The 144179-nt window shown below is 43.4% G+C and overlaps 1 non-coding gene across 1 annotated transcript; it reads left to right on the plus strand.

Annotated features, from left to right (window-relative positions):
- The first annotated feature begins 118158 nt into the window (after positions 1 to 118158).
- On the plus strand, positions 118159 to 118233 carry Trnas-uga (transfer RNA serine (anticodon UGA)). The gene has a single exon. It is a non-coding gene; the product is annotated as a tRNA-Ser (tRNA).
- The last annotated feature ends 25946 nt before the right edge of the window (positions 118234 to 144179 follow it).

The raw sequence follows: 144179 nt of genomic DNA on the forward strand, positions 1-144179 counted from the left end.
CAAATACTTCGCAAGGGGATATCCCAAGTTGGGACGTCAAAAAACTGGCCCGCCTCATGCACGCAGTAAGCCCTAACTTCTCGTGTGAGGAAGGTTGGTAGGACTCCAGTATCGCTACGTATTGTATTTGGCGTCGTAGTCTGAGCTAGTGTGTCCTTGCGGTCGGCGACGAAATGAAGCTGCAACGAAGCCTTCAGCGTAGAACTGTTTCTACAGAGAGTAATATGGAACATCGGGGAGGGTGTTGTACACACTTTAGCATTTGACTGTATGAAAATGTCGCGGCGACAGACTAATATGTCCGGCCGAGCGCGGGTCCCAGAGGGTCGCCGCGGTCGTGTCGCAGTACGTACACACACACCGGCACTTTTACATAACGCCGGCGGCTGTCGGTGTTGCGCCACGGTCGCGGAGGGGGGGCCCGGTCCCTCTGTCCGTCCGTCTACTCACTGTGTGAGGAATGCGGCAACGAGACAGGGGCCCCCCGCGGCGCGAGGCGCCGGTAGGCCGGTGAAAGTCGGCGCGCAGTCGTCGCGTCGCGTCGCGTCTCTTGCTAGGACGCAGCCAGCCTCGGAGGGTCGCACGTCTTCGCGCGCCCCGGTGCTACCTCGCTACACGGAAAGTAACACAACCCTGAACCAGACAATGTGAAGCACGTTCCCTCTGCAAGGCAGTAACGAACAGAGGCATGCGGACTGCACCTCTTCGACTTCCTCCATATTTCCTAGCATTTTAAGGACAGTGCCTGGCCATCAGTTTCCTAAAGCAGCCTTCCAAATACACTACTGGCCATTAGAATTGCTACACCACGAAGATGACCTGCTACGGACGCGAAATTTAATAGACAGGAAGAAGATGCTGTGATATGCAAATGATTAACTTTTCAGGGCATTCACACAAGGTTGCCGTCGGTGGCGACACCTACAACGTACTGACATGAGGAAAGCTTCCAGCCGATTTGTCATACACAAATAGCAGTTCACCGGCGTTGCCTGGTGAAACGTTGCTGTCATGCCTCGTGTAAGGAGGAGAAATGAGTACCATCACGACTTTGATAAAGGTCGGATTGTAGCCTATCGCGATTGGGGTTTATCGTGTCGTAACATTGCTGCTCGCGTCGGTCGAGATCCAATGACTGTTGGCAGAATATGGAATCGGTGGGTTCAGGAGGGTAATACGGAACGCCGTGCTGGATCCCAACGGCCTCGTATTACTAGCAGTCGAGATGACGAGCATCTTATCCGCATGGCTGTAACGGATCGTGCAGCCACGTCTCCATCCATGAGTCAACAGATGGGGACGTTTGCAAGACAACAACCATCTGCACGAACAGTTCTACGACGTTTGCAGCAGCATGGACTATCAGCTCGGATACCATGGCTGCGGTTACCCTTGACGCTGCATCACAGAAAGGAGCGCCTGCGATGGCGTACTCAACGACGAACCTTGGGTGCACGAATGGCAAAACGTCATTTTTTCGGATTAATCCAGGTTCTGTCTACTGCATCATGATAGTCGCATCCGTGTTTGGCGACATTGCGGTGAACACCCATTGGAAGCGTGTATTCGTCATCGCCATACTGGCGTATCACCCGGCGTGATGGTATGCGGTGCCATTGGTTACACGTCTCGGTCACCTCTTGTTCGCATTGACGGCACTTTGAACAGTGGACGTTACATTTCAGATGTGTTACGACCCATGGCTCTAACCTTCATTCGATCCCTGCGAAACCCTACATTTCAGCAGGGTAAAGTACGACCGCATGTTGCAGGTCTTGTACGGGCCTTTCTGGATACAGAACATGTTCGACTGCTGCCCTGGCCAGCACATTCTCCAGATCTCTCACGAACTGAAAACATCTGGTCAATAGTGGCCGAGCAACTGGCTCGTCACAGTACGCCAGTCACTAATCTTGATGAGCTGTGGTATCGTGTTGAAGGTGCTTCGGCAGCTGTACCTGTACACGCCATCCAAGCTCTGTTTGACTCAATGCCCAGGCGTATCACGGCCGTTAATACGGCCAGAGGTAGTTGTTCTGGGTACTGATTTCTCAGGATCTATGCACCCTAATTGCGTGAAAATGTAATCACATGTCAGTTGCAGTACAATATATTTGTACAATGAATACCCATTTATCATCTGCATTTATTCTTGGTGTAGCAATTTTAATGGCCAGTAGTGTAAATACTCTGGAAAAATTAGCACACAGGACTGGTTTCAAAATTTTACTTGGGAAAAAAACAAAAAATGTCCATTGAATACATAAAAACTGCACTAAAGTGCATAGAAATACAACAGCTGAAACTGCGACTAAGTAAATTTGAGTATATTGGAAATCTATACAGCAAAATGCAACAGAAAATTTTCAATAAATGTAAGAGGTATTTAAGTAGGATCTGTTGTGTCGATTCCCTAAGGTCTCGACACAATGAGTGGCTAGGTGCACGCGAAACTAACGCAGACGGGCGTAAATTCTGAAACAGGAGACTGGATGAAAACTATAAAGAAAAGAAGAGAGATTTTAATATACTTAACTTTAATGTAGTCTTGTTCTTGTTGAAATACATCTCTTGCATAGTAGTAAGCAATTAGCAATGATACACATGGCGCCTTGCTAGGTAGTAGCGATGGACTAGCTGAAGGCTATTTAATCTGTCTCTCGGCAAATGAGAGGAATACTTGGTAGGTCTAGTCGCAAGCTATGTCGTCCGTACAACTGGGGCGAGGTCATGTCCGTGTCTTGTGACCTGCCATGTGGTGGCGCTAGGATTGCGAGTACACAGTGGCGACACGCGGGTCCGACATGTACTACAGGACCGCGGCCGATTTAAGTTACCACCTAGCAAGTGTGGTGTCTAGCGGTGACACCACATTCCTCCCCCGCAAATCGGCGAACGGTCGTGAGATAAGGCTTCCGCCCGCCGTGGGGAGGACCCCATGTTGACGTATGCGATGAGGTGGGGAGCCTAACAACAGGCGAGGCTGTGCCACCCGCACCCGGCCATTCGGTCCGAGGGGAGCTAGGAAACGCCTGCAAACCTAGTCCAGGGTGCACGTCAACATGAGGTGTTTGCGCACGGAATGATATAAGAGGAGCCGCGGGGTCGACCTCCATGTGGTCGGAGCACCCGACGGGCGAAGACGACATCTGGTCCGGAGCGGGCAAGAGGTCCATGGCGGAGGACGGCTGGTCACGGGAAGCAAGCGGCGGCGCGTGACCCAGGGAGGCGCGAGGCGGCTGCAGCGAAGCGTCCGCTGCTGGCGGCGCCGGCGGCGGCTGCGGCGGCGCGACGCCATGAGGCAAAATGGAAGGCATCGTCGGTAACACCTGGGGATGAGGCGAGCCAGTAGATGGGTCCCCAGGGCGCTGACCTGACGGCTCCGTCGCTGAAAGCAGACGGGGAGCGGCAGAACCCAGGCGACGACAGAGGCGCAGCTGATTGAGATGCCGACGCACCTCACCAGAGGCCCCCAAAACCAAATACATCGCGCGGCCGAGGCAGCGAAGAATGCGCCCTGCGAGCCAACGCTGTGAACCGCGATAGTTGCGATAATAGACAACGTCGCCAGGAGCAAAAGCAGGAGTCTGCCGCTGCACAGGAACCTGATGTGGCGGATGCAGCAAAGACATCAGAGTTCGATGAGTGCGACCATGGAGCAACTCAGCCGGCGAGCGACCATCGCGGGGCTGAGAGCGATATGAGGACAAAAAGAGCAACAAAGCGTCCTCCCGAGAATGCGACTCTTTCAACTTCAACATCTGTGACTGGAAAGTCCGGACCAATCGTTCAGCGGCACCGTTTGACTGAGGCGAAAACGGCGCGGATGTCAGATGTTGAATACCATTGGCCTGGCAGAATGACTGAAATTCTGCGGACATGAATTGTGGGCCATTGTCGGAAACAATAGTCTGCGGAAGACCTTCAATGCAAAAGATAGCAGACAAGGCTTGGATTGTGGCAGAAGACGTCGTGGAAGACATCCGGACAACAAAAGGAAAATTACTGAAAGCATCGACCACAACCAACCATCGAGCATTCCAGAATGGACCAGCAAAATCGATGTGCAAGCGTTGCCAAGGGGAAGTGGCTTTCGGCCATGCAAAGAATTTCCGCGGCGGTGCGGATTGTTGTTCGGCACACGCCACGCAAGAGGAGCACATATTCGCAATCGCAGCATCGATTCCGAACCAAGTACAGTGCTGTCGAGCAAGTTGTTTCGTTCGCACTATACCCCAATGTCCTTGGTGAAGAAGCCGTAAGACAGAGGACTGTAACGAACGTGGGACTACGACTCGGGATTGATCATTATCGGAACGCAACAACAAAACACCACGTCGTACAAAAAGTCTCTCCTTGTGAGCAAAAAAACGGCGAACCAAAGGATCCTCGATCCGTGACTTTGACAAGGGCCATTGCGTAGCAACAAAACGCAAAACGGAAGCAAGGACAGGGTCAGCAGCTGTGGCTGTAGCTACACGACGAAAATCAATCGGAAACGATGCGACCACGTCATCGGCTTCCGAATCAATGAACATGCAAGCAAGTTCGGAAGAATCGAATGCCTTATCCTCAGCAACAGGCAAACGGGACAACGCATCAGCGTTGCCGTGCTTAGCAGTGGACCGATACAAGATATCGTAGCGGTACTGCGAGAGAAAAAGTGACCAGCGAATGAATTTCTGCGCTGTACGTGGAGGTACAGGCTTGTTCGGATGAAAAAGCGATGTCAAAGGTTTGTGGTCCGTGATGATTGTAAAGTGACGACCATACAAGAAATCGTGAAACTTTGTTACACCAAACACAAGAGCCAAAGCTTCCTTCTCTATTTGGGAATAATTTCTTTGCGCAGATGAGAGCAATTTTGACGCAAAGGCAATAGGGCGATCATGCGAACCATCTTTGTGCGCAAGCACAGCACCGATCCCGAAATCCGATGCATCGACCATCAACAAAAGGGGTTTTCGGGGATCGAATGGCGTAAGGCAAGTATTTGAAAGTAACGCCGATTTCAACTGGCGAAAGGCGCGTTCGCATTCCGTCGTCCAGACGAACGGAACACCTTTACGGCGGAAGCGATGAAGCGGAGCTGAAATGGAAGAAGCATTGCGCACAAACCGATGATAATAATTTACCTTACCCAGCACACTCTGTAGCTGTTTTAAGTTCTGCGGTGACGGCAAGTCCTGAATGGCACGAAGGCGCTCTGGACTCGGATGTATTCCTTGGGCATTTATGACATGCCCCAGGTACGGTAAGTCACGAGCAAAAAACACACATTTGTCCTTCCTCAAGCGAAGACCATTCTGACGCAATACCTGAAATAATGTTCGGAGATTCTGCAAATGTTCGGCTTCTGTCTTGCCTGAGAGCACAATATCGTCCAGATAGTTCGCAGCCGTAGGGACCGACGCACAAATAGTTTGTAAATATTGCTGAAATAAAGCAGGGGCGGATGCACACCCGAATGGCAGTCTTTTGAAGCGATACAAGCCAAGATGCGTGTAAACCACTAAGACGCGCTGGGATTCTTCGTCCACAGGTAGTTGCAAGTACGCATCTGCTAGGTCCAATTTTGAAAAATATTTTCCCGGGCACAGTTTGTCAAAAAGATCTTCCGGGCGGGGCAAAGGAAAAGTAGCAGTCACAAGTTGTGGATTCACAGTGGCCTTGAAGTCCACACAAAGTCTCAATTTTCCGGAAGGTTTTGGCAAAATTACTAAGGGTGAGGCCCAGAGAGAAGCCTGCACACGTTCAATTACACCTTGAGATTCTAAATCGTGCAATGTTCTTGCGACCTCATCACGCAATGCGTGGGGAACATTGCGCGCTCTGAAAAATTTCGGTTGCGCGTTGTCTTTCAGTTCCAAATGCGCTTCATAGTTCTTAGCGCAACCAAGGCCCGGTGCAAAAATGTCTGCAAATTCTTCACAAAGACTAGAAACACTGGCGGAAGGCACAGTCTGATTCACTGAAAGGACCTGATTTACAATAGACATATTAAACAATTGAAACAAATCTAAACCAAACAAGTTCACTGCACTAGAGGAACGAAGAACATAAACTGACACAAGTTTTGTCTGTCCCTTGTATGTGGCAAGAAGGCTGCACTGTCCTAACACAGGTATATGCTGTCCTGAGTAACTAGTTAACGTAACATTTGCGGCACGCAATGGCGGGGCGCCCAGTTGTTTGTACGTGCCGTGATTGAGCAATGAAACAGCAGCTCCGGTATCGAGCTGGAATGGGATCACTTTTCCTGCAAAGTCTAAGTCCACAAAAAGTTTATTGTCTTGTTGACGACAAGAGCGACTGTCTCGTGCAATTTGAACTGATACAGGTCCAGAAGCACTTGCAACTTTACGGGATTTCCGGCGACGTCGACGCACACTTTGGGTGGGACGAACACAGTCACTGTTAGCTAAAGTGTCACTGGACGGGTGGGCATGAACTACATGAATGTCCATGGGCGAAGGTCCACGAGCCTGATTGTCCTGGGTTCGATTCCTGCGCGAAGCAAAGGGCCTGGAATTTGTGTTATTGTCTGATCTTAACTTTTTCTGGCAAACACTTTGTACATGTCCTTTCTTTTGACAGTAAAAGCAAATAGCTTGGCGTGACGGGCAATTTTCACGCGAATGGCTAGTGGCACACCGCGGGCATGATTTCACTGCATTTGCTTGCTTACGCGGCGCACGTGGTTTCAAGCTAGGCGGCCGCAGCGAAGTCGGGCGCGAGGGCCGCTTAGCGTCCCGTGCAGCGGGCCGGGCGGGCCGATTAATGTGACACACTGCTGGCGAAGTTTCAAATGATGCCTGAGCAAAGTCAAGTGTGTCTTGCCTGTCCAGAATGTCTATCACTTGTTGCAGGGAGGGATTAACGAGTTTCAAAATCTGTTCCCGTATGCGAACATCAGAAACGTTCTGTGCAATTGCATCACGCACCATAGTATCTGAATATGGGAGGCCACATTCACAGGCAAACGCGCAGTCTCTAGTAAGTCCTTGCAAAGTTGCTACCCACTCCCTATTAGTCTGACCGGCCGTACGTTTTGTACGAAAAAACGTATACCGTTTTGCAACAACATTAACTGTTTCTTTGAAATAGGCATCCAAAGCAGACAAAATTTCTTCGTAGGACAGAGTTGCTACGTCGCGTCGGGGAAACAATTTCACTATCACCCGGTAGGTAGACACACCGACACAAGAAAGCAAAAACGGCTGCCGCTCTTTACCTTGAATTCCATAAGCAGTGAGGTGGAAGTTGAACTGATCGGCCCACTCAGTCCAGCTTTCGGTTGTGGCCTCGAAGGGCCTAAATGGCGGTGCGACAGCGTTGTGTGGCTGCGGTAGCGAAGAAGCGGCTGCCGCCGCATCGGTTTGCAGCGCACGTTGACCCTGGACGAGCTGTCCAAGGGCTTCCAATAACGCCTGCGTCTGCTGATTCTGCAAGCGAAAAAAATTCGGACAGTACATCTGGAGAATGCGGCGAAGCCATGACACAAGCAAATTAGAGCAAATAGAACACAAAGACTGCAACGTGGGCGCGGCATCCCATCCTCGTCGCCAAAATATTGTTGTGTCGATTCCCTAAGGTCTCGACACAATGAGTGGCTAGGTGCACGCGAAACTAACGCAGACGGGCGTAAATTCTGAAACAGGAGACTGGATGAAAACTATAAAGAAAAGAAGAGAGATTTTAATATACTTAACTTTAATGTAGTCTTGTTCTTGTTGAAATACATCTCTTGCATAGTAGTAAGCAATTAGCAATGATACACATGGCGCCTTGCTAGGTAGTAGCGATGGACTAGCTGAAGGCTATTTAATCTGTCTCTCGGCAAATGAGAGGAATACTTGGTAGGTCTAGTCGCAAGCTATGTCGTCCGTACAACTGGGGCGAGGTCATGTCCGTGTCTTGTGACCTGCCATGTGGTGGCGCTAGGATTGCGAGTACACAGTGGCGACACGCGGGTCCGACATGTACTACAGGACCGCGGCCGATTTAAGTTACCACCTAGCAAGTGTGGTGTCTAGCGGTGACACCACAGGATCACTATATCGTTTGGCAAAAATATCTAACACAAATAAAGTATATACAGAAAAACTAAAGTAGAAGAGTACTTGTTGTAAACGATAACTGTTTACAAAATACGACAATGTTGGTGAAGTCGAGACTAACAATTTGATAAAGGATACTTGTGGTGTATTAAACCGGATAACAGCTTCAAAGATATACTCTAGAAATCGATAGATACACGTGAAAAGATAGATGTCATATTGGTCTTGTTATTTTCATCTAAAATGACCACAGGAGTGTCTCAGAATCACATATCAGTAAACCACTTCCTTTTCAAAAATTAAAATTTTACCTCATTCTTGTTTCTAATAATTACATTTATCGCTGAAACAATTTACAAATCTGGCGAGCCGACTGCAGACGTTGACTTATGCTCCTAATTTACTGCATACTTCATACTTTTATAATTACCGAATATGTGTAGACTTATATCTAACAAGCTTACGGCACAAACACAGGCTGTGGTTACTATTCTACAGTATGTTATGACAAGTCGCGTTATTGACAATGTGACTCAACAGCACTGTGACCTGTTTTACACCATATTTTATATACAGGGTGGTCCATTGATAGCGACTGGGACAAATACCTCACGAAATAAGCGTCAAACGAAAAAAACGACAAAGAACGAAACTTGTCTAGCTTGAAGTGGGAAACCAGATGGTGCTACGGTTGGGCCGCTAGATGGCGCTGCTATAGGTCAAACGGATATCAACTGCGTTTTTTTAAAAATAGGAACTCCCATTTTTTATTACATGAATGTTTTAGTTGGACTGAGAGGCACCCACTTGCCTTACTCATACTGTGGCATCAAGCAGTCAGGCCTGCAAGATGAGTGGTTTGCCAAGCGAGTGGATTCTTCCTTAATTTATCGAGTAACATGAATTCTCGTATCTTACTATTTAGTTACAAATTATCCTCCTGTATGAATAATACGCAACGGAAACGCATATTTGACTATCAGTGATTTACAGAACTCTGACTGTACACTACGCATTGGCAATACCACATTTTCTTTTTGTCTTTTATTGAACGACTTTTATTAACAGGTGGCCATCCCACTGAATATGAATGGCGCACATATTATAAATTCGGGTCATTATGGCAACATACAATTTGAAGGAAAAGTCTACCAATCTTTTTCTTTTCACTATCTTATTTATTCCTAAACACACAAATCCTAAACCTACACCAATATCACATGAGAAATTCCGCCCGGTGGGCATGGCTTTACACTAGTGAATCTCTATATTATGGTCTCGTAATTTATTTATGGCTACAGTGCACTTTCTGGATAGGATGGTGGATCTTTTATTATACCTCACACTTCGACTCTCACAATCATCACGAAACTTTCCTCCAGATCGAGCGATGCAGAAGGAACAAGCATAACCCACAAATCTTTTGAAACTACCTTGCTACTCCCCCACGCAAACCACACATACCCAAATTACATGACATACACCACACAACAATATGAAATACTACAAAAAGAATGGTTACAACATTATCACTTTCTGCTTTCCCACTTCAATCAATATTTATCCCAGTTTCACACGACACTGCCCCACTTTGTAATTCTACTTTCCTACTGTGAACTCTGGAGATAAATGCACGTCTTCCTGTGAAATGCAAGCCAAGTGGCGTTGCTGGATAGACGGCCGACTCACCTTGATTCTCTCTCAGAGTTTAAATCTAGCGTCACCCGGAATCATATCATGCAGTTTAATGTTAAGCACACACGCGAGTCCTCAACTGATACCATGGACGAGTACTTCTCTTTATCCTTTGTCTCATACACAGATTGAGACTCACACAGTACTCACCACGTGGAAGTACTCGTCTCTAATTTCAAGTCCTGCACACGTAATTTCTTAAATATTTCAACTTATGATACACCCGCTATTACTTAAATATTTCAACTTATTGTACACACGCTAGTAATTCAGCTTAACTTAAGCACACGGAAGTATCTCAACTTATAGCTACACGTGGTTTCATTGTGACCGTTGGTCACTTCCGAAGATTACTACAATCCCCTTAATATTACCCGCCTGACATTTAATTCTCCCCACAGAAGTTCCTGAGATAGAGAAATTATTAATTCAAACTACTCTTAAATATTCCACATGCATACCATACCTCCACTCTTTCGTCATTACGGAGCACAACAAAAACAGGTCTTAACGGCAGAAGATCCAGCGGCAGAGAGCTGAAACATGGCCGTATTCCGGTTCTCTCGCACCTCTGTCGAAGTGGGAGAAGCACCTTGCTACCTTATTGGTCAGCCACATTTCAGGCGCTCAAAGCTCTGGTACCTTTCATCTCTTTGGTCCCACCAAAGGTGGCCAAAGGATCGACTCAAAGATGATCATATATCCACATTCACTATCTGCGGTTAGCAGACGATCATACATTCATTCATTTCACAGATCTCACCAAACTGGAGGTAGGGATTTACTTTGTGGGAGTGCACATGCGATCAATTAAATAAATAAATGGTCATTCTTTCCCACACTGGTATACGGCTTCGCTGTACTAATTGAAATTGAGTTATTTTACAAAAAAAATGTGTTGTTCTGACAAAAATAATGAAGTATGTTGTACCTATTTTCAATGTCGGGCGGTACTGTACCCTTTCACCACCGGCTACCCATGCAGAAAATAATGGCACGGTACTATCCTTGCAATGCGAGGGTAGTTCCGAACATTCTTTTAAGAAAACTGTATTAGAACAAACATAGCAAGTCATCAAAATAACCAGGAGGAGACCTTAGCCCCTGGTGACCTAAAATAGACGACCAAATGCTGTTACTTTACCAAATTACTGACACAGTTGTTGCATTATTGTACTCTCCACAATCCCGAGTAACGTACACATACAAATTTACATCAATCCAAATGACAAATAAAACATTACCTCATACAAATAAAACATAATGTTGAGATAAAAATTTGCTTAGTTACCGGGATCTTCGTTATTTTTATGAGTAATCCAAACTTCACTAATTCTATGACAAATAAAAAAAATACTAATTGTACTAATGAAATTTTAAATAGCTCACCGTCCAAACACAGAACAAGTAATCTGACTTTCATAAATTGCGTTGTAATAATCTTTACATGGCAATGTCTAAATACAAAACAAAATCAACAAAAGAAAAACATTGCGTACACTAATTACATGTAGAATGTCAGGCTCCATACCATTACTCTAAAATATACCTCAAACCTACAGAGAAATAAAACTGAGAAGAAAAACAATGAAATACACCACAAGTTAAATACTGGTTACGTAATATAGTTCGTCTAAGACATCATGTCATACCTCATTAACTGTCATCACCTAAGCAATTGCCACAACTACTCGACAGTGAGTTTAACCTTATCCTTATCCACCAGTACAAATACCTGCTGCTGAGCCAGTCAGTCCCTCAACTTTGATCAATACACGCAGTAAATAGTTTAGCAATAAGTGCTTGAATCCACCAGTAGCTCTCTTATCTTACTCTACTGCTTATTTCTCTGTTGTCACACATTTAGACGACAAGAACTTGCATTTCGACTAGCCTTCGTTACACTTTAATGTGAAATGTCACCACTGTGATAATAAAAATAAGTGGCTTCAGTCAAAACACCAACAAGATAATTACTATGCACGACATCAAAATGCATCAATTAATTCCGATATTTGTTGTGCAATGCAAACTCTTCTCCCCTGTGACAACCTTACTGGTCAATGCTACAAGAGCCACTATGTTAGTATTACGCCACTGGCTAATAATTAAAGCATTTCTAATAAACATGCTACGTGAACTTGATAACCCAGAACAAACCAAAAAACAAACACTAACTATTCTAAACACAAATGTTAATGAAGTACAATTACACTTGCTGTCCCTTCAGGAATGAAACACATAATAAAAAAAAATTACACAATTACAAGTACAAATACATTATTCCCTATCTTGCGAGTCACACGGAAACATTTCATTCTGTGATTTTCTTGGGGTCAAATAAGTTGCTGAAAGGTTCCCTAGAAACACTGTCTCGGTGTCAAAGCTCTCCCATGGTTACCCGGACGAAAGTCCTGGAGTCACTCAAATCGGCATTTTGAACACGCACTGAACAGTAAACTGTATCTCACATTAAACACAAATGTCATAGTCACTCTCAGAGTACCATCCACACGAATCTGGTCGTCCAGAAATGGCCCTACAACTACTATTACCCACGGTTCTGTCCTTTCAGTTCATGATGTAATTAAAAGTCGTAAGTTCCAGCAAACAGCACTTATTCCCGCACCAATTCAAGAAATGTCTCCTACTACAGACGCAAATGTCAATGTCCCACTCTAGTTTCTTGCGTTCATACAATTATTAGTCACCAAACGACAACTGTCCTCTTTAAGTATACCAAGTGTCCCACATGAAATTCACAAAGCACACTTTACAAGTCACTGCCAAAAGTTTATGGATCCCACCATTCAGTGGTCGAGACAAAACAAAACGATCGTCCTGTGTGCTAAAGACAAAATCTTTTCCACCACTCACAACGTGGAAACACCAGTCCTTCACTTTCCACCTTATGGAGACGTAACGTGCAGTCATCTTGTTTCACGGCTCCACAGTCCAGCACTAGTTAATAGTTGCTGGTAACAAATGGCCTGCCGGGCTCTGCCGCGCGTCGTCCATTCTGCCGTGGCGCCGCTGCGCGCGCCGTTGAGCAGAAGAAACCACCCGCTGTTGCCTCCGCGGGATACTTTCCGCAGTCGTAAGGGTGGCGGAACTTATGAATGGCCAGTGGTACGTGCGTGTCGCCCCAGGCCGTTGACCTGCTGTAGCGGGCGCGTGGAGTGTACCTCGACCGGCAGTGGAGTGGGGAGTGCTGCGGCTCTGTCGCCCGTCGCCATGACAACGTCAGCTCGGCCCGCTAGCGGTATGGCCGTTATGACACACAATCAGTCAGATCCTTCCGTGCATCTCGCAACATTACAGACAAAAGGATATTCTTACATTATTTAAATACTCATTGATTACATGTATGATCTATTAATTACATTGGTAATAAAAGAATCTTCGTTCTAAAAAACATGAAATTATACACCCTAGTTTTCTTCACATACAACATCAACGTTTATCTCTTTTCTATATACAGCCCACACTCATGCTATTCATTGTACCTGTCGTCCCTCATACAAAACATGAAAGTGTAAAAAAAAACAAAAGGAGTAATAAGCAATCTATACTGCTCATAATTACAATATCAAATAGTAGGCTACTCTAATATCCTATCACAGTGAAAATATTAGAAACTGTTTATTCTAAAACTAAAATATACAATGAACCTTTGTGCTTGTGACAGACTGAAATTAATACCCCTTGAAAGTGTTCTAACAAAAAAATAAGAAATAATCTACACAGCTCACAATTACCTACCACATATTATTAAATAGTAAACTACTTTAACATCCTAACACAACAAACATTTTAGAAATTGATGACTAAATCTACAACGTACAATGCACCTTTGTGCTTGTGACAGACTGAAATTAGTATCTTTTTATATACAATGCACCTTTGTGCTTGTGACAGACTGAAATTAGTATCTCTTTACATATTTTACATTTTATTATATATAACAACATTTCTAGGACACGTATGAACCATCCACATTATGTCAGATCCTGACCTGCCATCGAGGTTCATCCCAATCAAACAATACATAATAATGTTTTAGTTACAGATCGGTAGCATCCCCTTTACAGGAGTGTGCGCATTGATCACACTACTCTACGACTCTCACTCACCAGACATCACATTTTCCTTCTCATTCAATCCATTAATACACTAACAGAATAGGTCTAGAAGTCAGCTAACCTTAACACCACCACACTCACGACAACATACCATACCTTTGCTCCCTTATACTCATAACACCATCACACTAACGACAACATACCATACCTTTGCTCCCTTATACTCAACCACATAACACATGAAGCTGTTTCGGAGATAGCATTCCAGTCTCCGAATTCTTCCTTTCACTTTGGCACCTCTCTCCATCGGCTTACCTCTGCATTCACTTTACTGATCAAAGCTCCTGCTAAATATCACTTTAGAATTGCGACATTTCATCTAAGAACAAAAATACACAAATTATTCAACCTGCAAAAATAACTGTACACATTCTTGGCACCGTTTTGATTAGTTATACTGGTACCAGGCTTCAACAACAACAAAATATTATTTTTGCCAAATCGCAAATGTTATGCTAAGAATTAGATCTACACTTATATTACATCTTACGTCAGTATTCCACAACGTTCACCATCTGGATCTCATACTCCCTTTATGTCCTTTCACATTGTGCAGTTGTCTTCATCTCTTCATTCGTATTTCGGCTCTCCGTCCGTCCATTACTCCATCATTTCCTGGTCTTCCTTCGCCATTGGCATCAATCTCTATTGCAGCATACACAGGCCTCTCTGTAACATACATCTAAGACATCTCCACATTATTAATTCTACTCACCTTTATTTACCACTGTTTCATCACGTCGAATCTCTCTTTATTAATCACACTGCTCCACGTCGCTTCTCTCCTTATATATATCACCTTTATCCACTACTATTTATCACGTCGTTTCTCTGTCTACCACCTTTATCCACTCATTAATCATCACGTCGTTTCTGCTTGATCCTTATTCATATGACAAAAAATACGTACATACACCACTCTGTCGACTCCTGTTCATGACTCATTCGACCAGTCTATTCCGTCATACTTCCTGACATCCCGCCTGAAAATTCTTATGTTCGATTTGCCCCTGCACAACGTTACACACCACAAATAAATACACTGACTATCTACCATAAATTGCCTACCTTAGATCTATCCTTAACTTTTCCATAATTTGATGTTAGAAATGTGATGAAGCCCACGAGATTGTTTTCCCTTGATCGTCTCAATCAGTACAGCATTTTCCTGGACAATCCGCCTCACTCTGAATGGTCCACTATACACAGCAAAGAATTTGCTACTTAGGAATCTGAGCTTACATGAAAATTAAATGTGTGCAGAGAATATACAAGCTGGGAGAAACGGGACAGCCCAAGTGTTAGAAACTTTGGTGCTAGTGGCCTCTCTCACTAACACCAGATTCCGCACAACCATACGCAGCACTTTATTATAACTGTCACTACGACAATGACATACTATAGATCAGATGGCATCTAATTTAAAAACTTCGATCACAATGTTTACTTCTTTTACATTACGTGTTAAATATCTACAATAGTATTCTCTGATCAGAAGTATGGTATTTGCATTCCTACATATCGGTAGCGTATGTCTGTTACATAGACAATTTTCAGTGCCAGCTGCATGTGTTTTAGAGCAAGATATTAAGGGCTGATATGTTGGATTAGTTTCTCCTATTCTTCAATCTATTACGACAAGAAAGAAATACCAGGATTCCACGCTCTCCTGTCATTCTGATAGTTTCTACCGTTCCTATCCTCGACACTAACTGACCTATGAGTCGCGTTTCCGTTCACAATATTGCTTTCATTACCCAGTTCCTGTAAGAAGTGCTGAAATGACGCAGAATCGTCTAAGCCTCTGCCTGCTATCACTATATCTCTGCGCAATCTCACTGGCAACTTATTTATACAGATTCTAAAGAACTCCCCAGGTTCGTATGGCACATCCAAATACCTGTTTCGTCTGAACATTTCCTGATAAGACGACACTGAATCCCTTATACCACCTTCGTTACGATTTGGCATCATCAATATGCTTTGCTTAAGCTGGTCCTGCTTACTTTTCGACCAGAATTCAATTAAATAGCTACTACAGTCCTTAATGTCTTCCTGCATTTTCGCTCTAGCCTCGTCCCTCAAATGGTTATACACAAACTTCGTTTTGAGGAGCGGTCCCCACGATGAAGGTAATGAGTCTTGAAATTGAGACAGCCTTGGACTATACACAGTTGGGTCTGCCACCTGTTTTATCCGACACAACCGTTCTTCTGACTCTGTGAATTCGTCTTCCTCTTTCTGCCTATTTTCGCTTTTTGAGTTTATCTCACTCTCCCTCTGCAATCTACCTGGTGGTGTGTCACCTTCGCCTTGCACGCTAATTGCAACTGCGCTAGTTCTTCACTATGTTTCCTACTTATTTCTAATTGTGCCTCTTTAAACTGTAATGGTGGTTGTATCTCCTCCTGATCGGCATAAACCTCTCGCTGCGTACTGTCAGAGCCTGTTTCGCCCCTCATACTGATCTTTTCTACATCTGCACTAATCGTATTCATTTTGACCACTACCTCTTTGATTCGCTCATCCGGCAACACGTCCCTACGCTCAGTAGTATCACTCTCTATTGCAAATACTTGTACCTCCAAATTATTAGCTTTTTCTTTCACGGCGTCACATACTTCCTTCAACGCACTCAGATTCTTCTCCCCCTCATCTAACCGATTATTAACTGTGGGCAGATGCTCATCGATAACTGTGTGTAGCTTCCTCATTGCCTCTTTATTTCCCTTATCCAATGCCTCCATACTTTCCTCCCTATCTTTATTCATCGCTTCCCATCTTTCCTTATTACCTCTACGCATCGCGTCCACCATTTCCTTAAACTCCCTATCCATCTTCTGTAAAAACTGCAGTACCACATTGTCATTTGCTACTTTCGACGCGCTCACCTCGTTCGCCTGAGAAACCGTAGCTTCGCTAAGGGTAGCTGCACTTTCACTGCATACCTGACCCAGTCCCGGCTCGCCCGCGTCGTCGGGAAAAGCCCACGTTTGTGGACAAAGCCCGACGCATAAAGGATCACCTTGCCGCTGTCCAGTGAACAATTCAACCCCTTCCGAGTGTTTGCCGTCCCCGCTCATTAACCCATGGTCAACAGCTACTTCCTGCTGCACTGCTACGTTCACCCCAGAATCGCTATTCTCCATGGTGACTACACTTTTCGACTGCGACCTAGTTACTACGGACATTACACAAAAAAAATTATTCCACGATCTTCCAGCCTTGGGCGATATAGCAATTAATTACATAAAAAAATAAAAGATCCTCACCAATCCAGAAAGAAATTGCAACAGAAAAAATTTTACTTTTTAGCGCTATCACAATATAGTCCATCAAAATAAAAAAAAATCTTAACAGCAAATCCTAACAGCAAAATATCCTGGCAAAATATCCTAGAAGCAAAAAAATCCTGGCAGGGTCGAAATTATGAGAGGCACCCACTTGCCTTACTCATACTGTGGCATCAAGCAGTCAGGCCTGCAAGATGAGTGGTTTGCCAAGCGAGTGGATTCTTCCTTAATTTATCGAGTAACATGAATTCTCGTATCTTACTATTTAGTTACAAATTATCCTCCTGTATGAATAATACGCAACGGAAACGCATATCTGACTATCAGTGATTTACAGAACTCTGACTGTACACTACACATTGGCAATACCACATTTTCTTTTTGTCTTTTATTTAACGACTTTTATTAACACGTGGCCATCCCACTGAATATGAATGGCGCACACATTATAAATTTGGGACATTATGGCAACATACAATTTGAAGGAAAAGTCTACCAATCTTTTTCTTTTCACTATCTTATTTATTCCTAAACACACAAATCCTAAACCTACACCAATATCACATGAGAAATTCCGCCCAGTGGGCATGGCTTTACACTAGTGAATCTCTATATTATGGTCTCGTAATTTATTTATGGCTACAGTGCACTTTCTGGATAGGATGGTGGATCTTTTATTATACCTCACACTTCGACTCTCACAATCATCACGAAACTTTCCTCCAGATCGAGCGATGCAGAAGGAACAAGCATAACCCACAGTTATTTTGAAACTACCTTGCTACTCCCCCATGCAAACCACACATACCCAAATTACATGACATACACCACACAACAATATGAAATACTACAAAAAGAATGGTTACAACATTATCACTTTCTGCTTTCCCCCTTCAATCAATATTTATCCCAGTTTCACACGACACTGCCCCACTTTGTAATTCTACTTTCCTACTGTGAACTCTGGAGATAAATGCACGTCTTCCCGTGCAATGCAAGCCAAGTGGCGTTGCTGGATAGACGGCCGACTCACCTTGATTCTCTCTCAGAGTTTAAATCTAGCGTCACCCGGAATCATATCATGCAGTTTAATGTCAAGCACACACGCGAGTCCTCAACTGATACCATGGACGAGTACTTCTCTTTATCCTTTGTCTCATACACAGATTGAGACTCACACAGTACTCACCACGTGGAAGTACTCGTCTCTAATTTCAAGTCCTGCACACGTAATTTCTTAAATATTTCAACTTATGATACACACGCTATTTCTTAAATATTTCAACTTATTGTACACACGCTAGTAATTCAGCTTAACTTAAGCACATGGAAGTATCTCAACTTATAGCTACACGTGGTTTCATTGTGACCGTTGGTCACTTCCGAAGATTACTACAGTCCCCTTAATATTACCTGCCTGACATTTAATTCTCCCCACAAAAGTTCCTGAGATAGAGAAATTATTAATTCAAACTACTCTTAAATATTCCACATGCATACCATACCTCCACTCTTTCGTCATTACGGAGCACAACAAAAACAGGTCTTAACGGCAGAAGATCCAGCGGCAGAGAGCTGAAACATGGCCGTATTCCGGTTCGCTCGCACCTCTGTCGAAGTGGGAGAAGCACCTTGCTACCTTATTGGTCAGCCACATTTCAGGCGCGCAAAGCTCTGGTACCTTTCATCTCTTTGGTCCCACCAAAGGTGGCCAAAGGATCGACTCAAAGATGATCATATATCCACATTCACTATCTGCGGTTAGCAGACGACCATACGTTCATTCATTTCACAGATCTCACCAAACTGGAGGTAGGGATTTACTTTGTGGGAGTGCACATGCGATCAATTAAATAAATAAATGGTCATTCTTTCCCACACTGGTATACGGCTTCGCTGTACTAATTGAAATTGAGTTATTTTACAAAAAAAAATGTGTTGTTCTGGCAAAAATAATGAAGTATGTTGTACCTATTTTCAATGTCGGGCGGTACTGTACCCTTTCAGGACCACTTTTTTCGCTTTGTGATAGATTGCGCTGTAATATTCACAGACATATGGTTCCCAATTTTAGACTAACAGTTGGTAACAGGTAGGTTTTTTAAATTAAAATACAGAACGTAGGTACGTTTGAACATTTTATATTGGTTGCTCAAATGTGATACATGTACTTTTGTGAACTTATTTGTGAGAACGCATGCTGTTACAGCGCGATTACCTGTAAATACCACATTAATGCAATAAATGCTCAAAATGATGTCCCTCAACCTCAATGCATTTGGCAATACGTGTAACGACATTCCTCTCGACAGCGAGTAGTTCGCCTTCCGTAATGTTCGCACGTGCATTGACATTGCGCTGACGCATGTAATCAGTCGCTGTCGATGGATCAGGATAGGAAATATCCTTCAACTTTCCCCACAGAAAGAAATCTGGGGACGTTAGATCCGGTGAACGTGCGGGCCATGGTAAGGTGCTTCGACGACCAATCCACCTGTCACGAAATATGCTGTTCAATACCGCTTCAATAGCACCTGAGCTATGTGCCGGATATCCATCATGTTGGAAGTACATCGCCATTCTGTTTGCAGTGAAACACCTTGTAGTAACATCGGTAGAACATTACGTAGGAAATCAGCGTATATTGCACCATTTAGATTGCAATCCATAAAATGGGGGCCAATTATCCTTCCTCCCATAATGCCACACCATACATTAACCTGACAAGGTCGCTGATGTTCCACTTGTCGCAGCCATCGTTGATTTTCCGTTGCCAAATAGTGCATATCGTGCCGGCTTACGTTACCGCTGTTGGTGAATGACGCTTCGTCGCTAAATAGAACGCGTGCAAAAAACCTGTCATCGTCCCGTAATTTCTCTTGTGCCCAGTGACAGAACTGCACACGACGTTCAAAGTCGTCGCCATGCAATTCCTGGTCCATAGAAATATGGTACGGATGCAGTCGATGTTGATGTAGCATTCTCAACACCGACGTTTTTGGGATTCCCGATTCTCGTGCAATTTGTCTGCTACTGATGTGCTGATTAGCCGCGACAGCAGCTAAAACACCTGCTTGGGCATCATCATTTGTTGCAGGTCGTGGTTGACGTTTCACATATGGCTGAACACTTCCTGTTTCCTTAAATAACTTAACTATCCGGAGAACGGTCCGGACACTTGGATGATGTCGTCCAGGATACAGAGCAGCATGCATAGCACACGCCCGTTGGGCATTTTGATCACAATAGCCATACATCAGCACGATATCGACCTTTTCCGGAATTTGCAAACGGTCCATTTTAACACAGGTAAAGTATCACGAAGCAGATACCGTCCGCACTGGCAGAATGTTATGTGATACTACGCACTTATACGTTTGTGACTATTATAGCGCCATCTATCACAAAGCGAAAAAAGTGGTCCAACTCAAACGTTCATATTTCTTTACGTACTACACGAATATGTAATAAAAATGGGCGTCCCTATTTAAAAAAACGCAGTTGATATCCGTTTGACCTATGGCAACAACCATCTAGCGGGCCAGCCATAGCGCCATCGGGTTTCCCCCTTCAAGCTAGATGAGTTACGTTCTGTGTAGTGTTTTCGTTTGATGCTTATTTCGTGACATATTTGGCCTGGTCACTATCAGTGGACCACCATTTATGTGCGATGATAATGAACTGATTTTTTGTAAATATCAAATGGTTCAAATGGCTCTGAGCACTATGGGACTCAACTGCTGTGGTCATCAGTCCTCTAGAACTTAGAACTACTTAAACCTAACCAACCTAAGGACATCACACACATCCATGCCCGAGGCAGGATTCGAACCTGCGACCGTAGCAGTCGCACGGTTCCGGACTGCGCGCCTAGAACCGCGAGATCACCGCGGCTGGCATTTGTAAATATCGTGACGATGCCAGTATGGCTTTATTATATTTGGACTTGTTATGAAACAGGTACACCACGTCATATTTTAAGCGCATGAGACCTCATCACACAACTATACTGTCTGCTTGCCTGCACTGATAGGCAAGTCCACACGAAACTTCGCCTCTTACGAGCAGCAGTCCTCCCAGCGATTTTCTACGGCTTTTCAACATGTCCTTCCAATCACCGACCAATTCAGCGACTTCAGAACCGGTGCTTGCGTCTCATCTTGGGAGCACCGTGGTGGGCACGAGTCCTGGATCCCCACGATGAGCTCAAACAACCACTTGTTCAAGAGGATGTCATGTTCCTTGACTTCCGGAAGGCATTCGATACACTGCCGATTACTGAACATAGTACGAGTGTATGTCACACTACGGTGTCACTGGACTAAGGAGTTTCTGCCAAACAGAACCTAGCGTGTCATTGTTACGGACAGAAATCTTCAGACGTAAAAGTAACTTCTGCCGTACCCCAAGGGGGTGTTAAGGGGGGTAGAAAGTCAAACGGGCCGACCTGGAGCTGGCGAGCTACCACAGGACATTTCAATTTCCACTTTCTATACCTTTACAAACAAATTCATAAAACTTTGTCAGCGTGACCCGGAAGGATTCAGGTTTGTTGGCTGGTTGGTTGGTTTGGCGTATAAAGGGACCAAACTACAGGGTTATCAGTCCCAAAAGGATTCGGGATTCACACTCATAGCAGTGGAAATTCAAATACATAACAAAATATTTTTTTTACGTGTGACGTTTCATCTTTTATCACTTAGCTGCATTTGTTGCTAAAGGTACCTTTTCTTCATAAGAAAGAGAGATTTTGGACAGCAAAGAAACCATATTTACAGGTGTATGAAAGCGTAGAATTTATTTAATTTATGAAAAATGAATGATCTGTTACATTTCAAACTTCATGTTTAGAAAAAACTCAATTTTTAAAGTTAATTATCTCAATTCTACTACAGTTTTTAATAGATTTGGAAAATTGTAGAGTTTTGCATTAAAGAGTTTGTGTTTAATAAGCAGTGCAAAATTGATCGAAGAAACTCTCTTACTTGTGAAGGAAAGTGTACGTATAGTAACAAATGCAGACAATAGCAAGTGGAAAAAATGATGAAATTTCACATGTAAAAAAATTATTTTGTTATGTTTTTTTAACTTCCTCTACTACAATTGTGAATCCTGAATCCTTTCTGGTCATACTGACAAAGTTTTATGAATCTATTTGTAAAGATCAAGACAGTGGAAATTAAAATGTCCTCTGGTGCCTCTCCTGCTCCAAGTCAGCCCGTTTGACATCCTAGCCCTCTTAAAGCATCGTTGCTTTTCACAATACGTATATATAAATCACCCATTACATAATGCCGGAAGTTCGATGAAGCATTTCGCGGGAAGCCGTTGTATGCAGAGATCGCAGCGCTAGAAAATTGTAGCGGAATCCAGGAACCCTGCAGGGAATCAATATTTGGTGTAGGAAGTGGCAACTGACCCACAACATTCACAAAAGTGACGTATTGTGAATACACAGACAGAAACATCCGTTACCTTAACACTGTGTCGGAACAATCACTGGAAGCGGTTACTTCCATAAAACGTCTAGGAATAATCGAGTGGAGGGATCTGAAGAGGAATAATCACGTAAAACTAATCGCGGGTAACGTACATGACAAACAGAGATTCCGCTGAAGAATTCTTAGGACACGTAGTGCCTCAACAAATGAAGTATCTTACAACACACTCTTTCGACCAATACTTGAATACCCGAATATTAGTGTAGGAACCGTACTAGACAGGACGGATGGTGGAAATATTGAAGACCCAAACAGATCAGCACGTTTCGTTACAAATTCACTTCGTAAGCGCGAAAGCGTCGTTGAGGTGCTCTGCCAATACACGCTGCAAGACGAGCATACTGTACCACGAAGCTGTTAACTGTTACAGATTCCTAGAACATACTTTCCCGGAATAGTCAGCCAATATCCTGGTTCCTTCGACGAATATTTCGCGAGAAGACCATGAACGTAATATTGGAGAGGTCTTAAGAGTTGTTGTTGTTGTAGTCTTCATCCAGAGACTGGTTTGATGCAGCTCTCCACGCTACTCCATCCTGCACAAACTTCTTCATCTCCGATTAACTACTGCAACCTACATCCTTCTGAATATGTTTAGTGTATTCATGCCTCGGTCTCCCTCTACGATTTTTAGCATCTTAACTTCCCTCCAATACTAAACTGATGATCCCTTGATGCTTCAGAATGTTTCCTACCAACCGATCCCATCTTCTAGTCGAATTGTGCCACAAATTTCTCTTCTCCCCAATTCTATTCAGTACCTCCTCATTAGTTACGTGATCTATCCATCCAATCTTCAGCATTCTTCTGTGGAAGCCACATTTCGAAAACTTCTATTCCCTTCTTGTCTAAACTGTTTATCACCCATGTTTTACTTCCATACCTGGCTACACTCCACACAAATACTTCCAGAAAAGATTTCCTGACACTTAAATCTACGCTTGATATTAACAAATTTCTCTTCTTCATAAACACTTTCCTTGCCATTCCCAGTCAACTTCTTATATCTTCTTCACTTCGACCATCATATCATTATCAGTTATTTTGTTTCCCAAAATAGCAAAACTTATCTAATACTCTAAACGTCTCATTCGTAATATAATTCCCTCACCATCACGTAATGTAATTAGACTACATTCCATTATCCTCTTTTTGCTTTTGTTGATGTCCATCTTACATACTTCTTTCAATACACTGTACATTCCGTTCAACTGCTCTTCCAGTTCCTTTGCCCACGTCTTTTGCTGTCTGTGACAGAATTACAATGTCGTCGGCAAACCTCAAAGTTTTTAGTTCTTCTCCATGAATTTTAATTGCGACTCCAATTTTTTCTTTTGTTTCCTTTATGCTTGCCAGTAAACAGATTGAATAACGTCAGAGATAGGCTACAAACCTGTCTCACTCCCTTCTCATCCACTGCTTCGAGTTTATGACCCTCGACTCTTCTGCCATCTTCTTTCTGTACAAACTGTAAATACCCTTTCTATCCCTGTATTTGACCCCTGCCCTCTTCAGAATTTGAGAGTATTCCTTCCAACATTGTCAAATTCTTTCTCTAAAGTCTATAAATGCTAGAAACGTAGGTTTGTCTTTCCTTGATGTATCTTATAAGATACGTCGTAGGGTCAGTATTGCCTCAAGTGTTCTAACATATCTACGGAATCCAAACTGATCTTCCTCGAGGTCGGCTTCTACCAGTTTTCCATTAGTCTGTAAAGAATTCGTGTTAGTATTTTGCATCCGTGACTTATTAAACGGATAGTCGGTAATTTGTATACCTTTCAAAACTTGCTTTCTTTGGGATTGGAATTATTATATTCTTCTTGAAGTCTGAGGGTATTTCACCTGTCTCATACATCTTTCTCACCAGCTGGTAGAGTTTGGTCTTGGCTGGCTTTCTCAAGACGATCAGTAATTCTAATGGAATGTTGTCTACTCCCAGGGCCTTGTTTCGACTCAGGTCTTTCAGTGCTCTGTCAAACTCTTCATGCAGTATCATATCTCCCATTTCATCTTCATATACGTCCTCTTCCATTTCCATAATATTGCCATGAACTACATAGCCCTTGTATAGACCCTGTATATACTCCATCCACCTTTCTGCTTTTCCTTGTTTCATTAGAACTGGTTTTCCATCTGAGCTCTTGTTATTCATACAAGTGGTTCTCTTCTCTCCAAATGTTTCTTTAATTTTCCTGTAGGCAGTCTGTATCTTACTTCTAGTGATATATGCCTCTACCTCTTTACATTTGTCCTCTAGCCATCCCTGCTCAGCGATTTTGCATTTCCTGTCGATCTCATTTTTCAGATGTTTATATTCCTTTTTGCCTGCTTCATTTACTGCGTTTTTAAATTTTGTCGTTTCATCAGTTAAATTCAGTATCTCTTCTGTTACCCAATGATTTCTACTAGCCCTCGTCTTTTTACCTACTTGATTCTCCGCTGCCTTTACTATTTCATCTCAGATTGCTATCCATCCTTCTACTGTATTTCTTTCCCCCATTTTCTCAATCGTTCCCTAATGCTCTCGTTGAAACTCTCTACAATCTCTGTTTCTTTCAGTTTATCCAGGTCTGATCTCCTCAAATTCCCTCCTTTTTGCAATTTCTTCAGTTTTAATCTACAGTTCGTAACCAATAGATAGTGGTCAGAGTCCACATCTCCCCTTGGAAATATGTTAAAATTTAAAACCTGGTTCCTACGTCTCTGTCTTACCATTATATAATCTATCAGAAACCTTCCAATGACTCCAGGCGTCTTCGACGGAAACAACCTTCTTTCATGGTTCTTAAACCAAGGGTTAGCTATGATTAAGTTATGCTCTGTGAAAAATTCTGCCATGCGGCTTCTGAAGAGTATATATGTAGAAATTGCCTACAAAAGCCACAGCACAAGCTCACATCCCGAGATGTTGGTTACTGTCGTTCGTGAATATTAAAAAACTGTTGTTCTTTCACTTACAAATTGTTAAATTGACATATCTGAAAATGAATTTTAACAGCAAAAAAATAAAACTACGTTGTATCGGTTTCTCTGGTCTTCTTACTACGCAGCTACTGTGCTTGCAAAGAATAGGTTTAGAGCGAATTATCTGCGTGATCACTTTCTGCTCAACCTTTATTTTATTATGCTCACGGGAGAGTTTAAATTAATGTTCGTAACGACTTCCCGTGTACCGCTGTTGTGCACTCTGCATATCACAGTAATAGAATCAGACTGTTTATATGCATGCGAATGTCTAACGATGAACTGCAAGCAGGACAGAATAGAGGTGGTTGAAAGTAGGGTTACACTAGCCTACAGTGAAAATGTAACAGCGATGAAATAAATGGTTCAAATGGCTCTGAGCACCATGGGACTTAACTTCTGAGGTCATCAGTCCGCTAGAACTTAGAACTACTTAAACCTAACTAACCGAAGGACATCACACACATCCATGCCCGAGGCAGGATTCGAACCTGCGACCGTAGCGGTCGCGCGGTTCCAGACTCTAGCGCCTAGAACAGCTCGGCCACTCCGGCCGGCGATGCAATAAATGTTTGTTAACTATATCGACCACCCTCATAACGGAAACGATAATGAAAAACTCGAATTAGCTCACGTTTCCAAGTCAAAGACATATGAATTTAATTACAATTATATTTTATTCATTGTAAACCCCTTCCCATATAGGCTTCGAAATCCTGCTGATGGTAGACACAGTGGTGAAGTTTCAGGTAATCCTAGCTGTTTGTAACAATTATTAGAAAAATGATGCGCATGATTGCTAACTACAGATGGCTGGATAATGAGCTGTAACGATAAGAAGTACGAAAATGTAGGGAACGTATCTGAAGTAATAGCAAAGTGAAGGTTAATCTGCTTTGTACACGTCTATTGTCAGGCTAACCAAAAAATAAACCTCTATTATTGGAAAAAGACTTCGTTAGCAGCTTGGACTAAAGAAATACGAAAAGAGCTTGGAAGAAACAACGTTAAAGAATCGCAAGTAAAGGCAGAAACCTTCTACGAATGAAATACTGAATTCGGAAAGCTTTTAAGGCGGAATAAATAAGGAAACGGGTACAACACGGACAGCAGAAAGACAAAGACGGCACGGGGAGTACATGAAAGAGCACTGGAACCAAATGCATGGAAGGAGAACAGAAGTTGTTACGTGATTCAAGTTGGTCAACTCGAAGATAAAATAAAAAAAAAAAACTCGTACATGTTTGCTTCTGAAAATTATAAGACTTCCGAGCGTTGTTAAGCGCAAAAAAATCCCTGATTGGTGTCTGTCTAGTGGTTTAAGTTTTGTAATCGCAAGGCCCTTGGATTCATTCTCGCCAGCAGTAAATATATTTTTACTTTTGTTACCAAACGGTAATGTTACTTAACAAACGCTGAATAATAATTTCTCAATAATAACAAATTTTATTTTTACTGCTTACTGCATGAAAGTGCTAATAATTAGAATCAATTAAAACTCTATACTGAAGTACGTAACATCCCCCATAAAATAAAATACTTTGCTATTACTAGAGACTGAAAGTAGTGCTGATGTCTATAGCTTTTTCAATCACAACAATTCATTTGAAATGTCTGTATCAGATTTTAATATATTTTTATGTGATTAGCAATTAAAACTAAAGATGTTATTTTTATTAAGTAACATAACTGAAAATTAATTGACATTTCCATTTGATAATAGATTTAGCATTTAAATAAAAATTTCAAAGAAGTTCTTCGAGTAAGAGCGAGAATCGAAGAAATGACTTTTGTCATACGAGACTTACGCCTACTGCATTTTAAATAAGCTGCGTATGTTTGTACGTAACAGCCCTCGGAATTTTTCTGATTTTGAAAGTTTTTTTTTTCGAGCTCTCTCTTTTTTTTTAATTTCGTCTACTGGTACAGGAAATTGGCGTCCAGGTACAATTCTGTAAGTATGAAGAACTTCAAAAAAGCCCAATACGTAAGGTATCTCGTAAGTTCTAATGCCACGTCAATTTCTCGTTCATTATAGTTAGAGATCGCTGTAACAACTCCTCGAAAGCATTCAAATACACGTATTACGCGTTTATATCTGCCGAAAATATATTTACTTTGCAGTTAAAATTTAAGGACTGCGTCAGTATTACAATTTTCATGTATCTGCTTCACATGCGATTGATGATAATAATAATTATGATAGTTTTAAATCACTTTTGTTGTGAAGAACTCTGGAAAAGAGTGCAAGGGCAGATAATAAAGGATAAAGATATTCTTGGAGGAACAAGAGAAGATGCATTCCATGAAGGAGTTACCCGAGTTCCTACATCATAAGGAAAGAAGAAGATCTGCTCAAAAATTCCAGAACTTGTCCACAAAATGTTTCTATTCTTACCTTTTACTTATTGTGTATGGTCTCCTACGAAAGACTCTCCTTCACAATTGATACGCCGCTCCCAACGCCACTTTCACTTCGCCTCTCGCTGGATCGCACGAGGCGCTGTCTGCGAATTTTCTCTTATCTCGTCTATCGATAAAAATCTCCGTTCCTTCAACGCAGTTTTCAACTTTGAAAATAACAGTAAGTCCGCAGGGGTGAGATCTGGAGAGTATGGAGGATGAGTTAGCACAGTGCTTTCGTTTTGTGTGCTCCTGTCCAGCTTCCTTATAACGTCAGCTGCTGTCCCACTCTGCCCTTAACGTTGTGTACGAAGATCTACATAACATATTGTTGTTGTTGTTGTGGTCTGGTCCAAAGACTGGCCTGATGCAACTCTCCATGCCATTCTATTCTGTGCAAGCCTCTTCATCTCCGAGTAACTACTTGAACCTACATCCTTCTGAATCTGCTTACTGTATTCATCTCATGGCCTCCCTCTACGATTTTTACCCACCACACTTCCCTCCAGTACTACGTTGGTGATATCTTGATGCCTCAGAATGTGTTCTACCAACCGACCCCTTCTTGTGGTCGAGTTGTGCCAAAATTTCGTCTTCTCCACAATCCTATTCAGTACCTCCTCATTAGTTAACCTTCGGCATTCCTCTGTAGCACCACATTTCAAAAACTTCTATTGTCTTCTTGTCTAAACTGTTTATCTTCCACGTTTCAGTTTCATACATAGCTATACTCCATACAAATACTTTCAGAAAGGAACTCCTACACTTCAATCGACACTCGGTGTTAACAAATTTATCTTCTTCAGAAACGCTTTTCTAGCCGTCGCCATTCTATATACTCTCTATTTCTACCATCATCGGCTATTTTTCCGCCCAATTAGCAAACCTCATATACTACTTTATGTATCTCATTTCCTAATCTAATTTTCTCAACATCACCTAATTTAATTCGACTACATTGCATTATCCTCGTTTTCGTTTTCTTGATGTTCATTTTATATCGTCCCTTCACGACCCTGTTTGTTCCGTTCAACTGTTCTCCCAAGTCCTTTGCTGCCTCTGACATTAAGTAGAGATGTTGGAAAATCCTTCGCAATATCGTTTGATTATATTACATCCTTTTATGGCAGCGAAAGTTGGACCGTGAGTAGAATGAAAATAAATAAACTTCAAACTGTCCAAAACGGTATGGACGGAAAGAAAAAGCAATCTGGAAGGACTAAAGAAAGCCAATGAAGAGAGAATATTATTTAAAGAAATGGAAAAGAGAAAAAAATATTGGACGTGTCATCAGACATAACATTCATCATTAAAGTTCTTGAATGGAAAATGCTAGGAAAGAAAGGGAATCGGCGGGCTACGATGAAGTATTTGGAAGACACTGAAAAGAATGCCGGATGTGACAATTACATGGAACTGAAACACACAGCCTGTGACAGAAGAGAGTGCTCACATCAACAAGGAATTTGTTTTTTTGAGTATGAATGAAAGCAAGGGGAAATTACAGCCGCTATTCTTCTCGAGGGAATGTAGGTCTATTGTATGGTTAAGTGATGGGATCCTCTTGGGTAAAATACTCCGGATATAAAAGAGTCCTCCATTCGGATCTCTAGACAAGGATGACATACAAAACTGGCTTTGTCAGATCCCTGAATTGCACGGATAGTTTAGAACATTTAAAATGGGAAACGGAGAGGTTGAAGTTCGATATGGTAGGAATTCATGAAGTTCGGTGGCAGGACGAACAGGACTTCTCGTCAGGTGAGTACAGGCTTATAGATATAGGACACGTTCTGAGACATCAAGGGATCACCGATTTAGTACTGGATGGAGGCGGGTGGTGAGCCTGTTGTGGGGAACGGGGGGAGGGGGGGGAGGGGTATATAATAGTAGAGGGATACCAAGAAATGAATTCAGTAAGCAGTTTTCAAAGGATGTAGATTGCAGTAGTTACTCGGAGATGAAGAGGCTTCCACAGAATTGAGTAGTCTGGACAGCTGCACCAAACCAGCCTTAGGACTGAAGACTGCAGGGTTTCGGCTACCTCTTGAAACTGTACGTAAATTAAAAATTTCAATCGTGGTCCCTGAAATTAATGTGGCAGTGAATGACGAATATAGTTCTTTCAGTAACTTATGCTTATGATGTATTTAGATATGTAAGAGAGGCGTCACGGTCGATAAGGCTTCGTTACGTTTCGCGCATGACGGAAAACTTGTAGACGGTGTAAACTTTTTTCTCACTTTGGTATTGCAGAGTCGTAAAACGAAGTGAATGACGTCAACAGAGAGAAATGCCCACTTCAGCTCTTGCCAAGAATTCTCTCTACTTGATATTCTATTGGTTTCCAATACGTAGTTTTAAATTTTCATCAACAGTCCATTAACAAAAATGCCAACCAGGTTATTTTACTCACACGCAAACACATGTGTGGGAAGTGATAGAGATGTTGCAATCTTCCCGCTTGACAACCGGTCAGTGACGCCTAAATTAGCTGCTCGTCATTGTCGGCAAAGAAGCGAATAGCAGTTCTGCAGAGAACGTTCTCTCGACAGAAATTAGGCGGCTGAAGTGCAAATGAAACGCTGATACAGACGTCGCCTCCATAGAATTCGAAACGCCTCTCGTATAACTAGTCAACATACGTAAATGTATTTCCAGAATAAAAACAAAGAAGACGCTAGCGGCGTGTCGAGAAATGAGTTATTTAGAGAGCGCGCGCGCGCGCCAGTCGGTTTTTGCCAGCGCGCGCTCCCCGCGGCATTAGTCTGCCAGTTTTGACAGCGGCGCAGCTTGTTTTCGCGTTAGTTCCGCGGCCGGCCATTAGGAGCGCTGTCACTGCTGATGGGCGCCATTTTTCTCGCTTGCTCCGCAGCCTCCTGTGTCGGTGAGCGCGTGCCGACTGAGCGGCCGCCCGCACGTCTTGACAGCTTTTGTTGCGACGTCGGATGTTAAAGACGGGTCAATGGCTGTCAGTTACGCGCTCATTAATTGCCCGATATTGCGTCCACGGCCACAGCGCCGGCGCCATCGTCCAGACGGCCAGCAAGTCCAGAAATGATGCTGCGGTCTGAAAAATTCCACTGTCTACTGTCAGACATTAGAAGCGTCGGGGTCATAATATTCTGTTCATATCCCTCCAGCATTCAAAATTGTTAAGGTACTGAAGTATTTAAGGAGAGACGGAAGACAAACGGGCTCTGAAAATAGATTTTTAGATTTTTACGTATTTGAAATGCCCGCTGTTTCCAGCGTAAAGCAGTTTTTATGTAATATAAATACGTCATCTTTTTCGCGATATATGTCTGTCTGTGCGATCTGGCATTTAAATGCCACACTTGCTTTCTTGCACCATGCAGAGACAATGCAAAGATTTCTTTTATTCTCTGTATGTTATTTGCTATTTCTAAATTGGAATGCATTGGACAAGTCCAGAAGCGAAGGGGTCCAAAAGAAGAATATTAAAAGAAAACCTAAAAATTGTGTTCTAAGCTGGTAAAAAGTAAACTGGAAAAAGTTGTATGGACTATCTTTTTCCATAAACTTTCCACGAAAGAAAATCCTCAGCACTGTCTTTGCCCTAATGATACTAGCACTTGGTGCATGAACAGAAGAAGACATATGACCACAAACGTTCGTTACTCGCAGCAATAATGAACGAAGCTAAACTTACGTTTATAGATCTTTATTAAAATACTTCACTGTAGAAATGCCTTCATGAGGAAGCGCAAAATTTAAATGATTGTGTGAATTCTGTCGTTTGGACCGGGTTACTGAAAACTGCTTTTTTTCAAATTAGAACCCACAAGTTTGGTGTTTATTATGCTATTTTATGCTTCAGTGATGGTGTAACAAGAAAATAGGATGTTTTGGAAGTATTGAGCATGAAATCTAGTGGAAGTTCTGTAAAATGCTTGGTGCAAATGGATAAAGAGAGGATCCGCAAAGCAGAAATTGCTAATTTGAAGTGCACAAAAGCAGCTAGACAGAAAAGAAGAGGGACCAAGAGAAGAAAAGATCAGTATTATTCAGGCGACGTTCTGTATATTACAGGAAAATAGTGGTAAATAATTCTCATCAGTAACTATAGTAAAATTGCAATACTAAACTTTAAACTGGTTTTTCTCAAAACTACATTTTGGCTTTCAGGTACCATTATTATCTAAACTAGTTGGGTTAAAATTATGAAATTTGGTCAGTTTGTACTCAAGATGGTAATACGTTATTGCAAATAAACGGAGAACTACCAACCTAGCAGAAACCGGTTTAGAGTAATTAATGTATTAAAAAAATGAAATTTAATTAGTGAAAGACTTTTAAAAAATCATTCAAATCCATAAGAAGTATTTTGTTCGTTTTACTTGCAAATCCAGACATAGGCCTATATATTATTTACATTCAGTAAAGTTTCACTTTTTAAACACTTACAGTTCTTTTGAAAGGTGTACCTATCGAGAGGGTGAAATATTATTGGCAGAATAGGTATAAAAATTGTCTTCCGTCTCCCCTCAACGCATTGGAGTTATCTGGAATGGGACTACAAACCACTGAAAGTATCTCGGTCCGGATTTTCAGTCTGCTTTGACTCCATTTTGCCGTAGGATTCTGTTTCACCACTGAAAGTTGCTAAATACACTCCTGGAAATTGAAATAAGAACACCGTGAATTCATTGTCCCAGGAAGGGGAAACTTTATTGACACATTCCTGGGGTCAGATACATCACATGATCACACTGACAGAACCACAGGCACATAGACACAGGCAACAGAGCATGCACAATGTCGGCACTAGTACAGTGTATATCCACCTTTCGCAGCAATGCAGGCTGCTATTCTCCCATGGAGACGATCGTAGAGATGCTGGATGTAGTCCTGTGGAACGGCTTGCCATGCCATTTCCACCTGGCGCCTCAGTTGGACCGGCGTTCGTGCTGGACGTGCAGACCGCGTGAGACGACGCTTCATCCAGTCCCAAACATGCTCAATGGGGGACAGATCCGGAGATCTTGCTGGCCAGGGTAGTTGACTTACACCTTCTAGAGCACGTTGGGTGGCACGGGATACATGCGGACGTGCATTGTCCTGTTGGAACAGCAAGTTCCCTTGCCGGTCTAGGAATGGTAGAACGATGGGTTCGATGACGGTTTGGATGTACCGTGCACTATTCAGTGTCCCCTCGACGATCACCAGTGGTGTACGGCCAGTGTAGGAGATCGCTCCCCACACCATGATGCCGGGTGTTGGCCCTGTGTGCCTCGGTCGTATGCAGTCCTGATTGTGGCGCTCACCTGCACGGCGCCAAACACGCATACGACCAACATTGGCACCAAGGCAGAAGCGACTCTCATCGCTGAAGACGACACGTCTCCATTCGTCCCTCCATTCACGCCTGTCGCGACACCACTGGAGGCGGGCTGCACGATGTTGGGGCGTGAGCGGAAGACGGCCTAACGGTGTGCGGGACCGTAGCCCAGCTTCATGGAGACGGTTGCGAATGGTCCTCGCCGATACCCCAGGAGCAACAGTGTCCCTAATTTGCTGGGAAGTGGCGGTGCGGTCCCCTACGGCACTGCGTAGGATCCAACGGTCTTGGCGTGCATCCGTGCGTCGCTGCGGTCCGGTCCCAGGTCGACGGGCACGTGCACCTTCCGCCGACCACTGGCGACAACATCGATGTACTGTGGAGACCTCACGCCCCACGTGTTGAGCAATTCGGCGGTACGTCCACCCGGCCTCCCGCATGCCCACTATACGCCCTCGCCCAAAGTCCGTCAACTGCACATACGGTTCACGTCCACGCTGTCGCGGCATGCTATCAGTGTTAAAGACTGCGATGGAGCTCCGTATGCCACGGCAAACTGGCTGACACTGACGGCGGCGGTGCACAAATGCTGCGCAGCTAGCGCCATTCGACGGCCAACACCGCGGTTCCTGGTGTGTCCGCTGTGCCGTGCGTGTGATAATTGCTTGTACAGCCCTCTCGCAGTGTCCGGAGCAAGTATGGTGGGTCTGACACACCGGTGTCAATGTGTTCTTTTTTCCATTTCCAGGAGTGTATTTCTCATGTCTGATGTATTACTCTAGTAATAATTTCCGGAATGAGGGGCCGTGGTTGTTATTCAGGCTGCCCCTCCCCCTGCCCCTCCCCCAGGGGCACGTTCCTTATACAGAAATGAATAGACAATGTTCATCTATCTTCGGGTACATGTTTTAGAGTCCATGTTTAATAATTTTTTTTTCTTGTTTTGGTCCATACTACCTCCTCTGAAAATATGAAAAGCAAAGGGATGGCAGTAGAAGAGATGCGTTTCATAGTATTGAAGACGAAAAAGTGCTCATATCTCTTAGGGTATGCGCTTTAGTGCCCTTGTTCACCAGACCTTTTTGCCTTTTTTTGTATGGAACCTGTCCTTAAAGTTTGTATGTGTTTTTTGCGACACTCCGTGTACAATTATTCCCCAACGATTCTTCTCCAACTGAGAGAGCCATTGAAGATACCTCTCTCAGTCCAAGGCGAAACATCGTATCAGCTGTAATTTTTCGTATTCTCAGGTTGTGGTCAATTCGCGGGACGTAAATGGAAGGAAGTAATATACTACCTGCCTCTCCCCGGGACGTGTACTCCCTAAATTTAAAAGGTAAATCTTTCTGTAACGTGCAGATCCTCTCTCTTACCGTCTGCTACTGTAACTTACTGAACATCGTAACATTCTCGCGTCGACTAAACGATTCTGCAACGTTTTATTTACATATTTTCTATTTCTTCTGTCAATACAATCCTGTAACGGTCCCACATTGATAAGCAATACCTGGAATTGGACGGCAAATGCTCCGTGAACCACTTCTTTCGTTGTGGTATTACATTTCCTAAAGGTTCTTGTCATGAATCTCAGCTTGGAATCTACTTTTCCTACAATTTGTCTTGCGGTCATTCGACTTTAGATCGTTCCGAGTGGTTACTCCTAGATTGTATGGTAGGAATTGTTTCCATCAATTTGTCACAGTAGTGTAATCGGAGAGTAGTGGACTTCTTCGCCTGTTTATGCGTAGTACGTTACATTTGTTTGCATTCAGAGTCAAATGCCAATTTCCACGCCAATCATCAATCATCTCTAGGTCTTTCTGTAACTCGCTAAAAACAAAAAATGAGACACCAACGAAAAGTCTTCCATGAAGGTGGCTTCTACCACCTCCAGATGCAGCAAGCCATTTATTACGAATCAAGAAGTTACCAAAGGATCTGATACGAACCCTTCTTTTGTTGGCGAAGAACGCAACTAGCTACAAATTAACAAAACTATTTTAATGTTATTTTAGGTTTCGAGCTATCGTGCCCATCTTCAGATGGCTAACTTCCCATTACAGTAATGTATTCGTCGGCAGCGTGCTGTCCACTCGTGCAGTATGTTCCAGTGGACAGTATTTCATAAATTAAGTCCGTTTAAAAACTTCAGAAATCATCATGATTAATAATAGTTTGACAAGTATTAACAATGTCGAATGCCTGACAATGATCTTATAAATATCAATAATGGCTGAGTGCCAGATTAACAAATTATTTTAGTTTCAAAGTTACATTAACATTTAATAACCACAGCATATTTATGAATTAGATGTGGAGAATAATTATTATTATTTGGAGGATAAAGAGGCTTCTTTAACTGACAAGCAAAAAATGGGATTATTTGCAGACTCGGACTAACAATGACGACCCTAACTGTGCAATCGTGCTTTACGCTATGCTGCGAATTTTACCTTGAATTAATGTTCCACCGTAGCTACGCCATCTAAATCTCCCCTGGCCATATAAATGAAATTAGGCCTAGAGTGTGGTAAGATCTGCCATCACCGACGTGTGGGCAGCGTGACACGACATCTTTCTCCGAGCTCTCGACCAACACTACTGAAATTTTACTATCGATATCTGAGTGCTTATTTATTTCCTTAGAGAATCGCAGAATCTTACACAATGTGTAAGTTGGCTATACTGTTCCGATACTCAATGCAATATTTAATCAATGTAATTGAGAGTTCTGACACACTCCTTACAACATTCAGAAAGAGCCCAGAAACATATTACGTTTCCGCCACATGCAGGTGTCCCAAGAGAAATAATCAGCATTCAGGAATAAGGAACGATCACTGGAAGCAAAATAGTCTACTAAACATGGGCTCTAAAATGTGTAAAAGACTGTGAGCACCTCTTCATCCTCAATACTGTGGAACAAATCTCTTCTGCTCAAAGCTGTTTGGTTTCCACATTTTGGGAGGAGGTAGTATGGACCAAAACAAGAAGAAACTGTGTAGTAAACAAGGGGTCTGCACATCTTAAGAAGTATGAAAACGCACTCAGTAGAAGATACGTGTTTCACATTAGCGAAGATGATCAAGTGCCCATAGCTCTTAAGGTAAGCCCCTTGAAGACTATGTTTCTTGTTTTGGTCCATACTACCTCCTTCATTCTAAATTCAGATCACAACCATAGGTAGAAACATAACCGAGCAAAGACACTCTTCATCATGGAAAACTGATCAGCTGTGGAGAGTCCAACCTGAAAAACTTACATTACGTCAGTCAACCCCTGTATCACAAACCTGACTAGCTCTACCAGCTATAGTGTCAAACCACAGGCTGTCCCAGATAGACTGACAATACAAGAATCATAAACAAATCCCACACCACAATATACATTGAGCGCTTGATGTTATAATCACGTTAAGTGAAACTCTTTGGTTCCTGACACCTTTTCAGGTCTCATACATCTGCGACATATACCAACAGATTGAACAGACATTTGAAAATTTGTACCAAGGATAGGATCGAACTCGGTTCGCCTGCTCCTTAAGGAGATGCACTAACCACTAAACTACCATGAAACAGTGACTTTGCACGCCTGCATTGACTACCCTAGCACACCACCTTCCTCAGTCCAAATTATCATTAACGCCTCAACCCACTTGTCATTCCCTAGGTATATATGCATACATCACAGATGTCTGAGACTTGAGAAGGTCTCTGGAGCCATATTGTTTCATTTGATTAAAGCTCCTTGCCTGGGTTTCAGGCAGGCTCCCCCATTTCGTCCGACGCTGAGGTACAGTACAGTACTGCTGGAGAGCTTCTGCAATGCTGTGCAAGTTTAATGGGAATGCTAAGCAGGCTGAGAAATGAATGGGAATTTGGACTGAAGAAGGATGCGTGCTGGGGTAGACCATACAGGAGTGCAAAACGGGAGACCCAGGTTAGAACCCCAGCTTTGGTACAAATTTTCATTCGTCACTTCAATCTGGATACATACATCATAATCGATTTCACCGCTCTGCTGAAGACTTTGGGATGTTACAGATTCGAGATCTTTGCAGTTGGCCCACGAGACATTGTCGGCGCCAGCAACAACAGTCATATCCTTGCCTTAAACTGCTAAGTTTCTGTGTATTATATCCCACATGGGACCGCATTAACTGGTGGTCACACTGAGACGCATGGGTAACGTAGCAGACCAACATGCTGTCACTCCTCGACAGGACTAACCCATTACGCAGAGGTGACAGTAGAACTTTATGATTGTGATACTCACCATGAAAGTGATGACGTGCAGGTGCTGCACTTCATTCTAAATTCTTTCGAGCTTCACGTAGCTGCATGGCCAAGTTTTCCGCGTTCAGCCACCATTCAGTAAGTGCAATTTAGCAGGCATTAAACAAAAGTGAACGTAGCTTATAGAAGCCTTTTCCGCTAAATGTTATCCATTAACATTTTTATTTTCACACGCAAATAACTGTAGCAGACCTGAACCTCTCGCAAAATCACTAATGAAGACTTATCAAAAAACAGACTAAATTTATTTAGAGTAATATACCTACAGAAAAGAGGCACTAATGGAATAAAGCGTAATCCAACGTTGTCAGCGAAAGGTGTACTCTTCCTTAGGGTCACAGACACCCGCGAAATTCCCGACTACAGCTGATTATATATTCTGACTGGCTCCGAAGCTGCAAGACAGCCAGATGATCGGCGATACTTTCATCCGCCCTACCACTTATTCAGCGTATTCAAACGCGCCATAATGATATATTACGGAGCTCATATAACGAGAAGTCATCTGCATACAAGGTTTTCGAATGACAAACTTTCGAAAAGAAACGCCTTCGTCCGCATCGCGCCGCACGCCCACGACTTCAGCTGTTTACCAAGTGTCGTGGCCTGCAGTAACCTCTGCGCCGACGTAAATCAGTGCTGTGTCTACACGGAACGGGTGTGTAATTAAATTCAAATTAAGACACTACAACGGAGACGACCCGTGCTAACAGGTGTTCGGGAACATCTGTTTTCGAAAGCGCTTAGCGCGCCACGCCTTTATAAATGACGTTATGCTAAACTGGCGCCTGCAGAGGCACATCCAGGCACGACAACCGCGAAATTTCTGCGCCAGCGTCCACAAGAAACGTGTGCCACAAATACCAAGCCAGACAGGAATCACTGAAGGAAATATTGCTAGATTTAAAAACGAAATTGCATAGAATGGTGGCAATGATAATGATTACATGTAAGTTGTTCTTTGTGGTCGAATTGCATGCAGTACTGTGAAAATAACTGTTAATTCTGTAAGGTGTCAGGCAAATCCAACACCTTCCATGAAAACCCTGACATAATAAGCAAATCCAGTAGAATGTCACATAGCTCCGAATAAATCGTGACATTAAATTAACCAAAGTAATACGAGTAACGAGTGAGCAAATGGAATACCACAGACTAACACAAGAATGCCTAAATGCATGTCATACCTTCCCACCGTAAGACAGACGCAGTTCCGAGGGGAGAAACGAGAACAGAAGCCGAGAGCAGAACCGTGTTAAGCTGGAAGGCCCTACGATAAGGGACGGACACCCACGTCGCCAGCCAACCGCTAGGACCACCCCCCAGCCCATGTTAAAAGCTAGAGCCCTCCAGAAGAACAGTAAAGATCTTACAATAACATTAACAGGACCACACCAGCTGCAAGTCTTAGCGTGAGACTTTTTCGCGTTTCTGTTACGTTTCAAACTTTAAAAATATTGCCCCACCACTAAAAGTATAACGTTTCTCATTGGACAGACAGAATTTTTGTAGGCGGAGCTAAAGGTTAACATTGAGACCCTGATTGGTCAGTTGAAAACACAGCCAGATAGTTTTTTTAAACCAACTTCAGTAAACTGTAGTAAGGAGAAGTTAGGGGAAAGTTGCTTCCGAGACGGCGAGGTGAGCGGAGCTGTGCTGTCCGTAGCCCCCTGACGAACACCGACAAGGTAATGAATGCATACGATGCCGCATAACAGCGCATAAAACTTCACTCAGAACTGCAGAAGTCTCATCTGTTACATCCCGTTTTTGCGTAATACTAGTGTCGATCGTCAATTAAAGCTCATGGTGTTCACATTTGCCACTTGAAGTAAATATCTGAAACGCGATGATTTTTCTGTAATATAGTTATTGAGATCCCACATCAGCCACTGTAATTTACGACAAGTTACATAAGTAATTAAAGATAATTGAGGGTCACTGTAGACCATTTTGATAGTTTTCTCTTTTGTGAAACTTAATTTAAATCTAGATTATAGATGTGATATGGCATAGGTCATCCTTCGATCCATTGTAGAACTTGGAAACCCATTCAGGAAATATTCGTTCACATTTTTGTTGAACGCAGTTGGTTTTTATCATCCTATATTAAAACATTTCCTTTTATCAATAGTGAAATTTATAAACAATGTTTTGTGAGTAGAATAAAATTTCCAATGGTAAACTTAACTGCTTTTTCGACGTCATTTTACCAGCTAACTAAAAATAGGAAAGCCTTGAACCGCTTCCACTAAATTTAGTTAGTATTAAGTTTCTTTTACAGGAAGTGCAGTGGAGCTGACGCTGAAATCATTAAGTATTTGGTTATATCATCGCTAGTCTCACTGAACTCTTCTGAACTCTACATGTCATGTGTGGTCTGACGTCTCCTTACCAGCAGCAGGTCCCAGGTTCAAACTAGTTAATTCCCTAAAAAACACGCCCAAAGCGTCGTTGCGCGAAAGTGGTAGGAAGACACAATATAGAACAAACAGACGCCACACAGAATGTTAGATTTCGTACCTACAAATTTAATTGCACAAACATTCTTACGTTTTCGATATTTGAAAGAAAGAAGGGGGAAATTAACAACCATAATTTCCGTTCACTCGAAACCTATGCACTTAAATTTTAATATATTTCGAATTTCTTCAATATAATCGCTTCACAACAAATGTCTAAAAGAAGTCGCAAGTAGAAGTGCGTAGTTTATGGATTCGTCTTTAACAGCATTTATCTCCAGTGTTTCAAAGGGAATATAATAAACTATCGAGAGAGAGAGAGAGAGAGAGAGAGAGAGAGGGTGGGAGGGAGGGAGGGAAGTTGTCAGTTATCCACTAAGAATTTCTATTGATGCAATGTCCCTTTTCTAATCACTTCTCTGGCGTAGATTATGTTACAGATTTTCTAATAGAAAACAGTTGGAAATACTTAATTCTGGGAATTATTGCTTTTTCCTGGATGGAATGCATAAAAAAGAACTGAGTGAAGTGATACATACCGATTAGTCTCAACATTCCAGGCACCCACCTGTACGAGTGTTGGTCCAATTCTGGCACGCAAAGCAGTTATTATCGTTGTGGAATTGACTATAATCAAGCTAAACTTTAAGTAACCTAAAAGCTTTTAATACGCGTTATATGTGGCTTGAATTCAAGAATCTCCCATAGAAGTCTGTTCAAGGAGAAAAAAACATACCAATTACAGTTTTAGGTATATTTATCCCTTCATTAAATCTGCAGAACACAAAAGACCTGTCATTTAAATCAACAACTGTGTTCACGTAATCAATACAAAGAAAAAAACAACTGACATAAAGGCTTAAGGTCACATACTCTGGTCCAGAATTGTGTTATGTATTCAGAACACACATTCCCAATAACTTTCTGGCAATTATCAATAGTTTAGGTGCCAATAAAACGGTTTTTACGAGGCGACTAAGGCATTTATTAATAGTCATTTACCTCTACTAAGGGACGAATTTCTTAGCGTATTCACTTGATGTAAGTATTATTAAAAAGTTCAAATAACGTGAGTTGATATGTCAAAACTGACTTCTGCACCTCTTCAGCATTTATATGCATCCAGCTAACGTAAACAGTTGTAAAATAGTTTCTTTTGATGCTGTTCTGTTATAGTTAGCCTTGTAATTATCTTTAAATGTTTGTGATAGGTTTTACATTAATTTTTCAATAAAAATGTAAGATATTGGATTTATAAACGTACTTCTGGACCACTCTGCTTCGAATCTGTGGAAGATAAATTAGCATACTTGTCACAGGATACATTCCACAGCCTGGTAACCCCTTCAGTATGCGTCCTCGGAACGAACAGTATGCGTAAAGTAATCTAACCTCACTATTTTGAGAGGTTTCCAATTTGGAAGAATTTTGCCTAGCAAATGGCCAAAATCTCATAACTGAGCGAAAAACACTTTGCAAAATATCTCGACTCAACTCAAAAAATTAATAATCAAACGGAACGCAGTACGGGGCACACATGAACACATACAAATACACACACACATACACACGAACACGAACACACACACACGAAGTACAGCTCCTTCTCATTCACACTGTTTCATCTTCCCCCACCCACTTCCTCTTCCACCGCCGAATGCAGGCAGAGTTCGCAACCAACTGGAGAGCCACATGACAGTAGTTCAACACAATAATAAAGGAAATTCTAACATGCTAGCCCAAAAAACGTGTTAGCAGATTATATCCGTAAAGCATTGGCGAAAAATGGCTCTGAGCACTATGGGACTCAACTGCTGAGGTCATTAGTCCCCTAGAACTTAGAACTAGTTAAACCTAACTAACCTAAGGACAACACAATCATCCATGCCCGAGGCAGGATTCGAACCTGCGACCGTAGCGGTCTTGCGGTTCCAGACTGCAGCGCCTGTAATCGCACGGCCACTTCGGCCGGCAAAGCATTGGCGAAAAAATACGAGTTCAAATTAAATGACCACCGCTACCAACTGCAAAACATAATAAACAGAAAACACATTAAACTGAATTGTTTATTGGGAAGGAGCTAAAAATAAGTAATCGACTGAGTCCACAAATCTCAAGATATACTAAAGGTCGGATAGGAAATATCAGATCCCAAATAACCCATTTTACAAGGCTTATAGCTGGTTCAATACAGCATTTGTATGTGTCAAAATTGATTAATGCTAACGTTTTATTGGCTGAATATAATTAGTCTCTTACATTATAATTTCAGTCTCATTTATCAATAGAGGCATTATTTACACATGCCTATGTAGCAGGTAGCTCACTGAGTTTACTACAGAACTGTGGCTGAAAGGGATAGTTACAGACATTGCAAGATGCTTCTCCAGGCGGGTGTGAAATGAATGTGCGCAACGCAAAATACTGAACGCCAAAATGAAGATTTGACCCTGTTTGACTACCCCCTGAAGCATATCTTAGGATCTCTTAATTGTGATCTTATTTCCTCCTTCTTCCTCTTTAACATAAGTGAATGATTAAGGGAACTAGTAACAACTAAATGATAAATGTTGTTTCTGCTTGTACATTTATTGTATGCCGGCCGCGGTGGTGTCGCGGTTCTAGGCGCGCTGTCTGGAACCGTGCGACTGCTACGGTCGCAGGTTCGAATCCTGCCTCGGGCATGGATGTTTGTGATGTCCTTAGGTTAGTTAGGTTTAAGTAGTTCTAAGTTCTAGGGGACTAATGACCACAGCAGTTGAGTCCCATAGTGCTCAGAGCCATTTTTGAGCCATTTATTGTAGATTAGAAACTCCTTAATATTAGAAATGTTTATATTTACTAACTAATATTACCGATCAATTGCCCAAATCTGCCCCTTTTATGGCTATGCAACTAACGTAAATAATGCGGAGACCGACATCATCTTCGCACCAAACACTAGAAGACACTACTTTCAAAGATGACCTACAGTGGTGTGCATGCTCAGTGGAAATAAAAGTTACGTCATCACAGCTGTTTAGCTTTATCGACCTAATAAACTGAAGCAATTAACCATATCAGCGGATGTACTGCGTCCACTGCGTCGGAGTGATCGTTCTTGTACACGTCTGTGACGATGGAAGAACTCCAGACGCTAAATTAACTCTTTCAAACACTAACTTCAGCCCCAAAATAAACTCTATCAAACAGTACGGCAGTAGAAGGCGGTCCTCTGACTAGTATACTCTAATACTTTCTCCTCTCTGTGTTCTACATACAAGATTCGCGAACTCCCAGGCACAAGGACAGAATTCAGGTAACGTTCCTACGTAAATATAGACAGAAGAAGTACTCTCAATCATTGAATGTTGCGTACTCAACGACGACTCCCTAGCCGGAGGCGAAGTCCAAAATCGTATAAGTTCCCAACAGTACGGCGCGTAACCGCTCTAACTATAAAATCTCGTGAGAGCAAAGACAGCAAGTCTATCTGTACCATCAAAAGCTGATACTGAGCGACTGTCAATCATGGGCGCTCTAAACGGCAGACCTCTTTGTCTCCACCACTAGCTTCCCAGCAAAGCTCGACTCCCCTCCCTTGTAACTGCAGAAAGCGAATCATATTCTGGAAACCACAGAATATTCTCCCTGTCTACAGAGTGTTCCGAACGCCAACCAACCCTATTTTAGTCTTTTGTCGTCCAGCGTGGAAAGTTTGCGAGGAAATACATATCCTCGTTAATTAGGAATAGATAAAATTGTACACTTATCAGAGCAAAAATCCTCAGAAATGACCCAGTCAGCGTGATTTCCGAGGTAACGCTTCCTTGTTCCTCTCTGCTGCATCGAAGATTTTCAGTTTCCAAAGTATTATCCGGTTATACTTCCGGCTTCCCTCCGATGCATTGTGTTTCAGCGCTCAGGTGCCCCGACCGTCCGTCTTCGCTACTTCCTGTATTAAGCCGGATCAACACATCTGTATGGTCTTTTGCACCCAGGGTCTGAGTTACACCTGCCGTTTCATTTCCACTGGCTTTCCAACCTCTACTAGTAAAGGCAATCATTCATTATGCCATTTTGATAATGAAGACACTCCATCACCTTTCATGCAATAAGCGTTAACAGCTGTTTCAAGGCGTGCGTCACAATGTCAGTCTTCTTTAAATATTCACATATACAATGTACAACCTGTTAAATGATACCTAATTTCGGTTGTAATCAGGGCAAAGTATGTATATTAGTGCTTGTAAGTAATCAGGGCAAAGTATGTATATGAGTGCTTGTAAGGTGCGAAATTATAGCCACCTTACAAAATAAGGAACATTTTTCTACGGTAAAACGTTTCAAGCATAAACATAACGTAAAAATTAATTTTCCATGAATATAAGACCACAGTTGCAAGTAATTTTTTAATGGTTTCTTAAGAGATTCCATTTGCCATCTCCATGTCTTGCTTTCTGAATAATTTCATAATATTGTTATTGTTTTTTTGTTTTTCTTTTCAAGAACGCTTGTCACAAAATGTTTGATAAATACAGCTATAGTCCGTCAGTGAATCAGCTGTCAATCGAGATTCTACAGAGAATAAACAAGAATGCTGACAATTTCAGGTAGTTATTGAATAATCTAAAAAAAAAATGTGAACAGTGATGGAGGGAATTGCATTAGGAACTAAGAGATTATAAGAGGTACATGAGTATTTTGATTTGGGAACCAAAATAACAATGGCCAAGGTAGATATGATATAAAATTCAGAATGATAACAGCGACAAAAACATTTACAAAAATTTGTGAACATGGAACTTAAATTTACATGTTGGAAAGTATGTTTGTAGGTATTTGTCTGGATTGTGCTCTCGAACAGAAGTGATACGTGGACTGTAAGAAGTTAAGACAAGATGAGAATCGAAGCTTGTGAATTGTGGTGCTGCAGGATAATGCTGATGGCTAGATGGATAAATCCGGATTGAGAAAAAGGTACTTTTGAACAAATTAAATTAAAAAAGGGAATAGGGTGATACGCGTGTCCTGAGACATCAGGAGATTCTCAATTTTGTAAAGAAGGGAGGTGAGGAGATAGAAACAGTAGAGGGAGACATTTAGAAGTTTCAAATGGGTACAGGTTGCAGTAGCTAGTTAGAGATGAAGAGGCGAACACAGAACAGAATAGCGTGGACATCTGCCAAACCAGGATTCAGACTAATGATCACAACACAACAAATACAACAACATGTAAACAGTAGCTTTAACCTACTTCATACAATCCAAATTTACAGAACTTTTACCATTTATTTTGAAAGGAAATAAATAACTGAGAAAGATGATGCCGCAGTTATGAAACACGTTCGAATGAAATGAAGCATATCACTGTTTAGTTGGAGGGTACATATTTCAGGCAATAATAGGTGTAGAGGTAAAATATCCCATATGGCTTTTTTAGCACTGTGTTACTGCACCAATAAAAAGATAAACTTCATCAAATGAAATGGACATCGGCAATATTAACATGACTGTACAATCTGTTTCGTTACCTGAGGAAGATCGAACAATCTGTATTATGTATTACAAATTTTAATATTTTTTTTACCCCAATACAATCTGTCGGTAATTAGATAACTGATTTCAGTTGACCAACAACCATCCTCATAGATAGAATTTTGGCTATTTTAACAAGGTATTTATTGTAACAGTTTTGTCTTAACACTGTCTCAGGTCTCAAAACACAGTGCAAGCCTGATCTGCAGCTGTTATCTGGTTAGTTGAATCTTACTATCAAATCATCTACAAAATTAAGTTGGGGGAAGGAAAAATTAGTTGTGACAATAAAAAAACTACAAAAATGTAACACAATAAATAATATCGACAATGGTATTACAAGTCACATTAAAACATAATGAACTTATTTTTAGCTTGTGCGGCAAGGCGTAGTTTGTGACTTGTGGTGAGGATGTAAAAAGAAACTACGTGGAAAAGTGTATGGGTTGCAATGAGGAAGGTTAGGTAGAGATTCATGTGACATGTTCACAAGTAGGAATATTCTTACATCACAAAACGAGGAGAATTTTTACTAAAATAAAAAAATGCGAGAGGAGTTCAATAAGTAATGCAACACACTTTCTTCTGAAAGTAGGTTGGTTTTATTCCGAATTTCAATGCGCCATATAAATTCCCCACTCTTTTTTCTACAAGACTTCCTTACGCTACCTCATTGAGTGGGCCTGTATGCCCACATTGTACCACTCTAATGGTCGACGTTGTCAATAGCCTCCCTTATCATCCATATACTGCTTCCCGCAAAATGCATCCTTATCGGACGAAACAGATTGTAGTCGAAATGTGCGAGATCCGAACTGTAGAATGGAAGAGGATGAACAGTCCGATGAAGTTTTCTGAGCTCCTCTCACTTGCGCAGACTTGTGTGAGGCCTTGCGTTGACATGAAGAAGGAGAATTCGGTCGCATTTTTGTCATGACGAACATGCTGAAGCTGTTTCTTCGATTTCCTGAGGGTAGCACGCAACGTTTCCGAGTTGATCGTTGCACTGTGAGGAAGGGCATCTAACAGCTACGTAACGCGCAAGCAATCCCGCACAGATGACCCTTCGTAGCCCTTTAGGATCTTCTGTTAAAAACGAGTCTCCACTCTATACATTGTACAAATATACTATTTATTAATAACTGCATTAATTAAATATTCCATGAATTTTATGGACAGTTGGAGGTGAAACTATCTGAACGTCCTTGTTTCATGGCACTACATAATATATGGACGTATTCGCACTTTAATGTTGTTCACCATAAATAATTTCTTGTGGGATTGATTTGTTCATATGTTCTGTAGATGTTATGATTATAGGTGGTACCCTACATTTGGTCCTCTGACGCGTCTTCGACATCCATTTTATATGAGGGTGAGTCAAATGAAAACTTTAAATATTTTTTAAAATATTATTTACTGTGCAGAATTGGTACAAAGCTGTATCACTTTTCAACATAGTCTCCCCCATGCTCAATGCAAGTCCTCCAGCACTTACAAAGTGCATAAATTCCTTTAGAAAAAAATTCTTTTGGTAGTCCGTGCAACCACTCGTGCATCGCGTGGCGTACCTCTTCATCAGAACGGAACTGCTCTCCTCCCATTGCGTCTTTGAATGGTCGAAACATATGGATACCAATTGAGGCAAGGTCTGGTGAGTATGGTGGATGAGGAAGACACTCAAAATGTAGCTCTGTGATTGTTGCAACTGTTGTACGAGCAGCGTGGGGCCTTGCATTGTCATGTTGCAAAAAGACACCTGCTGACAGCAATCCATGTCGCTTTGATTTGATTGCAGGCCGTAGATGATTTTTTAGGAGATTTGTGTACGATACACTGGTGACAGTGGTCCCTCTATGCATGTAATGCTCCAAAATGACGCCTTTTTCGTCCCAAAAGACTGTCAGCATAACCTTCCCTGCTGATGGTTCTGTTCGAAACTTCTTTGGTTTTGGTGATGAGGAATGGCGCCATTCCTTGCTCGCTCTCTTCGTTTCCGATTGGTGGAAGTGAACCCAGCTTTCGTCCCCAGTAACGATTCTTGAAAGGAAGCCATCACCTTCTCGTTAAAAGCGCCGAAGAAGTTCTTCACAAGCATCAACACGTCGTTCTCTCATTTCAGGAGTCAACTGCCGTGGCACCCATCTTGCAGGCACTTCGTGAAACTGGAGCACGTCATGCACAATGTGGTGTGCTGACCCATGACTAATCTGTAAACATGCTACAATGTCATTCAGTGTCACTCGGCGGTTTTCCTTCACTATGTCTTCAACTGCTGCAATGTTCTGTGGAGTCACAACTTCGTTGTGCCTGACCTGGACGAGGAACATCTACCATTGAAGCCACATCATTTGCAAACTTCCTACTCCATTCGTAGCCTTGCTGCTGTGACAAACATGCATCACCGTACTGAACCTTCATTCGTCGATGAATTTCAATAGGTTTCACACCTTCACTACGCAAAAACCGAATAACAGAACGCTGTTCTTCCCTGGTGCAAGTCGCAAGTGGGGCGGCCATCTTTATACTGATACTGTGATGGTACGTGTGCATCTGCACTACGCTGCCACATGCAGGCCATTCTGCACGCTGTTTGTAGCACGCTTACCAACTTACAGGATAGCGGCGCGGAATTTCGATTTGTTATTACAAATTTAAGGTTTTCATTTGACTCATCCTCGTATATATGTGGCGTATGTCCCACAGCGGTTTGCACCCCAGCATTTTGTACTTAGACATGACTCATAGATATATTTATATTGTAGTTTTGACAGCTTACCATACTGACATTAAGATCTTGTTGAGGCTTTCTGATGTGTTGGTGAATGTGCCAACACCTTGTAGATAGAGGAGGCCGAAATGCACGCTATCTAACGCAGACGGGCGTGATTCTGGAACAGGATAAGTAGTGAATTCTAATAAGAAAAGTATGCAGCTCCTCTAATACTTAACTTTTATTTATCCTTGTTGTGAATACAGCATTCTTGATGAGACATTTCATACGATAACTATCAAACTATGTAAGGCTAATGGCGCCTTGCTAGGTCGTAGACATGAACTTAGCAGAAGGCTATTCTACTGTCTCTCGGCAAATGAGAGCAAAGGCTTCGTCCGTATAGTCGCTAGCAACGTCGACGTACAACTGGGACGAGTTCTCGTACGTCTCTCGAGACCTGCCGTGTGGTGGCGCTAGGTCTACGATCACACAGTGGCGACACGCGGGTCCGACATGTACTAATGGACCGCGGCCGATTTAAGCTACCACCTAGCAAGTGTGGTGTCTGGCAGTGACACCACACTTTCTTTCTCACAGATACAGTTATTTTTGTCAATCAGTAGTTTATTTCAGGATTGTGCAGATAATGTGTCGTCCAACTGTCCAATAAAAATCATGGAACAATTAATTAATGAAGTTATTAATAAACAGTATATTTGTACTATATATAGAGTGGAAATTGGTTATGATCTACTTTGTGTATGTGACACTGGATGTATCTTTTGGTTTTGTCAAGTAATTACCGAAAAGACACTTTTAGAGTCTTGTTCTTGATTATCATTCTTTTTTTACTCTGTCTTTTTATTGCAAGGTTGATAACTGGATGCTGCTGTCTTTACTGTTTATGCATACTGAAGATAGTACACTAAAACACCGAAACTGTTAGCTATGCAATAAATGATATCGCAATGACGGCTTTATGTGTTTTATTATCAAATAAGAGTGTCCGTGCGTGCCTACGTGCCTGGAGTCACAACTTTGTGCAGTGGGCCGGCACGTAGAAGTCGGACCTGTTAGCAAGATATTGTTGCGATGACCACATACGCCTCGCCCAACGACTCGACGTGCTTTCGTTCACTTCCAGGTCTCCCGTAGACATTCTGCAAGCGCCTATGAGTATCTTTTATGCTCTGGTTTCCCACTAAAGGAAACTCAGCGACATCACTCTGCATGGAACGCACCTCCGTTCAAAAATGGTTCAAATGGCTCTGAACACTATGGGACTTAACATCTGAGGTCATCAGTTCCCTAGACTTATAAACTACTTAAACCTAACTAACCTAAGGACATCACACACATCCATACCCGAGGCAGGATTCGAACCTGTGACTGTAGCGAACGCGCGGCTCCAGTCTGAAGCGCCTAAAACCGCTCGGCCACCTCGGCCGGCCACCTCCGTTACAACAGCCCTTTTGAAGGCTACTTATAAGTACTTATAAGTGTCACCACCTGTCTTAACATCATGAAACTATAGGGAATAAAGCGGGAATATTCTACGATGTCCGATAGCAAACTCTGCATTTTCCAACCGAAACTGGCGGAGAAAAAGTGTGATGCATTATTTATTGAACACATCTCGTATGTTAACCTAATAAATTTCAGAGTGTATGCTGTATTGCAAGATAAAAGTTAACACATGAATGTAGGAAATAGTCTCTGAGTAGTATTTTTATTTTTATTTTCCAAAAGAAAGAGAGGAGACCTCCGTTTGACTGTGCATTACTATATTTGTCTTCTGTACTGTGTAGGTGTCGGCTTTTATGCCATTATCAAGTACAATGTTAAATGTTGTTGGATCATTATTATCTGATATCTGTTAAGGCAGTCCAAAGCAGATAAACAAGACGAACACATGACTTTTAAGATGAACTGGTCATAAATGGTATGACAACTTTCAGCATTGTACTTGACATTGGCGAAGAAGCCAAAATGCAGATAGTACAGGAGAGAAATATAGTAAAACACAGTCAAATTGCGGTATACTCTTTTAAAAAGTATTACATGATTGTGGCTCAAACTACCGAAAACTTTTTGATCTCGTTCCACATTTGGTACAACAGAAAGGGCGAAACTGAAAAATACATGTATTTTTGCTTTATTTGAGTCCTCCATCTTTCAAAACCAAATCGAAGCTCGAAGAATGTTCGTTTGAAACATAAAAATGCATAAAAAATCAAAACTCTTACTCTAAGATATGCATGGCAAAATGAGTCTGTTGACTGTGTTGCGCTCAAGACTACGGTATTAAAATTTGTAGTGATACGATGAATAGGCGCTGGGGTAATTACTGCTCACGCAACGACACACGCTGGCTAACGACTGAAGGGCTTGCTATAATGATGATGTAGAGGTGGTCAGGCAGAGGTGGGTCCAGCACTTGTGTGTAGTAGGGTGACCAAGTGTTAGGGGGGGGGGGGGGAAGAGAGTGAGGACTTGTGGGAACTGGGGCGGGTTCCCAGGCCGGGAGCAGGTGCTAGCCCGTTGCCTACCTGTAACCCTCTCGGCGTCAACAGCAGCCGGTCGGTCGCGGCGTGAGAAGACGGCGGAGTCGGCTCCTCAATGGACCATTCACGTCCACATTCACACAGAGCGCAGCAGGTCCCCGGCTGGGAACTCGCGGCTGCGCCTCTTCTCGGCGTCCCTGCCAAAGGAGTCCGCGACCCGTGAACTCTTGACGCCGAGATGGATGCGTGGGAGACATTAGTATCAGTCGGGCGCAGCTGCTCGCGTGACCTCGCCGCCGCATACGGCCACTTTTGTGTCGAAACAATGTGGCGGCGAAAGTGACGGCGAACATCATTCAGCGCGACCGCGGGCATGGAAGTGATTCATCACAGCCCTAAAGAAAATGTGAGTCTACTCTTCGCAGAAGGAAGAAAGAGAGGGCTGATAAAAACATTCCACGGAAAAAAATAGTGTTTACATGCTACGTCATCAGAACTAGACATAAGTGAGGCTTTATAGGTCTTTACTGAGAAATGGAGACTTGAAAAGACTAGTAAAAGCAGTAGCGTAGTGATACATTAACTGGGAGAGAGCAACGAGAACACAATGCAACTTATTTCTAATGTCAGCAAAAATTGTACAGAATACATCGATTCTGTCATACATCATCAGTTTATTACGTCTTCTGTCGGTGGCTCTGTCATACTGAAGATTAAAGTCTTTTCTCAATTCTAGAAGTATGAAAGTTAAAAGAGGATGATTTTCTGGAAAAAGAGTGCGGTTGAAGCAAACTCCTCACGTTTACCGACGAAACGATACCAGACTGCATCCGTGCCTGAAAAAAAAAAAAATCAGTGCTTATGTTCGGTATTGGAACTAAGAAGAGACAAGACATGAAGACAATATCAGTACAACAGATTGTATAACTGCATATAGATTTAGTTGCGCTTAGGGTACCTTGCGGGTTTCCTTGTGTTACACAGTAACTAAACGTTCGCCACATGATCTAGTGCAGACGGAAAACTATTCACCGTTGACTAATGAGCTATCATTCGCTGACGAGTATGACTGACTTCTACGCAACCCAGTTTCTATGGGCTTTTAAGTGACTCCAGAGGCTAATCCAGGAATTGCAGACTTTTCCACGTTGTTAACACTAATTTGTTGTGGAGAGCACTTGCTGCACAGCGTTGCTTATCTTCATGAGGTCTCGTTGTTTCCTACTATTTCGCTTGTCGTTTTACGTTTTTTCATTTTCTGTTTTCCGCCTCAGTTGCTCGAAGCGCTGAATTCCTCCCAAGACTGCGGCGCCGTACTGGGCGATTAAGTCCAGTAGTTTCCCATTCACCAGTTTCAGTTTGACATCTTTTCACGTGGCCCTTTAAAATATCTTTGTTTTGATTCTGTGGTATTCCTAGTTTTCGTTAACCATCATTCAGCTGGGAATACATAATTTCTTATGGTAGACGGAGTTGAGACATACGAACCATATGACCCCTCTAGCAGAGCCAATGCTTAATGATCATGGCTCCAACGCAAGCAGAGTTTGCTTTTTCCACAATATTCATGTTAGTGCGGCGATCGTGCTGTTTCAACCCTTTGGATTCTTCTCAGACAGCGCTGATAGTGCCTGTCTAGACATCGCATGTGTCTTCTGCAAATAGTCAATGCTTCGCAGCATGTATTACAGAAGCTTGGTATATATAGAGTTTGGTTTTAAAGCTGTCGTTATGATTATTCAAGGCTTTTACCCGAAGACGGCCAAAAGCGGAAACTAGCAATTTTAGATTCTGTTGTGTTTCATCATCAGTATTTGCATTTGCGAGAAATGGGTGCCAGGGTATGGGGAGCGTTCTATGTTCTGCAAGACTCTGCCTTTGACTGTGACTGTTTGGGTTAGGGAACAGAGTTTGGTATAGGTTGATCTAAGATCTGCGTCTCCTGGATGTTAACGCTTACCGCGATGCTTCGATACGCTTCATCAGACGCTTTTAGAACTGCTTGCAGTTCTTCTTCTCAACTAGCAAGAAACGGTAGTATCAGCTGTATATTCAAGTTCGATGATGGTTGTGGTGGACTTTAGTACTGGCCTCCAGGCTACTGAGATTGAACAAACCACAATCAGTCCTGCATTCTATTTATATGCCTTCTGGCAGCTTCCCGTCTACAAGACGAAGTATAGTTCCAACAAATATTGGGAAGCTTGAATGCCACACGTTACTGTGACCTTCAACAAAATGTGATCCCTACTCGGGAGATAGGTGCTTCGTACTCAATTGTTTTGCACAATGAAGTTCCACCTCACATGGCCCGTGAGGTCACTCGGTTACTCCGTAACAATTTTGGAGAAAACCGGACCATAGGCCCATCGGTCTAAACTGAGTGGCCAACAAGATCATCAGATTTGAACATGCATAGTATTTGGCTGGTGGTTGCCTGAAGGACAGGGTTTGTCAACGGGAAACAAACACACGTTGCACGCTGAAGATGAGCATTGCAAGGGAAGTAGCCATCATGTCACCTGCGATGTTTCAGGCAGCAGTAGAGCAATCTCCAGTGCGGTTACAGACTATCGTGGATGCAGATGGTCGTCACACCGATCAAAGTTTATAATCTGGAACATAAACATGGTACACAGTTAACAAATCTGACACTCTCATGTGGAAAATAAAATGTGTTCTTTTCAATGGTTTATTTGTTATTTCTCCTCCGCATGTCCTTACAAATGTCTTCGCAAAATTTCGTTATCCTACGTTCACTCGTTTTTCATGGGGGCCGTCTCAAGTAGTAGTAGTGGTAGTAGTAGTAGTAGTAGGAGTATGGTATTCTGCCTTACGGCAGGTCTAGTCATGGGTTAACCTGTTCCACTTTTGTCTGTCCATAGCGTCTTTTCATTTCAGAATATTTGTCTCCTTTAATATTGTCCAGCATTTGATATCTTCTTTTTCCACTTCCCCCTTTTCTCTCTACCACTCCTTCTATTACTTCCTTCAATGAACAAACCCTCCTCAAACAATGTCCAATCCAGTTCTGTTTCCTCTTTCTGATGACTTTCAGCATGTTCCTTTCTTCTCCAATTCTTCTTAATACTTCTTCATTCGTTACTCGGTCTTTCAGTTCCACCTTTTCCATTCTTCTCCATATCCACATCGCTAGTGCCTCCCATCTTCTTTCATCTTCCTTCCTCAATGTCCAGATCTCTGCACCATAGAGTGCAACGGTCCAGATGTAACATTTGGCAAATCTTTTCCTCAGATATTTGTTTAGTGGTCCGCAAAATAATTTCCGTTTCCTCTTGAATCCTTCAGTTGCCATTGCAATTCTTTTCCTGTTGAGCAATACATAACATCCAGTATTACACTTCGCAAGTGACTGAAGTTATTCACTTGCTCTATTTAGTCTCCCCCTGTTTTCATACTGCATTTTCTCTCCTTTCTTCCAATTACCACGCTTTTCGTTTTCTTCTTGTTAATCTTCATTCCATATTCTTCTAATTTTGTGTTTAGATCATCTAACATCTGTTCCATCTCTCTTGCACTCTCTGCCATCACAACCATATCGTCTGCAAATCTTATATAGTCCACTTCCTGACCCTCTATACAAACTCCTCTCCTTCCATGTAAACTTTCATTAATAATTTCCTCCTGATAGATATTGAACACCGTTGGTGATATACAATAACCTTGTCTTACTCCTCTTCCCAGTTCAATTTCTTCACTCATGACACCTCCTAGTCTCACTCTTGCTCTCTGGTTCAAATATATATTTCAGATTAGCTGTTTATCTCTCCAGGCCTCTCCATGTTTCCTTAGGATTTCCTTCAGTTCGTCCCATCTGACACAGTCAAAAACCTTCTCAAGATCAATGAGCACAATATACACCTTCCTTTTCTTGTCCATGTACCTCTCCCCTATCACTCTCAGTAGCCCAATGGCATCTCCAGTTCCCACTCCACACCTGAAATCAAACTGTTCATCTCCTATTACGCAATTCAGCTATCCAAGTAGCCAAAATATAACCAACCTGTATGTGAAATAAAAGAGGGATAATAATATAATGGAACGCTCCAGTCACACTACATAATATTATTGGATTATGAGTGATGCAAGACTTGACCTCTATACGTACTTTAAATACACTTTGGGCCAGTGGGTCGGAGTGATCACTAATTATGATAAACAGACAATATCCTTCCACAAATGATTTGTAGAACAAATTGGAGTCACTGTTTTCTTCACTATAAGGATACCCTTTTTCCTAGACTCGTTTATTCACCCCCTTCCCTCCTACTCTCCCATCCACTCTCTCTCTCTCTCTCTCTCTCTCTCTCTCAACACATTCTCTATCACTGCCAGTCTACCTGCATGAAAATTCTGTAATTCTACAGCTCATATGCAAATAAGACGCATTTTTTGCTGTTATAGTTATTATATTTGCTGCTGTTTCTGACTTTATATATATTTCATACTGTGTATAGAGTCTATTGTAACACATGTATTGTTGTTGTTGTTGTTCTGGTCTTCAGTCCTGAGACTGGTTTGATGCAGCTCTCCATGCTACTCTATCCTGTGCAAGCTTCTTCATCTCCCAGTACCTACTGCAACCTACATCCTTCTGGATCTGCTTAGTGTATTCATCTCTTGGTCTCCCTCTACGATTTTTACCCTCCACGCTGCCCTCCAATGCTAAATTTGTGATCCCTTGATGCCTCAAAACATGTCCTACCAACCGATCCCTTCTTCTAGTCAAGTTGTGCCACAAACTTCTCTTCTCCCCAATCCTATTCAATATCTCCTCATTAGTTACGTGATCTACCCACCTTATCTTCAGCATTCTTCTGTAGCACCACATTTCGAATACTTCTATTCTCTTCTTGTCCAAACTGGTTATCGTCCATGTTTCACTTCCATACATGGCTATATTCCATACAAATACTTTCAGAAACGACTTCCTGACACTTAAATCTATACTCGATGCTAACAAATTTCTCTTCTTCAGAAACGATTTCCTTGCCATTGCCAGTCTACATTTTATATCCTCTCTACTTCGACCATCATCAGTTATTTTGCTCCCCAAATAGCAAAACTCCTTTACTACTTTAAGTGTCTCATTTCCTAATCTAATCCCCTCAGCATCACCCGATTTAATTTGACTACATTCCATTATCCTCGTTTTGCTTTTGTTGATGTTCATCTTATATCCTCCTTTCAAGACACTGTCCATTCCGTTCAACTGCTCTTCCAAGTCCTTTTCTGTCTCTGACAGAATTACAATGTCATCGGAAAACCTCAAAGTTTTTACTTCTTCTCCATGAATTTTAATACCTACTCCGAATTTTTCTTTTGTTTCCTTTACTGCTTGCTCAATATACAGATTGAATAACATCGGGGAGAGACTACAACCCTGTCTCACTCCTTTCCCAACCACTGCTTCCCTTTCATGCCCCTCGACTCTTATAACTGCCATCTGGTTTCTGTACAAATTGTAAATAGCCTTTCGCTCCCTGTATTTTACCCCTGCCACCTTCAGAATTTGAAAGAGAGTATTCCAGTTAACGTTGTCAAAAGCTTTCTCTAAGTCTACAAATGCTAGAAACGTAGGTTTGCCTTTTCTTAATCTTTCTTCTAAGATAAGTCGTAAGGTTAGTATTGCCTCACGTGTTCCAACATTTCTACGGAATCCAAACTGATCTTCCTCGAGGTCCGCTTCTACCAGTTTTTCCATTCGTCTGTAAAGAATTCGCGTTAGTATTTTGCAGCTGTGACTTATTAAACTGATAGTTCGGTAATTTTCACATCTGTCAACACCTGCTTTCTTTGGGAATGGAATTATTATATTCTTCTTGAAGTCTGTGGGTATTTCGCCTGTCTCATACATCTTGCTCACCAGATGGTAGAGTTTTGTCATGACTGGCTCTCCCAAGGCCATCAGTAGTTCTAATGGAATGTTGTCTACTCCCGGGGCCTTGTTTCGACTCATTTCTTTCAGTGCTCTGTCAAACTCTTCATGCAGTATCTTATCTCCCATTTCATCTTCATCTACATCCTCTTCCATTTCCACAATATTGTCCTCAGGTACATCGCCCTTGCATAAACCCTCTATATACTCCTTCCACCTTTCTGCCTTCCCTTCTTTGCTTATAACTGGGTTGCCAAGTGAGCTCTTGATATTCATACAAGTGGTTCTCTTCTCTCCAAAGGTCTCCTTAATTTTCCTGTAGGCAGTATCTATCTTACCCCTAGTGAGACAAGCCTCTACATCCTTACATTTGTCCTCTAGCCATCCCTGCTTAGCCATTTTGCACTTCCTGTCGATCTCCTTTTTGAGACGTTTGTATTCCTTTTTGCCTGCTTCATTTACTGCATTTTTATATTTTCTCCTTTCATCAATTAAATTCAATATTTCTTCTGTTACCCAAGGATTTCTATTTGCCCTCGTCTTTTTACCTACTTGATCCTCTGCTTGCCTTCACTACTTCATCCCTCAGAGCTACCCATTCTTCTTCTACTGTATTTCTTTCCCCCATTCCTGTCAATTGTTCCCTTATGCTCTCCCTGAAACTCTCTACAACATCTGGTTCTTTCAGTTTATCCAGGTCCCATCTCCTTAAATTCCCACCTCTTTGCAGTCTCTTCAGTTTCAATCTACAGTTCATAACCAATAGATTGTGGTCAGAATCCACATCTGCCCCTGGAAATGCCTTACAATTTAAAACCTGGTATTGTCGTGAAAAAAAAGATAAAGTGTGACGAACTCCTGATTGGGTATAAAAGAGGGCATAATGGAACTAATCTTGCCAATATAAATAAATATTGAATAAGTTTGGACCTGTGGCTGAATAATTAGGGAACGCAATGGGAATTCTTTTGACCAAACCATTTGCTTTATATTTTTAATTACTGCATAACTTGTTAAGGGATCTTGTGATCTCATTGTAGAATCTAAATTCAAGCCATTCGTATTATATCTGCATAAGCCAGGAGTTTTATCAGGCATCCGAATTATGTAACGGCAGTACTTTCTTCATCGATGTTTTATCCTGCGTAGCTGTCAAAGATGGGGTATCTAGGAAACCTGCTTCTAGGATTGCTAGACAACAATTCAAGTAAATAGTATTAATGAATTTTATTACAGAAAATAAATGACAATACTTAACTCTGAGAAATACGTAGAGGCGTCGCAATGCAAGGGGCGACATGCAATATAATCGATACCCTTCAGTATAACGATTCCAATACAAGTGAAGTAATACAGTTGATACTTCTGTCCAGGTCGCTGGACTTGATGATTCTGCAGTACTCGGCCGCGACCGGTCGGCGCGGCGCTTATGTCCTTTTCGTGTAGAGGGCACTGCCGTCGCATTGTCATACTGGAGAGGGGACGGTCAGCGTGCAATTGGCTGACGTCTTCTTCACAGTCCTCTCTGCTCTAGCGTTCCCGATTGGCGTGCCGGTGCTTGACTTTACGCCGTAACAACTGAGTATACAGCGATATGCGCACGGGAAATGCTACTTGAAAAACACTTTCAAACTCTTTTGATTCACCATAAACGATCGACATTGTAGTGAGAGATGTGGACTGTCTTGGGCATATTCGACATTTACCAGCGTCTTGCTTAAGAAATTAGCGTTACTTTCGTGATGATGATAAACAAAGCAATATTTTTTTGCAACAACGTACTCATGTGTATCTAATGTGGCCATATTTTTTTACCATATTTTCTTAAGCTGAAAACGGGGCACATTCCAACTGAGCTTTTCCCTAAATTAGTGTTAATCATAGGCCTTTCCGTTAATGCACTTAGAAAAGCTAAAACCTTATTTCTATATTCGTTATTAATAAATAAATAATAATTATCAGAATACTGGACATATTCATTATGACAAAACCAATGTTATTACAATACACAAAATAATATTATGTATAACATTTCCTTTAACATAAATTTAGACACCCAACTAGTTATGTTGTATAACTCAAAAAACTGTTCATACTTTTCTCAAGCCTTGATTTTCTTCGGAAGTTTATCATTTTGCGTCAAGTACTTGAAAAACTCTATGATACTGTATTTGAAATTTATTTTGGTAATTCACAATGCTTTCTGTTTTTCACCTTCCAACTGCGTTTCTTCTGATACCCATATTTTGTTCATTCTTGCATAAACTCCCTCTACAGGTGCATTTGTATCTGACAGCGATGATGCAAATTCTACTACCTTAGAAAAGTTGCTGAATGCTAATTTTCGAAACAAGAAATTACTGAAACATTTCTACGTAATCAAAATGAAACTATTTTTCCCCATTATTTCACTGACCAGTTTTGCCTTCAGTAGCAAATTGCTTCACATAAACAAATTCGCCGACAATGGCACTATCATCAACATTTGTTGATTCACCTGATGAATTTATAAACACTGGCATATTTATTTCAACATCACTACAATTTAGGACACTGTTAAGCAAGATCCATACAAATTTATCATACACTTTAAGTCTGTCAGTCCAGACTATTACGTATGCAAAAGCATACACTACTGTTTGGAAATCCTCTACTTTCACCTCATCCTCATCTTCTAATTCAAGTGTGGCACCTTTTACGACATGTGGGATAGAAGAAAAAGTATTAGTAAGAGAGTCTTAGCAATTGTTGATTTATACTTAATTATCGCGAGTTAATTTAAAATTCTCTATAAACTGCAAGACCTATTCCGTAGGCTAAGATACTAACTTTTTTTGCAAAACAAAACAATGTCAGCAGTGTGGCCATTTAGATGATTTGTTATTCGTAACAAATTTTTTCCATCGATAACATAACTTTAGTTCTTAGCAATTATGAACATTAAGATTATATATTGCATAGTATAACAAAGAGAATAAAAAATAATTGCTACTTTCGAACAAACTAGGCAAAGAAGCATCCCGACGAATCCCATACAGGGACACTGAGACCGCTGGTTGCAAACGGTACTGTCCCGTTCAAAACGGGACGTCCGGTCACTTCAGTGTGTCTGAGCTGACGAAGAGTTATGAAAGGCAGCGTTCAAAATCATAAGTAGTCAACCAAATCGATAAATTGATTAGCGCCACTACAATTAGTGTTCCCGCTTAGAGAAGTCAATTCAGCGATCCTGTACAACGTGTTTCATAGTCGTTGCACTAAACGTCTATGGGTCGTAAATCGTAATATGGGAAACAGCTTTTGTTAGAGATAAAATGTTCTCTGTCCGTTCCCGGCGACGGTAGACGTCTTTTTATTTTTATTTGTTTACTTATTAATTAAAGCCGGTCGTTGTGGCCGAGCGGTTCTAGGCGCTTCAGTCTGGAACCGCGCGACCGCTACGTCGCAGGTTCGAATCCTGCCTTGGGCATGGATGTGTGAGATGTCCTTAGGTTAGTTAGGTTTGAGAAGTTCTAAGTTCTAGGGGACTGATGACCTCAAATGTTAAGTTCCATATTGCTCAGAGACATTTGAACCATTTATTAAATTAGCCAGCCCTGGAACGACGAGATTACACCAAACTAGCGGGATCTACTAACCGCTGTTACTGCATCTGAGGGCTCTCTACCGCACCAAAGTGATAGGGCGATTTCCAACAAAAAAATCTTATCTCTAAGTGGAGAAACATACACTCCTGGAAATGGAAAAAAGAACACATTGACACCGGTGTGTCAGACCCACCATACTTGCTCCGGACACTGCGAGAGGGCTGTACAAGCAATGATCACACGCACGGCACAGCGGACACACCAGGAACCGCGGTGTAGGCCGTCGAATGGCGCTAGCTGCGCAGCATTTGTGCACCGCCGCCGTCAGTGTCAGCCAGTTTGCCGTGGCATACGGAGCTCCATCGCAGTCTTTAACACTGGTAGCATGCCGCGACAGCGTGGACGTGAACCGTATGTGCAGTTGACGGACTTTGAGCGAGGGCGTATAGTGGGCATGCGGGAGGCCGGGTGGACGTACCGCCGAATTGCTCAACACGTGGGGCGTGAGGTCTCCACAGTACATCGATGTTGTCGCCAGTGGTCGGCGGAAGGTGCACGTGCCCGTCGACCTGGGACCGGACCGCAGCGACGCACGGATGCACGCCAAGACCGTAGGATCCTACGCAGTGCCGTAGGGGACCGCACCTCCACTTCCCAGCAAATTAGGGACACTGTTGCTCCTGGGGTATCGGCGAGGACCATTCGCAACCGTCTCCATGAAGCTGGGCTACGGTCCCGCACACCGTTAGGCCGTCTTCCGCTCACGCCCCAACATCGTGCAGCCCGCCTCCAGTGGTGTCGCGACAGGCGTGAATGGAGGGACGAATGGAGACGTGTCGTCTTCAGCGATGAGAGTCGCTTGTGCCTTGGTGCCAATGATGGTCGTATGCGTGTTTGGCGCCGTGCAGGTGAGCGCCACAATCAGGACTGCATACGACCGAGGCACACAGGGCCAACACCCGGCATCATGGTGTGGGGAGCGATCTCCTACACTGGCCGTACACCACTGGTGATCGTCGAGGGGAGACTGAATAGTGCACGGTACATCCAAACCGTCATCGAACCCATCGTTCTACCATTCCTAGACCGGCAAGGGAACTTGCTGTTCCAACAGGACAATGCACGTCCGCATGTATCCCGTGCCACCCAACGTGCTCTAAAAGGAGTAAGTCAACTACCCTGGCCAGCAAGATCTCCGGATCTGTCCCCCATTGAGCATGTTTGGGACTGGATGAAGCGTCGTCTCACGCGGTCTGCACGTCCAGCACGAACGCTGGTCCAACTGAGGCGCCAGGTGGAAATGGCATGGCAAGCCGTTCCACAGGACTACATCCAGCATCTCTACGATCGTCTCCATGGGAGAATAGCAGCCTGCATTGCTGCGAAAGGTGGATATACACTGTACTAGTGCCGACATTGTGCATGCTCTGTTGCCTGTGTCTATGTGCCTGTGGTTCTGTCAGTGTGATCATGTGATGTATCTGACCCCAGGAATGTGTCAATAAAGTTTCCCCTTCCTGGGACAATGAATTCACGGTGTTCTTATTTCAATTTCCAGGAGTGTATTTCAGTAACTTTAATTCTGCTCTGCTTACCTCCATTCACGTGGTTCAGATGACTGAATTATAGGCAACATACATTGCGTATGTACATAGCCGAATGCCTAAGCCCTGCCGCCTCTCAAGGGCATAACTGATAATAAAACACACACGCCTGTAGCCTGGTTCGCGCAGGTCGAGGCACGGACGAGAACTGCATTGTTGCCGGTTCCAAGCGGCAGTTGCAGTATGCGCGTACACATGCTTTGCGACTGAATAAAGCGTACATTGTGCATATTACCTCTCTCGCTTGCTTATGTAGAATTTTTCGTTTACTACCACCATAAGTGATGACAACTCACCACAAATGTAATAAAAATTTACTAAATTACTAGCGGACGATCACGTTTTGTGCTCGCATTAGTTATGACATTCACAGCAGAGCGCTCAGAACACTACTTAATGCTCATTGGCTGTCAGAGAATGCGTGACGTAGGTGCGCAGAACAAGCCTAAAGTCGACTGCCATTCTTTTCTCTAACAAAATTTGTTCCCCACGAAGTGGTCTATCACCCGTAGACGTTTGATGTAAAGCTCTGAAACACCCTGTGTAATGTTGATGAATAACACCATATGAGCTAAAAGAAACGTTTTGGAAAGAAACGGTGACGACTTCATTTACATCAATAAGGCCCCCCACTCATGTAACTTATCGGGTCAGTATTTCTGCTTGTTTTGCTGTTAAAACAGTTAAAAGTAACAATTTGAGACGTAGAAAAATCTTTCAAAATGACAGAGCACAGCAGTCAGACGTCCATTCGTTTCAGGTTATATTACGCAACGCCTTGCGCCTAGCCATTATCAGTGGTAAAAAAATACAAGAAGTACATAGTCAGGTGATAGTATAAAAAGTTACAGCTCATGGAGTAACCTATATTCCTTACACATTAGATTACATACCAATATTTCATGGTATCAATGCACGTCCTAGTACGTCAGTCCTCTGATATGCGGGCTTCTGTCACAGTTCGTTCAAGACTGCTGTATGATGAAAGTAGGCTTTGTGGAGAACACATCGGTTCATTGCATGGCGCCCTCTGTGTTCTCCGCAAAGCCTACTGTAGTTATACACTAGTCTTGAACGAACTGTGACAGAAGCCCGAATAACAGTGGACTGACGTAGTAGGACATGCATTGATCCTATGAAATAGTGGTATGTAATCTAATGTGTAAGAGATATAGGTTATGTCAGGAGTTGTAACTTTTTATACCATCACCTATGTATTTCTTGTATTTTTTAGCATTGATATTGGCTAGGCACAACCCTAAATCTAGATTTGCTTAATAGAACTTTAATGGAAAGGACGACTGACTGCTGTTCTCCATCATTTTGAAAGTCATATTACCAGTCGTTAAGTGCATCCACATTTCTAATGGAAGCTAACTTGACATAGAAGAATGTTACGGTAGGTAACTTTGTGACCAATTGATGTGCTTGAAAGTAAAAACAAAATTTACGGAAAAGAGTGATATTTAGTGACGAGAAGTGCATTAATTCCCTTCTTTGCAAAGAGGTTGGGCATCTACCATAAAACAAAAATACTGAAAAGAGAATACCAGCGGGTGAACTGAAGTATGTACGAGTAGAGGCGTCGATAGCCTCTGCACACATTCAACAGATGAAACACTTCAAAGTAATTGTGATTCATATTACGCGATATTAGAATCAAGAAGAAACTAATTTACATCTTATAAAGTCCCACAAAAACTGTTTTCACTCACTGGCAGCAATCGGAACAAGTTAATAACATTATCAAGACAATGGCCAAGATGTTTCACAGTAAAAAACAGTTCTAAGCATCTTGAAAATAAGATTGGAAAACAATCGACAACTTCTGATACAATCTCTTTATTGTGCTGCCGCTTTCTTTCCCCAAGGTCACCACCAGGACACTAAGCCCCACCTCAGCGCGTATGTGCATATTCCACCCACATTTCGGTAATGAACATTATGTCCGATGTTTAAAAACATTTAAGATCATCAACTATGAGTGAAATTACACTTTCATGAAGTACCGTCATTTTTCTCATTTTCCGTCGTTCCTTAGTTGCTTCAAAATTCATGGAGGTATGAGCTGTCCATGTAACTAAACGAAAGGCAGTTTGTTTCTTGCCATACGTTTTTCGCTTCTTTTATTTATGAAGCCCCTCCAGTGGCCTGTAATACATTTTTCCTTTTTCTACATATAGTAAATGTATTATGTAGTAGTTAAAATAAGTTGATATGTTGTGCTAGCACCAGCATGTCAGTGGCTTGAGACGGAAAAGACATTATCGAACTATAACGAATCACGCATGTAGAAGATAGGCAGTGCCTTACAGCCTTTTATAGATCGTAGCTTGTAGCACCGTACAAAGATTCGTTTAGCAGCTGACGGTGTGTTTTCCAACATGTTCTTCACAAAATACGTAGCACCTATGGAATATGGAATTTTAGGAAGGTGTAGCTCATCTGTAAAGGAGACTGCGTACAGAGCACTAGAGCGAAGCATTCTTGAGTACTGCTCGAGTGTTTGGGAACCTCACCTGGCCGGTTTAAAGGAAGACATGGAAACAGATCAGGGAGGTGCTTCTAGGTTTGCTACCGTAGGTTCGATCAACACACAATAATATCACGTTTCTTGTCTGATCTGATATGTCGTATGTCTATGTCGAACTTTTAAGGATGGTAATTATGTATATCCGCAGAACTCCCTGGTAGGTCGATACACGAGTATCTTACCATAACTGTAATGCGTCCTCTGGTTCTTCTTTGTTGTCAAATATTGTGACATACGCATGCATGGAATAAAATTGTCCGTTTTGTATCTTCTCAGTACAGAAAGGTCTTGAAGGGAGTTCTTATCAAGGGATAAAAAGTCTCTTCATATTACATATTAAATGATTGTAAATGAGGAAACTGACAATAAATGACTGCTGACGAGACAAAAATCAGACTATTGTGTTTCGACTATTTGCTTTGTTAATCTGTCATCAAGGTCTCAGTTGTGACGGACGTGCTTAATAGGAATGTTGGACGCTGCGGACGAGACTGCTTCACGGTGAACCCTATTTCACGTCTCCGCTACGACTGCATCCAGCTTCACTATTCGGGCCCGCATTGCTCACTGCGGAGTCCTTTCCGGAGTCCTTTCGACTGTCGACTAAGCTTTGTTCACAGGAACTGCAATCATATTTGGACCTTCTGCATAGACTTCTGAACTACATGATAAACTAATTCTCTAAATTTAACTTCAGCACGAAAACTCATTAATAATCAGAGTAACAAAAAATATCATAAGAGATAACTTAACGAGATTATTGCGGAGATGCTTCATGCACTCACATGGAAGTCCCTAGAGGGAAGACGACGTTCTTTTCACGAAACAGTACTGAGAAATTTTCCAGAACTAGCATCTGAAGCTGACTGCTGAACAATTCAACTGCCACCATCATACATCTCACGTAAGAACCACGAAGACTTAAAAGAGATTAGGGTTGTTACGGAGGCATGTAGAAAGTTACTTTTCACTCGCCCTATTTGTGAGTGGAACAGGGCAGAAAATGACTGGTAGTAGTACAAGGTACCCTTCGCCGTGCTCCATACGGTGTCTGGAGAAATATGCATCCTCATTTTAGTGAACCAAGGATCAATTGCTCTCAAAAAAAATCTGGGAAAGCGTCGTCAGGACTTCCGCACTATCCAGAAAGTAGTAGATTTTTGAAATAAAAAAATAACAATACGGAAAAAACCAATTTTATTATATACATTTTAAAGGTACACTCTTAAGCTATTTTTCTACATAATTACCATTCAAACTGAGGTACTTATCATAACTTGGCATAGGTTTTTAATACCGTCTCTGCAGATATCTGCCGCCTGCGATTGTAGCTACTGATTTATACCAGCATACAGTTCGGCATCGGTAACAGAGTGTTTTATAGCAAGCCATATCTTCGTTGTTGGCAAGAGGTGGTAGTCAGTCGGCACCAGATGCGGGCTGTATGGTAGATGATCTGCCACATCCCATTCAAAACACCGTAGGAGCTCTCAGGTACGACTGGCTGTGTGGCGTTGTCGTGAGAAAATAAATATTTTGCGTTCACTTTTCTCCGATTCTTGATTTGTATCACTAGACTCAGCTTTGTCAGTGTTTGACAATACCTCTCTCAGTTAATTTTTGTGTCACGTCCAAGGAAATCAATGAGAATCATTCCCTTAAAATCCCAAAACACAGTAGACAAGCTTTTTATGCTGACAGCGTTTGAAAACACTTCCTTGGTTTCTTGAGAGAATTTGTATGACCCGCTTCCATCGACTACCTTTTTGTTACACAACTGGCATGGTTCATCCAAGTTTCTGCTCCAGTTACGATACGGTCGATAACTTCGTTACCATGTTTCTCGTGATCTTCGAGGAAGTTAAATGTTGCAGCTAGTCTCTTTTTTTCTGGTCTTCCATCTTTGTTTACGAAATATGACAGCTTACATGTGGTGCGTTACGACAGAGAAAGAAACCTGTGACTACTGGAGTTATTCTATTTTGCTTGTTTTACTTACACTGTTAGATTTATGTTTAGTTTTAGTAAAAAAATACTCAAAACAATATTCTGAAATAGCGTGTTTGTTTCTCCACTAGACAGTGCCACGAGCTACCCAAAATCGTAACAAAACACAAAATATGTCATACTAACAAATGGAAATGCACCCGATGATGGAGGTTTAAAACTTTTAAACGCATCGTGGATATAAATAAAAGTGACTGGTGACAAAGAACTTGTAGTTTCATTCGACATCAATAACAGTCACGGTAAAACCTGATCTAAAGTGTTCCCATTTAAAGTCGTATAGAGAGATAGACGGACAGACGGACAACGTGGTGATGCTATAAGCTTTCTCTTTGTACCGACTGAGGTACAGAACCTAAAAATTGGCAGTAGCAGCATATATGGAGGACATTGGCTTAACAGTTTAGAACTCATATCTATCTTTTAGAAACTTAAGAAATCAGAGTAATTCACCAATGAAAGAGAAGAATATATTTCTGAATCGACGACAACTTGTGCAATGCAATCGCTTCGTCATATATTGTCGTTTAAGCCCTAGCACAGCACCTAATTTCCGCAACAAGAGGAATGCCAAAGAGACTAAGCACCACGTATGTTTTGTGGGTGTCGAAACGCTTAACGCGCGTGACAAGAAATAAGTCACGTTCTGCACATAAAAGTGGGCGGACATCTGTGTAACTAAGCTTTAGTTACGGTACTCAGACGACATGGCCTTTCGTAACAATCATGTTTGCTGCGAAAGGATGGCTCACGATCAATTTTACGGAGTCCATCTTCTTTCCTTGGACGCCACACTCTAAAGCCGAAAGCCTCTGATAATCATTGTAAGTGCATATGTAAATGTTTTCATTATTCTTCCGCTCTGACCATCGGAAAATAAAGAAAGATGATACACAGTCAACAAATCTTAACGAAACAAGTGTTTTATAGACAAATTACCTGTGCCTTGGCAATGAATCACAACCTGTCATTTGCTTTGCTTATAACATATACTGTATAGTCTTTCCAGTTTATCCGTACGCATTGTTACTCCCACATACAGGTATTAAATGACTGACTCTAAATGTGACTAATTAACGCTGTAGTCAAAGAGTAACAAGCTTTTAACCTATTGTAAAGTGTACATCTCAGCATTTCTCTGCATTAAGAGGTAGTTGCCAGTGTTAACGGAAGCGCAATATTTTGCCAAAATGTTACTGTATATTACTACAATTTTTGCTAGACGACTTCCTCGTATACACGGTGGTCCATTAATCGTGACCGCCCAAATATCTCACGAAATAAGCGTCAAACGAAAAAATTACAAAAAACGATACTTGTCTAGCTTGAAGGGAGAAACCAGATGGCGCTATGGTTGGCCTGCTAGATGGCGCTGCCGTAGGCCAAACGGATGTCAACTGCGTTTTTTAAAATTAGGAACCCCCATTTTTATTACATATTCTTGTAGTACGTAAAGAAGTATGAATCTTTTAGTAGGACCACTTTTTTCGCTTTGTGATAGATGGCGCTGTAATAGTCACAAACATATGGCTCATCATTTTAGAGTTTTACACGAACAGTTGGTAACGTGTAGGTATTTCAAATTAAAATACAGAATGTAGGTACGTTTGAACATTTTATTTCGGTTGTTCCAATGTGATACATGTACCTCTGTTAACTTATCATTTCTGAGAATGCATGCTGTTACAGCGTCATTACCTGCAAATACCACATTAATGCATTAAATGCTCAAAATGATGTCCGTCAGCCTCAATGCATTTGGCAATACGTGTAACGACATTCCTCGCAACAGCGAGTAGTTCGCCTTCCGTAATGTTCGCACATGCATTGACAATGCGCTGACGCATGTTGTTACGTGCTGTCGGTGGATCACGATAGCAAATATCCTTCAACTTTCCCCACAGAAATATATCCGCGCACGTCAGATCCGGCGAACGTGCGGGCCATGGTATGGTGCTTCGACGACCAATCCACTTGTCATGAAATATGCTATTCAATACAGCTTTAACCGCACGCGAGGTATGTGCCGGACATCCATCATGTTGGAAGTACATCGCCATTCTGTCATGCAGTGAAACATCTTGTAGTAACATCGGTAGAACATTACTAAGAAAAGCAGCATACATTGCACCATTTAGATTGCCATCAATAAAATGGGGGCCAATTATCCATTCTCCCATAATGCCGCACCATACATTAACCCGCCAAGGTCGCTGATGTTCTACTTGTCGCAGCCATCGTGGATTTTCCGTTGCCCAGTAGTGCATATACACTCCTGGAAATTGAAATAAGAACACCGTGAATTCATTGTCCCAGGAAGGGGAAACTTTATTGACACATTCCTGGGGTCAGATACATCACATGATCACACTGACAGAACCACAGGCACATAAACACAGGCAACAGAGCATGCACAATGTCGACACTAGTACAGTGTATATCCACCTTTCGCAGCAATGCAGGCTGCTATTCTCCCATGGAGATGATCGTAGAGATGCTGGATGTAGTCCTGTGGAACGGCTTGCCATGCCATTTCCACCTGACGCCTCAGTTGGACCAGCGTTCGTGCTGGACGTGCAGACCGCGTGAGACGACGCTTCATCCAGTCCCAAACATGCTCAATGGGGGACAGATCCGGAGATCTTGCTGGCCAGGGTAGTTGACTTACACCTCCTAGAGCACGTTGGGTGGCACGGGATACATGCGGACGTGCATTGTCCTGTTGGAACAGCAAGTTCCCTTGCCGGTCTAGCAATGGTAGAACGATGGGTTCGATGACGGTTTGGATGTACCGTGCACTATTCAGTGTCCCCTCGACGATCACCAGTGGTGTACGGCCAGTGTAGGAGATCGCTCCCCACACCATGATGCCGGGTGTTGGCCCTGTGTGCCTCGGTCGTATGCAGTCCTGATTGTGGCGCTCACCTGCACGGCGCCAAACACGCATACGACCATCATTGGCACCAAGGCACAAGCGACTCTCATCGCTGAAGACGACACGTCTCCATTCGTCCCTCCATTCACGCCTGTCGCGACACCACTGGAGGCGGGCTGCACGATGTTGGGGCGTGAGCGGAAGACGGCCTAACGGTGTGCGGGACCGTAGCCCTGCTTCATGGAGACGGTTGCGAATGGTCCTCGCCGATACCCCAGGAGCAACAGTGTCCCTAATTTGCTGGGAAGTGGCGGTGCGGTCCCCTACGGCACTGCGTAGGATCCTACGGTCTTGGCGTGCATCCGTGCGTCGCTGCGGTCCGGTCCCAGGTCGACGGGCACGTGCACCTTCCGCCGACCACTGGCGACAACATCGATGTACTGTGGAGACCTCACGCCCCACGTGTTGAGCAATTCGGCGGTACGTCCACCCGGCCTCCCGCATGCCCACTATACGCCCTCGCTCAAAGTCCGTCAACTGCACATACGGTTCACGTCCACGCTGTTGCGGCATGCTACCAGTGTTAAAGACTGCGATGGAGCTCCGTATGCCACGGCAAACTGGCTGACACTGACGGCGGCGGTGCACAAATGCTGCGCAGCTAGCGCCATTCGACGGCCAACACCGCGGTTCCTGGTGTGTCCGCTGTGCCGTGCGTGTGATCATTGCTTGTACAGCCCTCTCGCAGTGTCCGGAGCAAGTATGGTGGGTCTGACACACCGGTGTCAATGTGTTCTTTTTTCCATTTCCAGGAGTGTATGTCAGTTTACATTACCGCTTTTGGTGAATGACGCTTCGTCGCTAAATAGAACGCGTGCAAAAAATCTATCATCGTCCCGTAATTTCTCTTTTTCCGAGTGGTATAACTGTACACGACGTTCATAGTAGTCGCCATCTATTTCCTGGTCCACAGAAATATGGTACAGGTGCAACAGATGTTGATGTAGCATTCTCAACACTGATGTTTCTGAGATTCCCGATTCTAGCGCAATTTGTCTGCTACTGAAGTGCGGATTAGCCGCAATAGCAGCTAAAACACGTACTTGGGCATCATCATTTGTTGCAGGTCGTGGTTGACGTTTCACATGTGGCTGAACACTTCCTGTTTCCTTAAATAACGTAATTATCCGGCGAACGGTTCGGACACTTGTACGATGTCGTCCATGATACCGAGCAGCATACATAGCACATCCCCGTTAGGTATTTTGATCCCAATAGCCATACATCAACACTATATCGACCTTTTCCGCAATTGGTAAACGGTCCATTTTAACGCGGGTAATGTATCACGAAGCAAATACCGTCCGCATTGGCGGAATGTTACGTGATACTACGTACTTCTACGTTTCTGCCTATTACAGCGCCATCTATCCCAAAGCGAAGGAAGTGGACCAACTAAAACATTCATATTTCTTTACGTAATACACGAATATGTAATAAAAAATGAGGGTTCCTATTTAAAGAATCGCAGTTGATATCCGTTTGACCTATGGCAGCGCCATCTAGCAGGCCAACCATAGCGCCCTTCAAGCTAGACAAGTTTCGTTCTTTATAGTTTTTTCGTTTGACGCTTATTTCATGAGATATTTGGCCCGTTTACTATCAATGGACTACCCTGTATAATTGTATGTTATGTAAAAAAAACTCTGCTCCAGTTGACAGTATCAGTTACGCCATTAATGCATGAGATGAACAGTCCCATTATACCTCTTCGGGAAAACCAGATCTTATAGGAGTATCTCTGGGAAACTTGAGTCCTACTCGTCAGGAAACTTCCAATCAAGCCGCAAACTTAACAAAATGACTAAATTTCAACTGGGTGTGAGGTACGATGTATCGCGGCTACTTCACTGCTAAATTTCATCACAGGTGGCACCGCCGTTTCCAGGGCAACAGTGTTTGCTCCTTGCAAGGCTTCTGTAAGCAAACAAGAAGAGCGGAGAGCGCCGTAGGTGGTGTGACGGGCAAACGGAAGTCAGACACAGGCCAGACGTGTTCTGACGACGACAGTTGCCGACGCAAGGAGCTGTCTCTTGGGCGCTTGCGTATGTCACCGCCATGAGCAATGCTAATTTCTGCGCAAAACACGCGCCTCCACACACTAATGGAACCCGGCCTCAGTGACTCTCGCCAAACAAGTGCCGCGCCCCGTTGCATTCCGGTACAACCGTAGCTCTGTGACCACGCGGCATCTTCTTACCACTACGACGTGACAGCGGCTACGAAGGCGCACGTATTGGTTGCTGTGAATGAGGAGCAGGTGTTTGACGAGATTCGATCAAAAATACTACAATTGTATAAGTTTGGCTCCGGTATGTAATATAATAGCAGTTACTTGCTTTCAAGCTTAAGAAATCGACTGCATATACAGCGTCGATGACTGGCAGGTCCTACAAACTATGACAGCTGTGCCACATACACTTAAATAACTCAGCGTTTCATTTAAAATTCTGTTGTACGTGTCGCACAAGATTTTATTTTTGCTTGTAACTTTGTGACTCGTTTGATACCAGATACGATGAACATTTTTAGTTGTTTAGGTTTAGTTTAGGTTTATTTTAACAGTTTCCACAATGAAACATTGTTTCAAAATATGGTAGAAAACCCAAAGCGATTCTGGCCGTATGTAAAGTACACTAGTGGCAAGAAACAGTCAATAACGTCACTGCACGATAGCGATGGAAATGTTACCGATGATGGTGCCACTAAAGCGGAATTACTAAATAGAGTTTTCCGTAATTTCTTCACGAAAGAAGACGAAGTAAATATTCCAAAATTCGAAACCAGAACAGCTGTTAGCATGAGTAACATAAAAGTAGTTATCTTAGGTGTTGCGAAACAACTCAAATCACTTAAGAAAGGCAAGTCTTCCGAACCACATGGTATACCAATAAGGTTCCTTTCAGAGTATGCAGACACAATAGCGCCTTTTTTAGCAATCATATACAACCGCTGAAAGGTGGCTACACTGAGTCACAGCGCCAGACATTGCGCCAAAGAGTTTTATTCCGCCGCCTCCACTGGCAGTGCTTGTTCAGAAGTGGTGGTGGTTAGTGCTTGCTGAGAGGATATTGATAAAAAAATGGTTCAAATGGCTCTGAGCACTATGGGACTCAACTGCTGAGGTCATTAGTCCCCTAGAACTTAGAACTAGTTAAACCTAACTAACCTAAGGACATCACTAACATCCATGCCCGAGGCAGGATTCGAACCTGCGACCGTAGCGGTCATGCGGCTCCAGACTGCAGCGCCTTTAACCGCACGGCCACTTCGTCCGGCGGATATTGATAGCTGTACTATTTGAGGCCATGTCGTGTGCAGTGTTTTTCATGGGCTAGACAGCAGATGTTGTTCGAATGGGGATGTTGTAATGATCAGAGTGTATTTTTAGTCAATATATATGAAGGTAAAAAACATTTATTTAATTTTTTTTTAAATTTCCTAACTAACAATGCCTCTTGGTCACAGGTTCAGTCAACGAAGCATCTGGCTTGTGTTCATGTATTAGACTGTAATTCGGGTTTCTATGTGCAATTATAGTATTTCAGTTTTATTTAATTAATTCACTGTAAATGGAATTTAAAATATCTTGTCTTATTGAGGAAGAACCGTGCCAGATGTGTACGTTGAATCACACTTCCACACACAGAACTGTTGCACTTGTCCCTTTTTGTTTGGTAGCTTTTATAGTTGCTGGGGACTTAATTAATTAATTGTGGTAACGGAAATTTCCTTTCATTCTTTGTTGTTATTCTATGCAGTCAGATTGCGTACTAATACTAGTCAGGGCCAACCGGTTACGAGACTGAGTAACCGGACAGTCAGCTACTAAAATTAAAAATATTTGCATTATATATAATTAAGCCCCCATGCACCGCTAACTTGAAAGGTATGTTCCTAAAGAAAGTAGCACAGGTCACACCAATATTCAAGAAAGGAAGTAGGAGTAACCCACTGAATTACAGACCCATTTCACTGACCTCAATTTGCAGTGGGATTTTGGAGCATATACTGTACTCGAATATTTTGAATCACCGTGAGGAACATGACTTATTAATACATAACCAACACGGATTCCGAAAATATCACCCTTGTGCAACGCAGCTAGCTCTTTATTCCCATGACGTAAAGACTGCTGTCGACAGGCGATCTCAGATCGATTCCATATTCCTAGATTTCCAGAAGGCTTTTGATACCGTTCCTCACAAGCGACTATTAATCAAATTGCGTGCATAAGGAGTATCGTCTCAGTTGTGTGACTGGATTCATGATTTCCTCTCAGAGAAGTCACAGTTCGTAGTGATAGATGGTAAATCATCGAGTAGAACGGAAGTGCTATCTGGCGTACCGCAAGGTAGTGTCACAGGCCCTCTGCTGTTCCTGATACATAAACTATCTAGGTGATAATCTGAACAACGCCCCCTTAGATTGTTTGCAGATGACGCTGTAATTTACCGTCTAGTAAAATCATCAGACGATCAATTCCAATTAAAAACTGATCTAGAGAGAATTTATTTATAGTGCGAAAAGTGGCAATTGACACTAAACAAAAAAAAGTGCGAGGTCATCCACATGGGTACTAAAACAAATCCGATGAATTGTGGGTATACGATAAATCGCACAACTCTAAGGGCTGTCAATTCGACTAAATATCTAGGAATTACAATTACGAGCAACTTAAATTGGAAAGACCACGTAGCTAATGTTGTGGGGAAGGTGAAACAAAGACTGCGCTTTGTTAGCAGAACACTTAGAAGATGCGACAAACCCAATAAAGAGACAGCCTACATTAAACTTGTCCGTCCTCTGCTGGAATATTGCTGCGCGGTATGGGATCTTTACAAGATGAGGGGTGAGAGTGTCACTGACACGATACGCGAGTTGGTGTGGCAGTCACTGAAACAAAGGCGGTTTTCTTTGCGGCGAGATCTATTTACGAAACTTCAATCAGCAACTTTCTCTTCCGAATGCAAAAATACTTTGTTGACACCCACCTAGGTAGTGAGAAATGATCATCATAATAAAGTAAGAGAAATCAGAGCTCGAACGGAAAGATTTAGTTGTTCATTTTTCCCACGCGTCATTCGAGAGTGGAATGGTAGAGAAGTAGTATGAAAATGGTTCGATGAATCCTCTGCGAGACACTTAAGTGTGAATTGCAGAGTAGCTATGTAGACACAGATGTAGATGTAGATACCAGTAAGAAATGGAATACGTGGTTCCAGTTGTCTGTTTTGTGGGCAGAGAAATTATACAAAAATTTATTTTTCCACAGGAGTACACGTAATTCAGAGTACAGAAAGTTCATAGTTACGTAATAGACTTTATTGAGAGACACCTTCATTAAACCCATGACGCCTGATGTAGTAGTGATGCATAGTTCGTGTAACGTTATCTTATAAACTCAAATATGAGAATAATTATGCTGTCGCTTAAAATTCAGCCTGTAACAGGAATTATTTCAGAGAATGCAGAGGAAAACCGCAACAGTACACTGTAACATTTTTAAAATACTGTACATTCATTAACACTGAATCACAATGAAATATAAATTATTCTGAAAACATTCATCACAGAACATGTTTAATACGAGGGCGACATCCGTACATAAAATACACTGCCAGACAAGAAATAACGAACCAATGAGAAGAAGAAGAGGTACCATGTTATTTGAGTGATTACAGAATCAAGTCTAACTTACAGAGAACTTAACAATATGACCCCAATTATCAATATGATGTTGTACCCCCTCTGTCCTGGATGCAAAGATTTTGCATTGCCGTTGTATTCTTTCATGAGGCAAGCTGGCTCGTAACTGTTGCAACTGGCCCTTGATATAGTGGAAGTTTTTTCTCCCTAAAAAAATGAGGCACCATTACATTTCTTGTTGATCGAACTTCTTTGCTTTTAGTGAATGGTAACATTCCTTACTTGTTCTTTTGTCTTTTAGTTGAAGATATTGCAACTATATTTCGTTCACTGTGACGATTGCTGCACAAAAGTTCCCATCTTCTTGTGCAACGTCCATCATCTTGCCCAGTTTCATTTCGGAAGTTTGGTGCTGGACATCTTTGCAGACACTTCATGAAATCAGTAAAAATGATGCAAGCTCCTGAACCAATGCTAAAGTTTACTGCTACTGTACTGCCATGTCTTCAATGGCTGCAACGTTTTCTTGACTCACACCGCGACTGCCGGATGCACACGGGGAGCATAGACCACGGCCGTCCCCACAGCCAACCTTCTGCCGCCTTTCTCATCATAGATCAAAACAGGTGACGCGGTGGTTAAAACGTTGGACTAATATTCGGCACAATTGCCGGCCCACACACCCTGATTCTGGATTTCTGTGGTGTCCCTATACCTCTTAAAGCAAGTACAGGACTGGTTTCCTTGAGAACGACATTATAATTTCCTTCCCCGTCCTTCCAAAACGTAGCTTGTGTCCCAACTCTAACGACCTCGTCATCGATAAGACCTTAAACATAAACTGTACCGGGAGAAGCGTCAGAGACGGTGAATGGAGGGTGCTGGAGGCTTTTACTGTAAAAAGTTGCAAACTATTATTTATTAATAAACACAATAACCATATTTCATTAGGTGGCAAGAGTGATTTTTCAGACATGAATCGCAATCACATTTAATAGAGAATTGCATTTGGTCACCTTAGCCAATAAACCACATTTATGAACTTGGAATTCGCCAAAAGCATGCTTTCTACAGAAAACTATTCGGCACACATAATAAAACACGCATTTTAAAAATAACTAAGCCAAATTACTTCACAGATACGTTTCACATTGACCTAATCGGATGGTTACAAAACGCTCACCTATAGGCAATCAAACGTTGAGTCATGGCAGCACTCTCATACAATCGCTATCGCGCTTCTCAGTGCTACAAAACACACTTAAAGAACCAATTGGGAACTACTTCAACCACGCAAAAAGATCTAATTTGCTTAAATCACTCCAAACACACAAATGAACGAAAGCGAACCCTAACTTACTATTAATTACAATTCCGGAGGACAAGGAAACATCTAATTATTCCAAAGAAATGCCACACTGAAGCTAGACACAATTCCTGTAATATATATAACAAAATAAGACACGGATCAGCAGATGAAGAGGTACCTAACATGATGCAATACTTAAACAGAAACGTGAGAAAAAGACACCACTGACAAGACCAACTGGACAGTAGACAACAAAACAACTTAAAGTCATGTAACTCGTACAACGACGAACCAAAGTAACTTTTAAGCAACGTGACTCGTTACTGTACCACAACGACTGCTCACAATGTTGCTTAAAATCTATTAATACACAGTCTAGAGGCACGCCACACTGCTGCAGCAGCATCCAGCAGTGAAGAGGAACACATATAAACAACCAGGAGACACACCAGGTGCAGCACCACAAACTGAAGTGAAATGACTCTGAGGATCACGGCGGCTCACGAGAAGCACAGGTGTGGTGCCTAAGTCACAGCATGTGACTGAAAAAATGGTTCAAACGGCTCTGACCACTTCTGAGGTCATCAGTCCCCTACAACTTACAACTACTTAAACCTAACTAACCTAAGGACATCACGCACATTCATGCCCGAGGCGGGATTCGAACCTGCGGCCGTAGCGGTCGCGCCGTTCCAGACTGTAGCGCCTAGAACCGCTCGGCCACCCCTGCCGCCTGTGACTTTGCAGGTCTTACGAGTGCTAGTAGGCGTCTCCTGCGGTAGCGAGTAATTATTTCAGATGATTGTAATAATTACTGACAGCTCATTTAAATGCATCCAAGTTCTCGATTTTACACGATTAAATTAAGATCTTTAGTCCGTACCGTTTCAGTTAAAAATTGATTTCCCGTAGGCCATGTACGGACAAGCGTTCCCGAAGTGTGGTGGACAAGCCTAATAGTGTGGCGTAACAAGTTCATTGCAGGGTCCGTGGCCGGCCACTATGACCGAACAGTTCTAGGCGCTTCAGTTCGGAACCGCGCTGCTGCTACGGTCGAACGTTCGATCCTGCCTCGGGCATGGATGTCTGTGATGTCCTTAGGTTAGTTATGTTTAAGTAGTTCTAACAAGGGAACCTCCCCTTCGCACCCCCCTCAGATTTAGTTATAATTTGGCACTGTAGATAGGCCTTGAAAAACTGAACACAGATCAGTCGAGAAAACAGGAAGAAGTTCTGTGGAACTATGAAAAAATAAGCAAAATATACAAACTGAGTACTCCATCGGCAACATAGGTAATAACATGGATAATGTGAGCACAGGAGCGCCGTGGTCCCGTGGTTAGTGTGAGCAGCTGCGGAGCGAGAGGTCCTTGGTTCAAGTCTTTCCTCGAGTGAAAAGTTTAACTTTTTTATTTTCGCAAAGTTATGATCTGTCCGTTCGTTCATTGACGTCTGTGTTCACTGTAATAAGTTTAGTGTCTGCGTTTTGCGACCGCATCGCAAAACCGTGCGATTAGTAGACGAAAGGACGTGCCTCTCCAATGGGAACCGAAAACATTTGATCTAGGAGAACATGTCTGATATATTCTATACGACACTGGTGACGCCATGTGCGCCACATGACAGGAATATGTTGTCGACCCACCTAACTTGCACACTTGGCGAATGGGTAAAAAGATTCGTCTACCTTGCCCGATTTAGGTTTTCTTGTGGATGTGATAATCACTCCCAAAAAAGTGATGAAAACATAAGTGTGTGTCACATAAACTGCAACAAATGAATGCAACAGTTTCACAGTCGCACAGTTTTCTCTGTGCTCTGTCAAAACATGTTTTTAACGTTTTCAAATTTTTCCGTGTGTAGACCGTCAAATCCTGCATATGTCCAAGCAAATCTGAATATGTCCTGGAATTTTGGAGAGCGAAGTTGATTATGTGTGAGTGCCTGAACTCTGATAATAGTCTGAAAATAAAAATTTAACTCTTCACTAGAGCGAAGACCTGAACCAAGGACCTCTCGCTTCGCAGCTGCTCACGCTAACCACGAGACCACGGCGCTCCTGTGCTCACATCATCCTTGATATTGCCTATGTTGTCCATGGACTACTCAGTTTGAATATTTTGCTTGTTTTTTCATAGTTCCACACAACTTCTTCCTGTTTTCTCTATTGATCTGTGTTCAGTTTTTCAAGGCATATCCACTGTGCCAACTTATAACTAAATCTGAGGGGGGTGCGATGGGGAGGTTCCCTTGTAAGTCTAGAGGACTGATGAACTCACATGTTAAGTCCGATAGTGCTTAGAGCCACTTGAACCATTTTCGATATTAGTGTTACACTCCGTTGGCAAGAGTGCTGCCTTTGCTCACTGCGGGTTTGGCGGCTGCTTCGGCAGGACGCACAGTATTTGCTGTGTCCTCTGCTATTGAAGTTGCAAGCAGCTTGTGTCCATTGTGGTACCGGGTATCTCGTTGGCCCCACTATCCTGGGTATGGCGGAAATTTGTCCACAAGTAACCACAGCCGCAAAACATGCGAAAACGTTCACATACTTCCACATTCATCGGAATCTAACAAGCACGTCGTTCTCTGCAAACGGTAGCGTGACGACAGCAGCGAAAGAGCCTGCACTTGTTGCCTGCAATTCTGCAGCATCCCTCCGGCCATCGCAACCCAAACACAGCAACGAAAAATGTCAGACCGAAGCTTGAATTCTTTGCAGTAAGACACCTTCCATTGCAGCGAGCGAATAATATAATACCAGACCGTAATCTGGGATGAATTTCAATGAATTCTGCACGTTCACTCAGCAGAAGCTGAACACAGACACGCTGTTCATCCCTGACGCAAGTTTCTAGTGGGTCAGCTACCATTATACTGTCCTTCTGCTGATGATCGTGCATCTGCACGAGGCTCACACTTATCTAAGTGTTTTCTAAGAGAGAGTATCGACAGCAATTGAGACATATATACCACATAAATTATTAAATGAGGGTACTGATCGCCCATAGTACACAAGATGCGTCATATCGTTGTTGCAGAAGCAACGAAAAAAGCATGACAAATTTAAAAGAACGCAAAATCCTCAAGATTGGCAAAGTTTTACAGAAGTTCGAAATATAGCGCTTACTTCAATGCGAGATGCTTTTAATAATTTCCACAACGAGATTCTGTCCCGAAATCTGGCAGAAAACCCAAAGAGATTCTGGCCATACATAAAGCACACCAGTGGCAAGACGCAATCAGTACCTTTACTGCGCGATAACAACGGCGAAGTCACTGATGACAGCGTCACTAAAGCAGAGTTATTTAACACGGTTTTCCGAAACTCCTTCACCAAAGAAGACGAAGTAAGTATTCCGGAATTCCAATCAGCAACATCTGCCAAGATGAGGAACATAGAAGTAGATATTCTCGGTGTAACAAAGCAGCTTAAACCACTTAATAAAGGCAAGGCCTCCGGTCCAGATTGTATACCAGTCAGGTTCCTCTCAGAGTATGCTGATAAAATAGCTCCATATTTAGCAATTGTATACAACCAATCGCTCACAGAAAGATCCGTACCTAAAGACTGGAAAATTGCTCAAGACACACCAATACCAAAACAGGGAAGTAGGAGTAATCCGCTGAATTAGAGGCCTATATCACTAACGTCGATTTGCAGTAGTGTTTTGGAACATATACTGTATTCGTACATCGTGAAGTACCTCGAAGAAAACGATTTATTGACACATAACACGGATACAGAAAACATTGTTCTTGTGAAACACAACTAGCTCTTTATACTCATGAAGTAATAAGTGCTATCGACAGGGGATGTCAAATTGATTCCATATTTTTAGATTTCCAGAAGGCTTTCGACACTGTTTCTCACAAGCGTCTTCTAACCAAACTGCGTGCCTACAGAGTATCTCCTGAGTTGTGCGACTGGATTCGTGATTTCCTGACAGAAAGGTCACAGTTCGTAGTAATAGACGGAATGTCATCCATCATAACAGCAGTAATATCCGGCTTTCCCCAAGGAAGTGTTATAGGCCCTCAATAGTTACCGATCTATATTAACAACATAGGAGACAATATGAGTAGCCATCTTAGATTGTTTGCAGATGATGCTGTCATTTACCTTCTTGTAAAGTCATCAGATGATCAAAAAGGCTTGCAAAATGATTTAGATAAGATATCTGTATGGTGAGAAAAGTAGCAATTGACCCTAAATAAATAAAGAAAGGTGTAAAGTTATTCACATGAGTACTCAAAGAAATCAGCTAAATTACGATTACGCGGTAAGTCACACAAATCTGAAGACTGTAAATTCAGCTAAATACTTAGGGATTACAATTACAAATTACCTAAATTGGCCGGCCGGAGTGGCCGGGCGGTTCTAGGCGCTACAGCCTGGAACCGCGTGACCGCTACGGTCGCAGGTTCGAATCCTGCCTCGGGCATGGATGTGTGTGATGTCCCTAGGGGACTGATGACCTCAGCAGTTAAGTCCCATAGTGCTCAGAGCCATTTGAACCATTACCTAAATTGGAACGATCACATAGATAATATTGTGGATAGGGCAAGCCAAAGACTGCGATTCAATGGTAGAATACTTAGAAGGTGCAACAGGTCTACTATGCTTACACCACGCTTGTCCGCCCTATTCTGGAGTATTGCTCTGCGGTTTGGGATCCACATCAGGTGGGACTGACGGGTGACATCGAAAAAGTACAAAGAAGGACAGCTCGTTTTGTATTATCGCGAAATAGGGGAGATAGTGTCACAGACATGATACGTGAATTGGAGTGCACTCATTAAAACAAAGGTGTTTTTCGTTGCAACGGGATCTTCTCATGAAATTTCGGTTTTCGCCTCCGATTGGAAAAAAAAAATTTTGTTGGCACCCACCTGTATAGGGAGAAATGATCATCACAATAAAATGAGAGAAACAGGGCTCGCACAGAAAAAATTAAGTGCTCTTTTTTCCCGCGTGCCGTTCGAGAGTGGAACGGTAGAGAGAGCTTGAAGGTGGTTCATTGAACCCTCTGCCAGGCACTTTATTGTGAATAGCAGAGTAATCACATAGATGTAGATGTACATTAAATATAAAAAAGGAAGGATCCACAGAATTGCCCGCATCTTTCGTTGCAGAAGAACAGCATATTTTTCTGATCTAGGTGGAAAAAAATAAGCTTCTCTATGAAACCGAAATGGTTCTCATGACATAGATCGTGCGAAACTCAGCTCGTTCATTGCACACATGATATACTCAGTGCCAGGCAAAGAGCTAAACATCTTGATTCGCTGTTTCTAGAATTTCGACAATACCGGGCCAATACTTTCCTAGGCAATTATGTACACATGTGAAATCTAAAAAGGCAGGAGGCAGTGCATTATCCTGGATGGAGAGTCTTCTACAGACACTGAAACAATATCTGCATTTCCCCAAGGGAATGCTGTTGTCCTTGATATACAAGATAACATATAGGCAAGTAGTTGTTGCAGACTCAGGCTATTCGCAGATGATGCAAGTTATCTATTAGGGGTCATCCCACTCTGCACTGTTGCCAAATTTATTCAAGATGGCGGATCCAAGACGAGGCCATAGATGTGCCACACTCACACTGACATCATTGGCATAAATACAAATTTTGGAGGGAAAACAGCTCAACTGGGCTACCTCCACTAACCTATCTCCAGCCCCCTCCCCCTTCCACAATTCCCTCTCCCACCATCTGGAAATTGACGTGAAAAGGTCTCAGTCTGTGCTGGGCTCCCAGATAAGATGGACTAAAGTCTTTATTTTGCGTGCAGTGCAGTATCTTGTTTACTTAATCACTTTGAGTTGCCATTGATCGAGCACTAGACAGTAGCTCCATCCAGTGTGCTCACTTTAGGGTCCGGAGACCAACAGACCTAGTTTCCAACACCACAACCAGAGTGTATTGTTGACCCTCCCCTCCTCCTCCTATCGTGTAATCCAAGGTGGCGGCTGGGGAAAAATGGCGGTAAATTCGTTCAATATGTAGCCAGTTGCTAGACTGGGAGGACATCATGACAGTAGGCTGACATAGCACACACGAGGCTTTGTTTAAACGGTTTGTTTAAGAAAATTGTTTACTTATATTTTAAATAACAGTACACCTCAAAATTGATGATGGTGTTATAGACAATTTTACAGTATTGTAAGGAATACGCTTCGTAATTTGCTGTGAGAGTCACTTTAAAATCAATTAAAGTGATGACTGAGTATGCCTCTAAATCATTAAAACTGAGCGCTTCCTGTCTGAATGAACTGCCCATAGTCATACATGACTATTGCTTGGCTGGAATCCATGGATGCTGCAAAGTTCAATCTGTTGTAAGAAATAAAACTAAAGCTCTGGAAAGGAACGTGCAACTAGCCTCTAAGTGACAAGTACTATAATTCACCTGTCCCAACCACTCTTGTAATGTGTTGCTACTTCGTTGTTTCTGTTTAGTAGTATATAATCTGTTTGTTTTACTTTGGCTGAAATGTGAAGTAATCCTCGTTCTTTTCTATTGATTCTTTTATGATCTTGCACATTTCGTAAACATTAACTGAGGTGTACATAATTTTCTCGGCGTTCTAATTGTATTATGTTTGTATTAAGACTTGAGTTTTCGAAGATACTCAGCAAGCACGTCGTCTGCGTGTGAGTAGTGGCAACTACATGAGTTATTTTGTGGTGGCTTCGCTTTTTGCTTGTGCGGTGTCGTCACTTGGCAAGGACCGGCAAGCACGAATGTAGCAAGTGAATAGTGAGGACAGTATAGCACCACCGCGCGCAGCTCCGGTGTCAGGATTATGGAGCCGAAGAAGAAGAGACGTCTGTTATGGCCGCCAAACCCAGACACGACTTTCCTTTTCTTTATAAATTTCCTGGAAACCTCGTTTACTCTGGACGCAGTACCAGGCCAACGAAGGTTACGATGTTTCTCTTACTTAACTGGGCTCGACACATTTCATTTGACTGCTGACTCCCCAAAATCTCCCTTTAGTGAACACTTAATTGATAATATAGTTTCGGCTCAGGTAAATCGTCCTTGAACCAGGGGTTCAATACATAAAATCTCCAATAAAGAACAACGGATAACTTGTCAAACTGTTTACTTTTGGCCAAAAATGTGCATTTGACTGCCTGTAACACGAAACTCTTTCCATTGCGAATGTTCCGTTTCAAAGTACCTCCATACTTTCTATCGAGTAATTATGTTGCTCTGATTTTCATATAGTTTTCTTCAAGTCAATAAATATCATTCATTCCCAGGAGATCATAAAATCAATTATCGCTCTTCAGCATTATCACCCAAATATACTCATGAAATAAAAGACCGATCCTGGGACAAACTGGTACATATAATCAGAAAACTATTACAAATACTGCTACGCCTATTCCCTTGTTAACTTCTAAATATTTCATTCAGTAGGTTCAGTGAAATAATATGTCAGGCGCAACAAATAACATTACGAATTAAGAAATGCGTTCCAAAATTGAGATTGCGATATTACACCAGGTCTGTGGTTTACTAAAAATAAAAATAAAGCAGGCCGTGAAGGCCCAACTGTACTGACCGGAATTCATGTCATCCTCAGCCCCTATACGTCACCGGATGCAGATCGGGAGGGGCGCGTTGTCAGCACACCACTCTCCCGGCAGTTGTCAGTTTTCGTTACCGGTGCCGCTATTTTTCAGCCAAGTAGCTCCTCAGTTTGCCTCTCAAGGGCTGAGTGCACCCTGCTTGCCAACAGTACTCGGCAGACCCGGACGGATATCCAAGTGTTAGCCAAGATTGACAGCGCTTAACTTCGATTATCTGACGGGAACAGGTGTTTCCATTGTGGCAAGGCCGTTGGCATTATGGATTACTACAGACTCGTGGAAATTTGCGCCGGGCCACGATTAGAGCCTGGATTTCCCACCTACCGCGAGCAGTCGTCTTAACCACTTCGGTTCACCGTGCTTGCCTCCTGGACCGATCCAGACTTCCATATGTTATAGTGTCTAGATCCCACACTCGTCGTACCTCGTTCAAGTGATTCCCTCATAGGGAGAGTGCTCCCTGCCGCCGTTGGATAAGCAGCTGCAGCAGCAAGTCGTATACTCCTACCTCACTCATTTGTTACATAGTTTAATTCTTAATTTCTTTGCGTGTTTTTGGTACTTGCATTGTTTAATTCATAAATTTCGGGCGTATTATAGTATTTGAGAGTTGTAGCATCGCGTTTTAGTACCTGAATAGTGTAAAATCGCGTAGTCTCCTTCCGCCGCCGAGCAGTGTGTCAGCAGTGCGCAAGTAGCAGCATTAGTGCATTTACTAGGCAATCTTGTATTTTAATAACCGTTTAAATTTTCTCGATTTGTTTGCGCTCTCTGTAGATTAGTTCAGACGTTCTTTGCACAACAGTTTTTAGCATGGATAGGGACTGCAACTGCTGTGTTCGGATGCAGGCTGAGTTGGCATCCCTTCGCTCCCAGCTTCAGGCAGTGTTGGCTTCGCTCACACAGCTTGAGGCTGTTGCCAATGGGTATCACTGTGGGGGTCCGGATGGGGGTTTGTCGGGGACGGCCAGCTCGTCTCACGCATCCCCCGATCGGACTACGACTGTGGTTGCCCGGGATACTGCCCGCATTGAGGCTGATCCATCACCTGTGGTAGAGTGGGAGGTCGTCTCAAGGTGTGGCAGGGGGCGAAAGACATTCCGGAGGGCTGAACGGAAGGCCTCTCCAGTTTGTCTGACGAACCGGTTTCAGGCTCTGTCTCAGGCTGATACTGATCTTCGGCCTGACATGGCTGCTTGTCCTGTTCCAGAGGTTGCCCCTCAGTCTGCAAGATCCGGGCGGTCGCAGAGGGTGGGCTTACTGGTAGTTGGGAGCTCCAATGTCACGCGCGTAAAGGGGCCCCTTAGGGAAATGGCAGCAAGAGAGGGGAAGAAAACCAATGTGCACTCCGTGTGCATACCGGGGGGAGTCATTCCAGATGTGGAAAGGGTCCTTCCGGATGCCATGAAGGGTACAGGGTGCACCCATCTGCAGGTGGTCGCTCATGTCGGCACCAATGATGTGTGTCGCTATGGATCGGAGGAAATCCTCTCTGGCTTCCGGCGGCTATCTGATTTGGTGAAGACTGCCAGTCTCGCTAGCGGGATGAAAGCAGAGCTCACCATCTGCAGCATCGTCGACAGGACTGACTGCGGACCTTTGGTACAGAGCCGAGTGGAGGGTCTGAATCAGAGGCTGAGACGGTTCTGCGACCGTGTGGGCTGCAGATTCCTCGACTTGCGCCATAGGGTGGTGGGGTTTCGGGTTCCGCTGGATAGGTCAGGAGTCCACTACATGCAACAAGCGGCTACACGGGTAGCATGGGTTGTGTGGCGTGGGCTGGGCGGTTTTTTAGGTTAGATGGCCTTGGGCAAGTACAGAAAGGGCAACAGCCTCAACGGGTGCGGGGCAAAGTCAGGACATGCGGGGACCAAGCAGCAATCGGTATTGTAATTGTCAACTGTCGAAGCTGCGTTGGTAAAGTACCGGAACTTCAAGCGCTGATAGAAAGCACCGAAGCTGAAATCGTTATAGGTACAGAAAGCTGGCTGAAGCCAGAGATAAATTCTGCCGAAATTTTTACAAAGGTACAGACGGTGTTTAGAAAGGATTGATTGCATGCAACCGGTGGTGGAGTGTTCGTCGCTGTTAGTAGTAGTTCATCCTGTAGTGAAGTAGAAGTGGATAGTACCTGTGAATTATTATGGGTGGAGGCAACAACCGAGCTAGGTTAATAATTGGCTCCTTTTACCGACCTCCCGACTCAGCAGCATTAGTGGCAGAACAACTGAGAGAAAATTTGGAATACATTTCACATAAATTTTCTCAGCATGTTATAGTCTTAGGGGGAGATTTCAATGTACCAGATATAGACTGGGACACTCAGATGTTTAGGACAGGTGGTAGGGACGGAGCATCGAGTGACATTATATTGAGTGCACTATCCGAAAATTACCTCGAGCAATTAAACAGAGAACCGACTCGTGGAGATAACATCTTGGACCTACTGATAACAAACAGACCCGAACTTTTCGACTCTGTATGTGCAGAACAGGGAATCAGTGATTATAAGGCCGTTGCAGCATTCCTGAATATGGAAGTTAATAGGAATACAAAAAAAGGGAGGAAGGTTTATCTGTTTATCAAGAGTAACAGAAGGCAGATTTCAGATTACCTAACAGAACAAAACGAAAATTTCTGTTCCGACATTGACAATGTTGAGTGTTTATGGAAAAAGTTCAAGGCAATCGTAAAATGCGTTTTAGACAGGTACGTGCCGAGTGAAACTGTGAGGGACGGGAAAAACCCACCGTGGTACAACAACAAAGTTAGGAAACTACTGCGAAAGCAAAGAGAGCTTCACTCCAAGTTTAAACGCAGCCAAAACCTCTCAGACAAACAGAAGCTAAACGATGTCAAAGTCAGCGTAAGGAGGGCTATGCGTGAAGCGTTCAGTGAATTCGAAAGTAAAATTCAATGTACCGACTTGACAGAAAATCCTAGGAAGTTCTGGTCTTACTTTAAATCAGTAAGTGTCTCGAAACAGCATATCCAGACACTCCGGGATGATGATGGCATTGAAACAGAGGATGACACACGTAAAGCTGAAATACTAAACACCTTTTTCCAAAGCTGTTTCACAGAGGAAGACCGCACTGCAGTTCCTTCTCTAAATCCTCGCACAAGCGAAAAAATGGCTGACATCGAAATAAGTGTCCAAGGAATAGAAAAGCAACTGGAATCACTCAACAGATGAAAGTCCACTGGACCTGACGGGATACCAATTCGATTCTACACAGAGTACGCGAAAGAACTTGCCCCCCTTCTAACAGCCGTGTACCGCAAGTCTCTAGAGGAACGGAGGGTTCCAAATGGTTGGAAAAGAGCACAGGTAGTGCCAGCCTTCAAGAAGGGTCGTCGAGCAGATGCGCAAAACTATAGACCTATATCTCTGACATCGATCTGTTGTAGAATTTTAGAACATGTTTTTTGCTCGAGTATCATGTTTTTGGAAACCCAGAATCTACTATGTAGGAATCAACATGGATTCCGGAAACAGCGATCGTGTGAGACCCAACTCGCTTTATTTGTTCATGAGACCCAGAAAATATTAGATACAGGCTCCCAGGTAGATGCTATTTTCTTGACTTCCGGAAGGCGTTCGATACAGTTCCGCACTGTCGCCTGATAAACAAAGTAAGAGCCTAAAGAATATCAGACCAGCTGTGTGGCTGGATTGAAGAGTTTTTAGCAAACAGAACACAGCATGTTGTTATCAATGGAGAGACGTCTACAGACATTAAAGTAACCTCTGGCGTGCCACAGGGGAGTGTTATGGGACCATTGCTTTTCACAATATATATAAATGACCTAGTAGATAGTGTCGGAAGTTCCATGCGGCTTTTCGCGGATGATGCTGTAGTATACAGAGAAGTTGCAGCATTAGAAAATTGTAGCGAAATGCAGGAAGATCTGCAACGGATAGTCACTTGGTGCAGGGAGTGGCAACTAACCCTTAACATAGACAAATGTAATGTATTGCGAATACATAGAAAGAAGGATCCTTTATTGTATGATTATATGATAGCGGAACAAACACTGGTAGCAGTTACTTCTGTAAAATATCTGGGAGTATGCGTGCGGAACGATTTGAAGTGGAATGATCATATAAAATTAATTGTTGGTAAGGCAGGTACCAGGTTGATATTCATTGGGAGAGTGCTTAGAAAATGTAGTTCATCAACAAAGGAGGTGGCTTACAAAACATTCGTTCGACCTATACTTGAGTATTGCTCATTAGTGTGGGATCCGTACCATATCGGGTTGACGGAGGAGATAGAGAAGATCCAAAGAAGAGCGGCGCGTTTCGTCACAGGGTTATTTGGTAACAGTGATAGCGTTACGGAAATGTTTAATGAACTCAAGTGGCCGACTCTGCAAGAGAGGCGCTCTTCATCGCGGTGTAGCTTGCTCGCCAGGTTTCGAGAGGGTGCGTTTCTGGATGAGGTATCGAATATACTGCTTCCCCCTACTTATACCTCCCGAGGAGATCACGAATGTGAAATTAGAGAGATTAGAGCGCGCACGGAGGCTTTCAGACAGTCGTTCTTCCCGCGAACCATACGCGACTGGAACAGAAAAGGGAGGTAATGACAGTGGCACGTAAAGTGCCCTCCGCCACACACCGTTGGGTGGCTTGCGGAGTATAAATGTAGATGTAGATGTAGATGTAGAGAGACATTGTTCATCTCATCAGGTTGTCTTGCTTTGGAATGAAATGAATGACATTTGCATCGAACTATACGGACTCGACAGTAACTGTATTTCATGCCAAGGTAGCCGGCGGCTGTGGCCGATCGGTTCTAGGCACCTCAGTCCGGAACCGCGCTGCTGCTACGGTCGCAGGTCCGAATCTTGTTTCGGGCATGGATGTGTGTGATGTCCTTAGGTTAGTTAGGTTTACGTAGTTTTAAATCTAGGGGACTGATGACCTGAGATATTAAGTTCCATAGTGAAACTTCCTCGCAGATTAGAACTCTGCGCACAGTTTTAATCTGCCAGGAAGTTTCATATCAGCGCACACTCCACTGCAGAGCGAAAATCTCATCCTGGAAACATCTCCCAGGCTGTGGCTAAGCCATGTCTCCACAATATCCTTTCTTCCAGGAGTGCTAGTTCAGCAAGGTGCGCAGGAGAGCTTCTGTGAAATTTAGAAAGTAGGAGACGAGGTCCTGGCGGAAGTAAAGCTATGAGGACGTGGCGTGAGTCGTGCTTGGGTAGCTCAGTTGGTAGAGCACTTGCCGCGAAAGGCAAAGTTCACGAGTTCGAGTTTCGGTTCGGCACAAAGTTTTAATCTGCCAGGAAGTTTCATATCAGAGCACACTCCGCTGCAGAGTGACAATCTGATTCAAGTTCCATAGTGCTTAGAGCTATTTGAACCATCATGCCAAGGTAAAGGCGAACTGACGATCAAAACATTGCCCCTCCCTGTGCGGGAATCAAATACTGCGTGAGCAGTGTGGGACGAAGACACTAGGGTATATAAAGGTTTGTATCGCTCCTGGAGGCATGCTCGGTTAGCCGAATAATTTGCTATCGCAATAAACGGGAAATTAGGCTTCGAGTCCAACAAATTTTCATGCATCTATAGTAAACCATCCAGCTGATTTAACATCGACTTCACAATATGGGAATGCGTCTCAAAATTTCATACGACCGTAGGTCGTCAGCAGTGTCTGTTCATGCATATCTGAATGACATTTGCATCGAATTATAAGGACACTGTAATAATTGAAATAATTGCCCGGCGTTCTCATAATTTAAATCTGATCTTTAATACATCAACCGTCTCCTGATGTTCTTCGGCTGTCGGTCCATGTCAGGTTGCCTCCACCGTGCACGCTGCTGTGGCCAGGTACTATGTTCCCTCGGTGAGTCCAAGACGGCCCCATCGATTACTTTAACATTTTTTAAACAAATTAGTACAAAGTTTAACGCTCAATGGTAGCTATGATTCTACCACTCAGCGAACATTTCTTCGTCGCCTGAAGCATTTCTTCGACGCCTCTTTTCGTATATGTATCATTTCAAAGCATTTCTCTTGCGCGAGGTGTGCTCTGCTATTAAAGAAATGCTTCAAGCTATCCATGAAAAATGGAATAAAACATGTATGAAATGTAAATTCAGATCAATTATGTCGGAAAGATCAGTCTTTGGCTGAAATGAATCGGAGGAACTGTACTTTCATATGCCTTAGAAACTGAATCTCCCCACTTCTCTTGCCTCCATCGAGCTAAGCAGACGCATTTTGTGTAAGAGTCTCTGTAGTACATATAGATTTCATTGGTAATTAACTATGCTATCATTCAAAACTAAAAGTTATACTCGCGATTATTAAGCTGCACATGAATTATAATTTTGTAATATTTGTTTCAGAAGAGGTAGCTGGAACCTCGATCTCAACAGGTCAACGCAAAGAAACGCAATGTGCCTAATGAAATTCGAGTGTAGCCATTGATTTCGTCCTGCTATAAGCAGAGCGCGTCCCTGAGATGGTTTGCGGATTAATAGTGGCTCGCGATTATTTTGAGCAAGCGCGAATTACCTATCTGACTACTGTCTCCGAACTCTGAATCTGCTGCTTTCGCTTCTGTCTGATACAGGTCCCATAAAAGTCGTGTTGACTTTAAATTACTAAGGCTCGTAAATGGTGTAAACTTCAGCAGACAATTTAATTCTGAAACCATTGCATTCTTTCTAGATACGTATGAGATGCTGTGGCAAGAACGCGCGCCACCAACAATAACCGTTGCTCCATTGCTCAATGACAAAAGAACTTAATTCATTTAACAAATAGATTTTTACAAATTTCGCTACTTTATTCAAATACTGGAGCCTAAAACTAACGCATTACCCCCTACCCTTTTCTTTGTGGGAGATAATAAAAAAAGCGCATGTACGGCACAAGCGTTAATCTTGTCCGCTCATTACATCAGTCATGTATTGCTATTGTGTGTCTCATACACTCGGCTTTTTCTGCAGTATAAGGAGAATTTGTTGTGAATATAATGGGACTAAACAGTGAAGAGATCACCTAACGTAATAGGCTGCCGAAAACATAATTGTAAGCACAACGCACTGTACACTGACAAGAGAACTTTACGGTCCCAGAAATTAAGTTCGGGATTAGATTTCGCAGATTAGTAGTATTCCTCAAGGGTGTTGTCTAATAAAAGCTGTAAAGCCACTACCTAGAAGAATCCGAGAAAAAGGGCTCTAAATTTTTAAGCGTAGCTAATATAACGGTTGATTTAGAAGCTATGGCAGGATATCGAAATAGCTGCTCCTGTGCCGTACTCGCTTGCAAAGTGTGCGATCAAGGTTCGACGATACCTTTCAGTAACTTTTTATTTCGTGTTTTAATTTTTTTTTAAATTGTAGCAACTAATGACCTAAAATATTACATTACCACTGAAGAGCCAAAGAAACTAGAACACCTGCCTAATATCGTGTAGGACCCCCGCAAGCACGTTGAAGTGCCGCAACACGACATGGCGTGGACTCGACTAATGTCTGAAGTAGTGCTGGAGGGAATAGCCACATGAATACTGTAGGGCTGTTCATAAACCCGTAAGAGCATGCGGTGGTGGAGATCTCTTCTGAACAGCACGTTACAAGGCATCCCAGACATGCTCAATAATGTTCATGTCTGGTGAGTTTGATGGCCAGTGGAAGTGTTATTAAACTCAGCGGAGTGTTTCTGGAACCACTTTGTAGCAATTGTGGACGTATGAGGTGTCGCATTGTCCTGCTGGAATTGCCTGTCCGTTGGAACGCATAATGGACATGAATGGATGTAGGTGTCACCTGTCAGAATCGTATCTAGACGTATCAGGGGTTCCATATCACTCCAACTGCACATGTCCCACACATTACAGAGCCTCCACCAGCTTGAACAGTCCACTGCTGACATGAAGTTGTCTCCATACCCGTACATGTCCATCCGGTCGATACAATTCTAAACGAAACTCGTCCGACCAGACAACATGTTTCTAATCATCAACAGCCCAATGTCGGCGTTGACGGGCCCAGGCGAGGCAAAAAGCTTTGTGTCCAATGTCGGCGTTGATGGACTCAGGTGAGGCGAAAAGCTTTGTGTCGTGCAGTCATCAAGGGTCCGAAAGCCCATACCAATGATGTTTAGTTGAGTGGTTCGCACGCTGACGCTTTTTCATGGCCCAGCAATGAAATCTGTAGCAGTTTGTGGAAGGGTTTCAATTCTGTCACGCTGAACGATTCTCTTCAGTCGTTGTTGGTCCCGTTCTTGCATAATCTTTTTCCGGCCGCAGCGATGTCGAAAATTTAATATTTTACCGGATTCCTGATATCCACGGTACACTCGTGAAATGGTCGTACGGGAAAATCCCCACTTCATCGCTACCTCGGAGATGCTGTGTCCTATCGCTCGTGCGCCGACTGTAACAGCACGTTCAAACTTACTTACATCTTGATAATGTGCCACTGTAGGAACAGTAAGCGATCTAACAACTGCGTCAGACACTTGTTGCAACCCTTGTCCACAGTACGAGCAGCCCTTAGCGGCTCGCCATCTGACAAGTGTTCATGACGTCGCCTTTCCGGCTGCGATATTTTTTAATATGTGACTTGTAAGTACTGCATCTTTCCGAGTCAGTACAAACTTTAATTTTATTGATGTACTATATACCTAATGTTTTAGTACAGTTAGTCTAATTCCGAAGACGACGCTCATATTAGCGTCGAAACCAGGTCAATTTTTCACTTAATATTTGTGACCGAGGGCTTATTTGTAACAATATAATTCTGACACGGTCACTGAACCTTAGCAGCTATGTTCAAGTTTTTTTTTCTTATATTCTTATATAGGCGTTGCCGACGGCGGCGCCGTATTCTGCCTGTTTACACATCGCTGTATTTGAATATGCCTGCCTGTACCGATTTCTTTGGAGCTTCAGTGTAGGTATTAAGAAATTTTATTTTACTTATAAAATGACTCTTACAGTTAATCTTATTAGAATGTTAGTTGCAACTAACATTAAAAAAAAGTTGAATAACTTCAAAGGAATTTTAATGGGGTAAATTGAAGCTTCAATTACTATTGTAACTAAAATTTTATTGCAAATTTGACGATATTATAAGCTGTCGCCATGTTGTAATAGAAACGGACCGATAGGCAGGACGTGTCGAGACCCTTACGGAAGTAATCGACCAACGGTCCTTTCCTGCAACAGTACCATATATACCGTTGTAACCGTTCTTATTCCTCTAGAAACTCGAATTAACGTGCCAGTTCACACTAGGCGTTCGCAGGTACTGTAGCGTTCTGTACTGTGAAATAAATCGAAAATTTTAAAATATTGTGAATTAAAAAATAGTCAAATGGCTCTAAGCACTGTGGGGCTTAACATCGGAGGTGATCAGTCCCCTAGAACTTAGAACTACTTAAACCTAACTAACCTAAGGACATCACACACACCCATGCCCGAAGCAGGATTCGTACCAGCGACCGTAGCAGTCGGGCAGTTCCGGACTGAAGCGCCTACCGCTCGGCCACGGCGGCCGCCTATTGTGAATTAAACATGTCTATTAATGAAGACATCCCGAAAGCGTCAGAAGCTGCAGATGAAATCGGTCGAGATTCATTATACAGTGAAATGTCGAAGGTGATTTTAAAAGAAGCGGTCTTATATTACGAAAGCTTGCTTGCTTGCTGAAAATAGATTAATTACATCGGAATCTTCAAACGTCAGTTTATTGCTACACAATGCTGGTGGGTGACGATTTTAAGAATGTACTATGGGCATGCTGACTGAAAAAATATTTGTGACTGACGATGGTCATGAAAATGGAATATTTGCAGAGGAACCTTTAGAAAAAGTCGAAGACTACAGCTCATCAGATTAATATGAACCAGAAGGAAAGAAAGAAGTAGAGCATCTCTGTTTGGATTACAGAATTAAAGTTATTAATATCGCACAGGCTCATTAACTGAGGTGAAGTCATTAACTTTACTTAAAAATTGTTATAATTAAAAAAAAGGACTTACCCGTAAGTTGGATCGAACTGGCGTCATCTTTGAGGATGGCGGGTCATTTACGGAGCACACATTTCACTGTGCTACCAGAGAGTGTAAATTGACCAGTGTGTGTGTTGTATTGGAACTGGGGACCTAGAAACTACAGAGAGGCTTCGTCCCGACGTAGCCCTCGGTGGTCCACAACCCTACAACACGCCCAGCAGTCCCCCACCCCAACGGCCCCCCACATCGTATGAGGTGCATGAAGAGGAACATAGATGGTGGCCTTTCTTCCTTATGCTGGAGGCTTATTGTTTAAGATTGGACGAATTTTAAGGAATTTTAACATTAAGAGTGTGTTCCGTCCACCTTCTAAGATCAGGGCACTACTTGGCTCTCTGAAAGATGATTTGGGGCTTAGGAAACCCGGTGTGTAGATTATTCCGTGTGTATGTGGGAAAGCTTACATTGGACGTTCGATTCGCACAGTGTATGACAGGTGTATGGAAGATCGCCGTCGTACGAGGCTACAACAGCCGGAAAAATCGGCAGCAGCTGAACACTGCTTAAATGAGGGACACTATGAAATTCGATGAAAGTCTGGTAGTTGCCAAATTTCCGGGTTTTTGAACTGTGTCTATAAAGAGGCGATTGAAATTAGGTTGGTGGATAATTTAATCAACAGAGACAATGGGTTTCCTCTTAGCAATACGTGGAATACAGTATTGTCTCGCATCAAAATTGAACGTTCTTCTGTGCGGCCCTGAGTGCGATATATCGTTGCCAGCAGTGTTCCACTAAGGGCGGCGCCACCTCCCTGTCTTGAAGGGCAGCAACCGTGATGGGCGGCGCATGCGCCGTGTACTGAACGGTGGCCTATGTAGGAGTCGATTTGCAGCCCGGCGTCAGTTCTCAGCGGGACAGCAGCTGAAGCGGCATTTTCCTGAAGATGGCGATCAGTTGGATCGCCGAAATATCGAGTCAAGTTGATTTTAGGATCCGACAGCAAACCCGAAGACAGTTTCTAGTGAAGACAGTGTTTGCGTAGCAATCGCCGATGTAGTGTAACTGAGGTGGAATAAGGGGAACCAGCCCGCATTCGCCGAGGCACATGGAAAAACGCCTTAAAAACCATCCACAGGCTGGCCTTCACACCGGACTTTGACACGAATCGGCCTGACCTCGACGCAAATCCGCCCGGCGGATTCGTGCCCGGGACAGGCACGTTTACCCGCTCGGGAAGCAGCGCATTAGACTTTGCGGTTAGCCGGTCGGGCTTAAATTGACTGATACATTAGTTGCGTGCAAAACTTTAGTGCCCTATTTCCCGGAATCTCGAGGCTGATGCGATTTACTACTTTTATTGGTGGAGGTATACTAGTAACCAGCGTAGTCTCATCCTGAACTGAATTTCCGAGACAGTAAGGATCCCCTCTGAGCAATGTACAGTACGTGATACGTCACCTCACGTCACGTCGCGTCATACCAGTCATTCAGGCAGCAGCAGCAGCAGCAGCAGCAGCAGCGAGAGTAGGCGAGGTGCAGCATTGTGCTGCGTGCAGATCCGGATTCCGCGCGTGCCGGCAGTCGAGTCGCAAATCAGGAAGTGAGGTCCGGCCGCAGGGTCGTTCCCCGCGGACCGCCGTATTTCGCGTCGCTCTTCACGCCGACACGTCGTGGCCCCGGCCGCAGCCCCGACCAGCTCCGAACCCGGGCGCTCTCTCCTTTTTCTCGCGTTTCCTTTTTTATCGCGCTTTTAGGGGCACGTAATACGAGTGCGGCGTTTATGTCCCATTTTGTTTATTGTCGGAGCGCGAGTTTAGGGAGGTGGAGGAGGAGCTCGGAGGGGGCGGGGAGGGGGCAGAAGCGTGTCGCCGGTCGCATCCCAGAAGTACAACTCTTGTAGCGGCGGGTCGTGCCGTGTTTATTGTGGCGGTCCCGTTGGGCCCCCCCCTAAGTTAGTGCGCCGCGCCTGGGAGGTCCATTCACCTGTCCGGCGGCTGCGGGCACTTCCTCGTTGGGACGTGCGCGACCTCTGCCGGCCGCGGCGCCGCGCTTTATGTGCTGCACTCGCGGCGACACCCACGGCCGGCCGAAATGTGGCCCGGCCGGCCACTTCAATTAGCGCGCAGCCTTATCTCCGCCGGCCGACGCCAGGTATTCTGGGCGCAGTTCCCCAAAAGAGCCCGATCGGAACTGCGTCGTTCGTGCACCGACCTGTAGGGCAGAGAGCCGCTCGGAAATGCACATACCATTTGAGAAGTTTTCTAGTTTGCCAGTGCAAGGACTTTGACGTCGAAAAGTATCACATTCCTTGCAGTAAACCGAGCGGAGTTTGGAATCGGAGGTAGCTGCTGTCCTCCAGAGAGGTAGTGCAGGTCCACTGTCTGATCCGAAGCATCCAGATACCCCTAAGTAATGCTGAACTGACCACTAGATGTCACGAGAAGCGGACTCGCCAGGACAGGAGGAGGCGGAGAGAGTGTCTCCTGCGCTTGAGTGAAATTCCAAATTGCAGTCCTATGTCGTGGGGAACCCGTCAGGGTAGCCGAGAGCGCTAACGCGCTGCTTCCTGGACTCGGGTAGGCGCGTTGGCCCCGGATCGAATCCGCCCGGCGGAGTAACGACGAGCCGGCCGCGGTGGTCTAGCGGTTCTAGGCGCTCAGTCAGGAACCGCGCGACTGCTACAGTCGCAGTTTCGAATCCTGCCTCGGGCATGGATGTGTGTGATGTACTTAGGTTAGTTAGGTTTAATTAGTTCTAAGTTCTAGGGGACTTATGACCACAGATGTTGAGTCCCATAGTGCTCAGAGCCATTTGAACCCTTTGATTAACGACGATGGCCGGTGTGCTGGCCTGCCTGGATGTGGTTTTTAGGCGGTTTTCCACATTCCACTAGGTGAATACCGGGCTGGTGCCCACGTTCCACCTCAGTTACACGCGTCGCAGGCATTTGGAACACGTCTGCACTATTTCACGATTTACACTAGACGCAGACAGTTGGCGTACGCTGATTCCGTCCTGATGGGTACTGGGTGGTGTCAGAAAGGGCATCTGGCCATGCCTAACACGAACATTTCCAAATCCGTTGTAACCACGCCGACCCTGCAATTGCTGCGGGACTATGGCGTAAGCGAAAGAAACAAAGTGTTATATCAGGGTGTCTTACGGGGCTGCAATCCTCGAAGTTTGAACAACAGACGTGTAGAACTTCAAAACGCTAGCAGCCCTACGGCAAGCAACAGTACGATTATCACACTCATCAGAAAATGGCAGTGGAGCACCAAATTTTGTGTCAAGTTACGCCCTTCAGCCAGTGAATTCGTCGAACCCTGTCCGAATACCGAGAGGCCAGTTGCTGGTCGCTGCCACACGATAACGCCCCAGCTCACAAAGCGAAGATTTTCGGAAGGCAAACGGATCACAGTGCTGGCTCATCCGCCGTATTCGCCATAACTGACCACAGCCAAACTCTTATTGTTCCCCAAATTGAAGTTGGCAATCAAAGCAGACAGATACGATGCAGTTAAGGATACTCAAGGAAACTGTACTGCAGTATTAAACACAATTCCAGAAAAGGGCTCCTGTGAGTGCTGCAAACAGTTTTAAGACGATTTAAGATGTGTATTGGTCAGGTCGAGACTATGCTGAATAAATATAGTGTTTTTGTGAACATAACCTACGACTTTTACTTCCCATAGCGACACCTCTAACGAAAGTGGGACACACTGTGCATCGTCTTCTCAGTGCAGTAGCAGTGACAGCAGAATGTGTCGGACAGACGAGGTCAGTGACTTCGAAAGTGGGCTAGCCATTGAACGTCGCCTCAGTAACAAATCCGTCACGGATATTTCAACGCTTCTAAAGTAGCTAAGTCGACTGTTGGCGATATGATTGTGTGGTATAAGCCAGAAGGAACAACCATAAAAGAACCAATACCAGGCAGACCTCGTGTACTGACGAAGAGAGATCGTTGAACAGCGCGTAAGTTGCGTGTGAAAAATCCCGTCGTGTCACTGAAGGAATCGCTTGTGAGTCCCGCAGTGCAGTTAGACACTGACTGTGCATAAACAGTTAAAAAGAATCGATACATCGGTCGAGATGCTCCTCATAAGCTGTACATCTCTGTAGTTAATGGTAAACAACATTTGGTGTAAATAATGACTGGACTGTGAACGGCTGGAAGCAACTGATTTGGGGTGGTGGATGTGTTGTGTCTAGACAAGACAGCCTAGAGGCCGAAATGCACGCGCTTAAACTCACGCAGGCTGGCGTGAGGTCTGAAACAGGATCTGTAATGAATGCTATAAAGAAAAGTACGTAGCTTCTGGAATACTTAACTTTAATCCACATTTGTAGAACATCGCTCTTGTACAGATATGATCTCCATTTTCACTATACACTGGTAATGGCGCCTTGCTAGGTCGTAGCAAATGTAGCTGAAGGCTATGCTAACTATCGTCTCGGCAAATGAGAGCGTATTTGTCAGTGATCCCCTTCTGGCAAAGTCGTCTGTACAACTGGGGCGAGTGCCAGGACGTCTCTCTCTAGACCTGCCGTGTGGTGGCGCTGGGTCTGCAATTACTGACAGTGGCGACACGCGGGTCCGACGTATACTAATGGACCGCGGCCGATTTAAAGGCTACCACCTAGCAAGTGTGGTGTCTGGCGGTGACACCACAGGATGAATCACACTACATCATGTGGTACATCAGTGCAAGATCTTGGGTTTGGCAGACCTCTAGAAAACGTTACATGCTGTCAAGTGCTATGCCAATGGTAGAGTGCAGAGCAGCTGGTGTTACGGCATTGAGGTGTTTTCCTCGTTCGAGTGTGATCCCCTTATTGTGCTTATTAGAAAGCTAAGCGCGGAAACGTATGAACACATTTTACATTATTGTGCAGTGTGTAGAGAAGAGGAACAGTCTGCAAACCTTGGTACACTGTATCCCCCATGACGATGCAGCCTGTCAAAGTAGCATCATGCGGCAATAGTTCGTGGGCAGTCATATTCTTGGAAAATGACGGGCCTGCCCAGAGTCCCGACCTGAACCGAATGGAGTACCTTTCGGTGGAATTACAACGTCGACTTCGTTCCAGACTCCAGCGTCCAACTTACCTTTTCTGAGGAAGAATGGGCTGTCCTTGCTCCAGAGTCATTCGGACACCTCACTGAAAGTGTTCCCAGCAGAGTTGAAGTCGTCATAAAGACGAAAGGTGCACACACGCCGAAGTATTATCCAGTAATAAGAGTCGAGATGTCCTTGATTAGACAGTGTATCACTATGGCGAACAATAAGGTTGGTCGTCACATGACTAGAACGTCACCAGACAATGTTAGACGTGTGACATCAGCATACCTGTTCGCGGCCATGTTGCGGATGCTCGTCCCCAGCAGTAAGTAGTTTGTCTTCGGTCTGCGGGAATCCGCCACTGTCTGGAGCAACTGCCCTGTGCCAAAACCTGTTGATCCTGTCGACTAATTTGTAACAGCGACTCTGTTGCCGCAGAGCCGGAAATTGTTGTCTAAATCAACGATGAACAACAACTAAGTATAATGGTTAGTAATTAATACCATTAAGAAAAAAGTAATTGCTAGTGTATGCGGAAGATATCACTCTGCACACATTTTTGTGCTCACTTGACGTCAGGTAGATTATTATGGCTCTGGCTCTGAGTGCTATGGGACTTAACATCTGAGGTCATCAGTCCCCTAGAACTTAGAACTACTGAAACCTAACTAACCTAAGGACATCACACACGTCCATGCCCGAGGCAGGATTCGAACCTGCGACCGTAGCGGTCGCGCGGTTCCAGACTGTAGCGCCTAGAACCGCTCGGCTACCGGCCGGCCTAGATTATTATGAGCGGAAGAACTGTAAAACTGTATTTTCGAGTCATGGGACTTATGAAAGGGTACGAGTGCAAGAGAAAGCGTATGGAGAGACTTATCTCGATAGCCAGCAGGGCACCGTGATGGATATATTCTCTTTTATTTACATGGGGTAAGTGAAAGAACCTCCCATGAACCATGGATCTTGCCTTTGGTGGGGAGGCTTGCGTGCCTCAATGATACAGATAGACGTACCGTAGGTGCAACCACAACGGGGGGTATCTGTTGAGAGGCCAGACAAATGTGTGGTTCCTGAAGAGGGACAGCAGCCTTTTCAGTAGTTGCAGAGGCAACAGTCTGGATGATTTACTGATATGGCCTTGTAACACTAACCAAAATGGCCTTGTTGTTCTGGTACTGCGAACGGCTGAAAGCAAGGGGAAAATACAGCCGTAATTTTTCCCGAGGGCATGCAGCTTTACTGTATGATTAAATGATGATGGCGTCCTCTAGGGTAAAATATTCCGGAAGTAAATGAGTAAATGAGTCCCCCATTCGGATCTCAGGGCGGGGGCAACTCAGGAGGACGTCGTTATCAGGAGAAAGAAAACTGGCGTTTTACGGATCGGAGCGTGGAATGTCAGATCCCTTAAATCGGCCAGGTAGGTTAGAAAATTTAAAAAGGGAAATTTAGTGAAGTTCGATAACAGGAGGAACAAGACTTTTGGTCAGGTGAATACAGGGTTATAAATACAAAATCAAATAGGGGTAATGCAGGAGTAGGTTTAACAATGAATAAAAAAGTAGGAGTACGGGTAAGCTACTACAAACAGCATAGTGAACGCATTATTGTGGCCAAGATAGACACGAAGCCCACGCCTACTACAGTAGTACAAGTTTATATGCCAACTAGCTCTGCAGATGACGAAGAAATTGATGAAATGTACGATGAAATAAAAGAAATTATTCAGGTAGTGAAGGGAGACGAAAATTGAATAGTCATGGGCGACTGGAATTCGAGAGTAGGAAAAGGGAGAGAAAGGAAACATAATAGGTGAATATGGATTGGGGCTAAGAAATGAAAGAGGAAGCCGCCTGGTAGAATTTTGCACAGATCATAACTTGATCATATCTAACACTTGGTTCAAGAATGATGAAAGAAGGCTGTATACATGGAAGAACCCTGGAGATACTAAAAGGTATCAGATAGATTATATAATGGTAAGACAGAGATTTACGAACCAGGTTTTAAATTGTAAGACATTTCCAGGGGCGGATGTGGACTCTGACCACAATCTATTGGTTATGAACTATAGGTTAAAACTGAAGAAAGTGCAAAAAGGTGCGAATTTAAGGAGATGGGACCTGGATAAACTGAAAGAACCAGAGGTTGTACAGAGTTTCAGGGAGAGCATAAGGGAACAATTGACAGGAATGGGGGAAAGAAATACAGTAGAAGAAGAATGGGTAGCTTTGAGGGATGAAATAGTGAAGGCAGCAGAGGATCAAATAGGTAAAAAGACGAGGCCCAGTAGAAACCCTTGGGTAACAGAAGAAATATTAAATTTAATTGATGAAAGGAGAAAATATAAAAATGCAGTAAATGAAGCAGGCAAAAAAGGAATACAAACGTCTCACAAATGATATCGACAGGAAGTGAAAAATGGCTAAGCAGGGATGGCTAGAGGACAAATGTAAGGATATAGAGGATTATCTCAAGAGGGGTAAGATAGATACTGCCTACAGGAAAATTAAAGAGACCTTTGGAGAAAGGAGAACCACTTGCATGAATATCAAGAGCTTTGATGGAAACCCAGTTCTAAGCAAAGAAGGGAAAGCAGAAAGGTGGAAGGAGTATATAGAGGGTCTGTACAAGGGCGATGTAGTTGAGGACAATATTATGGAAATGGAAGAGGATGTAGATGAAGATGAAATGGGAGATATGATACTGCGTGAAGAGTTTGACAGGGCACTGAAAGACCTGAGTCGAAACAAGGCCCCCGGAGTAGACAATATTCCATTAGAACTACTGAAAGCCTTGGGAGAGCCAGTCCTGATGAAACTCTACCATCTGGTGAGCAAGATGTATGAGACAGGCGAAATACCCTCAGACTTCAAGAAGAATATAATAATTCCAATCCCATAGAAAGCAGGTGTTGACAGATGTGAAAATTAGTGAACTATCAGTTTAATAAGTCACAGCTGCCAAGTACTAATGCGAATTCTTTACAGACGAATGGAAAAACTGATAGAAGCCGACCTCGGGGTGGATCCCGTAGAAATGTTGGAACGCGTAAGACAATACTGACCCTACGACTTATCTTAGAAGAAAGATTAAGGAAAGACAAACCTACGTTTCTAGCATTTGTAGACTTAGAGAAAGCTTTTGACAATGTTGATTGTAATACTCTCTTTCAAATTCTGAAGGTGGCAGGGGTAAAATACAGGGAGCGAAAGGCTATTTACAATTTGTAGAGAAACCAGATGGCAGTTATAAGAATCGAGGGGTATAAAAGGGAAGCAGTGGTTGGGAAGGGAGTGAGACAGGGTTGTAGCCTATCCCCGATGTTATTCAATCTGTATATTGAGCAAGCAATGAAGGAAACAAAAGAAAAGTTCGGAGTAGGTATTAAAATCCATGGAGAAGAAATAAACACTTTGAGGTTCACCAGTGACATTGTAATTCTGTCAGAGACAGCAAAGGACTTGGAAGAGCAGCTGAACGGAATGGACAGTGTCTTGAGAGGACGGTATAAGACGAACATCAACAAAAGCAAAACGAGGATAATGGAATGTAGTCGAATTAAGTCGGGTGATGCTGAGGGAATTAGATTAGGAAATGAGACAGTTAAAGTAGTAAATGAGTTTTGCTATTTGGGGAGCAAAATAACTGATGATGGTCGTAGTAGATTGGATATAAAATGTAGATTAGCAATGGCAAGGAAAGCGTTTTTGAAGAAGTAAAATTAGTTAACATCGAGTATAGATTTAAACGTCAGGAAGTCGTTTCTGAAAGTATTTGTATGGAGTGTAGCCATGTATGGAAGTGAAACGTGGACGATAAACAGTTTAGACAAGAAGAGAATGAAAGCTTTCGAAATGTGGTGCTACAGAAGAATGCTGAAGATTAGATGGGTAGATCACATAACTAATGAGGAGGTATTGAATAGAATTGGGGAGAAGAGGAGCTTGTGGCACAACTTGACTAGAAGAAGGGATCGGTTGGTAGGACATGTTCTGAGACATCGAGGGATCACCAATTTAGTATTGGAGGGCAGCGTGGAGGGTAAAAATCGTTGAGGGAGACCAAGAGATGAATACACTAAACAGATTCAGAAGGATGTAGGCTGCAGTAGGTACTGGGAGATGAAGAAGCTTGCACGGGATAGAGTAGTATGGAGAGCTGCATCAAACCACTCTCAGGACTGAAGACCACAACAACAGCAAGTGAAAGAAATATTCACATTGCATGGTTTCCTTCCTCCACACAGAATGGCTGTGGTTTCGTGGTATGGTGTTTGAGTGTTGTGTCGTAAGTGTATCCCTGTAGGGCATGGATCTGTAATGCGTACGAACGTTTGTGTTGTCTAGTGATGATGGGAGGCAGATGGTGCACCCCCATAGCGAATAGCAACAACATGATTGCCGAGCTCAGGGTTTCCAAGCTCTGCGTTTCCACCTTAACCGATGACCATCGACTGTGTCACATACCCTCATTTCAGGAGACACTGTGGAGAGGTTTGTGGAAATTAACACTGGACTGCGATATAGCATTGTGATCTGAAATATTTACCTTTCAACCATGGTCTACCTAATACTGGTGGTGACATTTTCTTCCATGACAATGATTCGTTTCACTGCCATGATTCGTACTGCCAACCTCTGGTTCGAGTGCCATCACAGAGGCGTATTTTATCGAGCCAGATTATACAGCCAGATTGCATGGGGGGGAAGCGAGACTGACACTCATGCATCTTCAATTACTGGCGAATACGAAAAGAGGCGCATACGTTTGTTCACTTACAGCTAACCTCAGGCAACACGTATCTTCAACAACATCCCATTATTGCTGCATTATGTCAGAATGCCTTGACGAATAGTCCACAGATATGAAGGTGCATGCATGATGTCCAGCTCATCTGACATCGATAGAGATAATTAGGGATGCCATGAGACAGGTGTTGGCGACTGGGGCCCTAGTTTGATCAGTCTGTATGAACTGAGTGTGGCGGGTTATGATGTATCCGTATGGCCCCCAAACGTTTTCGGGCTCGTGAAGTCCACGCCACAGCACGTTGCTGCCCACACCAGAGCTAAAGAAAATGTTCCACGGTGTTAGATAAATATCTTTAATTACTTCCTTCTATGAGTGCTAAGACGGGAGACCATACATACATGAATAAATAAAAGGGCCCAAAAGGTTTTTGTACCACATAAATACCTGCAAAAGTATTCCAAGTGGTTAGGGAATCGGGAAAAAATTACTGAAACTAACAATGCGTTATTGTAGTACGAAATAATAAATAAAGACAGTCTGTCTGATAGTGCACGTCTGTAAAATCGGATGCTGCTGCGGGATTACATCAAAGGCAGTGTTCCTCTACCCCCTGCGTAGCAACATGCTTGTACCCTTCTCAGTGTACTAACGGTAAACTGGTCGAGACGTTGCTTCTCAATCTCATCAAACTCCTCGACAGCAGCGCCCCTGACGTCACCCACTTTGTGGGGAGCACTTCTGTGACAATGTTCTGCAAGTTTCACTTTCCCTGAAGCAAGTCCATCCGAATTCATGATAGCAGATACCGCAGGCTCTTCATTTAGATTGACTGAAGCCTTCAAAACAAGGGATTCATATGGCGTATGCAGTGTGCTCTTGTCTTGTCAACTTTAAGGACGAACTCGTGGCCAAAGTATTGGCTGTAGTGCTGAAGAAGTTGGAGGATTCTTTGCCGATACGGCACACCTCTCAAATATGAGGGTTATTTGAAAAACAAGGTCCTATAGGTAGCGAAATGGAAACGACAGTGAAAATCTGATGAAGCTTTGCACAGATGTATTGGGCAGTGTCTAGTATGCCTGTTTATCGCATCACGTTGTTCTCTGTTCTGAGTACACAGTGAGTACATCATGCCTAGAACTATAGCATCTACTGCCAGCTACGGGTGGCAACAGAGAGGCTTTGCCTGATTTAATGCAACAGAGAGGCTTTGCCTGATTTAATGCAACCCGTGACAATTCGCGCCCGAAAACTGCATGGGCAATGACGGTGCCCTTGCAGCGATTTCGATACGAAACATTTGATCACCCACCGTACAGACCAGGCTTCGCTCCCTCTGTTCATCTCTGCTCATATGAACCGCTGGCCATGAAAACAACAGTTTGGCACAGACAACGAACTGCAGACCAGCGTAGAGAACTGATTGAAAGCACAGGCAGTGGCCTTCTATGACAAAGATATTGGAATGTTGGCACAACGCTATGATAAATGTCTAAGTCGGAGCGGCGACTATGTAGAAAGTAGTTGGGAAGTGTGACAAGCTGTTGGAAGTAAAACATTTTTGATTTTCACTTTGGTTTATATTTCGCGACCGATCGGACGTTGCTTTCCAAATAGCACTGGTCATTCTCGAAAGTGGAAAGAGACGTCATGACTCCCTTACAAGGCAGACTCATCTCCCTGCCTGTAGAATTAACCATGAGACGTGTATGTATACGCTTCTATGGCGATGATCAGGTGTAAGACAAATCCTGCATTCGCCAGCAAAGAGAACCTGATACTGGTGATCCATATTCCACTTCCTGTTTTAAGCTGCCTACCTTCTGATACTTATTCGGATTACATGCAAAAATGTATCCTGAAGCATGTCATGAATAAATGCCCTTCTTCTATACAAAATGTGGACCCAACTGGTTGAAATTACAAAAATAATGCAATATATTAAAGACAGGGACAATTTGCCCAAGGTAATGAAAGGATAGTGGACATACGAGAAAATCAACATTTGAAAGAATTCCGTAATTGTAATAACTTGCAATTTCATAATTTGATTGCCAGTGCATGTAAGTTACCGACCTTGTATGCAAGTTAGGTGTAATTAATATGCATGTGTTGGACTGTTCATACAACTTCTATTTAGAATTCTGAAACCTGAACACATACAGTAATCACGTCTAGCCAGGTATCTCTGCATATCGAGATGATGACTCATCGTCTGATCTGAAAAGCATTTAACAACGAGTATTCCATATGCACCACAATATACTAAATACAATTTACTAGACCAGGGAGTATCAAGTGAACAGCCCAAGTCTAGGAGGGCTAATGTAAACCTACTTCACCATGCCTTGAAAACTGACCGTCTCAGCGAACCACGAAGGTTAAGACTGAACAAAGATAAATGTACATTAAGGACCTGGAAAGGTATATACTCTTGCGCCAAACTTCGTCTTGCAAGTCGGAGTCCCGCCAAACGTTTATAACGCATACTTTGAGGATTATCAACAGAAAGTGCCTTGAAAGAAACTTAATACACCGCTCATCCATCACATCGCCATTGCACCCGGAACGCACCAACAGCACGAGACAGAGAGGTTAGACTTGCTTTGTGCCGCTACAACGACCAGTTTCCACAGAATCACGCGACGCCGTCGCCTCCCGTTATCTAGCGCCACTGCTCGCCATGGCGTTTCCGCATTGAGCCGTGGTCGGCTCGCGCTGATGCGTTTTTCTTTTTTGGCATTCTGTTACCATCGAGTGTCGTCTTATTGCTCCCTCACTTAATACCTGAACGAGTTGCTCACTTGTCTCCATCAGTGGTAGCAGCAGCGTTTATCGATACTAGTACTGCTGTACCTTCTTCGGTGTGGCCGCTATATTTCCGTGTTGTGGAGTGTGTGAGGCAGTTGGTCGGTTGTGAAGAAGTAGGGAGGAAGTGTCCGTGGCGTGGGGTCAGGCCGGGGCCACTGGCGGCGTGCACGCACGGTCGGAGCTCTGTGGCACTAGCTGTGAGAGCTGCCAAGTTCGTCGCCCATCTAACCTGGATACTGGAGTTGAGTAATCAATGAACCTGTTATGAAACCTCAATTGCTGTGACATCTCTTAGTTGATTGCTGGTTGTTGCTTCCTGGGCTGTTCCCGCAAGCAGAAATGTGATGGTGTGCTGCAGTTGGCAAAATTTTACAGCCGTCTTCCTGTATGGTGTAACTGTTGAAAACATTAAAATTTATTAGTGAAGTGCACCAGTGGTATCTTCTGCCTTGCGGCCGTTAACGTTCCAGTTACCTGCCCTGGTCATTATCGTAGTTTTCTGGCAGTGTGTTTCCCTCGCCGTGTTGATGCTGTTCGGCACAGCGTGAAGTTCGACAGCTTGATGTTGTCCTCCCTTTTTCCTTGAGTGGGTATTGTGGCTCGACTGTGTTTGGACGGCAATTATTAAGGCATGATCCCGCTGCGATCTTCATCCTCGCTGATATTTTGGTTGTCGTACCATTGGTTAGGTGGAAGGGATTTGATTAGATTGTCCGTTGTTTCTTCAGCCGTCCCTAGGTCGTGCTGGCACCCGATTATTTAGTGTTACACTTGGCTGCCCATCTCACCTAAGCTGTTGTTAGAGTTTCATCCCCAGGCCGACCCTTGGAACACTTCTGAGCACCACTATTCTGTTGTTTGTGATTTTCTTTTGTCGCAAGTACTGTGCCAGGCCTTCAGCTGTGTATTAATTTTGTCCGTTCTATGTTCAGTATATGGCCTTCAGCCGAACCTTATGTGAAGTATTTTAAGATTAGGCCTTCAACTGTGTTTTATTTGAAATTATTGTTTACTCTGTATTTAGGCCTTCAGCCACATTTGTTTTAAAATGTGTGGCTTTAAGCCGTAATGTGTAAATTCCTGTCTGTAAGGTTTCTCTTTAATTATCTTTAATTTTTAAAATGGCTTTCTGCCGTACTCTGTAAATGCGTTTCTTAATGTTTGTCTTTAACTACTTTGGATAACTGTTTGAGCCTTCAGCCGTGAAGTTTTCTTAAGATGGCTTTCTGTTGTAATGTCTAAATGCTTATCTTTAAAGATTGCCTTTTATTATTATGAAATATTATTGGGCCTTTAGCCGAGGAATTATTTCAAATTTTTATTAATATGGCCTTTAGCCGAAATTTGTAAATGCTCGCCTTTTAAAGAATTTCTCTTGGTGATCTGAAATATTATTGCGCTTTCAGCCAAGGAATTATTTCAAATTTTCCTTAATATGGCTTTTAGCCGAAATTTGTAAATGCTAGCCATTTAAAGAATTTCCTTTGGTCATGTGGAATATTGTTTGGGCCTTCAGCCGAGAAGATATTCTAATTTTACTTAAGTAAGGCCTTCGGCCGTTTGTCTAAATCGTTGTGTTTTAAAATGAATTATTTAAACCCTTTGATATTGAGAGGTTACTTGTGCCCTCAGCCGTGATTTCATCCTTGTTGTTTTAAAGAGAATGTGTTTGTGTTTTAAAAGCAATAAAGTTGTGTGTCCTTGTGTAACTAACAGCAACTGGTCTTGACCCCTTTCCACAAACTGATCCGCTCTGTCCTGCGAAACCAGATTTCAAGCATACATATCATTTACAAGTTTTCGAAAGAGAGTGATCTTGCAGTGATTGATTGCTCTGTACAGTAATATGTTTGCAGTAAGTGGGCGACTTATGTACGTGGAAGAAAGGAGCAGTTATGAGCGTTGTCATTGTGACAGGCAGCTTTGGAGGTGTTCCGTTGCTCACGTTCAACGTGCATCACGGTGCTGGACTCTGTACTATTACTCATAATGGACGTCTGGAAGCGGAACGGATCGTCCGGAGACGGTCCTGTACTGCCAGGGCCGACACAGTTGCCTATAAAAAGTCAGGATGTAGTGTGCTAAGTTTTTCTGGAGGTACCTACGAGCAATGGGTTACCTGTAGTTGCTGTTGCTGACTACGGACTACCACTACGAGGCAGCCTTTCTACTACTGTGTCTTACGACTTTCGTCAAAATCTTCTGACTCTGTCGTTGTGGATATGTTAATTAGACGGGAAAACTTTTCGTGATGACAACACTACCTGCAGGACAGTGATAATGCATGCAAGGTCTCTGCTTGAAATGATCCTTCGAGGCACACTGACAGGCGAAATTGCACAAGCCGCAATGTCTCATTCACGACTGGAGACACAACACTCCTGCATAAAGAACGCAGGTTTACTTCTATTTCAGTTTTCTGGTGTACGTACGTAGTGATTTTTTCGGTGAAAAGGATGTGCAGGAAAAAGTTTCTGGAAAAAACGCAATCTATGTACGTAAAGGAAAATGTGAACGTTTTGTTTTGAACAGTTTACCATGCTCAGGTTACCGCGCGTTGCGTCAGATTACGGTGCTAAATCTATGCAATATTTTGACATTAATCTTTGAAGACACTTTGTTTTAGGGTGAATACACAGATCAACGGATTTGGCGTTGATTTAGACCTGCGCCTGTGAAACAGAGAGAGCACGTACTAGAAAAAGGGAGTGGACTACAAAAACACCATTACGAAAGGTATTCTTGTTGTTGGTAGTCACAATGCCTGCAGCTAATAGCCACAACGTCGGAGAGAAGGTGCGTTACTGTATAAACTAAATGAAAATGGGATAATGTTGTTCCGAAATACGTTGTGGCAATGATCACACGATTGACAACTGGGCTGAATATCCGCAGCATTGCTGGAAAAATAAATGAAAGTTCGAATATGCAATCGCCACTGGTATAAACACAATGAGAACATGTGGATCTGCAGTCCAGATTAACAACATTTATTTAGAATGTCACTTAAACCTCTAACATATGAAACACACAACTGTGACTAATATCACTATAAACTGCAATACACAGAGTCACATTACATGTAATTCTACGGTGCCACCACAGATTCATCTCGTACTGAAGACACGTCGTTAATGATAAAATATTGAAAACTGTTCTGCACATTGTTTAGCATGAGTGTCATTATTTTTGAATACCTTGTGCTCAGTTAAATATGCATCTGACATACCACACTGTGATGTAAGAAGGTAACTTTCTCATGATACGTCCTGGCATGTAACGCAGAACGATAAAGCTTGGAACATACATAGAAAAAAAATTCTACACTTCAGTACAGAAGGTAACTGAAACAAATACACATGAAACGAACAGATATGGCTGTTTCATGCAAAGGCAATAATTGCACTTAAGTCACAGCGCATTATAATTATCCTCTGGATATTACAAAAGGCATGACATGGTTCTTGAAAGGGCTTGTGTTCACCGTGGACGGCCATGCATGCTCTGCGACGTGCTCCCATGCTAGCCGCAAGATTGGTAATAATTTCTTGTTTTTTATAGGACGTTCCATCTGTCAACCAGCGCGACTGAGAACTACTGTATGGACTTTGGTGTATGTGGACGTGCAACAATGCGTCTCCCCAACACATCCCTTACGTGCTCCATGCAGTTTAGTCGGAGGAACGGTCAGGCTGATCCACTCGCCAAATATCCTCTCATTCCAAGAGCTCTTCCACCTGCGCAGTGGAATGTGCTACAGCATTGTCATTCATAAAAATGAGAAAGTGATAATTTAATTAAGAGGGTCACTGGCATTTCCTTTGGTAAACTAACATCAATCATAGCGGACGCCACAGCGACGGAACTAGGAATCCAATGTACACTCCTGGAAATTGAAATAAGAACACCGTGAATTCATTGTCCCAGGAAGGGGAAACTTTATTGACACATTCCTGGGGTCAGATACATCACATGATCACACTGACAGAACCACAGCGTTCGTGCTGGACGTGCAGACCGCGTGAGACGACGCTTCATCCAGTCCCAAACATGCTCAATGGGGGACAGATCCGGAGATCTTGATGGCCAGGGTAGTTGACTTACACCTTCTAGAGCACGTTGGGTGGCACGGGATACATGCGGACGTGCATTGTCCTGTTGGAACAGCAAGTTCCCTTGCCGGTCTAGGAATGGTAGAACGATGGGTTCGATGACGGTTTGGATGTACCGTGCACTATTCAGTGTCCCCTCGACGATCACCAGTGGTGTACGGCAAGTGTAGGAGATCGCTCCCCACACCATGATGCCGGGTGTTGGCCCTGTGTGCCTCGGTCGTATGCAGTCCTGATTGTGGCGCTCACCTGCACGGCGCCAAACACGCATACGACCATCATTGGCACCAAGGCAGAAGCGACTCTCATCGCTGAAGACGACACGTCTCCATTCGTCCCTCCATTGACGCCTGTCGCGACACCACTGGAGGCGGGCTGCACGATGTTGGGGCGTGAGCGGAAGACGGCCTAACGGTGTGCGGGACCGTAGCCCAGCTTGATGGAGACGGTTGCGAATGGTCCTCGCCGATATCCCAGGAGCAACAGTGTCCCTAATTTGCTGGGAAGTGGCGTTGCGGTCCCCTACGGCACTGCGTAGGATCCTACGGTCTTGGCGTGCATCCGTGCGTCGCTGCGGTCCGGTCCCAGGTCGACGGGCACGTGCACCTTCCGCCGACCACTGGCGACAACATCGATGTACTGTGGAGACCTCACGCCCCACGTGTTGAGCAATTCGGCGGTACGTCCACCCGGCCTCCCGCATGCCCACTATACGCCCTCACTCAAAGTCCGTCAACTGCACATACGGTTCACGTCCACGCTGTCGCGGCATGCTACCAGTGTTAAAGACTGCGATGGAGCTCCGTATGCCACGGCAAACTGGCTGACACTGACGGCGGCGGTGCACAAATGCTGCGCAGCTAGCGCCATTCGACGGCCAACACCGCGGTTCCTGGTGTGTCCGCTGTGCCGTGCGTGTGATCATTGCTTGTACAGCCCTCTCGCAGTGTCCGGAGCAAGTATGGTGGGTCTGACACACCGGTGTCAATGTGTTCTTTTTTCCATTTCCAGGAGTGTATTTGGCTTTGAGAATCGGTGTCACATCCGACTGTGTAGTGTGCTTTTATCCTGTGCCCAGCTGAAAGCAGCTGTTCTTCCTCTACTCACTTCTGTTTCCTACGACGGCTAACATCCTGCTTGGGCGCTCCACCGACACTCACCACCATCGCTCTTCGGCAACCATGAGTTGATCCATCTTTTTTCTACGATATTGTAGCGCCTGTGTTGTTAAGAAGAACGATAGAATGTTCACTCGGACACAAATCCGTCTCCGAAAGAACAGCACTGCGGCGACTACAGCCGAAATGAAATACGGGGAACCTATCCGTAGTTGCGAATGCGAACAGCTATCAGTTCTATAAGGGAATGACGACAGTGAAAATTTGTACTGGACTAGATTATTTGAATACAGATTTTCAGGTAATGACCGAGGAACGACGAGATATGGAAGTTTGTGTCTGGCGTGAGTCGTGCACGGATAGCCAAAGCGGCTGCGGCCCCTGACCACTTCGCCCGCGGCTCCTCACCACCCCCTCCCCCACGTAGCAATGAAAAAAAAAAACAGGAGAGGCATTAAAAATGTTATTGTCGTCATTGCCTTATACAGCTGATGGTTGTTAGTATTTGCAACTGCTAGAACAATTCATGTACATGTTTTTATTTTCATGCTAACTATTTACTACACTACAAATCCAGTGTCTTGAAAGGAGAATATAAGATGAACATCAACAAAAGCAAAACGAGGATAATGGAATGTAGTCGAATTCAGTCGGGTGATCTGAGGGAATTAGATCAGGAAATGAGATACTTAAAGTAGTAAAGGAGTTTTGCTATTTGGGGAGTAAAATAACTGATGATGGTCGAAGTAGAGAGGATATAAAATGTAGACTGGCAATGGCAAGGAAAGCGTTTCTGAAGAAGAGAAATTTGTTAACATCGAGTATAGATTTAAGTGTCAGGAAGTCGTTTCTGAAAGTATTTGTATGGAGCGTAGCCATGTATGGAAGTGAAACATGGACGATAACTAGTTTGGACAAGAAGCGAATAGAAGCCTTCGAAATGTGGTGCTACAGAAGAATGCTGAAGATTAGATGGGTAGATCACATAACTAATGAGGAGTTATTGAATAGGATTGGGGAGAAGAGAAGTTTGTGGTACAACTTGACTAGAAGAACGGATCGGTTGGTAGGACATGTTCTGAGGCATCAAGGGATCACCAATTTAGTATTGGAGGGCAGCGTGGAGGGTAAAAATCGTAGAGGGAGACCAAGAGATGAATACAATAAGCAGATTCAGAAGGATGTAGGTTGCAGTAGGTACTGGGAGATGAAGAAGCTTACACAGGATAGAGTAGCATGGAGAGCTGCATCTCAGAACTGAAGACAAATCCAGATCTTAGGTAAAGAAGGCTGAAACCATAGGAAGCATTAGATTGTACGGAATGGTGGGCATTAATGTAAAAATCGGACCCTGTTCCAACGGGAAGGCGTTAGGAAAAGAAAGAATAACAAGAACGTGATTTACCCACATATTTTTCTACCCCTGTGTATCATTTTCTGTGGGTCTCGATTTCTTTTTGTAAGAATATTCATTCATGGTTTTTTTCTGCATCATTCACATTTTTGTATTTTCTTTTTTTCGTTTTGATTGCTCTCCTGAAACTACATTAAATGTGGAAGTGAATTTGGAGATGTCAGAGTGCTTTTATGTCTCTTTATAGTTTGACAAAATGTCGTGTGCAAAGTAGTCGGAAGAATTAGCTTAAAGAGATATTGGAAACACTTCTTTTATAGGGTAGTAATGCTGTATGTTCAACATGTTCGTACAGCCTACGGCACAACGTGCTAGTTAGCGAGACAGGAAAAGAATCCAATCCGCGCGGCGGTAAACGACTGTGGCTGGAGCGCTGGTCAGCATGAGCGTAGATTTTAGGCGTTTTCCCACTTTCATTTAAGCAAATGCTGGGCTGGTCCCCAATTTCTTCCTCTAAAAATAAGAGACACAAACAGTTAAAACACGATCACTCACACAGAACAAAGCTTACACAATTCACAGACAGGTGGCGCACACGACTTCCCTCCCATACGGCGTCGACACAGTAGACGAGGCAGCTAACGCGGCCGCTGACAGGATATCCAACGTCACGAGACGCAGTGACGTCGGCACACGGCACCAACTTGTTAGCGTGATACTGATTTCTCAGCGCTTTGAAGCGGTAGTTGTGGGTTTATTTGGCCAGCAAACCATACAGTTCGTTCAAGAACAGCGACGCGCCTAGAATTCCTACATTAGCTATGTTAAAATGCACGTTTTCTGTCTTGGCCATATACTGGTCATGTTTTTCTGTCTACAGTGTACAAAAATAAAAACTTCAATATCCGTGAACGTGTCATAGAACATAGAGACATGCACACTCAGCAAGGACATCAGCTTACGAAAGATCACCAAATGTAACACACTCACTCCTGAAAGAGAGCACACTTATATTTACACAGCATCAAATATTACAGAAATTGTTTTTATCAGTTTCATATAAAATTCACAAAACCGTTCACAAGACGTGGCGATGAAAAGAAATGTATATAGAAGGACACGAACCGTTGACTACTCCAGCCCTAATTCTGTAACGTTTCAACCAACTTGAGTTCTGGGCACCTTGTATTTTATTTTACAATCTTCTAAAGGGTTTAACCACTGACATGTTACTGGCATTTAATTATAATAAATCCTAACACACCGACACGTTTTCATGAATCGCCAATGAGTCGTTGTCTTAAAACTGCTTACTCTCATAACACGCGAGCTATAACACGAAAGCCGGCCGGAGTGGCCGAGCGGTTCTAGGCGCTACAGTCTGGAACCGCGTCCGCTACGGTCGCAGGTTCGAATCCTGCCTCGGACATGGATGTGTGTGATGTCCTTAGGTTCGTTAGGTTTAAGTAGTTCTAAGTTCTAGGGGCTGATGACCTCAGAAGTTAAGTCCCAAAGTGCTCAGAGTAATTTGAACCATATAACACGAAAAAAAGTAAATGTGAAATTTGTTTTACCACCAGTATGTCGTTTCTCGTCACTTTATTACAGCAGATCGTACCGGTAACTCGTTCTCGGCACATTCAATGTGCTGGTGCTTAGAAACAGCTCTTACAAAGGGTGTAATGTAAAACAAAAAACCCACTGAGTATGGGCTTCTACTTAACACGAAATATACAGTCTAGCATTTTGTTCAAAACGTTCAAATGTGTGTGAAATCTTATGGGACCTAACTACTAAGGTCATCAGTCCCTAAGCTTACACACTATTTAACCTAAATTATCCTAAGGACAAACACACACACCCATGTCCCAGGGAGGACTCGAACCTCCGCCGGGACCAGCCGCACAGTCCATGACTGCAGCGCCCGAGACCGCTCGGCTAATCCCGCGCGGCTGGCGTCTTGCTTTCTGCGTGTAACGTAGATAGCGATCTTGCTTCCTATTGTTTCCACTTTATATGGCACGTTGCCGAAATATCAGAGAACTTATTCGGTGATTCAAGTGGCAAAATGGCTTCTCAACAAGAAATAGCAGGAAGTGACATCTCAAAACTCGTTGATCGCCACGCCAACGTTAGCTAACGCATCCCGTCTGCCGACGGCTTTAGGCAGCTGACGACTGCGTCCGCAGGAGCAGTATCCGTCCGCAAAGTTAAACAAAAATAAATTTTCCTGATCCTGAATACAGTACTCCCCGTACAAGGTAGGATTAACGCTCAGTAGAAGAAGAAAAAGAAGAAGTGGTGTATGTTCTGTACTTACGTTTTCCGTCCCGTTGCACAACTTCGATGCATTCTTTTATGGATGTAATTACTTACATTATGGAGAAAATAGTGCAGTCAAAGAAAAACATGTTTTCGTATGAAATGTTTTATTGAAATATGTTTTACCTGTAAAATGTACACAATTCTGCATGGGTTCTTACAAATTGTTTAATGCGATGCCGATAATCTAAAAAAAAAAAAAAAAAAAAAAAAAAAAAAACCTACTTTGTTCGTGTGATGAAAATCACTGTGCACTAATTAATAGTACAAAAGAGGGTCAACACGAAGCCGTTAGGTGATAAATCTCTTATGTACGACCCGAGGGCATCGCGGCCATGCAAGACGGAGCACAAATTCGGATTACGCAAGAGTGGGGAAGAAAATTCGCCGCGAACCTTGAAAGAAACCACTCCAGCATTTGCTTTAAGCGATGTAGGAAAATAACAAAAGCAATGAGACTTTAATTCGATGTCTACTTCCGTCAAATTAGCAACTGTGTCTCCCGTTATGTGTAATAGCATCGTTTGTTTCAGTTCATACTTGGACACACAAGCTGTTGATTGTTCCTTAATCTTTGGTTGATTTCCGGCTCACACGAGTAAAGAAGTTTAACGAAAGGTTATGGCCTAATTTTCAGGAATCTTCCTCACATAGAGAGAAAGAAAATATGGTATATGGACATGGGTAATTCTTACGTACACCGCCTGCGTCTGTTGCTCCAATGGAACGAAGGTAATGTTAACATGTTACTCACTTCATTACTTGTGTTGATTTGCGATTCATCTGATTGCTCTACTTGCATCAGTAACGTAGCATCAACTTTTTAGTGTTCATCACGTTCTGAAAAGTTTGCCTGAAATTTGTGGTAAGTTCTATGGGACCAAACTGCTGAGGTCATCGTTCCCTAGTCTTACACACTACTTAATCTAACTTAAACTAACTTACACTAAGAACAACACATACACCCATGCCCAAGGGAGGACTCGAACCTCCGACGGGGGTGTCGCGTGAACCGTGGCAAGACCCCCCTAGACCGCATGGGTACCCCACGCGGCATCACGTTCTGTGCAACCACGTAGCTCAACTGTTTAGCGTTCATTACAGGCTTGGTTTCCGGTAGAGTGCAATAAAAGTATACTTAGATGCGCAGTTGGCAAATTTCCATTTCCTATACGGATTACCAGATGGTAATGGTCATGGCGCTTAACGTTTGTAGCAAGAGAGTTCTCCAGAACGACGATTCGCCGACAGGAGAACTTTTGAAGCAATTGGTCGCCCTCCTGAGGAGCAAGGGACGTTTAAGCCTACTACCCGTGATTGGGGGAGCCATAGAAGGACGAGGACGTCTCAAGTGGAGGACCAACTTCGTTCAGTTGATGACAACCCTAGTGTCAGCGTAAGACAGGTGCAACAAGTAATGGTAGCCAAGTGACTGTCTGGCGAGTGCTAAATAAGTAGCTGCTGTATCTATACCAGGTACAGAGCTTGCAGGCACGATCAGCAGCTGATTTTTCTGCACGAGTATACTATCGTGAATAGTTTATTCGACAGTATGTCAACCCACACCTTATTGCAAATCAGGCACCTTTAAAACGTCTAAATTTCCAAATCATTGTATTATATATTTCGACGATATATTACGCATTCTTCAGGCCCCCTGACCGACCCGTAGGAAGATTCCTACCCTTGGTCCAGTCAAAATAGGGGTCAGCATTCAATGACTGATATCCATAGATTTTTGAGAACGCGACCACTCCAAACATCACCTGCCGATTCGAGTTTTAGTTCCAAACAAACATGGCTGCAACGTAACGACTGAAGTCTTCGCTGTCTCAAAAATCTACGGATATCAGTCACTGAGTGCTGGCCCCTATTTTGAAACAACCAAAATGGGAATCTTCCTACATATCGGTCAGGAAGTCTATGGTCATTGAATGGTGGACCCTATGTTGACTGGACCAAAGGTGGAAATCTTCCTATACGTCTAGCAGGGGTCCTGAAGGTGGCATAATATATCGCTGAAACTGATAGCGTGATAAAAAACAATTTGAAAATTTAGACAGCGGAAACGTGTTAGACTTGACATTGTGTACTGCACAGCCGAGGTCCCGCAAACATCTGTGAAAATCCAGAATGAGATTTTCACTGTGCAGCGGAGTGTGCGCTGATATGAAACATCCTGGCAGATTAAAACTGTGTGGCGGAACGAGACTCGAACTCGGGACCTTTGCCTTTCGCTCTACCAACTGAGCTACCCAAGCACGACTCACACCCCCTCCTCACAGCTTTACTTCCGCCAGTACCTCGTCTCCTACCTTCCAAACTTTACAGAAGCTCTCCTGCGAATCATGCAGGACTAGCACTCCTGAAAGAAAGGATATTTCGGAGACATGGCTTAGCTACAGCCTAGGGGATGTTTCCAGAATGAGATTTTCACTCTGCAGCGGTGTGTGAGCTGATATGAAACTTCCTGGCAGATTAAAACTGAGTGCCGGACCGAGACTCGAACTCGGGACCTTTGCCTTTCGTGGGCAAGTGCTCTACCAACTGAGCTACGACTCACGCCCCGTTTGGAAGGTAGGAGACGAGGTACTGGGGGAAGTAAGGCTGTGAGGAGGGGGCGTGAGTCGTGCTTGGGTAGCTCAGTTGGTAGAGCACTTGCCCGTGAAAGGCAAAGGTCCCGAGTTCGAGTCTCGGTCCGGCACACAGTTTTAATCTGCCAGGAAGTTTCACCTGTGAAAATGTGTTGCTCACCGATAAGGCTTCGCTTCAACGTGATCAGACTAAATTTGCACCATCAGTACATATGGAATTGAGAATCCTCACGAAATTGTGCAAACACGTCATCAACAAACATTTTCTGTTAACGTTCGGGCCGGAATTGTACGTGACTGTTTTGGCCTCGCGTTCTTTCGCTCAGGTTCAACATAGAAACTACTCATGCTTTCTTAAAGAATGCCCTACCCCTACTGCTGGAATATGTGCTTCTATGAGTGCAACGAAGCGTGTGTTTCATTCACGATGGAGTTCCTCGTCATTTCTGTGTTAATATTCGGTAGCAGATTTAGGGACAGATCGATTGGTAGAGGTGGATCAATTCACGCTATCCGGACATAAACCCACCAAATTATTATTTGTAGTTTATCTGAAAGCTCTAGTGAACGGATCCCCGGTAAAAGATGTACAGAGTTATCGTACACGTGGAAGGCTGATACACAATACACAATTCTCCAGGGATTCAGTGCGACTGCGGTTTAATGCATGTCTCCTTGCAAATGTAGGTCACTTTGAACATTTCATTTAGGAAAGTGTTTCATACTGTGCTAATACATTCTTTTCTTGTGCGTTTCCCAGGATTAATGTGTTGAAGAGTAATTTCCTGAGAGTTTGACCACACCTTGTGTTACACCGTGTATGCCCAATTTTTTTTTTTTTAACTTGGGTCAAGTTGCACAGTATCCATTGAGAACAAACCTATTCTACTGCTGAATGTTTGTGCAAAAAAATAAAAAATAATAATAATAAATAAAATAATGTACTGCTGCTTTCAGTTCGTTTAAGGAAGGTTCCACCTCCTATGACGATTCTCCTGAGTCAAGTCGCACGTTGGAACAATGTTTGTTTGCAACTAAAGCTGGTTTTGGTTGACCTCGAAATTCATCGCTGACGGAAGTAAAACCACAACGGAATTCTGTACACAAACTGTAAACATACTTTTCTCAAGATGAACTACTGTTTTTAAATTATGCCTTTACGAAAACGGTAAAATAATCGTCAAATAAAAACCGTCATGTGAAACTTCTACTTTTTCATGACAATATTTCTCTAAACACCTACTGAAAAAAAGGTGTCCTGTCGATTTCTTACATACCATTGTATTAATATCAACAAATAATCAATCTTAAAACAAAATTAATGTCAAATACCAATAATATCATACAGTGGTTATATTTCGTAATATTTCGGCCTATGGTCTGTGGATAAAAAACGCCGTTTTTGGATTATGACTCGAATAGTTCATGCCTCTTTCAGTAGGGATAATTACCCCCTCATCGCACTTCACACTCTGATTTAAGTGGGGGGGGGGGGGCAGTGAGATAGATAAGCTATTGAAATAAATTGGAAGACCTTCAGCCGCCCTTACGATGTTATTTATTATATGGCTAGCAGTTTCGGTGTTACAGTGCAGAATCTTCAGGCCTTAACTGACACTGAGAGGGTTAACTCCAATAGTGCACACGATTAATCAGTGGCCAACCTCTATGAACTGGTTTTAGTAGACTACTTGCAACAACGATGTTGTGTCTCCAACCAACATTATTATTACAAATAGTCTGCGAAAACCATTTCGTAGATGGCTACGAAGTCTTTCGCGACGTATTTCTTGAGTAAAAATCTCTCGGTGTACATGCCGCGTCAATTCAGGATAAAACTTCGCTACTGTCACCAGCAGTAGCGAATTTTTTCATGGAGGACTTCGAAGAACGAGCCCTGAGCAGTGCTCACCTCCGCCCATCATGCTTCTACAGATACGTCGACGATACTTTTTTAATCTGGCCACACGGCAGCGACACGCTGCAGCAGTTCGTCGAACATCTGAATGGTGTACATCCAAACATAAAATTTACATTGGAGGTAGAGAGGGAAGGGAAGTTACCTTTTTAGATGTGTTGGTAGAGCGAAAGCCGGATGGAAGATTGGGCCATTCTGTGTACAGAAAGCCAACCCATACAGACTTATATCTGCATAGCCATAGCTTCCATCATCCGTCTCAGAAGAGAGCTATGCTGAATACATTAGTACACAGAGCCAGGACTATTTCCGGCAAGGACCACCTCGGTCCCGAGATTAACCATTTGACGACTGTTTTCAAGAGGAATGGTTATTCTGCCGGTGAAATTAAATCAGTATTGTCCAAGAAAGTAAGACATGATGCCGGCCACATACAAGAAGAGGACCAACACATAGCGCGGCTTCCTTTTTGCGGTGCTACAACGAGCAAGATAGCCAGAGTCCTGAAGAGGCAAGGAATAAAACCAGATTTCCGACCACCTAGGAAAATTAAGGAAATGTTGAGACCAGTCAAAGATAGTCTCGGCTTAAGAGTGCCGGGAATTTATACTATTCCTTGCGAATGCGGCAAGAATTACGCGGGCCAGTCTGTAAGAACCGTTGCCGACCGCTGCATCGAGCACCAACGTCACCTGAAATACAGGTATTTGGAAAAATCTGCGGTGGCTGAACATAGCCTGCTTAACAAGCATAAGATTTTATTTGAAGAATCCAGAGTAATAGCCCACGCATCGAATTACTGGGACTCTGTGATCCGGGAAGCAGTCGAAATTAGACTCAGCGATAATAACTTTAATAGAGACAACGGCTATGCACTTAGCAACACTTGGAAGAGTGCACTGGATAAAGAAAAATCGCAGAGAAAAACTTCTCGCACTTTACCTCCTGATTCAAGGGATGGCGCTGCAAGCAACGCGGGATAGCAACTACATCTATGGAAGTAGAGGGCACCACTTCACTACGCGCCATATCGCTGACGTATTCCAGCCAATCAGAAGCCGTCCTTTGCATATAAAAGTGGGAACCTCGCTAGTTCACGACAACTCTGACCTGTGGAACACCTCCCGCGTCCTCTTATTCCTCAAACCCACCAAACCCCCTTCTGCCGCCTCTTCCTATCGTCCCATCTGCCTCACCTCCGTCTTCAGTAAGGTCTTTGAATCCATCCTCTCCCACCGTATCCATCAGCACCTTGCTCAACACCACCTCCTCCCCCTTACCCAGTGTGGCTTCCGACCCTCCTTCTCTGCTGAACTCCTCAACCTTGTTCACCTTCTGTCCCTCCAGCTCAACTCCCGTCGCTCCGCCATTTTTGTTTCCCTTGACCTCCAAAATGCCTATGACCGTGTCTGGCATCCCGGTCTCCTCTTTAAACTCCAAACCTACGCCCTGCCTATCAATTTTGTCCATCTGGTCGCTTCCTTCCTCTCGCACCGCCCTTCCTATGTCACCCTCCACAACACCAACTCTCATATCTTTTATCCCACGGCTGGTGTCCCCCAGGGTTCTGTCCTCTCCCCTCTCCTTTATCTCTTGTATACAGCTGATATGCCCAAGCCACCCCCACCAGTCCACCTTCTCCAGTATGCTGATGACACTGCCTTCCTGGCTCTCTATCCTACCCTTCAACGGTCTCAACGTACCCTCCGAACCCACCTTAACCAGTTCACCACTTGGTGTAACCAGTAGTTCCTCCGTCTCAACCCCACCAAAACCCAGGCACTCATCATAGGCCGCACCACTTGCTCCTTTCGCCTCCATGATTTCTACCTCACCCTTTATGGTCGTCCTATCCAGCTCACCCCCACCCTGAAATACCTTGACCTCACCCTCGACCTACACCTCACCTGGACCCCTCATCTCCAGACCATCCAGCAGAAAGCCCATTCCCGCCTCCGCCTTCTGAAACTCCTGTCTGGCCGGACATGGGGATTGCATCCTTCTACCATCCTCCACACCTACAAATCCCTCATCCGTCCTATCCTCTGTTATACCAGCGTTGCCTGGATCTCCACCCCCACCCGCTTTTACAAGGCCCTCCAAATCCTTGAACGCCATGCGCTCCGCCTTGCCTTCCGTATCTGCCTTCCTTCCCCCACATGGCTCCTGTATGAACTGATCCCCTTCCCCCACCTCCTCCTGTTCCTCCAACATCTCCGCATCCTTTACATTGTTCGCAGGCTTGATCCCCCCCACCCTCTGGTTTCCTCCTTCCTCTCCACCCCCCACCCGTTGCCGCGCCTCTATCGCTGTATCCCTCCCTCTCTCCACCTCCACACCCTCCATCTCCTTCATCAGGGCCATTTCCAACGCCTCCCTCTCCCGGATGACGAACTTCGCCGTGACATCTACCCTTCCTTCCAACTGTAACCTGGCCTTGTTCGCCCCCCCCCCTCCCCAGGGCCCCTTTTTCCTCTTCCCTCCTTCTCCCAGAGCGGATTTTCCTCCACCCCCCCCTCCCTTAGACCCTGCACCCCATACTTGCCTCTTTCTTTCCCACATCCCTCCCTACCTGGCCCTCTTCAGCGCGCCCCCCGCTCATCTCCCCCATCTCTTTCCCTCCCTCCCTTCTTCAGGTCTCCCTCATCTCCTAGCGCCTGGCAGATCCTCTGTTTTGATCATCATCAGTGTGCCACATCAGTGTTGTGCTTAGTGCTGTTTCTCCTGTGCATCAAGAGGTGTGATTTTAATTGTGTACTGCCTTGAGGTTCACCATCAGTGTTACGTTATGTGCTACACCATCCGTCGATACCTTTATGCTCCAGTCATACTGTGCCTTGTGTTCTTTTAATCGTCGCAGTGTGTGGCTTTTTGTGTGTGCTACTTTTAAACTGTTTTTTATCTCCATTTTACAGTCACCCCGTTTTTTGTCTATTGCCTTCCATGATGTTCCCCCTTTTTTATATCTATGTTCACCTTATTCTCTCCTTTGCTGTTTTTAAATGTCTTCTATTGTTTTTTTCTATGTCTGAAGAGCAGCGCATATGCTGCTGCCAGCCCACCCCGATGGGGCATTGAAATACAATAAAGAAAAAGAAAAAATACTTCACGACAGTCAGTTTTAGCCCTGATGACGACCATGGAGGTAGTGGTCTAAAGCTTGGAGTTTTATCCTGAATTGACGCGGCATGTACACCGAGAGATTTTTACTCATTTCGTAGATGTTGGCCACTAATGAATCGTGTATACTACTGGAGTTAACGCCCTCAGCGTCAGTAAAGGTCCGAAGATGGTGCCTGAAGCGACAAAACTGGTAGCCATTTAACAAATAACCTCGTAAGAAAGGCTGTAGGTTTCCAATTTTATTACATAAGTGGCCGGCCGAAGTCCCTCAAGCCGGCCGGGGTGACCGAGCGGTTCTAGGCGCTACATCTGGAACCGCGCGACCGCTACGGTCGCTGGTTCGAATCCTGCCTCCGGCATGGATGTGTGTGATGTCCTTAGGTTAGTTAGGTTTAAGTAGTTCTAAGTTCTAGGGGACTGATGACCACAGCAGTTAAGTCCCGTAGTGCTCAGAGCCATTTGAACCATTTTTGTAGTCACTCAAATCTCAGATCGGAAGGATGGATTTACAAAAAGATAATCTATTGTTTCTTTCTGTTCAGAATCATCAGACTGTTCCGCGGAAGTAATCGGATCGTTGAAGGCAGAGGGCATCGCTACAAGCACGCGACTTGGCGTGACTGTTTCCTTCCGGCAAGTTACACGACTGTGAGTCTCACAGGGGAAAGTGCACTGATGCTTTTCCACAGTTACAAATATCATGCTTGTATCTCTGCCGCAGGGGAGAATTTGTTCCTCGGCGGAATGAAGGCTAACAAATCCGATATGAAATTTAATTATAAATTCTTATCAGTTACATACAGTTGCTTCCCCCATGAACCATGGACCTTGCCGTTGGTGGGGAGGCTTGCGTGCCTCAGCGATACAGATGGCCGTACTGTAGGTGCAACCACAACGGAGGGGTATCTGTTGAGAGGCCAGACAAACATGTGGTTCCTGAAGGGGGGCAGCAGCCTTTTCAGTAGTTGCAGGGGCAACAGTCTGGATGATTGACTGATCTGGCCTTGTAACATTAACCAAAACGGCCTTGCTGTGCTGGTACTGCGAACGGCTGAAAGCAAGGGGAAACTACAGCCGTAATTTTTCCCGAGGACATGCAGCTTTACTGTATGATTAAATGACGATGGCGTCCTCTTGGGTAAAATATTCCGGAGGTAAAATAGTCCCCCAATCGGATCTCCGGGCGGGGCCTACTCAGGAGGACGTCGTTATCAGGAGAAAGAAAACTGGCATTCTACGGATCGGAGCGTGGAATGTCAGATCCCTTAATCGGGCAGGTAGGTTAGAAATTTTAAAAAGGGAAATGGATAGGTTAAAGTTAGATATAGTGGGAATTAGCGAAGTTCGGTGGCAGGAGGAACAAGACTTTTGGTCAGGTGATTACAGTGTTATAAATACAAAATCAAATAGGGGTAATGCAGGAGTAGGTTTAATAATGAATAAAAAAATAGGAGTGCGGGTTAGCTACTACAAACAGCATAGTGAACGCATTATTGTGGCCAAGATAGACACAAAGCCCATGCCTACTACAGTAGTACAAGTTCATATGCCAACTAGCTCTGCAGATGATGAAGAAATTGATGAAATGTATGACGAGATAAAAGAAATTATTCAGGTAGTGAAGAGAGACGAAAATTTAATGGTCATGGGTGACTGGAATTCGTCAGTAGGAAAAGGGAGAGAAGGAAACATAGTAGGTGAATATGGATTGGGGGGAAGAAATGAAAGAGGAAGCCGCCTTGTAGAATTTTGCACAGAGCATAACTTAATCATAGCTAACACTTGGTGCAAGAATCATAAAAGAAGGTTGTATACCTGGAAGAATCCTGGAGATACTAAAAGGTATCAGATAGATTATATAATGGTAAGACAGAGATTTAGAAACCAGGTTTTAAATTGTAAGACATTTCCAGGGGCAGATGTGGATTCTGACCACAATCTATTGGTTATGAACTGCAGATTGAAACTGAAGAAACTGCAAAAAGGTGGGAATTTAAGTAGATGGGACCTGGATAAACTGAAAGAACCAGAGGTTGTAGAGAGTTTCAGGGAGAGCATAAGGGAACAATTGACAGGAATGGGGGAAAGAAATACAGTAGAAGAAGAATGGGTAGCTCTGAGGGATGAAGTAGTGAAGGCAGCAGAGGATCAAGTAGGTAAAAAGACGAGGGCTAATAGAAATCCTTGGGTAACAGAAGAAATATTGAATTTAATTGATGAAAGGAGAAAATATAAAAATGCAGTAAATGAAGCAGGCAAAAAGGAATACAAACGTCTCAAAAATGAGATCGACAGGAAGTGCAAAATGGCTAAGCAGGGATGGCTAGAGGACAAATGTAAGGATATAGAGGCTTGTCTCGCTAGGGGTAAGATAGATACTGCCTACAGGGAAATTAAAGAGACCTTTGGAGAGAAGAGAACCACTTGTATGAATATCAAGAGCTCAGATGGCAACCCAGTTCTAAGCAAAGAAGGGAAGGCAGAAAGGTGGAAGGAGTATATAGAGGATTTATACAAGGGCGATGTACTTGAGGACAATATTATGGAAATGAAGAAGATGTAGATGCAGATGAAATGGGAGATAAGATACTGCATGAAGATTTTGACAGGGCACTGAAAGACCTGTGTCGAAACAAGGCCCCGGGAGTAGACAACATTCCATTAGAACTACTGATGGCCTTGGGAGAGCCATTCATCACAAAACTCTACCATCTGGTGAGCAAGATGTATGAGACAGGCGAAATACTCTCAGACTTCAAGAAGAATATAATAATTCCAATCCCAAAGATAGCAGGTGTTGACACATGTGAAAATTACCGAACTATCAGTTTAATAAGTCACAGCTGCAAAATACTAACGCGAATTCTTTACAGACGAATGGAAAAACTGGTAGAAGCGGACCTCGGGGAAGATCAGTTTGGATTCCGTAGAAATGTTGGAACACGTGAGGCAATTCTAACCTTACGACTTATCTTAGAAGAAAGATTAAGAAAAGGCAAACCTACGTTTCTGGCATTTGTAGACTTAGAGAAAGCTTTTGACAACGTTAACTGGAATACTCTCTTTCAAATTCTGAAGGTGGCAGGGGTAAAATACAAGGAGCGAAAGGGTATTTACAATTTGTACAGAAACCAGATGGCAGTTATAAGAGTCGAGGGGCATGAAAGGGAAGCAGTGGTTGGGAAAGGAGTGAGACAGGGTTGTAGCCTCTCCCCGATGTTATTCAATCTGTATATTGAGCAATCAGTAAAGGAAACAAAAGAAAATTCGGGGTACTTATTAAAATTCATGGAGAAGAAGTAAAAACTTCGAGGTTCGCCGATGACGTTGTAATTCTGTCAGAGACAGCAAAGGACTTGGAAGAGCAGTTGAACGGAATGGACAGTGTCTTGAAAGGAGGATATAAGATGAACATCAACAAAAGCAAAACGAGGATAGTGGAATGTAGTCAAATTAAATCGGGTGATGCTGAGGGGATTAGATTAGGAAAAGAGACACTTAAAGTAGTAAAGGAGTTTTGCTATTTAGGGAGTAAAATAACTGATGATGGTCGAAGTAGAGAGGATATAAAATGTAGACTGGCAATGGCAAGGAAATATTTTCTGAAGAAGAGAAATTTGTTAACATCGAGTATAGATTTAAGTGTCAGGAAGTCGTTTCTGAAAGTATTTGTATGGAGTGTAGCCATGTATGGAAGTGAAACATGGACGATAACCAGTTTGGACAAGAAGAGAATAGAAGCTTTCGAAATGTGGTGCTACAGAAGAACGCTGAAGATAAGGTGGGTAGATCACGTAACTAATGAGGAGGTATTGAATAGGATTGGGGAGAAGAGAAGTTTGTGGCACAACTTGACTAGAAGAAGGGATCGGTTGGTAGGACATGTTTTGAGGCATCAAGGGATCACAAATTTAGCATTGGAGGGCAGCGTGGAGGGTAAAAATCGTAGAGGGAGACCAAGAGATCAATACACTAAGCAGATTCAGAAGGATGTAAGTTGCAGTAGGTACTGGGAGATGAAGAAGCTTGCACAGGATAGAGTAGCATGGAGAGCTGCATCAAACCAGTCTCAGGACTGAGGACCACAACAACAACAACAACATACAGTTGCCTGAAAATCTAAAATTGTAAATTATTTGCATAATGATCATTACTACTTTCTCCGTAGAAACACTGTCAATAAATAAACGCTACATTAAAAGGGACAATAAACAATATAACCTGCTTCCTACCACTCAAAACTACTATTGACTACTTAACCATTTACCGAACTGTTGATTCTTCTATGTGTACTACTGCTACCATTACTACACTACTTTCATTTGTCCATTCATTAGGAAATAAGACAGGTGAATTACTGAAGGTTGTCTTGAAATTAAACTAGTCAACAGGCATAGTCTGCTGGATTCCTCGGGCACAGAAAAGCAAATCAGCAGCGTTTCCATTGTAGTAATTGGTTCCACGATTCGAAACACCATCTCAAAACCCACAGTTATCAAGTCCCTTGCACTACCATAATGAACACTAATCAGTGAGCTCAATCGACTTTCCTCAGACCTGTAACCAATGTGATCTAGACGCTCCACATGTTCAGAGCTAAGAATTAAAAACATCTATGAGTGGATGAGACCCGGAAACAAGTTCTTTACTTCCCGTATAAGCGTTTTAGAAAGTGACGCAATAATGTGAATTCCAGAGCAACAGAATTTTTGACTCCTTCAGACTTTCTCAACAAACTGATGTCTTACAAGTCTGAGTCTGTGGCTAAGCTGCAATTCTCTCTTTACATCATTACTTCGACAACCACTGAAGTCGTCTTTGTCAGGTGTGGAGGGCAGATTTCGCTGCTCGCTATTTGGACTCCAACCAGGCTGTGAACGGGAGACGCTGTGCAATCACTGGGGTGGCACTCAGTGTGATTAATTCACAATTTGGTTGGAGTTCAGAGAGCAACAGATTCTGTGACCGCCACCCAAAGAATTTAGCTAGGAAAGTGGTCGATATATCTTTGAACATAAGATGATAACTAGGCAGTAAATGCCAAATTTGTAAAATGCAATTGGTGGGCCTCTTGTACTGCCAGAAGCTATCCTTCGTGCTCATAATTGTGACTTGTCATAGTGAGTGAAGTAGCGCAGTGCTGACGCTATGGGTTCGTATTCCAAAGGAGGGCATTCAATCCCTATACAGCAACCGCTTTTGAGATTTAGCTTGGTTTCCCTAAATCACATAAGTTTAGCACTGGGATGGTTCCTTTTTTTAAGGAACCGAAACTACATCACAAAACTTAGAAGTATGAGCCAGAGGGGTAATCAGGCCCCAGTCGCTCAGCCGGCGGAGGTCATAGAACTGCGTCATCAACGGAACCGACGCCCCTGTGTCCACAGACCACATGTACCATCACTGAGCCAGTATCTAGCAACTTTTTTCTGGTATTTTTCTTTTTATGTACACATTCTATGTAGATTTCCTCAGTCCCCTTAAAAACCATTATTTGAAATTACATTAAAATAATATACGCTATATTCATGCCAATTCGTGTGGAACATTCAGTTTGTTCTTTTATGTGGATAACAGACTAAAAGAAAATAGCAATAAATAACTATTACAGCCCGACCACTGCCAGTTGTGACAGCCGCCATTGTCATTAAAATTCGTGGTGAAAATCTTCAGCTTTCTTTTAATTTACACAGTGCTACTAGTTTCGGTTATAAGCCAGTTTCAGGCTTAGGCTTATTGAGGAAATACAAAACGTTACAGTCTGTACAATTTGACAAGTTAGCGTAATGTTATAAACATAGTACTTGCAGGCATAAATGGCAACAATGTTATATCATGAGCAAACGATTAACAGTTCCTGTTGCAGGCCAACCGTAGTCAATAAAATTGCCAGCCATTGTCACCAGAGGGCTTTTCCACATCGAAAGTCAAAATAACAAACAGACGAAAACAGATCAAGTAGTACATCTAAAACAGGCAAGGCTAGTGCCATGTTAAAGATAAAAACGGCACAGCACATGCCAAGAATTCAAACTTTAACGTAACAAACTTTGGCTGCAAATAGACAACTTACACCTATGAAATAGACCGTAATATTATGTTTACAACGTAAATATAAGAAGAACTGACCGGTGGAAGGGGGAAGAAAAAACGAGAACCAACAAAGGGAGACAAGAGAATTGAACAGCCAGGTATTAGCTTATAGGTTAATGAAGTATCTGAGTATAATATAACCTGCCCAGGCCCCCGGAAGGGGGGGGGGTAGTAGGAGTGGTCGGAAGACTGGAGGGGGGGGGGGAGGGGTGACAGCTATAAAACAAAATTATTGATCGACAAAGCACAGAAGAAATAAAAGGCAACAAGGGAGGGCTAAGGGAAGTTGGGGGAGTGGGGGGGGGGGATGGAAGGAAGGAAGGAAGCCAGCTAGCGGAGAAGATGGGATTATAAAGCAGGAAGAAACATGGAAGTAAGAAGAAGAAACCGAACTCATAAAACACATGACGGCAGCCCATAGCTTACATAAGTCTTTTACAAGCTTACAGATAAATCATTATTATGCTTAATAACTTTTTATTCATAAGGAAATAAATTTAGAAAATAGTTCAACCTGGAAGTATCTCCTCATTTAAGGAGAGTATATATAATATAGCATTATTTACAGAGAATTTACTTAGATTATATTTCATATTGAAAAACATTTTTACATAGCATTATTCATTTATAAGAATAAATTGTTCAACAAAAATTATATTAGAAGCAGGCTCTGGTCCTCAAATACCAAATCCTGTGTTTTGTCTTTGATTACAAAGACTCACTTAATAAATTTGTTTTGGGGTTCTCACGCCCCCCCCCCTCTCATTCCTCCCCCCTTCCGCTCCTTCTCCTTGGACAGTTCACGTAATATGCATATATTTATCACTTGTATTGCACTTTATGTTAACCGGGGACCTAGAAACGACGGAGAGGCTCCATCCCCGCCGCAGCCGCAGTGGTCCACAACCCCACGACGACTACCGCAGTCCACTTCACCCCTCCGCCGCCCAACACCGAACCCAGGGTTACTGTGCGGTTCGACCACCGGTGGACCCCCCTGGGAACGTCTCACACCAGACGAGTGTAACCCCTATGTTTGAGTGGTAGAGTAATGGTGGTGTACGCGTAAGTGGAGAACTTGTTTGCGCAGCAATCACCGACATAGTGTAACTGAGGCGGAATAGGGGGAACCAGCCCGCATTCGCCGAGGGAGATGGAAAAGCGCTTAAAAAGCATCAACAGACTGGCCGGTTCACCGAACCTCGACACAAATACGCCGGGCGGATTCGTGCCAGGGAGCAGGCGCTCCTTCCCGCCCCGAAAGCCGTGCGTCACACCGCACGGCCAAACGGGCGGGCCTATTTATCGCTTTGTTCGTGTATAATACTTCACTACTAAATTCCCTTGTCTCCCTTTGTTGGTTGTCGTTTCTTCCTCCCCTTTTCTAGCTCTCAATTCTTCTACGTTCTTTTCATATTACATTTTCTTTTTGCATTGCATTATGCTTAAAGTGGATCACAAAAATTTCATTTTAAAGAAATGTTTCCAATTTTCCCCCTCTTTCTTGGTCATGCTGGTTGAAATTAGAATACTTTTCCAAGCAGTTAGTTCAGTCGAATGTACTTTAAGGTCATTAAATTTATTCAAATGGTTCAAATGGCTCTGAGCACTGTGGGACTTAACATCTGTGGTCATCAGCCCCCTAGAACTAAGAACTACTTAAACCTAACTAACCTAAGGACATCACACACATCCATGCCCGAGGCACGATTCGAACCTGCGACCGTAGCAGTCGCGCGGTTCTGGACTGAGCGCCTTAACCGCGAGACCACCGCGGCCGGCATTATTAAATTTATTACGAAATATTTTGTTCATTTGGACTTTCTCTGTTTACGTCTATGCTGTACACTTATAATACGGTATGTTTCACGTAGGTAAATTATTTTCTCTGAGGCTATGCTTGAAAATGGTCTATGACCGAAATTAGTAGCACTGTGCAAATTAAAACGATCATTTACCAGCTGATTCTCCCCACCTACGAGCATACATAAACCCGCCATTGTCACTGTTCCAGAGTGTTCGCTTTTACCAAGTGTGTGTCCGCCACGGACTTGGATTCTTCGCCGTTATATGCCGCCGCCGCCGCGCTGCGATCCACGGTCATGTGCCTGACGGCCCACTCCATGGCAGCCAGTACAGCTGGCGCCTCCTCTTCGAGACTGTCCGCCATTGACAGTGCACGACAGCCGTCCTCCAGCCAACGATTGGCAATCAGACTCTGTGCAGCACCGCAACCTGCCACAACGCCTTTCGCCGCCGCTAGGCGCTCACGCCTCGGAGGCCCACGTCCGCTGCAGGGCCGTCGCTGTCTACTCACCCCGGCAAATCGACTGCGCCAGCTCAACTCGCCACCTCACTCTGCCTAGCTTGCTTGCTACCACAACACTGGAATATTAGGAGAGAACGCCCTAATCGCGCCAGATACGAGTGGCGCCTCTGAACGTCTGTCGCAGGTGAATAAATTAATGAAGTCGTACGACTAATAAAGAAGTTATTGAACCGTTAGCGGGAACATCTTCTCTTGCATACCTACATCCATCTTCAGCAGAGAACCACCAACCACACCCAGTCGTCCCAAAATTCCGTTGTATTTTGAAACGATTCGACGGATTTATTTTTCTAATCCAGGGTTGTGCTCTATCTCTAATGATTTGCTCGTCAATCCTAATTTATTTATTGGTTGGCTGGTTGGGTGAAGGGGACCAAACAGCGAGGTCGTAGGTGCCATCGGATTAGGGACGGAGGGGAAGGATGTCGGTCGTGCTCTTTCAAAGGACTCATCGTGGCATTTGCCTGAAGCGATTTAGGAAAACCGCCAAAAATCCGAATCAGCCGGACGCGGGTTTAAATGGTCGTCCTCCCGAATTCGAGTCCAGTGTGCTAACCATTGCGCCACCTGGCTCGGTTATATTATAGTAAACAAATGCAAATATACGACATCTGAGGAAAAATGTGCCAGTCACAACCTCGTACATTGTTACATCTCCAGATATAACTCCGTGATCCACTCGATTACTTCATCTAGCTGATGCGTGGTGAACGTCCATCACTGTTCCTTTGCACGCTGCAAGAGGACAGTCAGCCACGAGATTGCGAACTGAATGTAAGAAAGCACCGCAGTCACCATTTTCAGTACTAACCCACCTCCACTTGTGCGGTTGATACCAACATCTGCCTTGTCTGGTACGAATCCGTTTCGTGAATCCCCACTGACGTCTTGGGAGATGGAATCGTATCCGTATAGGTGTCTTCTTGACCAAATGTTTTTTGACTAATGATGCCCTCTCCCACTGGATTTTCTGCGAATGTTTAACTCGGAAAGAGGACTAGGCAAGGCTGTTTGCTGTACTCTAAGACGGTGTGCAGTATCTCGACGAAGGTGTAGCTGAGGAATCTCCTAAGCGTTGTTTCAGTCCTCTGGAGAGGTTCTGTTCTTCATAGAGCTGGAGGTGAAATATTGCTGAGAACAGGAACCCATACTGTGTTTACTTACGTCCTGAATTATTTGCATTGCTTGATTCAATTGGTTCAAATGGCTCTGAGCACTATGGGACTTAACATCTGAGGTCATCAGTCCCCTAGAACTTGGAACTACTTAAACAGAACTAACCTAAGGACATCACACACATCCATGCCCGAGGCAGGATTCGAACCTGCGACCATAGCAGTCGCGCAGTTCCGGACTGAAGCGCCTAGAATCGCTCGGCCACATCGGATGGGCGTACAGTGCGCAGCCGGCTTGCTTGATTCAGTTGCGCGTCTATTTTCTTAGTGCGGACACTATTAAGCCAGTTAGAGTAGCAGTATTCAGCAACAATGATAGGGTTAAGACTATGGGTCGTAAAACACTAGCATTACTTCCCCATGAAGTATAAATAAGTTTATGAAGAATGTTTCTTCTCGTTTTCGCTTAAGCGGATACATGTGAGGAATGCTACTTGGCTATTAGAGTTATGTCTAGTGTTATTTTTAGATATTTTGGTGTAGTGCATCACGGCAATACGTCGCTAATACACTCCATTAAATTTTCACTCTATAGCGGAGTATGTTCTTATTTAAAATTTCCTGGCAGATTAAAATTGTGCATCAGGCTGTGGCTCGAAACCGGGACCTTTGGCTTTTGCGATGGCACTTGGATTACCCATTCAGCACATCACTTGCTCACGAAATGAAAGTCTCAGGTTGGAGTCTTAGTACGGCACATAATTTTAATCTGCCAGAATGTTCCTAACACACCTTTCTTCAAACAAATCTTTCTTCGCCTACCACACGCCAGCCATCATGCTGTCAAGTCTAAATATGTGCGACCAATATTCGAGTGGGTGTTAATATACGCAAACAAGGTGGTGAATCGTATTACTGCACTTCTGCCTACGTCAACATGACTTTAAACCTCATCACCTGTCTCTGCGGAGTCCAACGACTCTCCTCGTGCGTCCTTGGCTTTCCCCACGTCGCTTGACGAGGAGGAGTGCCGTGGGTGTTGTGGCCAGGCGAGGATGATCCTGTTAGCCGCCAGCCGTATAAACAACGAGGACGTAAGCAGCGTTAACGAGGCTGCGTGGGTCGGAGGTTGCGGCGGACGCGCCGGGGGCAGTGATTGATTGCGCGCGACAGCCTGCCGCCCCCTCCACCCCATCCGCCTCCAGCGCCGACCGCCGTGGGCGCGGGGCACCGTGTCAGCGCCGCCGAGGCACCGCCGGAACTCGGGTAACGCATCCCTCGTTAGCCAGCACATACGTTACTCTCGCGCGATTGAATACAAACGAGTGTGGAAAGCGCCGCTTCTGTAATTGGCACTCCCCCTCTTTATTATATTTGCAGTACAGGCCCGCCCTTCTTCCCTCACCGTTAACGGAGGAGCACAGAACACACGAGGAATAAGACTAAGAGAGCCTTCAACGTTCCACGGAGTATCGCTCTTTGGGGCTTGGGTCATCGTACCGACGGAATCACGCTGTTGTAGGCCTGTTGCGATGGGATCCTGGTTAAGTGGCTACCGCCCAAGGGCAGTGCTTACGACCGACGTCCGAAGCCGTCCTGGTTCGTAAGGCATATTGAAAGTTTTCATGGCACTTGAATTTGAGTCCGGCGCACCCGAGTCTCTTTCTCTACATCGCTTTGTCCCTGGTGATACTAACCCACACAAATGGCATGTTATTAATATACACGGTTACTGTAGTGTGAGTGAGGCAGTGACACGTTAAACGAGCGAAGTCTTGGGTAGTAGTTCATACCATTTGGTCTAAGTGGATTTTTATTTTATTTTAGAGGACCTCCAACACATGCATCATGATGAATTATACCCCGTCTTCCGGGAGACCTGTGTCAGTAAATAACCAGAAAATATCAATATGGTATTAGTAAATGGTTGAAATGGCTCTGAGCCCTATGGGACTCAACTTCTGAGGTCATTAGTCCCCTAGAACTAAGAACTACTTAAACCTAACTAACCTAAGAACATCACACACATCCATGCCTGGGGCAGGATTCGAATCTGCAACCGTAGCGGTCTCGCGGTTCCAGACTGCAGCGCCTAGAACGGCACGGCCACTTCGGCCGGCTGGTATTAGTAACCTGTAGAAGCATCTATGGTGATGCCCTAGACGTAGCCCTCTTTTTCAACAGTGGTAACACCCACGCGCTGTTACGAACCGTAAGATGAATAAACCGAAAGTGCATAACAGTGAATTATTAAATTACAGCCGCAAATATGCTGCAAGAAAGTGCTGGATGCAACTTGTAGTTTTTTGAAACCGCAAGGAACTCGAAGGGCTTTTGAGATGTTAATGAGAGTGAAAGTGAACCGCTCTGGGTGAATATAAGTGTCGAAGATGGGTGAAATACGGTAATCGGATTCTTTAGAGACTCACCTAACTGAAGAGTTATGATACCAGAACGCGTAAGGGAAAACACTTAAATGAACTGAGAAGAGGAGGAATTAACTTGTCATCCATAGAAATGCAAAGTCAATGACTGAAAAATGTGCCAGAGACACATATTCGTGTGAGATTGTTCTGAACGTTGTAAGACGTCGGGGTCTCCTGACCTTCATTGCTTACATATTCCGCCCTCACAATCATATTCCGCACATCAAGACGCTTCATTCGAACCCAAACTCGATAAGATAAAGTCAATATTGTATGAATTCATGTAAATGGTATGGAAATAACTAATAAATCGCAAGTGCGCACCGTGGTTGAAATACTCAAGGCTGGCGTACACAAATACATTCCAGACACGACGGTCACAGGAGCTTTCAGTTCGAGAGAGGCAACCGCATGCCACGAGGCCGGTCCCAACCCATCTACATCAGCCAGTGACCGCCCATAGAGCAGACAGCGTTTGCCCGACTGAAAGGACGACCCCGTGTTCGGCTTAAAAGCAAATTCCGCTACATTGTGTGGGAGCAGCCAGCCTACGCATTCTTTACACATAGCACGCAGTTTCAGAGATTTTCGCATGGAGACAGCAAACGCCAAACGCCAATGCTACGGATTTCCGGATTGGTCGCCTTAAACGAAACGTCATTCTCCCGTTTTAGAAGAGCAATGCTGATTGGCAGACGATATTTCTGACGCCTTGAGCTGAAGGAGTAATGTAAGAGACCGAAAGATATACCCTTTCACGTCTGGCGTGGAGAGGGGCCGTTCCGTTCTCGCTCTTGGAGCGAGAACACGTAACGAGAGCGTGTGCGCTCGTACGTGTACTCAAAGAGCGAGGAACAAGTCTCTCCTCAGTACTTCACCGGGAGAGCACCTCTGTCGAGAGCGAATCGAAGTGCTACTCTATATTGAGTCCTTGCGATTAAGCGTTGTTCACTGTGTTGGCCGCCACACATACTGTGCGGTGTGAATGGACAGACTTATAGTTAAACGCCTGCGAGCGAATTTTTGAGTGGCATCACGGTGGACTGGTTATCTGACCGGTGTACCACGCCAATAGTTAGACTAGGGGCGAGAAGGAGTCCTTGACTTCATCAAGGCATAGGGAGAGTTTGATTGGCGAAGGTCAATCCCGATAGAACGAGAGTTATATTATTTGTCAGCAGCGAGAGACGAAGACAGCAGTCATCGCAGCTTACGGTATTGTGCGCTACAGATCTTGCGAGCCCCGTATTTCCTCCACAACACTACACTTCACTGCATTTCACACACGACAGCCTTGACCGTGCCTAGCAACATTCTAATGGATAATTATTCAAATTGAGTAGTCCTGGCTCTCAGCCATTCTGCCAAGTCAATAACAATCTTAAACTTTCTATAGAAATTTCATTAGCGAATCCTATCCTTGAGAGGTAACTTCACATTCCGAAAAGAACCAAGAAATAACGTGTTCAGTTCATAACTAAAAGTTCCATTGCGATTTCTCAGAATTTTTGCAAAATAAATAATAATTTTCGTTAGTTTCATGTTTTTCTTACACTAACTAGCACTATTCCAGTACCCAAGTATCCCACTAGTTACGTAAGAAATTTTGTGAATTTTTGTGTCTTTCCTTACAGCGGACGACTCCAGAAGATATTTATTGCTGAAAGTTTTTCAGGTATTTCTCTTTAGAACGTTAGGAGCGTCTGTCTGACTTCTGTAGTAGTTTGGGGTTGGTAATTGCATCTTGCTGGAGCCACAGGGTGAAGGGTACATCTCAGATTAATCCGTTGCGCAGGATGATAGAATAGCAACCCTGCCGTTCAAAACGTCTTCTATGAAAATTATGTAAACAGTTAATGAGATTACGAACTCGTCTTGGATCTTTTTCCGATTTACAGACCTTAACTTTTTAAATCAGTTGACGCAGAGAAAAGAATCAGTGACCAGACGCTTGATACAGTATCAATGAATACACAGTTTAAAAACAGTGTCTAGGAAGGCAGGTGATTATATTTTATTTGTGTGCGAAAAAAAAGGTAACAGACTGTCTAGATGGCCAACATCAAGTGTTAATCTCTGGGGGCGAAATTATGTCCCAACAACGAGTATAATTTGAAACTATTGTACAATGCGCTTTAATATGTATGTGCAGAACAAGAGATGGGAAGGACTCGTAGTGGTTCAATAGCCGTCTTAAAAACTTTTTGCGAAGGAAAACAGAACCTCATTACAGATTTCAGCGAAGTCAAAACAACGTTGAGAAAAAAAGATTTGAAGAAACAGAACATTAGCGAAAGGAGATTTATGCGTCAGACTTATGACCACAGCAGTTGAGTCCCATAGTGCTCAGAGCCATTTATGCGTCACGTGCAATGAATTCGAAAGGAAAATTTTGGTGCAGGACCTGGCAAAAATCTTAAGAAACTGCAGCAAAGTCACTAAAATTGAGGGAAACCATCTATTCAATTGCTCATAAATCATATTGATGATGAAACGGATGAGCAACAGTAGGATGAAACACTGAATACGGTCTTCCGAAATTGTTTTACTGCGGAATGTTGTAGTACAGTTTTTGTTTTTAAATCATGGCACGAATGATTGTAATGTCACTCCTTCAAGTGATGGGGACGAAACTCATGTGTTATGTAGACTGAAGCAAACGAAGCATCAGAGGTTCAAAATTATATCATAAACTTTAGTTAATCAATGAAAAAAATGGTTCAAATGGCTCTGAGCACTATGGGACTCAACATCTTAGGTCATAAGTCCCCTAGAACTTAGAACTACTTAAACCTAACTAACCTAAGGACATCACACACACCCATGCCCGAGGCAGGATTCGAACCTGCGACCGTAGCAGTCCCGCGGTTCCGGACTGCAGCGCCAGAACCGCACGGCCACCGCGGCCGGCTAGTTAATCAATGATATTGCAAATTTACCCTTGTGTGATGTGAGAGTGGAAGAACGAGAAATAGTTTATGGTGGTACATAGGTAGAAAGGTATTTTCCTCCGATTTTGCGAGTCGGCCGGCCGAGGTGGCCGAGCGGCTCTAGGCGCTACAGTCTGGAACCGCGCGACCGCTATGGTCGCAGGTTCGAATCCTGCCTCGGGCATGGATGTGTGTGATGTCCTTAAGTTAGTTACGTTTAAGTAGTTCTAAGTTCTAGGGGACTGATGACCTCAGAAGTTAAGTCCCATAGTGCTCAGAGCCATTTGAACCATATTTTGCGAGTCGATACGTTGTTGTATCACTATCGCTTGAAGGCTTTCATTCTCAGAGATACAGCTGCAAAATGATTTTGGCTGTTAGGAGATTAACGTCTGGTATCTTATGGTCACGGTGGGATCCTTAAGAGTTGCCGCAAAAGACGCTGTTAAGTTGGCCATAAAAAGGTTTACTACTTTTGCCTGGCCGCTATTTTCTTCCAGAAACAAAGTTTTGAACAGCCCCAAAAGGAAGCCATGGAGCTCACTTGCTCAGTTTTCGGATCTCCGTAAAGAAGTCAGTAAGTGCTTGCACTGTACGGCGGGCAGTCCTCCTTCGAGCCACATCTACCTACAGTTAACGCGTCAACTTTTAGGCAGTTTTCCTGACTGGCTGAGCACCGGTTTTCGACAGCTAAACTGTTTACACACCATGTTACCCGCACATTTTGACAACTTGATTAACAAATAACCCGATGATAGCTCAACAGTACGACCGGAACCAAATTCTTAGTGATCCTTGCTGCCACGCAGGTAATGCTTGTGCTGCCATAACATCATTTGACAGAACCTCCCTAGCGTTCAACTGGATTTTCTCGCATATTTCAGCATTTACGGTGTGTGGTTTCTCTTGTTAACCGAGCAACGACTGCTGGTCCAGCGATCTGTACAATGACATTAGTTCAAGCACGTTCCAGTGCGATGCACACGCAGTGAGAGTGGAAGAAACGAGATGGTCCTAAATGACCGTAGACTGGATCCCGGGGGCAACAGACCAGAGTGAGGATTTAGAAGTGGTAGATGGATAAATGGGGTAAGACCACACTTGCTGCGGTGGGGTGTCTTGGAGGACTTGAGGCATATAGTAGAAGACAGAAGTCGTGCGGTCCTCCGGGCCTAATCGCTTAAGCTAAGAACATTTAGTTTCTTATTCCGGTAACATCACTTTAACCGATTAACCAAGCTTTTTCTCTCTGTACTTTAGGGTTTTAATCAATATGCTCATTTCTTTGAGTATGTCTACGAAACTTATTTACGTAGCTTTGTACCTCTCCTCAGTTTCTATTATAAGCTTATGTGACTCCTCTACAAGTACGAGTGGACAAGTACGAGTTGGGACATGGATCTGAAGTGCAGTTATCCATTTTTACAACAGCAGGCGGCGATAAGGGATGGTTTTACTTGATTGAAATGGTGAATATTGAAATAAATAATTACGGAATCGAGAATCGCGTGAAATATCTTAACTGACGAAACCATGTACGTTTCTCCATTGCGGTAGATACGTCGTTCCAATTTTTGCAAAGTGCTTCATTTTCGGAAAACATTCGATACAGCTCTACAGCGTACCCACTGAACAATATACATGCTTAAGGGAGGACGTTAATGAAAAACACACACCATTTAAAAGAAGCACAAAATCCACTATTTTGAAGATGCGGCATGGAATTTTTTTACCATGATTTACATGAAATTAACACATTTACTGTTAAGTTCCTTGTATTATATGAATTTAACCACTTTTATGGAATTTAAAAATAGTATTTTCAAAAATAAGATATGTATATTTTTCTCATGAAATATTCCATTGATTTTTACAAAATTTTCTCTCTTTACTCTGCGTATAGAAGGTTCTGTCATGTTTTTTAAGTATAGCGAATAGGAGAATTTTAAATATCTTTTAATTACAATTCTGTAAGTGTAATATAAAATTCATGCAAAATTCCACGCACTTTGCTTCATATCTCACCTTAAACTCAGAATTTCAAAATTTACTCTTCAGACATTCATTGGGTTTGTAGAAATAAGTGTATAAAATTTCATAATTCTAGCCTTCATAGATTCTGAGAAAAGGATACATAAACTTCAAATAAACACACTTTCTTCTTATGCCAACTCTTCCGAAGAACCAGATTTGTACTCAGCTTCCTATTTTCCTTCTCTTTTGGTTTCTTGTTTTTTGCCTTCATTCCTTCACAAGTGAAAATTCTAGAGTCTTCGTGAAACGTACGAAAACGAAGTAAATACGTGAGGCACTCAATTCTAGGTGAAACTGGAGACAAACTATATATAACAGAGGCGTACAGTGATAAGAGTAAAACGTCTAGTAAAGCGAATTAGGCATTGAATTCAAAGTCGCTCTGCCAATTACGCAGTTTTGTTGGTTCCTTATTTTGTGTTTTATAAATTTCAAGCTGCTCTAACAAATTAAGAGCACTGCCTTTTCCCACTATGTGAAGAATACGCCTACAATTCTCAATGCTCCCTATGGCATGACCAGTTTTAAAAAACACTAACAGCTACGGAACGAAACTACTTTGGGACAGCATTTATCTGAAACTGGTCATTCCATAGGGAGCATTGATAATTGTATGCGTATTCTTCAGCTTGTGGATGCTTACATCGCTGACCAAAAGGCAAACTGTCTACGACTTTCATTGTCTCATTTACCAGTCTAATTCTCTCATAATCACCTGATTTCATCCGAATACTTCCATTACACCTGTTTTATTTCCGTTGAAGTTCAGTTTTAACAAATTTCAATACATTATCCATGCCGTTCCCTTTCCTATCTTTGACACTATTACAGAGTAATCGACGAATCTCCAAGTTTTGATTTCTTCTCCATGAACTGTAACTCCCATTACAAATTTCTCTTTAGTTTCCTACACTCGTTGTTCAATGTGTATTTTGGAGGACACGCAATCATGTGGTATCACTCACTGCCTTCCCTTTCACGTCCTTCTATTCCAACAACTGCAGTTTGGTTTCTGTATAAGTTATAGGTAACTTTTCGCTCCATGTATTTTGTCCCTGTTGCCTTAACCTACGTCCAAACTGCAGACTAATATTACGTAAATGTATGTAGACCACTCAGAAACTGGCTCTAATATGTACAGACAACTTATTTGTTGGAAAAGAACATTCTTCATTGAACGAAAAGAACTTAATTTCTGAAGATACGTTCTACAAGCATTACATATATTCTGCAATTTTTCTAATTAAATATGCACGCTGATTAGTGATCTTTTAGGAACGGAATAGCAACAGTCAGTATTCTGCCTTTCCGGAAGATTTTATTGCGTAATTTCTTCAGATTGGATTTAGAACAATGGGTCCACCTTTAAAAATATGGAAAACATGTCAGAAGTGTTTATGTAGTCACTATCGAAAAAAAAATTTTAAAAATTCTGGTAGTTGAGACTGATAGTTGAGGGTGGGATTAGTGAATCACTATTCATGTAGTTGCCATAATATTGGTCTTCCGTTAGACACAGTTTTATGCCTTCTTGCGTCCGATTCACAGTGGATTAAAATTTAAAGGAGATTTTCAGGAGTACCGCTAAATTTATTGCTTGTGTTTTTACGAATCAAATGAAATGTTATTTTACAAAACAAGTAAATATAAATGTTATCCATTAGATAGAAATCTAAAAATAACCTTGTCGTCGAAATTATTTGATTTAAATAGCTATACAATGACGTATGTGAAAATTTGTGAAGGATTTTTTCACAGTATAAAAAAATAAACTGCACATAAGAAAGTATTTGATAAAAGTATCATTTTTTTTCCATGTGAGCCAAGAGGCATTTGCATCGAAATTAAGATTTCCACGAAAGGCCTGTAAACTTCCGTTTAACATTTTCTATATTGTATAGAGAAGAAACAGAAAAACATTGGAAATAGGGTGCATAGTATGAAACAGCGGAATTTTCGGTCTTCTTAGTTGTCACGCTTGTGAACTACTGCTGTCCATAAGCTCTCGCTGGCTTTCTCCTCTTGTAAACGCGTACCACATGATTTACATGTCTGTCAAGTCTTTAATAAGATAGTTTCTCTTATAGGAGGCTTCGTTAGGAGTCTGAAATTATGGTAAAAGAAACGGTGTAGTTGCATGTCCGTTGCATGTGAATGTACTGGTGCATGTTTCTTCTTCTTAACTGCTTGTTAGCGAGGACCTATATCTGCTACCATAAGGGGCACGAGAACTGTCCTTTCTGAGGCGAAGAGACCTTGAGGCGTCCTCTCATGGGCCGTGAAAATGTTCCTGGACGAGGAGCTGGTGACAGCACAGCGTGGTATTACATGTTTCATTACACTGAGAAGCGTGCATGGAGGAATCTGCCATGTCGTATTTTTCCTCTTGGAGAGGAACGTAGCAAGTGATATGTAACATAGGTTTTACGTCACATGCGGAAATTAGAAGACGCTGTAAGTTAGATGGAGCTGAACTCCATATTTGGTCCCGCAGTGCTCAGAGCCATTTGAACCATTTTGAACAGTGAAGCGGAAGGTCAGAGGTTCGCGTCTGGCTGTCAACGAAAGCTTTTTTTTCGCCTTATGTTTCCCAAAAGATTCCGGGGTTTCAGAAATTTAATAGAAGTATGATATTCAATACTCGATGTCAAGCCAACGACTGGAATGTTCCCCCGGTTACCAGAAATCGCTTCTTAATTGCCACTCTGTGAGAAAGTAAAAACAAATAACGCACTGACAGTTTTCTTTATTATGATATTTACCTACCTCTTAGTTTCGTGAGAAGACCCATGTTTGTATCTTGTTGGTCAATATATATGTAGTGTTCCTCTACCAGTAATTCGGTGTCCGAGTCATCGACTAGTCCAGAATCACTTTCGTGCTTTTCTCTTTGGCGATCAGTAACATAGTTAACGCTACCATCTTATGAATATTCATTTTCGTGAACAAATTGTGTTGATTAGAGCGCCAGAAGCAGCCAAGTGCCGCTGGAAAGCGCTGTAGTTGCACATCACAACGAAGAGGTTGTTCTGTGACATGCCGCAGGTCATTTCGTAATGTTCGGTAACCTTGACGGATACGACATCTGGCGCCCTTCGCGATGAGAAACACATTCCAGAGAGTGACGGAGTTAAACTGTTCAGAATACCAACACAGGGCGCATGCATTGTCTGCTGTGCTTAACACGTAAATTTGTCACACCTGTATACATCTGCATGTGTGTCCCCAATTCATTTATAATACTAGCTGAAAAAAACCGGCATTATCTGCATATTAATTTTACCAATTTTCTATTAGAAATGAAAGCAACAAGTGAACTGTGTTTGTGAAAACACCTTTGAAATTATGAGTCCTACAAAGAAATGTGCGTAATGTACAAATGTATCAGTACAGCATGCAAATTAAGAAACACAGTATACAAAATAAATATTATCTGTAACGTTTGCTTGACTCTGAACCACACTGCCGGGGAAAAAAGAATTAGTACTCCTGGAATGACGACGTCGAATTTGGTCTGATGACAGCATATGCCGCCTGGGAGATACTAGATGTACTGGTGATCAGCTGCCGAAAATTCTTCCGGGTTGTATGGCCGTGGTCCATGGAACTCTTCTGTCCCTGACGTTTCGTCCAAAGCTACGTTAGACATCTTCGGAAGTGCTCCTACTTGTGCTGAGTCTTGCCGACTGACGAGTCGGAAGTGGCAGAACGGCCTAAATACCGTGGAAAGTGGGCGTGGTCTGGATTTCACGTGATAGCAGAGATAAACCTTGTCAAGGATAAATTATTACTATCGATCATAGTACGTCAAAGACAAAATCTTCTCATCGATTCTGTAGCGCCACTGTCCATATATCGCTGAGTTTCATAGCTTCCTCTTTTCTGTTAAAATCCCCATGTTTATATATTTCTATGGCTTCTCAATTAAGCAGAAATGGCTCTGAGCACTATGGGACTCAACTGCTGAGGTTATTAGTCCCCTAGAAATTAGAACTAGTTAAACATAACTAACCTAAGGACATCACAAACATCCATGCCCGAGGCAGGATTCGAACCTGCGACCGTAGCGGTCTTGCGGTTCCAAACTGC

The sequence above is a fragment of the Schistocerca nitens genome, chromosome 6 (genome assembly GCF_023898315.1).
Source record: "Schistocerca nitens isolate TAMUIC-IGC-003100 chromosome 6, iqSchNite1.1, whole genome shotgun sequence".
Taxonomy (NCBI): Eukaryota; Metazoa; Arthropoda; class Insecta; order Orthoptera; family Acrididae; genus Schistocerca; species Schistocerca nitens.